Source organism: Emys orbicularis, chromosome 2 (genome assembly GCF_028017835.1).
Source record: "Emys orbicularis isolate rEmyOrb1 chromosome 2, rEmyOrb1.hap1, whole genome shotgun sequence".
Classification (NCBI taxonomy): Eukaryota; Metazoa; Chordata; order Testudines; family Emydidae; genus Emys; species Emys orbicularis.
Genome location: NC_088684.1, coordinates 57,368,617 through 57,512,795, shown reverse-complemented (window position 1 = coordinate 57,512,795; position 144,179 = coordinate 57,368,617). Strand labels below are relative to the sequence as shown.

The window sequence follows — 144,179 nt, the reverse complement described above, 5'->3', positions numbered from 1 at the left end:
TTTGGATGGGGCAAAGTACTTCCTCTCGACGCCCCGTGCGGTCGGCGCAGAGGAGGCTGGCGTCTGCCACACAGTCTTATAGTTCGACTGTACAGTCTTTATTAACGGAAGAGCAATCCTGGAGGGACCCTCCGGGCTGAGAATGTCTACCATGGGGTCCTCCTGCTCGACCGTCTCCTCCGCCTGCAACCCCAAGTTGAGGGCCACCCGGAGGAGCAGGTCCTGGTGTGCCCGGTGGTCAATTGGGGGAGGGCCGGACACTGTTGTGCCCGCCACGGCTTCATCTGGTGAGGAAGAGGAGGTCATGGCCTTTTGAGCGTCCTCATCCTCCTGTAAGTCCTCCTCAGCGGGCTGGCCCTCCGGGGTGCGTCCCCTGCCCTGGGTCACGGACGGTGCCGGGCTCGGTGCCGAGTCCGCCCTCTTGGCCTCAGGTGGTCTGGAGACCGTAGCCTCCGCACGGGAGGTGGGGCGGCACCGTGGGGAGCGGGACCGGTCCCCTGAAGGGCCCGATCTCGAAGTTCTGGATGGCGGGCCTTGCTGATGATAGGCCCACGGGGTCCAGAACGGCCACTGTCCCGGATGGCTCCAGTGCGGTTGCCAAGAGGCCTCGTGCCGTGTAGCGGCATGCCCTCTGCGACCGTATCTCGACAGCCCCGAGCTCTCTTCCGACGCAAGCGACGGTGACCTGGAGGGCCACGGCGGTGCCGTGGAGCGGTGCCGGTCCGGTGTCGGGGAGCGGTGCCGTCGGGACCGGGACCGTGAGTAGCGCCGTACCGATCTGGATCGAGAACGGTACCGTTGACCGCGGGACCGGGAACGGCTGCGGGAGGACGGTCTTGGGGTCCTCACCGTCGAAGCGTCCCGGTGCCTGCTCGGGCCGGGTTGCTGGGACGGTGCCTCGCTCGCGCCGGGGCCCGTCTGCTTGGAGGCCCGTTGCGCGGCGGGAAGCCGGGAGTCCACCGAGGCGGAGCTCGACCGGGACCGGCGCCGGGAGCGGTGCCGAGATGGCGACCGCGATGGGCGCATCATCGCCGGCTTGCCCTTGGAAGGCAGTCTCGGCGGAATGTCTTTGGCGCGGAGTGTGCTGACGGAGGACAATTCAATGAGGTCCTTCGCCGCCTCAAATGTGTCCGGGGTGGAGGGCTGTTCCAACAGTTCCTCCAGCCCCTCCTCCTCACTCGACGCGCTTGTCCCGGGGCTCGACGGGCCTTTCGGCGCCGGAGCCACTGGTACCGGGACCTGTGCCGGGGCCGGCACGGCCTTGGGCGCACTAGCGGTCTTCGTAGGTGCCACCTTCTTGTGCGGGGAGCGACCCCGGGCCTTGGGCTGGCTCTTGGGCTTGGCCGGCGAAGCAGACCGGTGCCGGGCGTGATCTCGCCGAGGCGGCACCGTAGGTTTAGTCTGCACCGCCTGTGTCGGGTCGCAGACCGATGCCGGGGCACTTCGCACCGAAGCCGACGGTGCCGTGGGAGCGGAAGGCTGCAACGCCATCTCCATGAGGAGCTGTTTCAGGCGAAAGTCTCTCTCTTTTTGAGTTCTGGGCTTGAAAGCCTTACAAATTTTACAGCGCTCCTTCTGGTGAGCTTCCCCCAGGCAACGGAGACACGACTCGTGCGGGTTGCTCACTGGCATGGGCCTGCGGCACGCGGCACAAACCTTGAAGCCTTGGGCGTGCGGCATGCCCCGCCGCCCAGGGCCGGTGCCGGGGTTGACCAAACCCCTATCACCAAGAGTTTGGTTGGTCTTTGTAACAACTAAATAACTACTTAACTCTAACACTTACTAAACAATGAACTGATAACTACTGCTAATGACTATGCTAAGGGACACTCTCGAGTGAGAGAAGAGCTGTTCCAACGTCGCCACGGGCGGTAAGAAGGAACTGAGGGAGGGTCGGGCCAGCAGGGGTATATATACGCTGGGGCGGGGCGCCGCTCTGGCGGGAAGGGAGACCCTGCGGGCCCGACGGGAGCCGCTGAGGGAAAAAGTTTCCGACGTTCGTGCACGCGGCGCGCGCACACCTAATGTGGAATGGACGTGAACAAGCACTCGAAGAAGAAGAAGTATTAAAATCTACAAGTGTGGAAAAAAACTGGGGGATCCTAAAAGCACCCCGGGCCAGATCCTCTGCTGGTGTAAATTAGCATATGTCTATTAAAAATCAAAGGCCTGTTTGATTTACACCAGTTGAGGATCCAGCCCATCATAACTAACATACAGCGCAAAAGATACAATGTGTAAGAAACAGCAAATACGAGTTAAGACAGGTTTTTCAATAATTTAATTTTTATTGAACTGGTGCCTTTTATGACTTCATTTCAAATGTAAAATTGAGATCCTTCACCCTAACAAATCCACAATAGCGTCTCTCTTTATTTTTGCTAAATCCACAGTATTCATTGACACTATGTAAAACCATTATGATGAAAATTGTAACTGATCAATTACAATCATATCAGGTCAGAGGAGAAAGAGATTTTTAGTCAGACTGTTTAAAACTCTAATGTTATTCATTTTATGTTAAATTACTTAACTCAAGCTTCTGATAAAAAATTGGGAGAAAAGTTTTATTTGTTAATGAGTCATTCTCCTCTGCCACTTCAGATGGCAGCTAGGAATGCTTCCCTTCCAGTTTTCTAGTTCCCCAAAACAATCACAGGCAGCCCATCTCCACTCTGGGGCACCAGATAGGGGAGGAGTTCCCTCAACACTTGGAGGAAGAGAGAGAGAGAGAGAAAACCAGGCTCTCCTAACAATTCCATGGATCTAGTGGGCCATCCCGCCTCTGGGATAACAGCCTTTTCCTGCTGCTAGATAGTGTAGGTAGTCCTGTAGTTCAAGTGCAGGTACTCAAGTGTTGCATGATGGGAGATCATTCTTACAGCTGTACATAATATTTCCTTTTAAAAACACTTAGGAAATTACATTAAAAAAAACTATAGTACAAGAACATTATTGAAGTTGCAAAGTCAAGCAAGGTTAAGGAAAGCCAGATTTATGATTGCCCATGCAACCTTAATTCTACTCCTTTTTGCATATGCATTATGATATAATCTTTAATTATATGACCACATATTATTGTTTTCCACAGGACCTCTGTCTAATTCAGTGCATAGAATGGACATACAAGTGGAGCAGATTAAGGTTGAATAAGCAACATTAAATCTGGCAATTCCTATCTTTTGAGTGCTTGACTTTTCAACCTAAGTAACTTTTTTTCATCATAGCTTTTAAAAAAAATGTAATTGTTTAGATAACTTTAAAGGTGATTTCTATTTAGAAAATGATTTTTTGTTTACAAGCCATGCTGTGGCCTAAATAAATGCCAAGCCAAGGCCGAGTTGACTGGTAGCCCAGAATGCAGTTGTTACCAAGTTGACAGGGACCACCTCAGATCCTTACAGAGTACTGATAGGTCTAAATATTGTATCTGAGACATAACTAGGTTAAAAAGGGGTTCTTACTGAAAGATAAGCTGAGAAAGTTTGGAACAGTATAAACAATTTGCTGGATGAAATGAGAGGTTGAGGGGAATATGTTTGTTGAATCACTAAGATATTTACCATAGTTTACCATTATAGTAAAGTACCACGTAGTTGTGAGTCACTACTTTATAGACAGGAAGAATCCTCAAGCTATCATATAAATAACTAAAGGGATTCGTTTATATTAACAGCTAGCTCCCTACAAATTTCCATTTAATTCTTTTAACCTAAAACATGGCTAAGAGTGTCTGAATCTTTTCCCCAAACATAACTAATTCTGATCATTGCCAAGACGTCTCCTTCTTCTCCCTGAAAGAAGCTTACATTTAGGCTGACAAAGTGTATGACATATTTAGTACAATTTAAAGATGACTTGCAAAAGCAAATAAAAACTGCTTGTGCCCTTTTTTCTTTTCTTCTTATATATACCAAGGGTCTGAAAAGTGCAGTGTTTGATTTACTATTTTATTTGACTTGCTTTTTGCATTAGAAATACCTGAAGTATCAAAGTCTTGTCGTCTTCCATGTTTTTATAGAGCACTGTTTTGGAGGACTATAGAACTAGAATGGAAGTCTCCTCAGATCTCAGCAGAAGTGGCAAGGGAGAAGGAATGATTAACAAAGAAAAATTTTGTCCCAGGTGTTTGCCAGAAGTTTGAGTTAAATAAAAACAAACAAACAAATTTGAGTTTTTCTCAACTGCAAAGCTGCCAGTCTCTTGTCACTTATGATGCTGTCATCCCTCTATTTCTCCAGTCATCCATAAAATCAGGGTAGATAAGACCTGATATTACTAACATAAAAAAACAACCTAGCAGACACCTTACACACCAGTTTAAACCCAAAACATTCAGGTTTTCTTTATACATCTTGAAGAAGCAAAAGAGGGCACAAACGCAATTTCCTCTCCTTCGTGGGTCACCTTAAGGGTTTTATTGTGGCAATATAGGCAAACGGTGGTGGCAAGAATATGCCATAAATAAAGCAGTATTTGTGCAAAGGTGAGATTTAGTAATACTGACATCTTAGTTGGCCTTATTAAATAGATATGTGTGGGGTGAGGGTATTATACCTGGTCATGGCTGGCTTCAATGGAGCTTCCGATACCATGGAAAGTCATCTGCACAGGAGACAGTGTCAAACAGGTCATACACTCTTTGCCATTTTGTCTATCACTGTAGTGTACCTATAACAGAATAACATAAGTAATCTGCTAAACACCGGATTCCATACGGGAGTCATGCTGAAATAATCTGTCCCTTTCCAACAAGACTGTAAAGGAATTCAAAACATTTACACTGAATCCAGTTTTAATATAAAATAAGGAGTGTGCAAAATATTCTGTGTATCCACATGCTCAACTGGGGACAAATTTCAGTTGTTAATCAGTTTCTCGGTCCCTCTTTAGGCACGATGTGCTGCAGCGCTTTGGAACCTTGAGGCTCAATTAAGGGTGTTGTTACAGACCTATGAAACTAGGTCCAAGTTTCAGTTTTGAACTTGCATGTTATTTTTTAATAACCTTTTATAGATCAGTTAAAAAACTTTAGTGTAAATTACTATGGTCTCCACAGACTTGCACTGACTAGAGCTGGTTGGGAATTTTTCGATGAAACTTTTTTCATCTGAAAATGCCAGTTTATCGGGAAAAATTTTTTTTTGCAACAAAAGGGTCTGTTTCAACAAATTTCTTGACAGAATGTTGAATAAAACCTTTTGAAATTGCTGAAATATTTCATTTTGACATTTTCTAAATGAAAATTCTGGTTTTCCAGTTCAAAAAGACATTTAGTTTAGAAACTTAATCCAGTTATAGTAAAAACATCTTTAAATGGTCAAAAATGTAACATTTCAAAATTATTGAAACAAATTTGACCTGAAGTGCATTTTTCAAAACAATTGACCAGAAGTTAATCTCCCCCTCCCCTTACACACACACATTTTTGATGCACAAACCTTCTGAAGATTTCAACTTCTCATTCCCATTTGGAATGGGAAAATTTGTTTTGCCATCCCAAAAATTTTCACAGGATGGGGAAACCATTTTCCATCCAGCTCTGGCACTGACATTAGTTTTAACTATTCACTGCAATGTGATCCCTATTGAAATGCACTGTTTGGCATTGCAATATGGTTATCATAGATGTGAATTTGATATCAGTTTTTCTTTGTAATCAAATCAAAATGACTCATAACATGGGGAAGGAAGTCACATTATTTTTAGAGCTGTCTAGCTTATCAATCTCTATTGGTATCAAAAAGCACACACTAATCAGATTCTTGAATGGAATATACAGGAAGATACTGGTCCTACTGGATTTTCCCCTTTGCCTTTTGGTCACCTTAAAACAGCTCTTAAACCTTCTACAGAAAGAGAACCATCTTCTATCTTGAGGCAAAATGAAGTCAAGCATCTCCAATGTTTTATTAGTAGGAACTGGGTTTGCCACTCATGCTGAACTGATGAAATATTACAATCTGCTTTGTAGCTCCTGGTTTCTTGACAGGCAGATAAAGCACTTTGTTCTACAAGAGGGGTGGAATTTAGTTTATGGTGGTAATTTACATTGGTTGCCTGACCCCTGTCAGAAATGGAAAGGGAGATTAGCCCTACTGGAGACAGACATTTTAGGCTCGTACCTATTTACAGCTGTACGGCTATTGGGAAAAGGTTATGTGATAAAGCCTCATCTTTAAATTTAGGCTAGAAGTCGGATTATTATTATTTCTGTGGACAACTAGGAGCCTTATTAAATGATCCCAAATGTCTGTGGAATTGATTGAGAGATATATAAATCTGGATTGTGCACTGGGTAACTGTATGCCTTGTGCCTGATTCTTCTCTCTTACTGGATAAACTGGGAGTAGTTGAATTGAGGAGTTACACCAATGCAAAACTGGTTTAAGTGAGAGGATAATCATGCCATCGGCATGTTGCAGAGTTAACCTTATTGATCATGCTGCCTGTTGCATGTGTGTGGCCAAATGGCCTCTGTGAGATCTATAATGTGAATTTTTCCTTGTGCTAGACATAAAAATACTGATTTCACTCAACCTCTTGTTACAGCTTTCTGGATCATCCCTCTTCCCCTCCCCCCCCCCCATCCACCTCCACAACATGTGCCTACTAAATTGCTTATGGCTGTCTGCCAGAAAAGCCATACTACTTACTGAGAAACCACAAGAGGCCCCTTCACATATACAACGGCTCAACTCTGATTGATAGAAAGAGTTATGAAGGTATGAAATTGGGCTTACAAACATTAACTGAAGTTCTCTAAATATCAGGACTACTGTTATTACAAGAATGTATCAGGAACCCATAATCATAGTATCTAGTTGCAAATCCAAATACTGCTGAATATATGGTGTAGGGAGAGTGGGCCAGGGAAGCCTCACAGGATGATTCTGCATCTCCAGCATGCCACAGAGCAGGCATCAGGATTAGGCCCAAAATAAGCCAAAACTGATATTAATCAATAAGTGCTTTTGTAATCACACACACACACACACACACACACACACACAGTGGAGCAGATACATATCGTACAGTGCGCAGGGAGGTCTGAAGCAAGGAACTTTTTTTAATGAGAGTGTATGAACAAATTCATTGATCATAGAAATAACTGCACAAATGTAACTAGCTACTAGAACAAGAAATGTGATAAACTCAGCGTTTTAATTATTTCCCTTTCTGAGCTAAGTACTGCTGAATAAGCTTCGTGATGCACACTGGTCTAGTCCAATGGGTCAGGCCATTATTTAGAAGTTTCTCAGCCACCCGCAGTCTTCAAAACATCTCGCCAACACAAGGCACCCTCAATTTAACCAGATTCAACGTTTTCTTCATCAATCTTCCATTTCCCTGAGCTAGGAACTGATGGGTGCTGGGGAGTCGGAAAGAAACAGAACATAGTTCTTTAGCCAGATTTCTCTGGCCTGTCATACAGTCTGCAAAACACAGTATTTGTCACAGAGATCTATGTGGCAGTTGGAAAACAATTGTATTATTGGCTTTGTTGTTCTCCTGGGCTGAAGTGGCTCGCTTGCATAGCATCTGGGAACACGAGCACTTCATTGACAGAATGCAGATGGAGACATCCAGGATGGAGGAAGGTAGTCGACTACAGGGGTACCAGGGAAGGAAGGACGGAAGAACTGATTGCTTTGTGAGGAGGAGAGTGGCTGCTGACCACCCTGGGCAGCAGACACTGCTCCATCCCCACCCAGGCCCATCTGAGCCAAGAACTGGTATGCAATACTGGCAGCTGGAAGAGAGGACCAGATCCCAATGGCCAATGAGGGGGAACCACCTGTCTCCAAGCCTGGAAAGCTACCACCCCCAAGAGGGAGAGATAAAGGGTGGTGGTGGTCGGGGACTCCTTTCTGAGGGGGGTCGGAGGCATCCCAGGAAGTGTGTTGCCTGCCCAGAGTCCACATGCAAGACATTATGGAAAGGTTGCTGAGGATCATCCATCTGCTAATCCATGTGGACACTAATGATACTGCAAGGTAGGACTCTGGGCAGATCAGCAGTGACTACAAGGCTCTGGGAGCGAGAGTAAAAGAGTTTGGGGCACAGGTGATATTCTTGTCAATCCTGCTGGTTGAGAGTAAGGGCCCAGGCAAGGACACGCATATCCTGGAGAGGAATGCATAGCTGCACAGATGGCACTGGCAAGAAGGCTTGGGCTTCCTTGACCATGGGATGCTGTTCTGGGAAGGAAGACCGCTGGAGTCCACCTGAGCAACACGGAAGAGCATCTTCATGAACCAACTTGCCAACCTAATGACTAGGGCTTTAAACTAGGTTCAAAGGGGACAGGTGACAAAAGCTCACAGGTAAATAAAAAAAAGTGACCTTGACAGAGGGCTGGAAGTTTGAGGGAGTGTGCGGGGGGGAGGGAGGGTGAGAATGGAAAATTACAATAGGTTCATAGGAACAACAAGAGGGAATACAATGGGATACTCTGCTCAACAACTTAGATGCTTATAAACAAATATAAGATATAAACAGGAAAAACTGGATGTCTTAGTATGCAATCTAAATTATGACTTAATTGGCATCACAGACTCTGTGGGATAAATCTCATGACTGGAATATTGGTATAAAGGGGAACAGCTTATTCAGGAAGGATAGGCAGGGGAAAAAGGGAGAAGGTGTTGCATTGTACATCAATGTATATAGTTGTTCTGCAGTCCAGAAGGAAGTGAGAAGCAGAGCAGTTTAAAGTCTGTGGGTGAAGATAAAAGTGGGGGGAAAAGGGGTAATGTTGTGCTTGGGGTCTGCTATCGGCCACCAAATCCGGAGGATGAGGCATTTCTAAAACAAAACAAACAAACAAACAAACAAACAAACAAACAGAAATATCCAAACCACAAGACCTGGTAGTAATGGGGGACACTAGTTGAAGGCTGACCAGGTATTCTTAGCAGCAGCCTCAGAATCGGAGGTTGGGGAGTGGCAGCTGGAGGCTGGCCAAGTGCTCTGAGAGTGTTTACATTGTAATTACTAAGATTAATAACTACAATAATACTTTGCATTTGAAGTTCCTAAGTGCATATAACTCAAGGCCCCCCGAGTGCTTTACTAACGTTCATCTTTACCATACTTGTCAGGCAGGCAAGTACTATTTGTGCAGAGAGGTTAAGTGACTGGCCCATATTCATTCAAGGAGTGAGTGGCAGTGAATGAAATACAAGCAGGTTTCAGTTCCCTTTTCTAATCCACCGACCATGTTCATTCTCCTTATATTTAGGAAGTAAAAATAAAAAGATTATGAACAGCAAATACTGTCAAGATTCACCGCCTCGTTTTAAGCTTTAGTGTTTGAAATAAAGAGAAGCTCATAAATGAGCTCAGGCCACTTTTAGGAGTAAGCAGCTACAAAATTCAATTTAGTAAAATGTGAAGTATTTTGTTTAGATTTTTTGTCTTATAAATAACAGCAGCCTTTGTAAGGAGAAGTATCATGAGTCTGGTAAAGGAGTGTCTGTGATAACATAATGATGCTAATAGCTGTAAGTTTCTGAGCAAAAATTCCAGAATTCTGAGCAGATTTGCGCTAACGTGTGTATGCTTCTCTGCAAGAAACCTGCTACTGAATACACTAGTAAACATCCCAGACACCAGATTCAAATCATGGGCTATATCCTGGCTGCCTCCTTCTCAGAAGCACACATCAGGGTGTAGTCACATATTCATGCTCGTATGCTCTTTGTTGTGACAGTGGCAACTATGCACCACCCTGCACAGATTATTCCAGTGAGGAGCACAAATAATCTATATGGCTTGACTGTGTGTGCTGTGTGCAGGGCCATGCTGGCCAGAATATGGATGCATATTAATATTGCTTTTGTAGCATTTGTGTGTGTTAACGCTGAAGACCGTTAATAACTGGGCCAAAATTTGGCCCTTGTTTTTACTACTCTCTGTTACTAGAAAAGAGTTTAATTGTATATTCTACTTTGATGGGATGTTATGTGTTTCAAAATATTTATGTTTACCAGGTTACAACTGAATGCAAGATGATATAGCCAAATTTTTTCACTTTGCAGACTAGTTTAATAATGGAAAATCCGATTGAGGCTGTATAAAAATACATCAGAATTTATAGAGTCGTTATAGGATTACTACTAACATAGCACTACTGTAAAATTTAGCCTTCTGTTACTTTGTATATTGAGTATAAAAACACACATCCCTTGATTCTTGAATCTAGTTTTACTGCTATGCCATTCACCAGTTACACATACAGTAGCGACAGGAATTGTCAAATAATATTGCAGGATTTACCTCACACCTTTCAACAACTCAGTTTATAACAAAGGGCCAAAATGCCATTACAGAGATATTACACCTAGTAACCATGGCCCTGATTCTGCACAAATGTGTATGTGCTTAACTTCAAGCACATGAGTAAGTCTCATTGCCTTCATTGGACTACTCATGGGCTTAAAGTTAAGTATGTTTGTTTGCAAGAACATGGCCTGTGCTGCTATTAGGTCACAATTATTCAGAGGAAGATACCCCTTATACTAGTTGTCAATGGTTTTGACTAACTATAATGCATTAAACTACTGTTTGAAAATAAGGTAGCTTTATGATAACCAGACACTGAATGGAGCAAAAAAAAAGTAAGCTCCGCAAAGAGATTTTTACACACTACAGCTTAGCTGTTCACAGTTTGAAGCACAAATTCTGTCTGGCCAAACACTTTCTTTCTTGCACATTTATTAGCTTAAAAAATAATGTGAACTACAAAAAAAAAAAAAAAAAAAAAAAAGTCATGTGTGACACTGGAGTTCATGTTTCAAACCAAAAAGAAATACACTGATTCAAAGTATCAGCAGGAGTCTCAGAATGCTAGACAGAAATAAACTGGCTAATAAAATGCCATTATGTTCAGCAATGCACAAATCTTTAGGATTGACACGCCACCAGGGCCATTCTGTTAGAACAAAAGATGGCGTTTCTTTAAAATTTGCCCTTAAATTCAAAGTGCCAAATTCTGCCCTCAACTATTCTAAATTTACATCATTGTAACTCTGATGATTTCAGATGGGTTACTCCAGATTTCTGTTGGCGAACAGAGAGAATGGTAAAGAATTTTGATTCATATGACAGTCTTACAACATATTTTCCTTCCATTTAACTTTTTGTTGAATCGTTTATTTTTGCCACATTTCTCCTTACTATTTTATTTATGTTAACTGTATACTCTTAGTAATTGGATTTGCTATTTTAAGCAGTAAGAGAGAGTTTTTAAAAAAATGGTGCTCATACTTTGGGGTCCACTTCTGTTCCAATGACAAACAGTGTTGGGAAGCTACACAATAATTAATCGAGTTTACATATGTACACTGATGAATTCAAATAATTTGTGACCCAAGCTCAGACTCAGGAGTTTCTACCATGTATTAGTCTAGCAAATAAGGTGTGAATCTTTTAATTCTCCTTAACCCCCCTTCCCCCCGCCCCACACCTTTTGTCCCAATGTTAGAATTAACCACATCTGATAGGGAATGGCATATGAAATATCAAGTTAAAACATTGCTTACTGGTCTTAGTAGCTACCTTACAATTTGACAGAGAGCAGAGTGGAGGGGGCATACAGTGCAAACAAAATAAGGAGAGTAAAAAGACCCAAAACATGAAAAACAATTACAAAATGATGGAGTATAAATGCAAAAAGCAAGACCCAGATGAAAATATTTTTCTCAGTCCCAGATGAAAAAATAAGACATAAAAATAAAAAGAAAAATCATAAAAAAGCATTGAATCAAACTGTTTCCCGCAACGCTGGAGTTCCTTGATGTAGTGGGGTTACTAAATATAGTATTTTACTAATCTCAGCAGGGAGCTGGCTAACTGCATGCCTGTCAGATGTTTCTAATGGTCACCCCCTGTGGAACAAATCTAAGGAGAGCATGAAAAACACCCACATTTAAGAAAGACCCCTTGCTAGATCATTAAGGAAAGATAAAGGCCTGTACATTCATATGTGATATATAACACAATCATTATGTCAAGAAAACATATGTTTGATTAGTATGCCTCAGGTTCATTAATCGCTGTGTCCACTTCACAGCAGTGGGCAAAGTTTCCATTGTAGCTACTGCATGGAAGAGTAAAGATACTCGGTAGCTAAAAGACTGACAGTTCAGCACTAAATCTTGGGATATTCATAACATGCTCCCTGCTTGTAGAGCCAGCATACCAGCTGTATTATAGGCTTAAATCTTTATTAAAACATGCAGTACTAGGTTTCTGACTAAGAAATAAACACATGCTGCACCATAAATAGATAGCTTAACGAACAGGTTAAGGTAGGTAGGGTGACCAGATGTCCTGATTTTATAGGGACAATCCTGATATTCAGGGCTTTTTCTTATATAGGCGCCTATTACCCCCACCCCCGTCCCGATTTTTCAGATATGCTATCTGGTCACCCTCGTCATAGGTTACCAGAACAGGTTTTTATATTGCTGGTTATAGTGGAGTGGACACTTAAGTTGCTGTATATAAAAACTTTTGTACATAGTGAACTGCAGTAGGTAAAGATGGAAAAAACTTATCAGGACATAATTCCCCCAAAGAGGACACATCAGATATTTATTAAACTAATTCTGCACTTGATCTTAGTCAAAAAGGCTTGTGCCTCATTTATTTATATACCCTCCAAACATAAGTCTCTTGTTCTCAGTGATGGCTGTGATTTTAAAAGCTCATGCATACATCCATTGTGCTCAGTCAAGTGAGAAAGGCCTAGCCATTGACCTTTCCTGTCTCGTCATTGTAGTCACTGTGATGCTCAGTTCCATCTGAGAGGAAAGTAGGGCTTCAGCCACTGTAGTTGCATGGATCACAATGCAGCAAGATGTGTACAGTAACTTAATTTATCTTCCCTCTATTACTAGATAATATGTGCTGGGAATTAAGGTGTCAGAATGGCATGCCTAAGTTTCACATGTAAAACAAGCAACAATGTTTTCAGTCGATGCCATTCGTGACTGCAAGGACAACTCTGTGCCTGAACAAGAGAGCCAGCATTCATTTCCTACAAATCTAGTTACGGAGGGATATATTTATCTGTGAAGAAAATACTTTTATTGTACAAAGTTAAATATTTTAAATATATCACCCACAAAACACTACAACCAACCAACCTGAAAAAAACAAACACATGAATTACTCAGACATGAAACATTGTAAAACACTATAAAGCAATGTAAGTCATACCTGACACAGTTCTAATACAAATGTCTTAGCTGCCTCTGATTCACTAACACATAATTATTCAGAAAACAACTAATATATTCTTGGAGAGAAAAGCCAAATTCAATTTATATTTCAAACAGTCAAAGTAAATATGAAAATGTTGCCAAATTTGTATAAAAAAATTCCTGTGATCTTCTGTTTTCTTCATATGTACTGGGGAAAATGAGGGGTTTGTGCCTTGCTAATGAAGTATACAGGGAAAGGGTTTGCTTTAGAAAGTTTGTGGAGGAACAAGTGACTGATGTAACTGTTTCTAATAACTGAGGAATTAAGGCAGGTTTGGAGAAAAACATTCATATTTTAAATAACATTTTGGCTTCAACGGAAATATGTATTCACCTGCTCCTAATTCTCTTCTTGGTTATGAAGACTGTTTAAGTGAAGATGGAAACTTATAAGCTGTCTATGTAGTGCAAGTGGAAGCATATATTGGAGGCTACTATCTTGATGAGCAAGGGGAGTTAATCAGTGTGAAATTGCAAGCAGAAAAACAGCTCCCAGAATTTGCTGAAAATCTGGTGATAAGCTATTGTGACAGGGCAAGGCCAGATGGCTATAGTAAAGTAATGGGAGACAGATATATTAGCCACAGGCTAAACAAATCCCTGTTACCAGGATAAGCAAATGGCAGCTGCTCCAGGTCAATTAAGACACCTGGGGCCAACTAAGATCTTTCCAGAAGGCAGGGAGGACAGCTACGTTGATTGGGACACCTGAAGCCAATCAGGGGCTGGCTGAAACTAGTTAAAAGCCTCCCAGTTAGTCAGGTGGGCGTGTGTGTCAGGAGCTGAAGGAGGAAGCGGTGCTGTTGGAGAGACTGAGCAGTACAAACCATATCAGGCACAAGGAAGGAAGCCCTGAGGTAAGGGTGAAGTGGATCTTGAGGAGGGGGGGGGGCTGCTGTGGGGAAGTGGCCCAGGGAATTGTATGCGTCTTGTTTCTAAAAAATCAGCTACTGAAGCTGATACTATTAGGGTCCCTGGGCTGGAGCCTGGAGTAGAGGGCAGGCCTGGGCTCCCCTCTTTGCCCCCCTGATTAATCACTGAGATTGGGAGACAACAGAGACTGTGCAAGGGAAGGTAGCTGCTCCTCCCCTCCCTTGCTGGCTTATGATGAAAATGGCTCAGTAAGCTGTGACCCTTGCTTCTAGAGAGAGAAAGGCTATGTGGAGTGTCACAGTGAGCCTCTGAGACTAGCGAAATCCACCAGGAAACATGGGACCCACGGAGACAAGGACAGAGCTTTGTCACACTATCCATTCTATTGTGGAGTAATTTAGGTATGCAACATTGTACATACAAAAACCCCACCTCATTATTTTCATTCACAGAAGGCACATACATTTCACTTCTAAAAATAATGCTGTTTCTTTGTGCTCCCAATTTTTAAAATGACCAGACTTCTAATTGTGAGCTAAAATTCACTGTCTGGAAGTCTAGCCTCCTGTCTGCAATGAGGAACGTGGATTTTAATGGCAGGTTTTAGTCTCATTTCTTCCTCCCCTGCATTTCTTGCTACTTTTCTTGTTAAGGGTTTTGGTTTGAGAGTCTAAGTTATGATATTATGGTTAAAACTAAATCCCACCCTACTAAAGGCTCAGCATCACACTTTTTTATATTTCTGCTAGCTGAGACTTCAAGAATTTCAAAGTTTTGGCTTCACTCCAGTGCAAGGTTTGTATCTAACTTACCAAGTCACATTAGGATTTACTCTAAAAGAACTTGGCAGGGAGCAGAGCCTGGCTTGTTTAGTACTGACTACAATATTTGGAGAGATCATGACAGCTTTACAACTTTTTTTCCCCACACAAGTGTGTTGGTTATGAGAATGTAACTTACATTTCTTCATGCACAAAGTTACATGAAGGCATTTGGAGGAGAATTTCAGTTACCCTTTTCAAGATACTAATGAACGCAAAAATATTTTATTCAGTGCACCAGTCCTGAATTAATTTGCACAGTTCCTCTCCACCTGTCCTCCTTCCTCACTGAACTTGAAACAAGAAGACTCCATTGGGCGTTTTCTGAGGACAGAAACACCAAGGCATTAAATGCTTTTAAATACTGGGCTTTCTTCCTTCTGAGGGTGAGAAATAGTGATGGGCAGGGTAGTAGAAAGGTACTGCAGACATTTGGATGCAGGGAACATAAAGACTTTGGCTTGGCACCTAGTGAAACTGCAGAGTTCATATTAGTAAACCTACACATGGTTAGAAATTAAAGATCAGTGACAAACTATCAGGAAGAGATGAAGGCTGATAGGTGCTAGGAAGCTTGGGATAATGAAGACTCTGTCAAGTGATTCTATAGGATTTAAGTTCTCAGTGAAGCGATGGGACTTTTATGAGATAATGGAAGCATGTGGTTAAGACTTTAGAGGTAGTTTTTGGATTAAGGGCTGTTGTTGTTGTGTTAGCCCTGTGGAGCATGGTGTTGTTTAAACATACAGGAAGATGCATCCCCCTGTGCCAAACTGCCAGATTCTAACACCCTTGTTCATGATGAGCAATATCTTACTCATTCTATAAATAGTTCCATTGAAACCAATGGGACTATTAGAGTAATGTGATAGTAAATATCACCGTGGCAAGAGTATCACAAGCTGATCCAAAGAGCTTACAATCTGATACCACAAGGTGGATATTTGTACCTGCCCGCCAACAGCAAGTTCCAGAATCAGGACCAAATTCAAGACAAGATGTATCAAGAAAATGTAGCACAAAGGAGGGAGGCATGGAAGGAGAATATGTGGCGGGGAAACCATAATAAGAATACAAGTCTCTAATGACCTCTTACAAGCCAAAGCTCAGAACCAGTACTCCAGCCTCATCCTCCTTGACATGTCAGCTGCCTTAGTCACAGTCAACCATGCTAGTCTTGAAATCTTGTGCTCTCCTGGTTCTCTTCCTCATTGCTCCTTCAACATTGGAGGAGGATGAGGATCCTCCTCATCCAATTTTCTGTGGGGGTTCCACTACCTCTATCCTTAGTCTATTTCTCCTCTCCTGCTACAACTTATCTCTGAGCAATCTCATCCAAAAACACAAATTCAATTACCCTCTCACAGATTTACCTCTTTACTCCAGTCGTCTCCTTCACGGGGGGAGGGATAGCTCAGTGGTTTGAGCATTGGCCTGCTAAACCCAGGGTTGTGAGTTCAATCCTTGAGGGGGCCACTTAGGGATCTGGGGCAAAATCAGTACTTGGTCCTGCTAGTGAAGGCAGGGGGCTGGACTCTATGACCTTTCAAGGTCCCTTCCAGTTCTAGGAGATGGGATATCTCCATTAATTTATAAATTTTATAATTTCTGTTTGAACTAAAATCTCTGCCTGTCTCCCTCACATATCCTAGTGGATGTCTAGCCATCAGCTCAAGCTTAACAAGCTAAAAGAGAACTCCTAATCTTCCTCCCCAAGCTCTTCCCACTGCTTTAACCATGTCACCCCTCCTCAATCCCTCCCTTTGAGACCACCTTCTCTACTGCATCAAACATAAGCTGCTTCTCTTCACTTTCCAGACCCTTCACAGCCTATCTCCACTCTACCGATCATGTCTCAGTCACTATCAAGACGTTGACTCTCAGCTCTGTCCAGCCCATGCCGCCAGCCTTCATCACCCACTTGTTAAATTTTCTAACAAGCTCCCTCATTAGCCACCTTCTAAACCCTCCTCAAACACTCTTTTGCTGTAATGCCTACAAAACACTTGACAACGACCACGTGTCTGGTGTGCTGAGACCACAGTCTACCATGCTGATCAACACTGTCTTATTGTTTCCTTGTACTCCCCGGTCAGTCTGTCTGCATCCATCTGTTGTCTCTTGTCTTATACTTAGATTGTAAGCTCTTTGTGGTTCCTGATCTTGACTGGAGCTCATAGGCACTATGGTAATAAAAAAATAAAAATCACAACATATGGTTACCAGTGAGGTAAGTCTATGTATCAAATAAGCTTTTTTTATATATTATATATAGGTGTGTGTAAGAAAATAAACATCAGCAACCTCCACTGGCCCTCTGCCACTGTTCATCATTATTATTAATGTCTGAGGAACACTTTTAGTATGAATTTGAATCAGTGGCTCACAGCGTCTCTGATAAAGTGTTGTTCTCAGTTAGGCCCTAATCCCACAACTGATAGCAGTCAGGTGGACTGCTATGTTTGTACAGGTCTCCACCGATTTAAATGGGGCTCCTTGCAGGCACAGCAGTGTACCCACATGATGTAGGATTGGAGCCTTAAATATTTTTTGCCTCTGGTATGGATGAAATAAACTTATCTAGATAGCCTTGAAAAAGTTTTTTTTTTAAATAATTTTATCCTAATTATGGTTTGACCACTCTGGAGGCAAGACCTTTTTCAAAATAGATTCTTGAAAGCTGTTTGTTAACACAGTCTTCCAATGCATTTTACATTAATGCCCCCAGGAAGCCTGGGGTTATAATTTCCACAACTTCCTTTCCTTTATGTATTGTTTATGCTTTTCCACTCAAACTGGCTAAGAGACTTTTGTATTGTTCCAGTACTGGAACATTTGCTCGGGGTCTAGTTTCCAGGCCAACAATAGCTACAAATGTTTCTGCAGTTGAAGGACTGGAGTTGAGAACCGTATCATTTGGTTTTATGTTCTAGATTTGGTCATTTGGTTCCATTCCCCATGATCAGCATCAGCCAGACTTTCCCCAAGAAATAATTCTTTAGGACTTCTCCCCTTTCTATGGAAACTTTGAATATATGTGCTATTATAATAATTAACAACTAAAGCGACAATGAAAGTTACATCCAGATTTCTGTTATAACCTCCTGTTTTCATATTTTCGTAACTTTTCCCAACCATTTTTTTTCCCAGGCTGAAACTTTGCAAGTTTGTCTCAGCTGAAAGGTGCTGCTTTTTTTTTTTTATAAAGGAAACTGAGGAAAATCTACCAACCATTTTTGATCATTCTCTGGGAAGAATGGAATTTTTTTTTCTTCAGTTTACCACCCTCCTCAACCAAATGACCATTGGATCGCAACAATTGAAATTCCTTCAAACTTGGTGTTTGGTTAGACCTCCTTGAAGAAATCTCTCTCACCCATCACTTCATTCTGCTTCTTGAGTGTTTGGACTGGTTGCTGGAGGAAGTGGTAAGCAGCAGTGGAGAAGCATGTTATGGTGGGGTAAGGAGGACAGAAAACAGCTGTGGTAAGTGTCTTCCTCCCTTCCAGCAGGTTGGAGGAAGAATGAGATGTCTCCTCTTACACAGCAGCAAGAAGAAAGGCTTTTTTCCCAACAGATGGGTGCAAGTAAGAAAGAGTAAAGCCTTCCTGCTCCCAGCAGCTAGGAAAAAGGAATGGAAATATAGGCAAGAGAGAGATGAAGCTCCCATGCCCTCTCTTCCAGAAGCTGCAGATGGAAGGGATGGGAACTCTCTATTTGTAAGGCAAGGTGATATGCAGAGGTGCGGCATGCATTCTGTAAGCTACCCGGAACAAACACTGTGACAGGAAATGCCCTATGATCTCCTGCCTGGAAGCCAGGGGGCCTTCTTCTGAATGTGCTGCCCGTGAGCCCTGTCTGATGGGCACCCCATCTTCTACCCCAGTTGACATTACTGCTCTGTCCACTCTTCCTATGCAGCAAGAACATCTGTTCGGAATGAGATTACACATTGAATTTCTTCAGCATGCTACCATACTTCAGTTCAGCAGCATAAGAACCATTCTGTTAATTTTTGCTCTTACAGCTGTTTGAATTTGGGGTAATTGGAAGATACTCAGTAATTTTCTTGGTTGTTTTTATCCCTAATATAACCCAGTACGCAACTGTATGTCTGAAAGCTAACCCAGAGAACTTTGTTCTTCAGTGTTCAAATGTCTGGTAAATATCTCACTGGAGCCTACTTCCTATTTACCACTGCTACATTTTTGTGATATTGTGAGTTTAAGGATAACTTCAAAATGTAGTAGTAGTGGCCAGATCCTTAACTGGTGTAAATTGGTATAACTCCATTGACTTCAACAAAGCTATGATTATTTGCACCAGCTAAAGCTCTGGTCCTAGGTTTTCAGCTAGAAGATGATGTGAATGAGAGGTTGTAGGATACCCTGCTAAGACTGGTGAAGTCTCAAAGAAACAATTGCTCTTGGATGGAGAAGAAAGTTGCACCCTGTTAGTTCATCCCTCCTTAATAATTCATAGTTTACCACTGACTTTAACCTCAGAGGAAAGAATATGTCCCATCTACCAAACAGGGGATAGGTGCAGCTTAGAGCGCTAGTGAGGTAAAAGCAGCACCAGAGTTAAGTTAGGAGGAAGGAAACAGCTAATGCTAAGATTCCCAGGGAGCTCTGCCAAACTAAAAAGGCAAATTACACTGGGTCACGTACATAAGAAATACTGAAAACAATGTTGCACCCATCCAGCTAAGTGCTTTGAAATTTAACAAAGAAAGACATTTCTTGACTCGGAACTGCATTTGGAAAGAATTTTTGAATAAAAATGGATATTTCTGATCCTTCAGCTGGTGATCAGATCTTGCTGAAAATACTGTCACTAGTCAGACAAGCAGTAAGCACACCAAGTGTCAGACACACAAAGAAATCAGTTGATTAGTTTTAACATTCAAGTTCTTTTCTTCGGGCTCAGTGCTGAAGCCTGACTCAGTCTATATGCAATGAGAACTCCGAGTGAAGCCAAATCTTATTGGTATTCAAGTCACTGGAAGATTTGCCTATATAAGAACTTCAGGCTGGAGCCCTTCATTATTAAATAGTATAACAGCAGTAGAACTAGCTACCCATCTCTGACACTATTACTAAGTAGTGAGTTCAATGTTAAACAAACACAATTTTTAAAAGCAACTAAGTGACTTAGAAGCTTAAGTCCCATTTTCAAAAGCGAATAGGACCAGATTTTCAAAGATGTGGCTAGCTATCTAGTGGTAGTTTGAAAAGCACCAAGCAGGCTAGATGTCTAATTCCCAGGGAAATCAATAGGAGTTAGGAACTTAACCTACTTAGGTGCTTTTGAAATCCAACTAGGAGCCTATCTGCATCTTTGGGTGCCTAAATTCCTTTGAAACTCAATGAGTCTTAGGCCTGGTCTACACTGGCGGGCTGGGGGGAGGAATCGATCTAAGTTACCCAACTTCAGCTACGTGAATAACGTAGCTGAAGTCGACGTACTTAGATTGACTTACCATGGTGTCTTCACTGCGGTGAGTCGACTGCTGCCGCTCCTCCGTCGACTCCGCCTGCGCTTCTCACGGCGCTGGAGTACAGGAGTCGATGGGAGAGCGCTCGGGGATAGACGCGATAAATCGACCCCCTGCTGGATCGATTGCTGCCTGCCAATCCGGCGGGTAGTGTAGACATACCCGTAGGCTTCTAAGTGCCCAAGTCACTTTTGAAAGTGGCACTTAGGTGCTTTTGAAGATTTTATCCATGGTCCCCATTCCAAGAATCTTACAATTAGAGACCAATCTGAACTTCTAATCCAAACCATATATTTCAAATCAGATCCAATTCCTAGGTCTAGACAAGACTGGATTGATAGCCATATCCAAATTGCCACAAAGTTTGGACTATTAGGATATACTTTTTGATTTCAGTCAGTTCTGGTTGGGCATCTCTCTGCTTACAACCCAAGGCCATGATCCTTACACTAGTGCTGAATTTTGTGCACCAAGAGTAGTCCTATTGACTTCAGAGAGTCCAATGGGACTTCTTAAGGGAATGAAGTTAGTCATAAGTGTAAGTCTTTGCAGGACTTGCACCTAAATCAGACACAGACAAATACCTGAGAGACACACAATGCTACATTTTAGTGAGGTGAGGATCACTTGAAAAATGCCCAGCAATGCAATTTTTAAGTAAATAGTGTACAAAATGGAATCGTTAATAAACAAACGGAAGTGGGAAAATAGTTATACTGTGAAAGCACTGCAATCAGTGACATAAATTCAAACAGAAGCTCCTATTAGAGAGCCCTGATAGTGAAAAGATGAATGTATCTAAGGCCCTGATCCTGAGATCACTGCATGCAGGTGCACTACTGAAGCCAATGGGGCCCCACACAGTTGCATCATTGTGTCCACACTCAGCGATTGCAGGATGGGGCCAAAAATTATGGTACCTTGAGCCCTACCATCCTTACTTCAGGAAACCTCCCATTAGATTAACTGATGGACTCCAACTAACTCCAATGAGTGTTCTGCCTTAGTAAGAACTACAGGGTTAGACCATTAATGTGTAAACTGTTTCTTTAGAGATTTCAATTTCAACAAACTCTTTGAAATAATTTACTACACTTAAACTGTCAGCAAATATGTTTTAACTTCTCTATTCCAGTTACAAAGCAGTGAATAAAAAGACAGTTATTTTAAAATAACTATTTTAACCAAAGCTTAATTTTCCTTTAAGCAATCTCTCAGCAATCATCTGCAAAATAATTAACTTGTAGATCATTTGCATACATATTTTATAAAATAAGTACTAAGAATGCTTTATTCAGACTTTGTAAAGGCTTATTTGTGAAGTATTTGGCTTCATTAAGAATGGTAATTTGAACTCTGCCATTCTTGGAAAGTATCCATGGACAGCATCTGTATTATGGTGTGAGAGAGCTGCTATCTACCATTTACAAATTTCTTTGGAATAAGAAGTCAAGAAAATTTAATACACTTTTTAAGCGCTTTTCCATATATTGGTCCCGATAGTTTAACTATTAATAGTTTGTAACACAACATGACTGATGTCATATACAATTGGTTCAGAAGAATTTAAATTAAATAACCACATAACAAAAGGTTCCCTCTTCAGCTAAAGAAGTTGAAAGAAATATCATAAAAAATTCAATAAGCAAATATTTGTTTACATTTACAATAATAAAATTTCAGACAAGTATTTATTTAAAAAAATACATTATAACAGAACAAAATGTATATGTTGATCATGAAAGACAAAACTACTGTTATTGTGTGGACCAGAATGCACATAACATGCTAACAGTTCAAAAATCATTTCAGTGCATTCAGGAAACATGAAACAAACTACCTGTTTGTGAATGTACTATTTTTCTACTTGGTAAATATGCCTGAGAAAGTTAACCTGTAAAGAAATAGGCTTTTAAACTCTTAAACACAAAGAGCTTTCTACAGTGAAATGGTGAAGAGACCTGTGATATGCACCTGACAGGCCACTAAGCCATTTCCCACAGAGATTCTGTTCACTGCTCCACCTCAGTTCAGTGATCCAGCAGTGGCACAGAGTTTCACATCAATACCAAATTCATTCAACCAAGACATTAAGAAAGCATGCTGATATGTTGTAAAATCACCAGTTTATATACAGAGGGTATGTGGAAATCAAATAGATTCTCTACCAAAGTTAGTGTATTGTTGTGCAGTATTATGGACAAGAAAAATGTAATGATAAAGCAGGGATTATATGTCTGGCTCAAGTTAAGACCCTTTAAAAACTACAATTTCAACACAATCACCTAGAATCAAAGAATGAAAAATCAGGACAAACACAAATAATCATTTTACAGTAGCCACATACTACAGCTAAGTAGGAATCAATATGTAGCTTGGGAAAATAGTAGCATAAATTGTGCTTTGGGTATATGAAAATAAAATATTACTAGCAGACACAAGCAGTCTGACAAGATGTGAAAGGAAGCAGTGAAAACATCGGGGATTGAATTTCCTTTCATCAAGATTTGTCTGCTCCTACTGTATGCAGATGACAAATGGAACTCAGAGAAATACAAGATATTTAACTCTTATTAGTAATTTAACTCTACTGTAATGGGTTTTAGATTTTTGCCTTTTCTTGTATTAAAAGAAATAAAAACGAATTAATCAAAAGCTATATACTGAGGATTGTTCAGAATCAGAGTGCATGTTTTCTTCATTAAGAACAATGGGCCAGTTCCAGTTGGTGCAAATCGATGTAGCTCTGTTGAAGTCAATGGAGCTATTCCAATTTATGGAACACAGTGTCTGACACTATGCCTCCAATTTTAGCGGTCCTGTTGAAATCATTACAAGCAACTGCATACTTTGTAAATTACATGGGCTTGGAAAAAACCAATCATGGGCATACAAAAATTCTAATAGAAACCTTTAATTTTCATAATTTAGTTAAGCAGATAATACATGATCATACTACATGAGCTAAATCATATGAAACAAAGTTATCAAACAAAACAAATTCATAAATCTGAGAAAAAAACCACGACAGTAAAACGATGGAATTTTAGCAGACAGCCAGTCCTACCCTCCAATGTTGAAACACATTAAAATATACTATTGCACATATGTATGTATTTTTCCGAGTGTGATCAGGAAGCAGCTTCCTTCCCCCTCTTTGTAGCACTGCACAAATGGCTAGGTGCATTACGGAGGCTTTTTACTGGCCTATGAAGTATAAGGTATGGCCCACTGCTGGAGACAGGTTATAAGACTTGATGGACTAGTTAACTGATCCAGTATGGTAAATCCTATGTTATTCTTTCACTAGTACTGGCCATGGCATCAAGAGCACTCTACGCTGCTCTGACACCAGACACGCTGTTAAGTTACACCTTCCAATCAATCAGTCTACTTGTAGCATGTGCAGAGAGGAAAGCAGAACACCAATTATAAGGAGTACCATAAGGGCCCCCGAACCAGCAACGCCTTTAAACCAGTGCTTAACTTTATGTATGTGAGTAGTCTCACTGATATCAATGTCATTATTCACATGCTTAACATTAAGCACAAGCTTAAGTGCTTTGCTGGACCAGGTTCTAAGAGAAGAGCCAGTATCAGAACAGAAGGAGAGCACTGAGAGGAGGAGACGCACAAAGCAGTGCAAGGGAAGTGGAAAGCATCTTTTAAGTTTATAATTGTTTAAGGAGGACAAATGGGGAGAAAGATGGGCTAAGGTTATATCTATACTGCAATCACGGGTTGTGACTGCAACTCAAGCAGACATTCCTTAGCTAGCTAGCTTGGGTCCCGGAAAAGTGAAACCCTGGCAGTGCACACTTCGGTGCAGGCTGTGCAAGCCCACCTGGAACCCTGGGTAATTACTCACACGGCTGGCCTGCACTGAAACACATGCTGCCACAGCTTCACTGCTCCAGTATGTGAGCTAGCTAGATTAAAGCTGGCTTGGGTAGGTCTTCTTGAACTACAATCACAGCTGCAACCCCATACTTGTACTACAGACATACACAGAGGAGGAGAATGTATATTGTGTAAGGGGGAATCTCCTGGATCCAAAAACTTTCTTAGAGCTCCTGCTAATTTTACAAGATAAATGGCATGCGTGGTCATACTCTAGAGGGCAAGAGGGAAATCCTAGATGGCAATGCTATGATTCTGGCTGAAGAGCTTCATTTTCCTCCTCCCATACCTGAAAGCCTTGAATCCTTGCCAAATACTCCAGCTGTTTTGAAGGCTGCACTGCAGAACAGGGGGAAGCAGGAGATATTCCTTTTAGACCTATGGCTTCAGCAGTCGGGGATGTTCCATTCATAAGGAGTTCCCTGGCAATTGTAGCTGTACTATTAGTAGTAGCAGATATGCTGAAGAAAGAGCTAGAAGTCTGGCTCATTTCTTTGGATGACAAATAGCTTCCAGTAGTGCCAGGGGCTGCTTTGTTGCGGCTTGCTTCCATCTCTTGATAAACATCAGGTGAGAGATGGAGAATTCCCTTTGGTGCTGAAAATGAAAGCAAAGACCATTCTCATTACACTTGCAGTGAGTTAAAGATGGACAACTATACGATTGTCAGTTTAGATGCTTCCCACCTGAAAACAAACTGTATACTTATAAGCAATGGGTCTTTTGCAGTAGTAACTGCAAGTCAGAATGCATAATCTACCTGATTATAATCAAAACTGGTTTTAAATGGACATTAAAGGGAAGGATCTTTTTTTTTTTTTTTTTTTTTTTTTTTTTAAAGATCCTAAATGTGGCCTCTAAAACCATGCTTGAGATTTTGCATTAACAGACCATCTGGCATGCACAAATGAGGTACTTAGATGTCAGAACTAACAAGACATAGCCACACCTCAGAAAATGATAACACAATCTTTATTTTGTTGTAATCCTCTTCCTTCCTACATCCCTACATCATCTGTTGTCATCATTTGCTGTGCTAACGGCCTTATTTAGGCCGCAAACCCTTCAGTGAAGGAAACTGTCTTCGTTTTTTAAGCATTATGGACACCTGTGACACAGTATATATTGTAAATAATAAGATCTTCGTGACTTACACTTGAGAAGGTGTATTCTTTGCTCAGTGTGAACGTATATCACCCACTTACACCATAGGAATTATGCTATGTATTAGAGACCCAAAGAATTTATTCACGTGCAATTATGGAAAATCCTTCAATATCTCTAATGACATGTAGTTAAGGATAATTGCTCTTGATAACTACATTTCAGAATTTTAAATAATCTTTTTAGACAATGAAGTCCCAATCCTGCATACACATGTGCACCTGAATAACTTGACACACTTGAGGAAATCAACTGAGATTCTCATGTGTGCAAGACTGTTCAGGATCAGGGCTTAAGTGAGGCAGTCTTACTATACAGTCAAGCTATGTTTTGAAAAATAAATGATATCCATTTTGCAGATAGTTTAAAAGGTAATGATGAACATGAAAATGTTTTATTAAATTACAACAAGCATATTGGAGCCTTCTGTTGGTAGCAATCAGACTGCCTAAAATATGACATTTGTGACACCTGGCAGTAGGGAGTCCATTTTACAATGGTAAACCAGTTCGGCAACTAGTTTAGCAATGAGAAGAAAAATGCTATGGTTCAATGTTTATAGATTATTTTTCATTTGCAATGCATATGAAAGTCATTTTAAGATTGCAGGACAGTCTTAAAGCAGAATTGAAACTGGGTTTCTAGTATCTTATAATGGGTTTCCCTAATCTCAGTGGCACAAATGCTACTTTTAAAATCAGATGTCTGCTCCCTGGAGTAGATTCGGAAATACAAGGTATAATTAAAATCCTTAAATTCAAATACATGGTGAACATGCTTCCTTGTTGAAGTTTCAGACTGCTGTCTGAGCAAACTGGTTATAGGTGTGTCTTGTAATTGCTTTACTCAGTTTGACTTTTAACTCATTATAAGCCTCATATGGTTAGACCACAATCCAATATTGCTGATTAATTCATGAAAAGGTTTCATGAAGTATTTGGTTATATTGTTAAAATGCAAATAATTTAGTGACTGCAGTGATTAATTTCACAACAGGAGATGTAATGTGTGATTCAACTGTCTGACCTTGCAAACCATATTCACACAAGTATACAGACTCACACAAGCCCCACTAACAGAACTACTCGCATGAGTAAAATTAGGACTGGACCCCAAATTCTGGCTCCTCCCCCCAACTGAGCCACTACAAGAGCAAGTACGCTTATTAAATTTGCAGATGATACCAAACTGGGAGGGATTGCAACTGCTTTGGAGGACAGGGTCATAATTCAAAATGATCTGGACAAATTGGAGAAATGGTCTGAAGTAAACAGGATGAAGTTTAATAAAGACAAATGCAAAGTGCTCCACTTAGGAAGGAACAATCAGTTTCACACATACAGAATGGGAAGAGACTGTCTAGGAAGGAGTATGGCAGAAAGGGATCTAGGGGTTACAGTTGACCACAAGCTAAATATGAGTCAACAGTGTGATGCTGTTGCAAAAAAAGCAAACGTGATTCTGGGATGTATTAACAGGTGTGTTGTGAGCAAGACACGAGAAGTCATTCTTCCGCTCTACTCTGTGCTGGTTAGGCCTCAACTGGAGTATTGTGTCCAGTTCTGGGCACCGCATTTCAAGAAAGATGTGGAGAAACTGGAAAGGGTCCAGAGAAGAGCAACAAGAATGATTAAAGGTCTTGAGAACATGACCTATGAAGGAAGGCTGAAAGAATTGGGTTTCTTTAGTTTGGAAAAGAGAAGACTGAGAGGGGACATGATAGCAGTTTTCAGGTATCTAAAAGGGTGTCATAAGGAGGAGGGAGAAAACTTGTTCACCTTAGCCTCTAAGGATAGAACAAGAAGCAATGGGCTTAAACTGCAGCAAGCAGGGCCGGCTCCAGCATTTCTGCCGCCACAAGCAAAAAAAAAAAAAAAAAAAAAAGCCGCGATCGGCGGCGGCAGTTCAGCGGCAGGTCCTTCGCTCCTAGAGGGAGTGAGGGACCTGCCGCCCCCGAATTGCCGCAGGTGCCGCCCCTCTCCCTTGGCCGCCCCAAGCACCTGCTTGGTAAGCTGGTGCCTGGAGCCGGCCCTGGCAGCAAGGGAGGTTTAGGTTGGACATTAGGAAAAAGTTCCTAACTGTCAGGGTGGTTAAACACTGGAATAAACTGCCTAGAGAGGTTGTGGAATTTCCATCTCTGGAGATATTTAAGAGTAGGTTAGATAAATGTCTATCAGGGATGGTCTAGACAGTATTTGGTCCTGCCATGAGGGCAGGGGACTGGACTCGATGAGCTCTCGAGGTCCCTTCCAGTCCTAGAATCTATGAATCTATAAGTGCAGAGCCACTGCAGCCAAGCTTCAATTCCTCAAACCCAACTGCCTGTGCAGGGCAAACACAGACAAGAAAGTTCAAGTGGCCTGCTGACAGGGAACCCTACAGTGCTCCATAAAGTTGCTTCAGATCAGAGCAATTCAGGCTCTAATAGGTGCACGGTGGGAGTGGGTACATGAATGGAAAGAGCAAGACACATTCCTTACCCAGCTGATTACTACATCCTGTCTCCTTGCCTAAAGCTTAGAGAGCCCTATGGCTCCAGTCCTCCAACTGACTTTGCATGGACAGATCACCAGGGAAGTCAGTGGGGCTCTACACAGGCACAAGGGTGTGCACCTGTGTGAACCTTTTGCAGGACCGGAGGCCCAGATCAATATGTTGCATGACTTCTGAATGGCTATACTATGGAAGTGTTGGAGAGGGGCAGGAAGAGGCTCCATGCACCATCTTCCTCCCCGGACAGATCCATGCAGGATAATCTAGAATACAGCCCTGTAAGTATAAAACACCATATGCATCTGTATAAAGCAATGTTATGTACAGTATTTAATAATATACCCTTCATCTGAGACTCCACCACCTTCAGATAAATCTCATCTCACCTCACATTGTTTAAACCCGGTATCCATTTTACAAAGCAATTTAAACAGACATAGCGCATCTCCCAGTTTACTGTCAGGTAAAACTGGGCTACATAAACCAAGAAACAATCATCACAAAATAGAGTGGCAAGTACTCAGCACCTCCTAAATCTGATCCATTGTAAATCCAATTTCACTAAATGCATTTGAGAAATAATGATGATTAATTCAATAATATAAGTGAAAGAACACACTGGTACAGAAATACTATTATGAAAAAGAATCTATTTTGGAAAAAAACAGCACAATGCTAACTTTTTTACAAAATATTTTAAACTAAATCAAGTACTGCAGATGTCTATTCCATTGATGTAATATTATTTAAAACAAACATTTCACATGCTTTCTCAGCCTTTTCAATGTTTTTACATGATCCACCCAAATATCTAACTGCTGTCTGGAACAATAGTTTGGAATTTTTCCAGACTACCAAACTTTCTAAATGTTAAAATAACTAATATATGGCATATGATGAATAAAAAGATATTCAGCATGATATATCAAATGCTCTTATAAACCACCTACATTGTTATAAAGGAGATGGTAAATTAATAACAGTAATAGTACTTTTCACTTATATAACACCTTCCAGCTGAGGATCTCAAAGTGCTTTATAAGTAATTAATTAATTAAGTCATATGAAACACCTAAGAGGTAGATATTCTTGCCATCACTGACTATTTTTAAAAACCAAATGATGTAGTATTTTGGACATTATATTAATACACTTGAAAACTGTTGGGATTTTAACTTTAGAATTTAAGTTTAATGAGACTAATTAAAACTTGCTTTTAAACAGCTGCTGATAAAGCACGGAAAACTTTAAAATCTCTCTTTTGGAACACTTGTGTTAAGAAATATAGTTTCTTAAGTGTTATTGCCTATTTTTAAAATAATACTAAGGATCCTTCTATAAAATTCTTCTGTGCCTGCTGCTTATTCCTAATCTGAATGTATAACCTTCTGTTTGAATATCACAGTTTAGTTGCTGCGGAAATTATATTACAGGATGACGATTATGATATTGAGTGAGGAATGAACTATAGAAGCATCAGAACTCTTCAGAAACAAATACCAGAAACTGCTTTCATACGTATACTTTTGTTAATAAAATTTGGGACACTAGACATACAAACAAATGAGAGATTTATTGACCTCTCTCTAGATAGGAGTTGTCCACACAGCATGAGTGGATCTCTAAGTGAGCAAAGTTCTTATAAGCTTATTATTCCCCTGCAAAATCTAGATATTTATGTGAATATCAAGAAAAAATGATCATATGCTAAATTCAATACAAATCTCATATTACAGAATCATATGCAACTGTAAATCATAAAGGTTATAGCAGGGGTCAGCAACCTTTCACAAGTGGTGTGCCAAGTCTTCATTTATTCACTCTGATTTAAGGTTTCATGTGCCAGTCATACATTGTAACATTTTTAGGTCTCTTTCTATAGGTCTATAACATATAACTAAACTATTTTTGTATGTAAAGTAAATAAGGTTTTTTAAATGTTTAAGAAGCTTCATTTAAAATTAAATTAAAATGCAGAGCCCCCCGGACCGGTGGCCAGGACCCGGGCAATGTGAGTGCCACTGAAAATCAGCTCGCGTGCCGCCTTCGGCACCCGTGCCATAGGTTGCCTACCCCTGGGTTATAGCAAAGATGCAGAGTAATATATGACAATTATTAGGAGTCTCAGGAACTATATTTCACCATATATATCAACAGTGGTGCACCTTCTGCTGCATACAACCTGGAGGTGCATTCATGAAAGACCTATAAATAATTTCCATGCACAAGCATATTATTTACACCCATGGGCAATCATGTAAGGAAAATATGCAGACTAGCTATGCAGTATAATCACTAACACTTGAAAAACAATTCCAATCCATTCTTTAATGGTAATTGTTAGCAGTTGCTTAAAACTGTAATCTCTAAAAAGACTTCTAACCCCACAATCAAATTCAGGTGTGTATGATCTTTTGTCTACATCTGCCAATCAGATACTAGAAAACTGTAAAGTGGTATGGAGGAATACTATATAAATGGCTAGATTAAGGCAATGTAGGGGCCTGGGTAACATCTCTACCTGGGTAGCCCCCATAATCTTACCTCAGTGCTGTGCTCCCATCCCTGCCTGGAGTAGCAGTGGCAGAGCCACCAGTGCAAAAGGCATCTTCGCTGTTACCCACCATTCCTCTTTGGACAGGTTGGGGTCTCCCTCCTTCCTGGCCCATCCCACTTTATCTTCACACTTAGTGGGATTCCCTCCCAGAGGAGAACTCAGCCCTCACCCATCAGAGCAAAGGATTCTGTGTGTGAGGGCCCTTGCCAACCTCACTCCCGCAGAGCCATCGTGACAACAAGCCTCCCACAGACATAGCCTCTGCTGCAGTGGTATTGACAGGGCCCCATGGCAGCCGGTTCCTGAGCTAACAATGCAATAAAATGAATGGGGCACTTAACCGTCTTAAAGCCATCACAGGGCTGTCTGCTGATTCAGGAAAATGTCTCTTCATCAGTTACACTGGCTCATGCTATCAAGCTTTTCTTCACAACCACAAGGTCTAGGAACATATTTTTTAACACGAAACCTGACGTTGTCATGTGACTTCCAGGAGATAGTTCTCTAGACATGGAACTGTGTCTCAATCCAGCTCTGAACATACCAGACCTAATTCTTTCCCTTCTCTTGTTCAGTACTGTCAGAATACTCCTTTTCCCCCACAGTTTTCAGTCTTTTCTTGTTTCAATGACTCAGAGTCATAGCTTTTCCCTGAACAAGGGGCAGAGCACTGTTCTACTGCCCCTGGAGCACACCGGAAAGCAGATTGTGACTCGGAGACTCACAATTTGTCTCCTGGTCTCCCCTCTGTGCTGAGGAGAAAGCTACAATAGTTGGTGTGTTGGGAGGGGTCAAGGCTTCGCCCACTTCCTCCCTCCCCCCCAGAACACTTCAGTGGAACATGCCTTGCTCCCTGCACTGCAATCTGTACAGCCAGTAGAAGTGTGTGCCTTACTCCTGTGGGCTGCCATGCCTACAGGGCCATGATTTAGCCCTACATGCGATCTGCTTATCTTATAAAATAAACTGATCATTTCAACATTTGAAATTAATCTTCTTTCAGCCAAAGATAGGTTATGTGAGGTATGATCAATACTTGGGAACTCAATAAAATCAGCCAGCAATAACCACTAAATAGTTTATTTTTAAGACCAAGATTCTACCACACTTACTATGCTGAGGTATACCTTATTTCTTGATTAGTCCCACTAAAATCAACAGGACTAACTGCAAAGTATGGTATTTTGCAACGTGAGTGAGTGTATCAGAATCTGGCACTAAATTACTTCACCATGAAGCAATTCACAGGAGACCAGATCCTGTAAAGTGTTGAACACTGCAGATTCACAGGGATTTCCACAGGAGCTGCAGCTGCTCAACATCTCTTAGCATCTGGCCCATCATAAATCCAATTTCACCAAAAAGCCTTGGAGAAATTCTAAAAATAAGGGTGGCTATTTTAGTAACAAGAATGAGTAATTTAAGTATTACCATAAAAATAAATGGTAAAAGCCTGACAATTTCTATATTAGAAATAGCTTTTAAGTGTCACTACTTTAGAAAACATTAGTAAAACAACGGAATAGGTAAACACTATGGCCATTATGTACTCAGCAATAGTCTACATTGCATCTTGGACTTCGGAAGCAGAAATACTGGCATAGACACCAGCATTATTTACCTAATGCATCTGTCTGAGGTATTTACAGGCAACCAATCACTAATGTACAGGCACCAAAAATAATACTTTGTACTTACATAGTGCCATCCATTAAAAGATCTTCGTTATGAGAGGTTAAACAAAGTGATGTTATGTAGCACCCCTATTCAAAAAACAGCTTGTTTAACCTCACAACAACCATGTTAAAAGATAAGTATATTATTTGCTTCTTTACGACTGAATAAGAAGACAAGAAAAAAAAATTGTTTTGGTTTGTTGGGTTTTTTTGTTTTGTTTTTTTTACATTATTAACATCAGGTCTGGAGTTCCCTGATTTTGCTGGAAGATTCTCTGCACAACTGGAGAATTACTAGAATTATGACACCACAAGAGACGAGGCTGAAACCTGAGCAGTGGAGAAGGGGATAATTTTTAGTCAGACATTTTAAAATTCTGTTTATGTTGGTTTTGTTTTTATTATTTAACTCAAACTCTTGACGCACACTTGAGAGAAAAGCTCTTTGTGAAAGTTTCAACACCTTCCCTTCTCCATTTGGGGAATGAGAACTCATGAAAAACAAGTCTTGATATTTTTAATATAAAGAGCAATCAGAAAAAAATAAGGGAATTTCTACAGAATATCTGATTAAACACTCTAGTGGACATGGATTCAGGACATATAGCATTTTTTGAGGCAATGACTTGTGCATTTGGGGGTCTGCATAGTAGTTTAGTGTACCAATAGAACTTAAGAATGATCAAGGCTAGCATGTGAGTTTTGAAGGGAGATAACATAAGGCAGAGGACAGGAAAGAGCTGTTATTAACAAAAGTAGATGGGTCAACAAATCAGGGAGTGAGAGCAAATCAGGATAGAGAGCTGACAGTTCAGATGCTTGGAAGAGCAATAAGACAATGATTTTTGAGGGGTGAAGCAATGAGTCAGTGCTTCAGTGTAACCAAAGAGTGACCTGCATAGGCAAAATCATTCATTAACAGAGTAGAAAGAGGAGAGTGGGAGTTGTGATGATGAAATGAAGGGCATGACCTACATGTGCGAGAGAAGAAAGAATGAGTAAGTCTAGCAGATGAGGATGGAGAGATAGTTAGAGTTAAGAAGAAAGCTCAGTGAAGTTATGAGTGAGGATGAAATCAGAGGAGAAATCAGTGGGGGAGAGGAAGTTCTGGGGGGTGAGATGTTTGAAGTAAGGAAAGAGCTTGGAGGAGAGAATGGAGAACTTGAATAAAGCCTTGGTTAGGATAGCAATACTGCCTCAGCAAAAATGATCCAATTTCCCAAGAAGATGATTATCTTGGGCTGATGATGAGATAGCTTCGCCAGATGTGAAGAGGACCAGATCTCAGTCAAGAGATGTTGAGAGCAACACAATTACAAGGTCACTTGTGGCCACTCTTAACCACAAATGCATATAGAGCTCTCTGTTGGAAATGCTTTCTTATATCTGAACTAATCCTTTAGATACACCAATCGTGCGCAAATGTATTTTCCAAGGGTATGAAGTCTAATGACCTTTAACAAACTCCCATTCTGCAACTACTGAGGAAAAAATGATATGGTCCTACTCCCCTGCTTTCTCCATAACTCTCTTGGGTCCCATTTGCTGAATAACGTCAGTTTTTCTTAAATGTTCTTCCATCTCCTGTTTGAAATTGTTAGCACTTACTGTTCAGGCTGAATGATTATTTTACCCAGACTGCTAAATGCAATTAGATCTCTCCAACACCACAAATCTCATAAGTAACTAATAACACCAACCCTGACGCCAGATTCCCAAAATCCAATCCCTGGATGAGACCATATCAGAACAGAATTACATGAATATCTCCTGCTTCCCAATCTGATTTTCCTGGGGACTTCAGTGAGCAAGGGAAGATAGTATCCTAGCTCTCTTCCATAAGCTATCAAGGGAGCCTCTTGTCTCAAAATTAGTGTAACTTCTGTACGCACTGAATTGTCACTTGAGCACTTGATGCAATACCAAACTACTGCAAGAGACTCCAGTTCCTGTCTACAGGCTCAGCTGGTGGGACTGACACCTTGGAGTGTTCAGTAATGTTATAATGCTCATCTGGCACCACCTGTGCTACAAAAGCTGTTGGAGAGTCCTTGTTCTTTGAGCTGTGCCACCCCAAATGCAGTGTTCTGCAGTGTTATCAACCCATCTTATGGTGTCTTTTACTCAGAATGACCATGGAATGGTAGTGTAGAATCTGAGGTAAATGTATAATTAAAAGAGTTATTAAATTATCAATCCACCACCTGGCAGAGCAGATTGATATAAAATCTATACTTTACTTAACCAAAAGTCCAAGAAACAGCAATAATTAATTAATACAAAAATATCACCCAGTGTAAATTATGCACTTGAGGCACACAGAAAACGATACAGAATATTGAAAATAAAAATATAATGCTACCAGATCTGAATTTAACAAATCTGAAATATAAAATAGACACTTTATCCAATAAACTGTGAACAGACTTTGGTTATCATCATCCATGGAAATGTACAGGTGTTAAATTAGCCACAAAAGGGCTCCATTAACATTCCCTGGATGCAAAAGAAACATGGGGAATTTCAAGAAAGACTTAATGAAAATACTGCTATACAGTATATGTGTTTCCACTTAGAGGCCAAGATCTAGAAGCACACAAAATGTCATGAAAATCAGTCTTAATTTATTGTGCTATGCTTTTACAAAAAATGTCAAAATGAAATAAAAGAACAAATACTTTCCTTATAATTTAACTATACATTTTCTATCAATAGGGATTATTTCTATGTGATATTATTGATTACATGTAAGCAAAACCACAAAAGATACTTAATAATGTGAAGGCAATTGCCAAAGTTCCCAATCCTATTCTGTGCAATATAGACAGAAATAGTAATGTTCTTTTTAACCTTGGATTTAAGACACTACCCTGACTCTCTCTCTCGACTTATTTTTTACTCGAAAGAATTGCATTAGATCAAATATCTTTGTTCCTTTGGAGTTCATCTGCTCCTGCTGCTTCTTCACCACCTGAAATCATAATCATCTGTTTGTGACATCACAATTAGTTACTGAGAAGATGATTACTTTGTCACAAACAGATGATTATGATTTCAGGTGGTGAAGAAGCAGCAGGAGCAGATGTACTTCTAAGGAACAAAGATCGTGATTTCATGCAAGAGTCCTTAGTAATAAAAGATTAAGGAAGAAAAACAACAGTAAATATTTTACACATAGGTGGAACTGTTTATAAACATAATGTTTTCCATGAGGTAGCTGTGGTTCTTCAATTTTCATTTGGACAACACCCATAAACTGGAGAAGAGACTTCTGTTTAACCTCTGTGAAAAAGTGGAACACCTTTCCTAGGGAAAAATAGTTTGTACCTTTTTTTGCTTCATGATGTATAAAGAATGCCTGATAGTGCTATCAGTTAGGAGGAAGTAGGTTTGAGAAGTTTGCCACAAAGGTGGTTGTTGGAGTATTTAACAGCTGGGAAGAGGGGAAAGGGTAACTGGTCAGCTTCTGGGTACTAGTCCTGGGGGATGCAGAACGTGCAATAAGTGGGTATGTTATAGGAAATACCCTCTGCTCTATTTTCCAGTGACGACCCACACAAGATATAGTTGGAAAGCAATAGAATCTGTTGCTCTCTTGTAAACAATTTACTTTTTGTCTTTAACAAAACAGATAAATTCTCTTTGCTATCCTAGTTTTAGTCTATCTGGTTTCAGAAGAAAACACTGCACATCGAGCAGACAAAGAAAGAGAAGGAACACTAGCATGCAAAAGGAAGCTAAAACATAATCCACCAAAGACTCTGCATTCTCACCAACTAGGGCCTAAGTTTAGCTGGAAGAGTAGCTGCTCACCTGTTAAGCTGAATGAGGGCAGCAAGGAGGTACACAAAAACACCCCAGGGCCCACTTTAGACTCTTACAGTGCCCAGACAGGTTAGTTTTTAAGGGCCCCACCATATGCTATGTCACACCACAGTGATGTAGAGTTCCATTTTCCTGCAATGTTTTGATGTTGTGTGATGTAACTTCATTACATAAATACAATTGGGGGGGCCACCCTGCCCAATATATTGGTGTTCTCTCTATCCTCACTCTATTAAAATGAGGATTTGGGAATGAGGAAAATGCTCCCCTTGTTCTCTTTAACCCATCCTATATTAAAACTATTATTTTACCACCACCATATATTAAAAAAAAAAAAAAAATGGTGCTGACATTGCAAAAAAGAGATTATGTACTAGTTACTGTTCTTCAAGAATCGCCTCTGTACATTCACACTCGTAGGGAGATGGCATTGAGCTGTGGAACTGTCAATGGCACATGCCATTGCCTTAAAAAGCTGAGTCTGTTGGGGGGGAGTGAACTCGCAGGAGTGACCTCATCACCTACTCTACATAAAGGGAGTACACCTCTCCAACTACCTCAGCTCCTTCTTCCTAACTGCAAAGTCCTGATTTTATACAGAATTCCAAGGTAAAGGGGAAGGTGTGTAATGGGAATAGACAAAGGCCCTCAAAGCTCAAAGAAGACTGTTCTTTAAAATTCGCCTCTGTGCAACACGACAGTGGTTGGTAATGGGTTCTTCCTGACATCTCTCCCCAGATGGTACAAATAACCATCAAAATGGCTTGGCCTTTTCCAGGTAAAAACAGAATTCCTTGCTTCTAGTGTATAGAAATCAGTTTCTATACACTAGAAGCAGTTGGGTAGGAATGGTGCTATAAGGAAGAACATGGGTAGGGAATATATTGAGATAGGTGGAAATCTGAGACCATCTTAGGCATGAAGCCGGGATGGGGCCTCATGGTGACCTATGGCCCTTATGGAATAAGATGGAGTATAGTATAAGATGGAGTGGCCATCAAAGCACTATGCTCATTCACCTTCGTAGCAGATGCAATTGCTCTCAAGAAGGATGTTTTGATTGCTAGATAGTTAAGAGAGGCTTGGGCAAGAAGCTCATAAAGGGGGGCCCATCAGCTTCAGTAGGTCAAGATTGAGGTCCCACAAAGTAGGGAACGTCCTAAGGGGGAAACACATTTACCATGTTCTTAGGGTATGTTTACACTGCAGCTGGGACAAAAACTCTCAGCCAGGCTAGCTTCACTTAAGCTAGTGTGCTAAAAATAGCAGTGTGGATGCTGTGGCTCTAGCCACCCAAGCTCAGACTCAGGGGATTAGGTGGGCTTGAGAGCCAAATTGCTGTCCAAGCCACAACATCCACACCACTTTTTTGACTGTGCTAGCTCAGGTGGAGCTAGTGCGAGATGGTCTACACCAGCTGGGAGGCTCACTCCTAGCTGCAGCATAGACACACCCTTACAGAATCTGGAGACTGTAGTGTTAGAAGATGGGTTTGTCCTTAACATAAATCTGATGAGCAGATACTTCTGCCATATGGATTTTAGAGAGGCTATAGCTAAGCCTTGAAACTTAAAGAAGGTACTCTGACACTGCAGGGCCCCAGCTCAAGATGGGGGGAAATCCTTTACTAGTGAAGTATAGTATACCATATATAGTAAACCATTTCCATGTTGGTTTATAGCATTTCAGGATGGAGTCTTTCCTGGATGGCAAGAAAAAGGCTTGAACCCTCCGAAAGCAGAAACATTAGTCGGCAGGTTATCCTCCATGCTGCAAGGTTGAATGCCCTCTTGGTTGCGATGCAGAATCCTTTCTTGCTGTTGAGATAGGAGGTCTGGAGATAGAGGCAGCATATATAATGGTTTTCTGGCCAGCTGCAGAAGATCTGGATACCAGTGCTTTAATGAGGGGGAGACGCCAAGATGATGACTGCTGGTGGTGAGGATAATGATGAGGACTAACACTTCAGGTTTTTTCACAAGGCGTGGTGTGAGTAATGCAAATATTATGCATTCTGTATTCTCTCCTTTACTGACTGCAATGTGTGCATTGTTTGATTGGTTACAAAAGTAATTATTGTAGAAAGAGCACTATGTAATCCCTGTTGTGCACCATGGGGTCCCCCTTCTATTGTTAAGCTCTCTAATGTAGTCGATCTAGGGGGCTAAACTGTCATAGATTAAAGTAGGTGTAAACCCTCACCTTGGGGTAAGTAATTGTTTCAAAAAACCTAAAACTATAGACCAGGCTAAACATGCACAGCCAAAGTTTTCTTGTCTCCACAGATACAGGCTAGGAATGGATTCCTCCCTGCTTGTTGATATAGTACATGGACATGGTATTGAGTGTAAGCACCTATACTACATGATGCTGCAAGGACAAGCAAAAGGTTTGCGGGCTCGCTGCACTATCTGAGCTCCAGTCCAGCAGCAACACATCAGAAGGAATCCAGACCCCACAAGTGTTCAGAAGGCAAGGCATTTGGAGGTCTTGGAAATGCACACACTAGCCCTGATTGGAGGCAATAGTGGTAATAGTGATTGTAGGGATGGCAGGACAAAAGGGTACCCCAGAGGACATTGTCTCTGTCTCTGTTCTCCTACCAGCAAAGCTGTGGGAGCACTCAAGGAGTCAGTCTCCTTAGAAGGCTGCGTACATTTGGTGTGTGCCTCTCAAATGTTGTGATATAGGTCGATAAGGCCATTAGGCCTAATAGTTTTAGGAAAAATTGTTTGGTCTGTACCAGTATTCCCTGAGAGTTGCCAAGAAGTCTCATATCTTGTAAAATCTCTCCTCTGGGAGAAAGGTTATGTCCTGAGTGGAGTCCAGAACCGCTGTGATGATCCTTTGTGTAGGTTGATGTATGAATTTTTCCCAGTTGATTAAAAATCTCAATAATTGTAAGTGGCTATACATCTATTGGATCACTGAGGACAGAGTCTGCTGACAGTGGTCATTAGGAGCCATTCATCCAAGTGAAAGTGGAGAGAGTGCAGAAAACACAGGCTATGAATGTCGGTCCCTGGTATAATTGCTGGGCAAGAAGCATAACTCTGAATGGAACTCTGGTATTCAATATAGCACCAGTGAGGGACAGAGGCTTTCTGAAACAGGGAAAGGCTATTTTCACTACCTATAATACTATAAATTAACTGTTTACAGCGAACTCTGAAGTAGGATCAAAGGGATGTCTAGTCTGCAGGTCATGAAGGTGAGTTCTGTTCACTGTCTGTGATGGTGGAAGAGGGGTGCTTGGGGTATGTACTCCCTTATATAGATGAGGACAATAATGTCACCCTTGTAGGAGATCTCTCGTGCACCACCCCCAATGAACACTGCTTTTTGAGGTAGTTCCACTGTTCAACGCGAAGGGCACCAGATCCCCACAAGTGGGAATGCAGAGGCTCTTGTAGAACAAATATTAAAACAATTATTCAAGTTCTCCTATGCAGCCAGATTCAAAACATCCCTTTATTTCCCTACATAACTTAAACAAGACTCTGTCTTTCTCTCTGTCTCTATGCACTTCTAGTGTGCTCATCTCTACAGTATCTCAACAGAACGCAAGGCCCCATGGGTCTAGAACCGAGGCCTGTACCACTACCAGGCAACTGACATCTCCAGGCTGCCACCCAGCAGCATCTGTAATCAATTTGTGCTCCAAATCCCATGACCCACTGTGGACACAGACCCTGGGTTTAATTATGCCGGTGGGAAAGCTCTCTCGCGCCAGCATAGAGCAGCAACACAGGAGACCTTACAGCGGCGCATCTGCAGCTGTGCCACTGTAAGGTCTGTAATGTAGACATAGCCTAACATGGGGTAAAATCCTAGTGAAGACAAGGCAGTTTGTAGTTTTCACATGTGCTAACAGGGTGGTCTGCCCCTTTAACAGCCAGGAGGCTGGGGGCAGTCAGCCCTGTTCAATGATCAGACCCAGCTGGGCTGGAAGCAAGTGATTATAAAAGCCAGAAAGTAGCTCAGTTGAGGAGGAGCTGCAGGTGGGAGATGGGCTCCTGTAGTAGGCCCTGAAGCAGTAGTATTGAAGGGAAGGGTGAGTCCTCCATTCAGCACTGAGAGAGACAAGGGGAAAAGCCGCTGGGTGTTGTGGCTGATCGTAGGCAAAGGAAGTGCTTTTTGTTTTGATGTTTTGCCTAAGTTTTATGTTGCACAATAAAACTGTGTCCTGAAAGAGACTTGGGCATGGCAGAGTGTCTTTCCTGGGCTGGGGAAACAGGCCTGCAGGCCAGGGCCGGCTCCAGGCACCAGCCTGGCAAGCAGGTGCTTGGGGCGGCCACTCCGGAGAGGGGCGGCACGTCCAGCTATTCGGCAGCAATTCGGCGGACAGTCCTTCACTCCCGCTCAGAGCGGAGGACCTCCCGCCGAATATCGCGATCGCGGCACTTTTTTTTTTTTTTTGGCTGCTTGGGGTGGCAAAAACCCTGGAGCCGGCCCTGCTGCAGGCTATACAGGTAAACCCTGGAAGCAACCTAGAGTTTACCTCAATCTGCTACTGTGAAAATTACAACTACTATGGCCTTGTCTACACTACAAAGTTTTGTTGCCAAAAACTGCCTTTTGGTGACAAAACAGGAAGAGTGTACACGCTACAATGTGACTTTTGTCGTGAAAAATGCCCAGGCTTGGCGACAAAAACACTTCCACCCCTACAAGAGACTTTTGTCTTTTCCCCTCCCTTTATTGTCGACAAAGAGCCAGTGTAGACACTGCTGGTTGTTTTGTTGACAGAACTGGCTTATGCCAGTATCCCACAATGCCTGCCCTGATTGCTCTGCTCAGTGTTTTGATCTCTGCTGCCCTGCAGCCATGAGCCCCTCCCCTTTCAAAGCTCCGGGAAGTATCTGTGTGCTGCTCCGTTTGGGGAATAAACAAAGAGCAAATCATTGGAATGCTCCTGTTCTGCCCTGCACGAAGAACACAGCAGCAGGCAGACTGCTGCTGCTGGGGGAGGGGGGCAGACTGCTGTGCTGCTTTGCCATTCCTCAGCACGGAGAGCAAACAGAGCTTCTCATGATGCTGCTCTCGGCAGCTGAGGGGGCTGTGGGAGAACTCGCCCAATGATCAGCTCTTTCTTCCCACAACACTGCACTGTGGGATACATACCCACGGTGCATTGCTCATGCTGTCGATAATGGTGTCCCCAATGTGGACGTGATCTGTCGAGAGTGGGAGCAAGTGTAAATACCCTTTGGCGATTTTTGTTTTGTCGACTTTTGGGTGTCGACATAAGTTTTACCAACAAAACCTGGTAGTGTAGACAAGCCCTTTGTCTTCACTAGGGTTCTAGCTCGTATTAATTGCCATGTATGAGCTAAACCTGAGTTCAGAAAAAAACTTTTTCTCTTACGAAGACAATGCCTAACTGGCTCTATAAGTAATGCATTTCAAAATAAGCATGAAAATCCACTCCGTTTTTAAACAAAGAATATGCCATTTTGCTCTTGCTATAGTATAGCACACTACCATGTCTATACTCGTAAGGCAGATACACAACAGAAACCTTTTCAGACAATTTCTGATAAAAAAGACTAACTAAAATGTCCATAATGACTAGAGAGATCATTTTAGTTGTTTCAAATAATCAAATACCTAATGGGAAGGTGCCTAAAAGTTAAATATGAATGAATATAAGAAGTAATACTCACTGTTACTCGTTGGCTCAGGAAACCCGACATTTTGGCCATTCCAGCCTTTGTTTTCCCCTGGCTGGCACAGTTTAAAAAAAGCAAAGAAAGAAAAAGAAATAAGTCCAGCACAAATATATTTTTACAGAAAGTATTGAAGAGTTTTGTGAAGAAACATTTCCATTTTAAAAGAGTAGCTGTTTGAATTGACCAAAGCTAAACAAGCACATGGAGCGGTCCTCTACAAACCTGCCCACACAGCTCTGCTTGAGCACCTTCATTTTCACTTGAAACAGGTTCTTCCAGTACTAAACCTCCCCAAGAATAAACATTAGCAGCTACAGGCCAAAAGATCAACAATAAAGATGTGAGCACCATTTCACCAGGGACTAGGCTCAGATTAGCAAACATGTTTAACTTTTGATTATTCAGTGTTGTTGCAGCGAGGGTCTCAGGATATTAGAGAGAGATAAGGGACCATTCACACTCCTGTAGTCATAGGGGAAAAAAGGAGGGTTAGTGGGTTAGACTGTTCTAATAAGCCATAAATCCAGTGTCTTTATTAAGACCATGATTTTTTGTGTCTAGCCCAGTTATGAATTTAAGCACCCAAACTCCTCTTTTCCAAGTGTTGTGGAGGTTTTCTTTGAGAATGAGGACTCAGCGATCAGATATAGAGTGATTGCTTTGTGAAAAGTGTCCACCCACAGGTGATATGATGTGTTTGTCTTTTATCGTTTTCCTGGGTGAATTCATCTACGAATGTAGTGATTGTCTGGTTTCACCCACATAGTTGTTATTGGGGCATTTAGTGCACTGGATGAGGTACACCACCTGTTGTGATAGGTATGTGTTGTGGTGGGTGTTGATCACTGTAGCAGTGGAGATATGTCTCTAAGTTTTGCATCTGTTATTCTGGTGGGGTCTGGTGCCACTTTGAGTTGGTGTGTCCTGGTCTGCGGGGAGCTTGCTTCTGACGATGAGCTTGGAGAGGTTGGGAGGTTGTCTGAAGGCCAGAAGTGGGGGTGCAGGAAAGGTTTTATTCAGGATGGGGTCATCATCAAGTATGGGTTGTAGTTGTTTGATGATACCCCATATGGTTTCCTTAAAACGTGTGCTAACTACTTATGCTAAACTATTTGATCTTGTATTTAGCTGTGACACTCTTAGTACCTTTCCCAGACCTGAAGGAGAACTCTGCGTAGCTTGAAAACGTGTCTGTCTCACCAACAGAAATTGGTCCAATAAAAGGTATTAACTCACCTACCTTCTCTCTCTAACTTTTGATTAGTCAGATTTAAAACAAAATGCCATGAGACATTCCTTCCACAAGTTCCCCAGGGCCAGTGGAGTGCCTAAATGGCACCATCTAGCCTTCAACTTAAGAACTCACATGCTGAAATAGGCCAATCTAACCCAATATCTGGCCAGCAGTCAAAATCAGATTTTGTGGAGGAAGCTGTAAAATTGTCAAAAGACAACTACTGTAATTTTATAATATTACGCCAGATCGGGATTAATTTACTCCAATTTCCATTATAAGTCGCTAGTGTCAGTAGATAGCTATTTTGAGAAGGCCAGTGGGTCTAACGTTGGGTATCTAACAACTCACTCCTATTTTGAAAATATGAATAAACACATAACTTCAAAGATAAGGCATTCTCACAATTGTAACCTTCCAGATTTCTATGTGAATGTGGAGACACAAGTCCCAGCTTACCAATGGACTGTGTTCCATCTCACAATCAGCTCAAAGACTGATAGTCTGGCTTTCCTCAGTGTGGATCAAATGGACCTCTTAAAATTTCCATATGGCTTTACATGGGCACAGTGGCCCCACAGCAGTGCCGCCTTTGGGCCATGACTAGGTCATGTAGTTTGTCTCTGGGAGGCAGGGATGGCAGTAGACTGAAATGGCCAAAAGGCAGGGTTACACATTTTTCCAAAAGGCGGAGATTTATGACAATGACAGAGTCCTATCCTGAGGATTTTAGCTTATCTGGTTCTCCCTGCCTCCCCTGCAGCATTAGCAGAACCCTCTTTGCCCTACAGTGCTGTCACTGTCTGGCCTCCATCTCCTCCTACCTGCTCTTTCTCTCTCCATGTTCTGTTAGGGCCTTGAAGGGGGAGTTACTGCAGCTTAGGGTAGCTTATAATGCAGACTACATCATAAGTTCTGCTTTCCTGAGAGGGGAACATGCCATGTAGAGCAGCTGTTCTGATTATTCTTCCCCAGTCACACCTCTTCAGCTATGTGGCACCAAGCTCCAGCATAGGGACTATTAATGAAGTCAGGCAGATACACAATGGGAAGGAAGGATGCGAGTGCAGAGCTCTTTTTCCTTCAGACTGGTCATCCCCTTCCACACTTGAACGTCACAGGATTTCTACGGTTTGGGTTCCAATTCACATCATGCTGCAAAGAGTAGCATACACGCATTGAAAAGAAGGCAACAGATAGCTGTTTAAATTAATAGGCCATTTGAAATCTGTAGATAGGTTTGTGTTTAGTATTCTCATAGACTCATAGACTCATAGAATTTAAGGTCAGAAGGGACCAATATGGTCATCTAGTCTGACCTCCCGCATGATGCAGGCCACAAAAGCTGACCCACCCACAACAGAATCCTCCAGCCTGCGACCCCTGCCCTATGCTGCGGAGGATGTGTTACACCAGAATGGGATTGCTATGAATCTGGAGCATAACCACAAAATCTGCCAAGAACCTGGATGGAAACTAGAGATGCTAACATTTCCAACTCTCCTTTCACTCCTCTCTTTACTGTTTATTAACTTCACCATGATAGGGAGTTTAACAAGAATTCCATGCATCAGTAAGTCATCTTCAGTGCAGTTGTCTCACATTAATGCCACCTACGGTGAATGGACCTCTCTTGAAGCAATGAAGTGGCAGAAAGAAAAGCTGGTTAAAATTAAAATATTGCAACTCCCTGATCCCATCCCCAGATTTGGTTTTCTCAGTGTGAGATGGGATTGGGTGAGGTGAAGACAGGTCAGGGAATCTCTTTCTTGTTTTAGCACTCTGCCCAAGGGCCAGCTACACTACAGATCCAGTGCTCTCTTGAGCATCGGGTTGGGAGGGGCCAGCTAACACAACCAGCAGGGCTCCATGGCCTGAAGTTAGCATGGCCAGTGGGCTGGAGATGTGACCAAGACCACATCTCCTCCCTGGCTCCTGCTTGTGTCATCCCTGCCTCCCAGAGACAAACTACATGACCTAGTCATAGCCCAAAGGAGGCATTGCTGTGTGGGCCACTGTGCCCATGTAAAGCTATGTGGAAATTTAAGAGGTTCATTTGATCCACACTGAGGAAAGCCAGACTATCAGTCCTGGAAGCAATATACTGTACCTTTGCAAAGCAGCAGTGATGGCTGCTTCTGATTGTTGTGCTGGAGTGCCCTCCTGAGCCATTCTGCCTGTGTCTACTCTACACAAGCAATCCACTCTGCTTCCCTCCCAAAAGTGCAGATCATGTGCCTCCTCAATAAAAATGCCGCAAGCAACATCTCCTCCCTAGGGCTGAATCTGCACTCGAAAAATTGGGATCCATAATTCCCCAGCAGCATAACCTGACTGGTGTTGGTAGAAGCTGTAGTATAGGCAGAAAGAGCTCAAGCATTTTTACCACCATATTGTCTAACCTACTCTGCGTAAGCTTGGATGACATGGTGGGAAGAAACTCCTGAGTTCTGTTTATATTACATCTTCCACTATTACCCCCACTGGTGAGGTACAATGAAACACTGCCCTAGAGAACAAACATTTTCTCAGGCCCCTTTTTATCATATGTATGGAGATGAAAAATCTTCAGAATGACTCCCTCCCAAGAGTGCCTAAAAAAAATGTTCTAGGGAAACAAACATTTGGTAGTGATACAACTTTACTATGTGTTAGACCTGGGAGCTTGCAATCAGGTCTAAGGGAGTTACAACCACCAGACTAGTCTTCAAGGATAATGAGATAGGGAGTCCTGAAAACTTTTTTTTGTTGTAACATGGGATTATGGTATGGAAAAAGTTGAGAACCAGGGTACTGTATTATAAGAATGACTTGTTGCTGACAGAAAGAACACTGCATCTTCAAGCAGCATGATAAGATTTTTTCCCCCCTAGAGTGCTGGACTTAATTTAGCTCTTAGGGCTTGTCTACACTACCACTTAAGTCGATGTAAGTTACATTGCTCACGGATGTGAAAAAGCCACCTCTTTGAGCGATGTAAGTTACATCGACTTAAAGCGGTGCCTACACTGCACCATGTTGCTGAGGTGGAGTAATTATGCCGACAGGAAGGCATTCTCCTGTCAGCATACTGCATCTTCACCAGATGCGCTACAGCGGCGGAGCTGCATCAGTGCAGTTGCATCAATGTAGCGTGGTAGCGAAGACAAGCCCTTAGTTTCTTTACTACCTCTCCAGAAGAGACCTGACGTGATATACTGCAAACATCTGTCACATTAGTAATAATGTTACTACTAAACTCCTGCCACTGAAGAAAACAAGACTATAAGTTAAGTTATATTATGCAAGCTGGATTCCTTCTTTTTCTGTTTTTTGTTAGCTTCTTCTCAACTGACACAGGTTGGAGCCTAGACAAGCTTTCCAAAACAAATTTATCACACTGCTAACATAGGGCCTGACTGTAACTTATAGGCAGAGTGGGGTGCTGGGGGTAACGTGGAGCTGAACTGCCAATGGGATCACTGGGAGACATTCTCAATGTCATCCAGAGCACCTGTACATGTAGCATGCCTGCTGCTAAACCCCTTTATGTGTAGCTTCCCTACTGCCCTCCATTCCCTTAGCATTGACCTGCTGCTTCCTTTGGGGCACCAGGTGCCCTCAAGAGAGTAGAGAGGGAGCAAACCATGTTCCCCTGAACACAGGGACTGTAAATCTACCACTGAACCTAGATCTGAAGAACACACTACAGTGAGCACACAAGACGAAACAATATAAAGTTACTGTCCATAATTAGGATTTTTATGCACTGTTTAGAATTAGATCTTGGAAGACTGACAATTAAATTGAGAGGGTTTCACAACCATAACATTCTCCTAACTTAACTGTTTTCTATCAGAGCCCAGAGGAACCCCACCCCTGCAACCCATACATATATTTTTACTTTCCTTCCAGCCAAAGAGGAAGTGAGACAGAACAAGAAATGTTGCTCCTTAACTAGCTACAAAGGTGGTTGAGTGGTGGGAGGCAGTTTCACCCTGCCACAGGCTGATCAAACTGCCCCTGTAGCAATAACATACCTGCCTAGGAAAGGAGAGATAAGAACTAGGAAGTGAATCCAGTTCTCCCACATGGCAGTGCAGAGTACTCTCATTAGTTCTCGTAAGCAGATATTTTCTTCTCCCTCTTCCCCCTTACTGTGTGGGGGCATTAGGTAATGTGTTCTATTATATTAAATACTCCCATTTTATAAAATCTGTGATGTAAAAAGAATGTGGTTTACATCTTCAGCTTGTATATGCAGTGTCATATTTCCTCATTATGTCTAGAACAATAGTAGAATATTGTATTTCTTATCTTTTTTTCCTGCTAATCTCAAGACATCTGCCTCTGCAGAGTACACAGTAAACCTGTTTTTCAAACAGAATGTATTAACCTGCAAGCAAAGAGCTAATAATTATAGTATAGCAAAGCAGCAGTGTCCATTCCAAGTTAAGATTGCATAATGGTTTCCATTCTAACCACCTTTTTTCACTTTTGCAAGCCTTCCAAAACTATCATCCTTTGGGCTGAATTCCAGGCCTTGTCTCTGCCTGATGGTGAATTCTTCTGAGAAAATTTGAGCAAAAATAGGCCAGACAATTTACAAGATGATTAATATTATTATATTATATACATAAATATAAATAAATTATACATATATATATACACATACACATATATACATATACATATATACACATATATACATATACATATATACACATATATACATATATATACACATATATACATATATATACACATATATACATATACATATATATACATATACATATATATACACATATATACATATACATATACACACACACACACACACACACACACACACACACTCATTCCCATTATTAAAAACATGCTTGACCTTTTTATTTTATTTTTTTACAGTACTTCAGCCAAAATGGCAGGGAGTTAAACACTGGAATTGGCTGAGAAATACCCTTCATTGTGGAGAAGCTCAAGTGTTCTGGTGAAAACTGGTTTTGATTTGAGTGAGTTATGAGCCTTTAAAAACTGCATGCTGGGCATGCACGGTGAGGATTTTTGCTCAACTCACAGTACTCAGCTAAGGAAGGCAGCACTGCACACGTATGCATGTCTGGTTTAGCTATGTAGTGAAAAGCGTACTAAAGGGGGAGGGGCACTGAGCCTAGGGCACCTCCTGTGCAAGGGAAAGGAGGAAGGGACAACCAGCCACCAGCAGTCTTTATAGCCTTTTTAGGCCAGGCCTGAATTGCTTTGGAAGGAGAAAGAGAAAGGTGAAGAGAAGAAGACTTAAAAAGAGAAAGTGCAAGAAGGTAAGTCCCAGATGGAGGAACAGAGAATACATGGCTGGAAGTAGAAATAAGAGAGGAGGGGAAGTCCAGGAGCCAGTTAAAGAACCAAAAAAGGAACAGAGCCTATAAGGTGAAATATACACTAAACAAAGAGGGGGGATTCATGGGAGAAGACTATGGTAAAAAAATATAACCAAATTCACGAAAGGAAGGAGGAAGAATGGGAGAAAATCCCATTGTCCCATCTTTTCAACTTTGAAATAAAATTACCTTATTGAAAGGGTCCCTTTAAAAAGTGACTTGTCATACTATATATAATTAAAGGAAGAATATTTGCATTTAAATGATTTTACAAGAGTACTTCTTTCCAGATTTTTACTTCTGAATGAAGAATCAATGGACATGACTCCTTAAAGTAGAAAAAAATCTTTATTTGTTGTGGACCTGCACATCTCCAGAGGAGAGTCTATTTATAACCATCAAAACCTCCGAATCCATTCTTTTGAGAATATCAGCTATCTTTTTAAAACGACACTCTTAATATTAAACATATCCCTCTGAATGAAAGTCACACTCCATATAAAAACCTTAAGGATTAAATTCTGAAACACCACCACCTAATTTGCACCTGTGGAAATAGGCAGATGTGTAAACCAGTACCTGAACATGCAATTACCCAATGCATGTGCACAATTACATGTTTGCAGGTACATTTTTTGAAATTATAGTATAAATTATCACATCAGAAAATTTGGTCAGATATGAACAAAAAGCATTTTTTAAAGAAAATTAATGAAATAAATTGTTTAACAGCAGGGAGCTCTGAACTCAGTTTGTAGCAGATAATAATTTAGCCCCAGTAAAACAAATCCTATTCTCCAACTCTTTGTGACAACTAAAATCCTGGTCTGGACAAGTGAAACATAATAACTTATCGTTCACTGGGTAGGCTTTTGAACTGCAATTAAAATATCTAGATGGATTAAATTACTAATATTCATTTTCAGCTTCACGTTATGTGCACCACCAAGTAAATAAATAAATAAATTATTTATTTATAATTTATTTATTTATTTACTTGGTGGTGCACATAACGTGAAGCTGAAAATGAATATTAGTCTCATGCCTCAGTTTACTTACTATAAACACACTGACCAGCAGAAAATATTGATTATTTTTCTGCTCATCCCAAGATTTAGGTAAATTCCTCCTCTAGTTCTGCTCAGGGAGTTGAACACTATATCCTGCACACCAGGAAGAGAGCACAGGTTAATTATGTGTGCACCCAGCTCAAAGTGCTGTATGGGGCACAACAGCTCTTCCCTGGTCTGTACATTGAGAGTTTGCTTACACTGGGGACTTCTGCACCAGCATAGGTACAGTAATGCAAGTCACAATGATGCAAGCCACTTTTACAATGGTATAACAAGCCTACATTGTGGGTTTGTACTGTTGCAGCTACTTCAGAATAAAATACCTCCAATGTAGACAAGCCATGGCAAGAGGCAGAGTTTTAGAAGCTGGTTTGGGTCACACATGCCTCTGTCAATGAGCCCAGGACTAAATGCAGATCAGAAGAGCTAAGTAGCATGTCACTGAGACAGGAACTTACAACATGCATTCAATACAATTTCCTTTTAAGAAATAACCTATAAGAACATAAGAATGCTTTCCACAGCTCACATTAGCTGGGAACGGCGAACCGTGGCTACTGGGAGCTGCGAGCAGCTGTACCTGCGAGCAGCCGTACCTGCGGACGCTCAGGTAAGCAAAGCGTCTTGCAGCCCACCAGGGGCTTACCCTGAACAAGCCGCAAACCAAGTTTGGGAACTCCTGATCTAGCCCAATATCCTGTTTTCTGACAGTGGCCAATGCCAGGTGCCCCAGAGGGAATGAACAGAGGATGTAATCATCCAGTGATCCATCTCGTCACCCATTCCCAGCTCCTGGCAAACAGAGGCTAGGGACACCATCTCTGCCCATCCTGGCTAATAGCCATTGATGGACCTATCCTCCCTGAACTTATCTAGTTCTTTTTTGAACCCTGTTATAGTCTTGGCCTGCACAACATTCTCTGGCAAGGAGTTCCACAGATTGACTATGTTGTGTGAAAAAATACTTCATTTTGTTTGTTTTAAACCTGCTGCCTATTAATTTCATTTGGTGACCCCTAGTTTGTGTGTTATGAGTAAATAACACTTCCTTATTTATTTTCTCCACACAGTCCTGATTTTATAGGTCTCTTATCATATCCCGCCTTAGTCGTTTCTTTTCCAAACTGAAAAGTCCCAGTCTTATTAATTGCTCCTCATATGGCAGCCATTCCATACCCCTAATCATTTTTGTTGCCCTTTTCCAATTCCAATATATCTTTTTTGAGATGGGGCGACCACATCTGCAAGCAGTATTCAAGGTGTGGGCATACCATGGATTTATACAGAGGCAATATGATATTTTCTGTCTTATCATCTATCCCTTTCTTAATGATTCCCAACATTCTGTTTGCTTTTTTGACTGCCGCTGCACATTGAGTGGATGTTTTCAGAGAACTATCCACAATGACTCCAAGATCTCTTTCTTGAGTGGCTCTTTCTGGCTCCAAACAAAATTGGCACAACCATATTTTCTTGTCCAACAACTAGGTTGCCCTTGAGCAAAAAAACCAAACCAAAACAAAAAAAACCTAGCGTGCTTTTAATTCATGTTGAAATGTAAGTTGGCATAAATAGATACTTGCCTTGAATATATGCTGAGGCAACCACAAGAATGTGACACACCATTATAAGTACAGTATTTGATTCAACCTAGCTGCTCACCCTAACTATTAGATGGTTCTGTAATGTATTTTCTGTTTGGAGTAAATGAGCCAAAAAATCAAAACTATTTCATATATGAAAGTTAATAATCTATACAAGACTTGGAACCCCAAAGAGGAAGAAATATCCTAACAGGGACACATAAAGGACGAAAAGGAAAGAGGAGCATTTTGGTAATATGAAATTCATGCACACGTACATATATATTCTGTCCTCAATTATACTTTCAGAGGAAGGGGTTGCAGTTACCATCCAATGAAGTTATGTAGCTGCAGCTAAAGGAAGAATATGACCACTGACCTGCCACACAACTCAACTGGCTTTAATGAGGCTGCACCAGGTCCTGGAAAGTGATGAGTTGCAAGAGCTCAGCATCTTATGGAACTGGATTTTGAGCCACACAATGATCAATTCTCACCTTTTCTGGCTGATCTTGAAGAGGGGTGGAGGCTTTATAACCAAGCTGTAGCAACATCGCTTCTGCTGCATTTCTTTTAGCTATTTTCTTGTTGGGGCCTGTTCCAGTAGTAACTTCACTGCCTATTTTGACCTTTTAAAATTAAACAAAAATATTGATCACAATTACTGATAAATTTGTGGCAGTCTAGCATCACACTGCAACAACCTTGTTGATCTACAGTCAGTTGCATCAGCCCCTTGGACACAGGTGCAACCAAAAAAAAAAAAAAAGTTGAGAGGGGGCTATTGGACTAATTTCTTTACCAAAATCTGAGGGGAGGGGACAAACAACTGGTTCCATAGACGAGCTTGCTTCCATTCCTTCTGAAAGCCTCTCGTCCCAGAAACACCATGCCCATCACTCATACGATAAAAGTGTGAGTGTCTGTACGACTGTGCCTGTGAATGTTATGTGTACTGCACTGTATGCCCCGCCCCCCAGGCTTGTGCCCCTCTGTGTCTTCCCTTGTGCTCTGTGTACCCCGGCCCTATTCTCTGCATCCCTTGATGTCCCCGCTCCCAGCTCTTGCTCTCTCCTGCCTCCCCCCCAGGAGAAGGAAGTGATATAGCTTCTGCGTTTCCTCCTCCTCTGCAGGATGTACTGGCTGCAGCAACCCTCCAGAAGCTAATCAGCATCATTAGGAGCCAGAGCAAAGTGGAAACTATGGGTATCGCATAAGAATGGCCCTACTGTGTCAGACCAATGGCCCATCTAGCCCAGTATCCTGTTGTCCGACAGTGGCCAGTGCCAAGTGCTTCAGAGGGAATGAACAGAACAGGCAATCATAGAGTGATCCATCCCGTTGTCCACTCCCAGCTTCTGGCAGTCAGAGGCTAGGGACACCCAGAGCATGGGGCTGTATCCCTGACCATCTTGGCTCATAGCCATTAATGGACCTATCCTCCATGAACTTATGTGTAGCGCTTCAGTGTAGACACTACTTATGTTGATGGGAGGGTTCTCCTGTCAGCATAGGTAATTCCCCTCCCCCCCCGGGAGGCGGTAGCTAGGTCCACAGAAGAACTCATCTGTTGACCTAGCAATGTCTATATCAGTGGTTGGGTTGGCAGAGCGATGTCTCCCCAGGGTGTGGATTTTTCTCACCCCTGAGACACATCGCTATGCCAGTGTAAGTTCCCAGTGAGAATTAACAGGAAGAGCATTGCATGTTTTGGAGAAAGAGGGAGAACGCTTTTCATCTTTATCCTCCCCAGCTATAGGGCAAACAATATTGGAATGGAAATCATGGGGCGGGGTGGGGGGGGGGAGATTTGGGCAGTGCACGACCCTCTCCTTCCCCTTCAACAGTTAAGCCTGTGCCCTTGGATGATCTTCCATCAACACATTTTCTGAAAAGTTGAGTTCTCATTGGAAGTGTGGTCTGTACAACATAAAGGATTTCCTGCCAACCAAGAAGCCCCACATAGGAAAGGCAGTTAAAATTTCAAAATAAAAATGACATATTATAAACAACAGATGTCCACAAAGAGAACATAACGCTGTAATTTAGTCTTTGGGCTCTGCTGCCATTCATAAACTGTGCAAGCTGCATGCTCTTAGTTTATGACTATTGTCCCTCAAATGTCCTCTATTCACTCTCAGGTCATTCATAGTTCTTCAACACCTATATTTTATTTGGTGCATTCAGTCATTTTATTTGCCAGATCCTGTTTCAAAAATGGTCTATGGTTGCAAAAGTATATACAACGGTTAGGAAGTAATAATCTTTTTCATAAAACAATCCAAACAAAAATTTCACAGGTCAAATGTCTCAAATCTTACTGTTTTTTAAATTCTAAAATATAAGCTTTTGAAAAAGAAATAAAAAATCTTGTTAATTAAAGTCAACATGTTTTCCGTGTACTCGTTTATAAAATAAATCTTTGTTTACGAAAATGTTTAAATTATCCTGTTTTGGTTTTAAATATCTACTGTACATACAGAAACAAGCAAATACTCTAAATATCCTCTGCAAACTAAAGAAGGTATAATTAAGCAAAAAGGTACAAAATTATGAAAAACAGAAATCTGGAGTTTGAAGTAACAGTTAACTTTGCAGTCGTGATTAGAAAATAACCAAATTGCAATGAGCTCGTATGTAATAGAATTGAAGAACCTTAATGAGGCGAGACAAAATGATAATTTATCGCATAGTGCACAATAAATCAATGTGTTGCTATTTCTCAGACCTGTAAAACTGGTTTGACTATTATTATAACCTCCATCAAGGATTAAAGGTCTGACTACAAAGAGCGAGCTTTCCTAAATTAACTTTGGGAACAGAACACCAACTAATGTCATCAGAGGTTTTCTTCTGTTTATGTAACGGTCAGAACAAGTAATTGGATCCATTTCATCACATCTAAACTTGCTCTTTGTGTGACAGATAAAAATGAACATATTATCTCTGGATATTTTACTTCCACATTCAATTAAATCAAATGAAAACATGGTTTAAGTAGTTTATACAAAAGACTTTTTACTTAGATAAGTTTTTTGCATGCACTAATGAATCCACTGGGACGTCTGGTGGGAGAAAAAAAGCAATATCGTCTTAGTGTGAAAGCATTATAAAGCAAGGCCAAAAGTCCCTGTTTAGGCTACACTGTTTATGAACACCCATAAAAAGGCAGCTGGGCTACAGAATTACTTTAACTCCCCCTTTCACAAGAGTCTTCTTAGGCAAAGGAATCACACAGTCTAGTGTAAAGTTTTTTTCCCCTCCAAAGCCAAATATTTCACTATTAAAGTACTGAGGTTGCCTACAAATCAAATCCAAATTCAAGGTGAAATTGTTTTCAAACACTGATCTGTAGTTCACAGCACCTTTTCTGACTGTGCACAGAACCATCTCAGATTGAGAATGGCCAGGGAAAGATGGTGGTTAGATGGTCTGTTATAGGATCTGCTGGCTTCAAATCCTTACACAATGTGAAAAAACATTAGAAACCACAGTTCTAAGGACATAATGGAAATTCTCAAATAAGGAAACTGAAGGGAAAAAGTAACATTTTAGTTTAAAGACAGTTCATTATAGTATTGAACACTTTGCAAATAAAGGCCACTAAATTTTGAGGGCAACTTGACGCATTTTGGGGCAGAAGGAGAAAGTGGGGCAAGATGGGAAAAACATGAAGGTAAGCTTTTAAGTTCAGTGAAAACATAAGTTTAATGGGCTACATCCTAAGTTCCCTCTAAGCTGCAGGGCCGCACAGCAGGCTATCAAGGGTCACGCAGGCGGGAAGAGGTGCCTCTCTCTGGAGCTGCCCCGGTGGGGAGAGGCACTCTCCCCGGCCCTTGACTGCTGTGGATACTTATTTGTATTACAGTCTCTGATCTTTCTAAATTCATCCATCAGTCATCACAAAGCTTTTGTCAGGATAGTGTAGAAAAAGAAAAAACAAAAACAATAAAGTAAATCATGAACAGACAGTAAAAGAAGGAAATAAACAAATAGGTGAAATAAGAACAACACTAAAAAAAAAAGCAAAAACACCAGAGGGAAAATAGCTATCACTTTAGAAAGGGATTATACATCTAATTGGATTTGTTTCATCTACAGAAAGGAAAAGGTCAAATAGCCTTTTTTTAAAAATGGCTAGCAGCAAATTTTGTACTCCTGCTGCTTAACTGTATGATATGTAAAGAGCTAAACAATGTTAGATAGGATCAGCTTTATATTCCACCATTGTTCTTCTTGTGCTTGTTCATAATAGAATAAAGGAATCTTTCCTAATATAACATCCAACAATACCTGCATAACAAACTCTCGGCGACGAGGCATCCCTCTCTCTGAAAGAAGAATATACTCTGGCTCCTTCTCCTTTTTGGCCTGCTGGATTTGAGCCAAGCGGCTAATGGGGTTCATTCCTTGACCATATTCTGGTCCAGTCTAAAATAAGATTTAAAAAACCCAAGTTATTTCAGCACATGCCAGTACGACAATTACATGTTCATGACAATTACATGACAATTGCATGTTTTTAATAAGATTTTTTTCTATGCTGTTCTCTCAGAGTGATATACTAGACAAGAGAGCATGCCCAAATGAACAAACTGCATTGTCACTTGATCATGGGACTAAAGACCCGAATCATTAGGCTGAAACTGTAGCAAGTAGCGTGTGTCTGCTGGCTGTCCACAACTGTAGAAAATGGGTTTGTCTAGGAGCTATAGGCTACCAATCCCCACATCTGCTTTTATAGCTCAGAGGATCTGCAAGATAGACTCACTGACCATGCTCCAGGCCCCTGCTTCCATGTCTTCTCTCCCCTCTCACACAGCATACCACTATGAAGCTTTGCTCATGGTGCACTGGAGGCTGCAGAGTGCCCCTGCACTGCTCATTTGCATTCCTCACTCAGGAACTACAACAGGTTAGCAGCAGTATAAGCCTCCCACATCTCCTAGGATTTCACCCTAACAATATTTTTATTTAGTGATGCTAAAAATGACAAAAGAAAGGAAGCTTTGAAGGTTAAAACAATGCTTTGCTTTTAGAGCAATCAATCTAATGACATTAATCCTCACAAGAGCCTATGTTAAGTGTTATTGTTGGTGTTAATGTACTCTTCATTCAGTGGGGTAAATGACAAGACAGAGAGATGGACTTGTTCAAGGTTGCATAATGAGCTGAGATTGAAACATAAGTAATTACCATTAACAAAAATGCTTATTTAAAGCAGACAGCTATCAAAAACAACTGTGTAACTGTGTGTGTGTGTGTGTGTGTGTGTGTGTGTGTGTGTGTGTGTGTGTGTGTGTGTGTGTGTGTACATGCGCATGAGCACATGCATTGGCATGATGTGCGGGGCAAATATTAAGATACAAAAAAGTTTATCTAATGCCATGTGTAGTTGGTGCATGTGCCAGAATAGAGAAGAAGAATTTATAACTGGATTCATATACACACTATCAGGCTATCATCTGAACTTCTCAAGTAAGAATAAACAAATGGTAAAGCACATAAAACGAGGGCCAGCAACTAGAAAGGAACAGAGAGAGAGCGAGCGTATCAGGAGAGCTGTGCAGTGAATCTTCCATGGTATAGCTAGAGTTGCTTGGGAATCTGTAGGTGGAAAAATTAGGGCAATGTCATGCACAAGGGCAGTTTCCATGACAGCTGTGTGGGCAGTGAGCCAGGCAGAGGCAAAATGGAGAGTGTGTTAAATAAAGCACAAGTGCAATTGTAAAAAATAGATTCCCAATATTGGTGCTAAAATTGGGAATCAGCTTGTCAAATATCAAGAGGGCAAGAATGTGATTTCGATACATTTCTTGCCTACACATATTCAAATAAAAGAAACAGGTAAATTAAATGTAGTCGTTAAGTGTAGGCTGGTACCCCTCGTCACCAGCTGGGGATAGACAGACAGCAACACCCAGATTAGGTTTCTGTTCCTTTCTTCAGGGCTCTGTTTATTGTCTTCCCAAACAAAGCAAGACAAAGACAAAAAAAGGAACACTAACAACAGTCTAGTTAGCGATTTAGACTGGGGGTCTCTGGTATCTACCAGGTAGGGCCCTTTCCAGTGCTGCTGAGGGAGAGTGCTCTGCTTGCCGCCTCCTGCTCTGTTTGTCAGAGAGTATCCTCTCTCCTGCCTTTCCCCCACCCACCTTCATGGCTGAGCTCTCCTTTATATTTCAGCTGACAGTGTGGGCCAATCACAAGATACTGATCAGCTGTGTCAACTGATCCCAGCACCTGTCTGCTGGGCTTCTCTCTGGGGTGGGATCAGCTGCTCCCTGTCCCACCCACCCTCAGGCTATTAAAGAGGCAGATTGCCCTATTACAGTAAGGGTGTACATTCAGGTACTCAAAAATCAGGAAATTCTTAATGTTAAAGTTGGTTTGACCACACTGCAAATCCTGTTAATGTCTGCATCGACACTGCCTAGCATCAGGCTCATAATTTACCAGCAGTTTCATTAATTAGCTCCATCAGGGATAGCAACGGTGGAAGCAAAAGCAAAGAAGAGGCTTATACATTTTTATAATCATGTCCTCTAACCCTATTCAGAGTATAGCTGGGCAGTACCTGTCAAAACGGGAGCGCTAGTGCCAGAGCCACCTTAATTCTTTGAATTTCCTGGCTTTTAGAAGCTTGACCTTGCAGCACTAATGTTGCATAAATGCTAGGTTTTTGCATTTAATATTTTTAGGCAATGATTTTCCAAGGACCCTAAAGGAATTAGGCTCCTAGCTCCCACTGAATTTCAACAGGAATTGGGTGTCTGAGTATGTCTACATTATGGAAACTATGTTGGCATTGCTATGCTGGTCTAACCCTGCAGCGTAAATACAGAAAGAGCTTTTCTGTCAGTGACACCACCGTCCCGAACACCGTTAGCTATGTTGATGAAGCACTCTTCCACTGAGTTAGCTGTTTCTACACTAGGGGTTGTGTCGGCATAACTACAATCGATCAGAGGTGTGTTTTTTTCACACCCCTGACTGACTTAGTTATGTCAGTATAACTTTCTAGTGTAGACCAAGCCTAACTAACTTAGGAATTGTCTACGCTTAAAACACTAGAGCAGCACTGGTGCTGTAGCGCTTCACCGTAGACACTACCTATGCCAACAGGAAGGATTCCTCTCATCAGCATAGGTAATCCACCTCCCTGAGAGGCTACAGCTAGGTTGGTAGAAGAATTCTTCCGTCAACCTAGCGCTGTCTACATGGGGACTTAGGTCAGCCTAACTATACCACCCAGGGATGTAGATTTTTCACACCCCTGACTGATTTGGTTAAACTGACCAAATTTTCTAGTGTAGACTAGGCCTTAGACTCCTTTGAAAATCCCAGCTTTCAATTTTAAGAAAAATGAAAAGAGGAAAAAAATTTAAAAGCAGTTGTAATAAGTGGCTTGCACAGTTCCCAAGTTCAGCTGCTCTCTCTAAAGCTATTTGCTTATTCAGCTTGCATACCTTACAAAGCTCTGGTAAGGTGGCTGTTCCTGTAGTATTAGGCTTGTGGGAATTTTTACTTGTTATGTCCAAACCAGAATTCAAATTTCAGACATTTTTGCTGTAGTGCTATCTAAATCAAACCAAGGAATTATGGACAGAATTCTTTAAAATAGGGAAAGTGCATTTTTTCCACCCTCACTAAACTCAAATATTAGCTGAAGAGATTTTTTTTTTTTTTTAAGTTATCCAGAGGCAAGCATGGATCATTTAATCCCAAAAAACAATATTCTGAAAAGAAATTATTTGTACGTAATAGTTCTCTGAAGACAGCACTTATGATGCTGTATCTCTTCAATCTTCAGGGCTTGTTTCCACATGTAATAGCAGGGAAGTACTCTAGACATAAAGGGTTTGATTCTCCATTGCCCTGCACCCATGGTAGTCATTTTTACAGTACAAAACGGATATGAAAGGCTACAAATCAGAATATCATTTTGCACTCACTTTACATTGGTGTAAATGATTACTCAATGGAGAATCAGGTTTAACTATTTCACCACACAATGGTATCCTAAAAAATAAAATGAATTTAGGCCACTGACAAAGTCTCTTTCTGGACTGAAGTGCTGATAGGCTAAGCTGAGTATTTGTATGCTGCTAAGGCTAATCAGTAATGTTTCATAAATGTATGTAGAGAACATCACGTGACAGCCTTTGTTAGATCAGATGCAAAGCTGGTCACTCTAGCTGGCCCCATGTTCAGAAGGAATTTAGGATGAGTGCACAAAACAGGACCAGTCACTGTGGACTGAAGCTCATGAATCCTAGAAGCAGCAATAAATCTACTGCCACCAGGAATAAACACTCCATTTAGGAAACTTGAGCTCACAAGAATCTAGAGGCTCTAAAAGAAGCTTAATCAGTGTAGTAAGAAGCCTATTAATATCTTATGACACAGGGAAGATTGTAATGGAGGGATAGTTCAAATTCAACAAGCCCTTCGTGGGTTTGACCACTAAAGGTTGAGAAGGAACTGGTCTATCTTTTATGGGATTTTGAGACCTGAAGTGTGTTATCAAATCACTTCTAACCTAGATGTAGACACATGCAGTAAGTAATTAAATTGTTTTTCTCCAGACCGTGTAAAGAGATCCACTTGATGGTGATGTGAACAGAGCTTTGCACTCTTTCCAAGGTGCTATCTTTGATTAACCAATCAAATAGATTGAAGCTGTACCCAGGGAATAGTGACTGAGTCTCCTTCAAGCTGAGAGCATTGACAACAGATTCTATCTTCCAAGGGCACGAAGTAAATATTTGACCTTACAGTAGTTTAAGAGATTTTCAAGATAGCAAGTTAGATGAATGTATAGAATATTCTTAGGCTGCTAAAATCAACTGGAACCAAGCTTCTTAGTCATTGACAAATTGCTGCACTATCTTAGGACCAGTGCTGTGGTCGAAGACTACATGGCTTTCCCTCACACCCAAATGGGGTTACTCATGTTTGTTTGTAAACATTATGAATGCATTAAGAGCTAAGCTTGAAGCAGCTGGACTGCTTTGTCTCAGCACTTCACACCTTAATAAAAAAAATCTTAAAAATAAAACCATATGGGCAAAAATAAGACAAAATAATGACAGAGGACACCTAAGTAGGAACAATAATTGATTAAAAGACTTGCTGAGAGAACTGCTGTCCTATTACAAAAACCATTTGGCTGCATGTGTTCTCTTGGATATTAGTGGTAACTGGGACAGTGGCCTCCAAGGAATCCACACTTTGCTTACTGGAGTTATGGCACTATATTATTTGCTCAGAGAAACCTATATTAATATACCATATGATACAGACAGGAAGACATACCTGTATCAGTGCTAGATAAAATCTATTCCTAACCTGAAACTTGAGTTGAAATGGGTAAGTGATATAGCTAAAATGTGAACGAACGTCTTGCATCTAACTTAAAAAGAGAAAAGCATTCCAAGAGCTGCAACTTGTTCTTTCTGTACACAGGAGACTACAATATTACTATGACAATGTCTGGGTTCCTAGTGCACAATTATTTGGGTACTGCAATATTTTGACAATAAAGATATCAACTGTTAGGGAATAAAGACACTTCACATGTACCGGATCAACAGCTATCACCTTGAATCACGCTGTGCCATCAACCACTGAGCAAATGACCACATGGATTATCTACAAAATACTGTAACACCCTATACTGAATATTTACATAAAGCTTTAAAAATAAACATGAAAAAATAAGAAACATCTTTTTTTTTTATAAAATAAAAATATTTTAAACAGGTGACTAGAAAGGCTACTTTTCTTAATAAGAACCAGTCCTTACAATGCTGTCTTATTATAGAGAACTTTTTACCACCACATGGGGGCTTTACTGTGAGATCTGAGAGTGAAGTAGATAATTGTTTTTCTGTCTATTGTTAGGAGATACTCCTCAATACACAGCAACATGGGTTCTGAGAGAGGGAGATCTATTCTATACAGGAAGTCAGACTAAATGATCACAATGTTCCCTTCTGGCCTTTGAATTTATGAATCTTGCCCCACTGACATCTATGGAAGAACGCCCATTGACTATAGTGGTACATCTTCAGACTGTAAGTGGACAACATCTTTTGGGCAAATACATTTGATACATTTATGGAAAAGCTTTCTTTGTCACAAATGAAATATGACAAATGACAATTAGAGCCATGACTGTTGGGATTTAGAAAATCCCAACATACCCGGGCAATTTAAAATTCAAGTTATACAAATAACTATGTAATGACATGAACAAAGAAGTGGCAGCAGAATGGACTATTTGACCTCATAGGTCTTTTCTATCTTTAATATTAATAAGTCTATGACTCCCTAAGAGATTGCTTGTTGTGACATATACAAACACTTACCTTTAATATTGTTTTTGGGCGTTTTTTAAAGTAAAGTTTTGGCTTTTCAATCACAGGAAGAGGTGGAAGTTTTTTCAGTTCTTGTAAGACAGCCATTGCAGCGCGTTTCTTTGAAAGTTTCTTACTGTTTCCTTCTCCTTCTGCAGAGAACTCTCCTACTGAAACTCGAGTAACAAAGCTCTTCATGTGTGGAGGGCCACTTTCTTTAATCACCTATTGAACAGAAAATTATTTCAAGTCTAATCATTTTACGAGAACACATACCTCATCTTTAACCTTGTAAATGCATCAACACAATGTAAAGACATGACCATGAGGTGCTTATCACAAGTACAGCTTTTTTTTCATGCAAACTGGTTTCATGAAGGTTAGATCTGCATGGGGGATGGGAGTTTTGTGTTTGGGAGGGAGTTCAGTTCTGCTGGTTGTTGGAGGAGGAAGCAGCTACTTAATTTAATTTCATTTTCATAATGTGTATTAGGGACCCAGAGCTTTGAATAGGCACCTTTTTCTATTACTTTCAAAATCAAAATAGATACTTATTATTTCACTAGTATGCAGCATTGCCCAGTAGCATAGAACCATTTGCTGAAGAACAGCAATGCCAGAGTAAAGGGGACTCAGATAAAGATGCTAAGCCAGTCTTAGTTCAAGAACTGTGCTTTTAATAGGTTTAAACCCTCAACCTTAAAAATATTTCAACATGTTCTATTAAACTCTCTCCTCCCCCCCCCCCCCCCCCCAGGTCACGTCCCTTACATTATTTAGTTTTGCCATTACCCTATAATGGGGTCTCCTTAGGCATGTATTTCTTTTTCAAACTCTGTTTTATGGTAATTTCACATGACAATACAACAGTCAATACATACATCAATCAAAAGACACAAAATGAAGGTGAACAGACAACTACGTTCGAATTTTCCCAGAAAAAAGAAGTCTGTGGGTTCTGTTAGTTTTAGCTCAGGACTGCCCTCAATCTTTGTCTTGAGGTAAAAATTTCCTCCCCACCCTAGAGTGCGCTCTTATGGCACTAGTTAGAAGAGGACCTGCATGAAATCCTAGCCCCACTGAAGCCAATGGAAGTTTTACCACTGACTTCAATAAGTCAGAATTTTACCCTTGTGTTTAACACCGTGCAAAGATTGCAACTAGGCCGTAGAGGTTTCTTACATCCTCTCTCACTACTCAGGGGTCGATCAGTCTGGTTGTGAATTTCCAGCATGGTCAGAAGAGGGAGATCTAGCATTTCTATTCCATTCTCCTTCCGAAGTGGCACAGATGGTACGTAGCAGGCCAAAAATTCTGACCCAGAGTTTTTCCTTTTGGAACACCATAAGCCTCCAGCAGAGCAGAGCTTATACCGTGCAAAGCTGGTAACTCTGCAACTGCCCAGCTTGCAAAGTAACAAGAGGTGTATCTAGTTCTTAAAAGATTTTAACATTCTTTTATTTTTAAACTAGGAAAATTAAAATATGAAAGTAAACCTCAAGGCTTTTGTGCAATAATTTTCAACCCTGAAGTCAGGGGAAAAGAGGTCATGTCTTCACAGCAATGGTATCTTCCAGTCTCTTTTAAATTTGTACCTTAGTATATTACTGGATGTTGTTATATGAATAGTATAACATAGACAGATTGTGGAACATGTTTAATTTAAAATTACTACAAGAACTTTAGCGTTTTCATTTCCATCTTCTGAGTGTTTGAAATCATGATCCTGGCAACAGCACAAGGTAGGTGTTTGTATTCATATATAGTATAATGTATTTATAAAACTACTCATACTCAGACAAAAGAAACACACAGAAATATTTATATTGACCAAATGGGAAAGGGCAAAACTACTTGTGGAAGAAATACCACTGTCAAGTATTTTTTTAATGTCAAAAGAATTATTTTGAAAAAAACCTAGTGTCTCTTTAATCCTTTAAACTTCTAAATACACTACACATGGAAAATAATTGCCAGGAAAGACTCTTATTGACGTCAGTGGGCTTTGGATCAGGCCAAATATCAAAGTTAGGTTCTTTTGCAACAACCATCTTAACCTAAAACCTTTTTTGGCTGACCCCAGAAATTCAGACTGTTTTAAAACTTCTTCTACTTAATATGCTTTAAAACATTTGTGCTATAAATTCAAGAATACAGTGGTTTATAACTGAGTTCAATCTTCACTAAACAAAAATACTATCCACTTTAGATACCAGAACACTACAATGCTGCATGAGTTGAGAGATTCATCCTGCAGCTGAGAATTTGAGTAGCAGTGACAGCAATATTTTCCCGTCAGTCCTATTCCACAATGAGAAAATACAATGGGCCAAATTCATGCCTGGTGTAATGCCAAAGGTTAAATTATAACAGGGATGAATTCAGCTCAATTTAATGAATCATGCTGAAAAATGAAAAAGAGAAGTACAATAGCAGTGAAGTAAGAGGGAGTGTAGATGGCTGGGTCATTTGAGATGATGAGATGTGCGATATGTTGGCCAGAGGGTAAAGAGCTAGTAATCATCATGGGACAAGAACTACAGGAAGATCTAGAAAAAGGTGGTTCGAGGCACTGAAGGAGTACATGGAGAAGGCTGATGTCAGCTTGGAAGACACACTTGAGAAGAATGCTTGAAGATGTAGAACATGAGCCCCCAACCCCTGCTCACAGGATAAGGCAAAGGAGAAGCCCACAGGTGGCATTTTGAAAGATGAGATTGAGATTAAATGGAGACATTTTTAAACCCTAACAGAGAAGCAGAAAAAAAAGCTGAGTAAATGAAATAAAGGCTATGTCTACACAGCCCTCAGTTCAGACTACAGGAGTGTACAGTGTGCACCAAAGTGCTGCACTGTTAACTCCCCTGTGTGGATGCAGCATGCACAAACTAAAAGGTTCCTAGTTCATGTTAACGGAATCCTCTTCAAACAGAACTACATTAAAGCGTCCACACAGGATGTTACAGCACAGCACTTTGGTGCACACTGCTATTCACACCCCCACAGTCCACACTGTGGGACAGTGTGGACAAGCCCAAAGTCAATTATAACCATCACCGTTTAAGGTTTTAGAAAATACCAAATAAATCCACAGGCTAATGCGAATGAAAACACAGGCAGAAATGTGGTATTCTGCCAGTATTAAAAAAATCCACATCTTTATTAAATGTATAGAAACTCTAAGGTTAAACCCTTTGAGCAAAAAGTCCCCACAAGAAGTCCCCACAAGTCAGAGTGAGGAAGATTGGTATCCTTCCACCCTAGCTAGAAGGGAACTACCAAACATGGCCTTGGAGACGGGCAGGCCTGAGAATGGATACCAAATCTCATGATGAGAACTTGGTCACAGCATTAGGCAAGCCATTAGATTTCCTAGTGATCAGCTGCCTCTCAATGACAATGGGACAGGAAGACACAACTCTCCTACTTCTCCTCATGCTGTCTTGCAAAATCATCATGAAAATTTGCCACACCAAAATCTTCTCACTCTTGATGTTGATAATGAAAAATTGATGTTATTTTACTTGCCAACTCAAAATAAATAAAGTAATTAAAATAAATTAAAATAAAAACTATCCCCTGGCAAGAGGACAATAGCAATCTTGTACAGTTGTTCTGATGCCTTAAGCAGGCCAAATCAGTTAAACCTCCTAGGACTCCCCATCTCAGCTTAAAAGCTGAAAACAAGACAGGGAAAGAAATTTTCACTGTAACCCCTAGCAAAGGGAAACACGTAACAGACACGAAAACCACCTGTGACGGGGCATGCATACCACGCACTAGGCAGGAAAGGGTTAATCCCACACTATGGGCAGCACAAGTCCCGCCCCTTAGACCAGACTGGGCATGCTCCAAATGCTGCACTAGTATAAAGAAGAGCAGCCCAGCTCATTCTGGGCTGACTGCCGGGGAAGAAGGATGCTCAGTGGAGGCTCCAGCCGAGGAGCCACTTCCTGTAGGAACCAGAGAGCCTGAGGCCCAGACCGGAGACCAGTTGCCCACAGCCAGTCAATAGGAGTCAGAGTCCCAACAAGCTACCTGCGCCAAGGAACTTAGAGACCCCAACAACAAATGGACCCCAGCTTCAGGACTCACGGCAGGAAGTGGCCCGGGGGGTTGGAGAGAGTGGTACCTCGCACCCGAGGAAGGTCAGTGTCTTGCAGTAGGATCCTCACTGACTGGGTGGTGACCACGCTCACTACTGACAAGGCCCTGGGCCGGGACCCAGTGGAGATGGAGGGGCTGGGTCCCCCTACTCCCCCCCCGCCACCATCCACCCCAGGTGGCAGCCCACTTCTCTGACTCTGGCCCCTAGACCACACAGCCCTGACCCCAAAGGCAGCTGTACTGACTCTGGCCACTAGGCCGCATGGCCCTGACCCCGAAGGGCAGCTGAACTGACTCTGACCCCTAGGCCGCACAACCCTGAACTCAAGGGCCACGGTACTGAGGCTGGCCACTAGGCCTCACTGCCTTGAACCCAAAGACCACCCTTTTGAATCTGACCGTTGTGCCTTATCGTGATGAGGCCTGAAACAGTTGGGCAGACTGTTACCGTCAGCACACCCATCATCCACTTCAACAGGAGATGGGACGTGCATACACTGCCACACCCTGACACATGGTATTGTCCACCCAAACAGTGCATGGTTTCCCCCCCCAAAATTTGCCAACTGCAACATTAATTATAGTCCTGTCTTTAAAGAATGGAAAAAAACAGAACACACACACAAGGAACATAAAATGCATAAACCAGTTTATAAACTTCCATGAAACAATGAAGGCAAAAGGCTGAGATTTCTCTTTACTGCCCAGCAGGAAGCAATAGGCAAAACCCTTGATCTGCAGCAGCAGCTCATAGGGCAGGGGTAGTCAATCGGTGGACTGAGGGCCAAATCCAGACTACCAGATGCTTTTAAACGGACCCTGAAATCTTTTTATTTACTTATCATTATTATTTTTTTTATTATTTTCTCTGGAGTCTGGACCTTGACTATACCTTGACCAAGAAATTTGGACCTTGACAAAAAATAATTGACTACCCGTGTCATAGGGTGACTAACGACTGTACTCATCTTTAAAACCTGCTCAGTAACAGACCCACACAAGTCCTAAAATAGCTGCAAGTTGCTGCAGTGGGGGCACGCTATAATCCCTCTGGCCTCTGAACAGCCCTGGAAAGCACATACCAGCTACTGGGCTAGAGTAGAATTCTTCTACTATAGGGTATTGATACTTTAAGGCATTTTTAAAAATCAATTCTTTAATACACAGAAACTACTTTACATGGCTTCTGGAAGTTCTTTGAGAACAAATACTAGCTTTACTTTATCAGGCAGAGTAAGTGGAATTATGTGATTGTGTAATTCCCCATTAGCCAAACTGCTAGGACCAAATTCTGCTCTGTTCCACCCATACAACCACACTGACATCACAGGGCAGAACCTGGCCCCTAAGTTACATTACAAATTCTCCCCATTCTCCAAATATTATGCAATTCTGAAAAACTGTTCACATGAAACATTAAATACCTTTAACCATTTGCTCATCTATGTAACAGAGCACAGCTTTAATATTTACTAAAGCTTTGTCAGATGAAGAAAATGCTGAGCATTCTACAGCCATCATATGATAAAGATAATGAAAGCTTTAATGCATGACTGGAATAATACAAAATATTCTTAAGAACAATCTCATTAGAAACACCAGATCCTGCAGGTTATCACAAATTGGTTAGTCATTTTACTGAAATATAAGACCTCTTTTTAAAACAATATATAGGTTAAGCCTCAATTCTAGCCAAGAATGTCAACAACATTTACATTTAATGACACTAAATAACACACACAGAAAAATTGGTATGTTTTTGAGAGATTAATTCCTGCGATTTTGAAAATATTCCCAATATATATTTTTTTAAATTACATGTTGTTCCTTCTTGGTAGGCGGGCAAGAAACTATCCTTTTATAATTAATGGAAACAACATTAATAGTAATAACATCCTTCAGGATATTCTCGTGCAAATGGCACAGTAGAGTTTCCCTGTATCAGACATTCCCATCTTCATGTCTTCTTATCTGACACCACTTATGGCTGGAACAACCTCCTGATTAACACCTCCAAAGCACCGTCACTCTTCACCTTCAAAAATCTTCCAAACCCCCAACTACTGTGTGACTCATTACCCATCTCCCTATATGTTAGTGTACTGATTTAAATGACTGTGTCACAGGGTAAATGGCCCCTATATTTGAAGTTGGAGCCAGCACCAGTGTGCCACAGCAGGTGCTCCTACTTGGCCAATTAAGAGGGAGGTGCAGCACCTAGGTGCTATAAAGGACCAGGGAGAGACCCAGTGAGGAGGACTCCCAGAGAGTCAGAGCAAACTGGTTCAAGTCAGGAAGGGCAGGTGAGACCAGGGGACTGGAGGAGTCCCAGAAGAAAGCTGAAGGTAGTTTCTGGGACAAGGCAAGAGAACAGCACAAGCAGTTTGCTGGTTGGCATTCCTGAGAGAGGGATGAAGACAGGAGGAGCAGCAGAGGGAGTTGCCTGCTGACCCTAAGCCTGAGAGCTGGAACTGAGGGCCAGAAAGGGCTGAAGGCAGGGGAGTATCAGAGGAGCTTACCCACTGACATCTCCAGGGTCAGAGAGCCAGAACCACAAGAGGGTCAGGAGGAGTGAGGGATGCTCCCAGCACAGAGGCTGTGGGGGCTCCCACTGAGAAGAATGAGACTGCACTCCAGTTGGAAGGGCTGAGGTGGCTGTCCTTGGACAAGAGAGGACTGACAAAGTCTGGGCATGGTTGAATGCACCAGTATGTGGGGCACTGAGGGATGAAATGTCTTGAGTTTTAATGACTGCTTGCATTGGGGTGAGAATTGGACTACATATTTGGGACTCCTCTTGTGGACTATGATGCTGTAATAAACCAGTCCCAAGGAGGGGTAATACTGAGATAAGAAAGCCAGAAGTGATGTTATTAGGCCACCTGAGAGTGAAAACTGAAGCAGGTGTGCCTGTCATGCCATGACCTGCCACAGGAGGGTGCTCCAGGCAGGCTGCCCTATGAAACCCTACATTGTAGTAGCATGTGGCTGTGGAGTATAAACCCTTTAGTGGCAAGGAACCTGTTATTTGTTTGGCACCATTACTGTAGAGCAACTTGTACCCTTATAGGACTAGATAAATAATACAACCATTAACTATATAAGCAATTGTAGTCTAGGCGACTAGTTATGTGAGTGAAGTTATGCATGTGTTTAAGTATTGACAGGATCAGGGCCTAAATAGGGAACATTAAGCGAAAGAGTCTGGCCCGGAGATAAAATGGGATTTGAGGAAGAGAAAGATGTGGAGACTGAAGTAGAGATAGGAAAAAAAGAAGTGATGGCATTACCAATAACTGTGAGAAGAGGACATGTCTTGTGAAGTGTCCTTATGGGAACTTTCATGGTGTCTCAATGTCTTGCAGCATCTCCCAGGATTAGGAGAGAAGATCTAGGTTGCCTCTCTCTCTCTCTCTCTCTCTCTGAGTGTGATTTTTTTTTTCTATGTTGAACGTGGCTATCAATTCCAATTTACACCCCATGATGGCAAAGGATAAACAAATAGTCACTACCATCCATTAAAGACTGAAGGACAATGGACATATCAGTGTCTACATGTTTGGCCCACATTTATTTGACAGAGCAGCCAATTTAATAATATAAAATGACACCTTAGATTCAGATTCATTTTCAATTTCATTTCCTATTTAGAATTTGCATGCATTTATTTGTAAGAGTAGCGAGTTTGTAATGAATGCTCTCACCCAGCCTTTTTACTTTTAGTTGTTGCTTATTAAGTTTTTATAAACACTCAGAAGACAGCAGACAGCTCAATATATAACTGGTCTATTCAGATAAATAACACATACCTCAAAACTGACAGGCATGTTGCGCTTCAAGGCAATTTCAAACACTATGCTGATCTCAGATTTGTTTGCATCTTTTTCTTCTTCCGTTTCCTTTCCTGCCTCTCCATTCTGCATCATATAAAACAAAGCAAGCACATTCAAATGCTTGCTTTCAAGTAGCAGAAATACAATTTCCCCTTTATTCCTCAATGTCTAGAATATATTTCCACCAAAACAATACTGTGTAAACTGCAGTATTTCATAATTTGTTTAACTTTAAAGAGATTTAATATTTATACGTAATTATTTCAAAGTATAAATTACAGACTTATAGTTACTTAGTGGTTTGGTAAAATGTCACATTTATGAAATAACTTAGTCTCTCATACACCTTCCAGAGTGAAACTTCCTTTGATGTTCACCTATTAATTACCGTAACCTGTCTGAAGAGCCATTAAATTTTTTGGTCCCTGCAAGTGTTCCTGACTCCCTATAAGTCACACCATATTATGACCCGAGTAACACATTACCCGCCATCCACTTACCTGTAAAATCGACAAAATGTAGCCATGCTTTATATTAAGGGAACATTTATACATGGTTATAAAGGATTAATTAATAAATAAGCAATTTTTACAGACTTTTAAGCTGATTAGAAACACAGTTTATAACAGTCTATAACACACACTATTCATGTCTATAATAAGACTGTTACAGTTCCAGGGCAAGCTGGGTCTTTGACCTCTCTCTCTTCCTATGGACCTCCGTTCAAAGTACCAGGCCCACATCTGTATTTCTCTCAAGGTGGAATTCTCCTCTCAGTGATCCAGCAAGGGCACCATTCTCAGGCTTCCAGCTTTCCAGCTGTCACCTCTCTTGGAGGTGGAGAGGCACGTCCCTCTTCCTTTTGACCAGTATATTTCCAGGCTACACAGTTCCCTGTCTTCACTGCGTATTTCCCAGCACAGACAGGTTGCCCAAGGTCAACCTGCTTGCTTTCTCTTTAGAGACAGTTGACAGATGTAATTGCTACAGTTATAAGATACCACACATCACTTCCCATGCAAATCTACTTGATTCTTAAGGTAAATATCACTAAGAGCAGAGGTGAAAGTAAGCCAGTACGGTCCAGTACGCCGTGCTGGACCGCACCAGCTTCCGCGGTGGGGATTTAAAGGGCTCTGGGTTCCCCGCCGCGGGGAGCCCAGAGCCCTTTAAATTCCACCTGCAGCTCCGGCAGCTGGGCTTGGGCAGGGATTTAAAAGGCCCGGAGCTCCCGTGGCGGCGGGGAGCCCCGAGCCCTTTAAATCCCCCCCGCAGCTCCGGCAGCCGGGCTGGGGCCGGGATTTAAAGGGCCCGGAGCTCCTGCCACTGCGGGGAGCCCCGAGCCCTTTAAATCCCCCCCCAGCTCCGGCTGCTGGAGCTGCGGTGGGGATTTAAAGGGTCCGGAGCTCCGCGGTGGCCGGAGCCCCAGGCCCTTTAATTTGTACAGATACAGAACAATGTGGACAGCCCAACAGAAGTTTCAGTTAAGAATCTCAGATTTGTACAACCACAGCTTATCCTTTGGAAGCCTGGATATCCTGAGGGACCTGATAAAATGATGCTGTTATATTCTTGTGACTGGGACATACAGTTTAATTTGAGATCCTATTGCTTTTGTTGGGTAAATAAATAACTTTTACAGTTTCACATACACAGACCATGAAGAAATGAGCATCTAAACAGAACTACCCACATAATTTATTTCCCATTACTACTTATTAGTATATATACTTGGATGATAGCAGTTTACTTTGTGGGACATCAGAAACTAAATGATGTTAACAAATATGATCGCTGGCAAGTGAAGAATAAGCAACATTTTCCTGTCCTCATTAATGGACATCTTGAATTCAAGGACTCTTCCTGAAAAAATATAATACTAAAAAACAAAAAAACAGTATGGAACTAAAAAGTATATCTCAATATTCAGACTTCACAGCTTGGGTTTTTTAAGACAGCATCCAGTCCTTCGGAAAACATAAATGAAGAAGAGAAGGAAAAGGAAAGGCCATATTTTCCTACGATCTTTTAAATCATCTTAAATTATCTTTCTTTTTTAAAAACTCCTAACCAATCCTCTTGAACGACTTGAGGTAAATAATATACTCCCTGATCCAGAAAAGGAATGATGGCATAACTAATGAGGGTTAGTAAAATTTTCTCTCACCCACAATGAAGACTATTCAGGTATGGTTTGGGAACAGCAAGAGGAATAAAAGTTGCATAATTGTTCTTTTTGATAAACAGAATTATTTCACACTTAAATGGTAGCTTAAAACAAAAAACTCCAGGTATTTTTAGTTATTTTTTTTAAATTATTGCTCTGCACAGGATCTCTACAGGTACTGTCAAAAAGGGAGCGCACTGAGGGATTTTGTGTCTTCCAAGTATGTGTGTTCTGGTTCAAGTCACTTGGCAATTTTGTTGTTATAAAGCTTTTCATTTGCAAAGTTACCTGTGAGATGGTTCTAATTATTTATTTATTTTGCTTAAATAGTCTTTAAAAATGTGTTGGAATATTTTCATTTCTAAAGCAATGCAAATATTGATCCTTACAAATGCAACACTGAAGAAAGCTAATGAACTACCCAGGGTCTAACAGGCTGAAAACCTAAAACCATCCGACAGCTGTTCGATAGCCTATTTAAAGTGAGTCGGTGATCTCGGTGAGGTTCCTGATGCACAAACATTCACTTCAAAAATACACATCACCATTTGGCAACCTTGCTTTTATTCTGAAAAATATCAGAATATATTAACAAATTCTTGGGACAGGGACCAGTCTTTTTCATAGTCTATAGAACACGTTCATGGCACTATATACATTTATTAATAATAATTCATTCTCAATGAGGCCATGGATTAAATAGGTATTGGATGCACTTTTGGGGATGACCACAAAAGTTTCTATTTGCTTCTTAACAACTCTTAACAATCTTTCCATTTTACCTTAGAAGAATTATGCGTTGTCACAACTTAAGTCTATTCAATAGTTTGTTCCTTACCACTTCCTTCAGCAATAGGCATGTGGAGCTAGATAAACTGACTTTTGACAATAATCACCTGCTTTCTATATTGTTCAGCTGCTACCACATTTACTATGGTTATTAGGAAAAGTAACCAGCTAGTGAATTCAACACTATAAAAATTGAAAACTGAAAAATAAGCTGTGAGAGTTAGCTTAACAGAACCATGATACCAGAGTCCTGTCCATTTCTTAGAAGTTTGTGGATTCTAGGAAACCAAGCCCACCATTGAATCCACCCACTAGCTATCTCTCTCTCCAATCACCAATGATTACACCTATTCCCCTTCTCCTCTCAGCTTCTAGACTTTAAAACTTTATTAGTGTTTCATCAGATGTATAACAAGAACCTTCCTACTCTTATCACTTGCTTTTTAACCTATTTTAAAGCAGTTTTCATTCACAGACTGAAATTACATCCTGTTTCTAATATTTTAAAATAATGTAAAATATGTTCTGTGCATGTAAACACTTCTGAGAGATGGCTGCTTGAGAGAGAATTCTGAAAAAAATCCACTGAGCTGTTTTTTTCTACAACCTTTTAATGACATGAGCATCCAAATGTGGGATTTGAGTACCAAAGTTTGACAATGAGGCTCAGTAAGTTTTTAAATCACAAACCTGAGGTAATTTTTCTGGGATAGGTTCATTTTGGAGAGCTTGCAGGGCCTTCATTGCAGCATTGTGTCTAGCAGCTTGACGAGTCTTTCCTTCACCAAAAAACTCACTGTTGCCAACAGTCAATTGGACATAAAAAATCTTAGGCACTGGGCAGTGATACCTATGAAGTAATAAACAACAAGTTAATTCCTTGTTATGGGTTAAAACACGCAACACAATTTATGAAAATATCATGTGAATTTTATTTAAGGTACAGTAATAACTAAAATAGACAATATGCCTTTTTGGTCACAGTAAAGGATATATGAGCAAAATATATTATGCATTTCTAGGCCAGCCCACGAACAATCCCAGAGGAATGTTGGGAGCGGTAGTTGTTGGGGCTGATGAGAGTTGGAGGCTCCAGTCCAAGGTGTGGTGAGCTACATAAAAGTAGCTCCCTTCCCTCACAAGGGTAAAGAGATATGGAAGAAGCAGGATCATTGGGTCTATCCAATAAGGGCCCTGAAAGGTGCATGGGTAGCTTCAGGTATTAGAGAAGCTATAGAGAGAGCTGGAAGGCTGGAAAAGAAAACTTGGGACGGGAGCATTGATCTACTTATTACGGAGATCACAGAGAAGGTGAAGAAATCTAAGAAGTGAAGGAAGAGGTTGTGGGTAAGGAGGCATGAAGAGGTTGGGATTTGGACAGGGTACTTCTTTTTGGAGCTCAAGATCAGAGCTTCTTGCAGAGGATGGGAAGAAACTCTTCTCATTACCATAGTATCTGAGTGTTTCCCACATACTAAATCTAGAAATAATAAGCACCATCTCTTTCTTCCTTTTCAGCCTGTAGGAGAACTACCTTACTTGGTTCACGGGGTTTGTTTGTGGGTGTATATGGATGTGTTTGAGAAGATACTGCGGGAAAACTAAGATAAATAAATGTGTGTGTGTATTATATATATATATATATATATATATATATATATATATATATATATATATATATATATATATATATATATATATAGTATCCCAACCTTTCCCACTGTTGTACCTTTATTCACAATGACCCCACACTTCTACATTCAGAGCAGAGAAGGAAAGAGATAGTACAGAGATAGGTGCCAATATAAGAACACAGATAGCTAAATGGATAAATAGATCTGTAGGCTCTACAGGAATGAGGCTAGAGCTAGTGAAAAGCTCTGTTGAGTCCCAGTGATTCAGTACATTAGATGAAGATAATTAAACAGCTCTTAGTCATAATCTCTTTAAGGAAAAATGAATTTAAAACTAATTATATGGGTTCTTTTTATACACAATTGTGAATTGCCTCATGCTAGAGACTTGGAGGTCCCTCCTCAGATAATGGATCTTCTTCTAAAACTCTGGACATTCCTTTCACGAAAAAAATTAACATATCAGAATTGATTTATGTGCTGAGTATATGATACCTTTAAATAGTTGACTGAGAAGGTGAAATAGTTTGGCCACAACCCAGGCACATCACAACAAAGCTAATTAATTCAAAATCAGGGTGAACTACTTTCTTTTTTTCCTTCTCTTATTTCTCTTAAATACATAGTAACCTTATATCCATGTGAGAATTATAACCAATCCTTATTAAGATATGTTCTCCCTTTATTTTTATCTTGGTCTATACTGACTTATGAAGATGATGATTCTATCTGTGTCAAGATTTTTGGATTTCTCTATAATAATTAAACAAAAGGTTGGTTGAAGTCTCTCTTTGAGGTAGTGGACTGCAAATACAGATGGGTCTGAATCAACACCCAAATCTCAATTTTCCCGAGCTTTGTGGTTAGTTCTAATATACCTATAATGTGCAGAACCAAAACACTAGATCCAAATATGCCCAATGTTTTACATCTCAGGCCCATCTCCAATTGTAGTTACACTTTGGGGAATGCTAATTTATTTTTATCGTTTTCAAAAGGTGCCTGTTTTCTCTGATGCATGATTTACACTTTCATGTAGTGTTGGGACCTATTAGGGTTTAATACTGCTATTGCTCTACTAATATTTTGTCTTATTTTTCTTCATAGATTGTAACTCCCTCACATACTAGCCCAACTAAACTTTTGGGGGGGGGGGGGGGGAAGGACCAATGAGATCTGTAATCAATTACTATTAAAATGCTCATTCTATATTTTTAAAAAAGAAATGAGACAGGACAAGTAAAAACTTAGACAAAAAAAATACTACAATTGCCTGTTCAATATTACATGAACAATTTTCTATTGTTCAATTTATTTTATTCAGTAGATAATATTGTTTATAGGGAATATTTAAAATAATAATTTGACCTAGCAGAATGTTATGGTGTTAAGAGTTATGAAGTGGCTCTCTGACACAAAACAGTGCATCTTACCTATCCAAAGTGTGCATCTATGAGAATTGCCAATGACCAGTGGAAAAAATAAGGCAATACCCCACAAACCTCCCTCACAGCTGGTATAGTGTTGTCTGCCAGTGGATCTGCCCATGTGATTGCTTTAATGGTGTTTGCATGATGTACAGTTCAACATAAGGCAGGATAAATTCTGCCATTTGCAAAGGGGAACATGCAATTCAGAGCAGTAGTTTCCTGACTCCTCACCCCACTGCTGGGCAATACCCCTTGTCTCCTACACTTCCCTTCAAACAAGGAGTTAGTGTGGCAGGAAAACATACCACACAGCTGCCTTACAGATCATAGTCTCCCATGACCCCTTTTATGCGCAATTAAAATGATTTCACTCTCCTACATGCCACACGACAGTGGGGAGTATATAACCCTTAGTTCACTTTGTAGACTCAGGTCCCACAAAATGCCCTTTTTAAAAAAAAAAAAAGTGTGTGTTTAGGGAGCTATTTATGAGATAATGGAGAAAAGTGATAGTCAGCCGGGGGCTCTAGAGCCTCATGCAGCTCTTTGGCATTGGCAAAGTGATTAACTTTTACATGGTTTTGATTAAGATCCTCTTACTCTGCTTGGTCTCAAGCAGAATGAGCAGAGCACTGATAACATGAACATTGCCAGGAACATGTCAAGCAGCACATGAAGCCCTAAGGAACTGGATTAAAGCTGCCAGGCCTCTGCACAGCCTAGAAAAGGGTGAGTAGAGAGAGAGGAGAAACACTCCAAATTTCCAACAAGCAGGCGAGATGGGGGAAAAGAGAGAACGAGACTAGGGAGGAGGACAAATTGTGTCAGTCACCAAGAGTCTTAAAATAATCATGATACAACAGCCTTAAGGTGCGCTGTGATGTTTACATTGTCTTTAACATGTGATGGTGCTACGTTACAAACAGAATCACAAAGCCAGCGGCAGAAAAGTAACGTTAAAAAGTTGTGCTGAATTATGTTTTGGCTCCCCACTCTGTTCACAAAGAAGTACGGTTCCCTTACACTTCAAGTCTGAATAATCTTGTTACGAAGGACAGAAAAACATCAACTGCCAGTACAATGATTTGGGGTTTTTTGCATCACCACAGAGATAACTAACAGGTGTATATTTTCTGTTCCCAAGCTGTGCTCCATGGAGTACTCCCAGGCACTCCATGGATCTGCTTCTGTCACAGTGGTGAAGTAGTCAGTCTTCAGACAGTAACACTTCCTATTATATTTCAAAAGACAAGGTGGGTGAGGTAATATCTTCTGTTGGCGAGAGAGAGCTCTTCTTCAGGTCTAGGAAATGTACTCAGAGTGTCACAGCTAAATACAAGGTGGAACAGATTGTTTAGCATAAGTAGTTAACACATAGTTTAAGGGACCATTCAAGGTGAAGTGGCCTGTCAACACCTCTCCAGTCACACGAGCGGGGGAGGGTGAAGGAGTCATCACTCTCAAATGAATTCATACAGAAAAACGATAAGAGACAAAAAACCCATATCACCTATGGGTGACCACTTTTCACAATGCAACCGCTCTATACCTGGCCTTTCAGACCTCATCCTCAAAGGAAACCTGCACAACACCCTCAAAAGCTGAGCCTGGGAGCCATGGGCAGCAGGTATCATAGACAGGGGAAGGCTGTGCCTCCCCAAACAGCCTGGTGTGGCTCCGCCCCCAAGTCTCCTCCTGCCTGCTTCCAGTTCCCTTCTTGCTCTTCTGTGGCTGAGAGGCTAGGGGGCAGGCAGGCTGGGGCTGGTGTGCACAAGGCCCGGGGCTGAGACTGCCTCTCCGCCCCTCTGCTGGGACCATGCCACCCGCCCAGCGCGCTGGGGCTGAGGGCGCTCCGCCCACCCGGTGCATTGGGGCTCGGGGTGCACGGGGGGGTCGGCAGCTGCGGGGGAGGAGGGATGTGCTCTGGTCTCAAGCAGGGGAGGAAGGGTGGAAAGGGAGGGGCGGGGCCTCAGCCAGAGGGGGAGGGGCCAGGGGCTAAACTTCCCCCAACAACACGTTCATCCACTGCCCATGCTGGGAGCTTACATTCATAACTTTTCTGGATACTAAAAATCATTGCCTGAATTTGTTCCACTTTGTATTTAGCTGTGACATTCTGTGTATGTCTACTCAACAATTAAACACCTGTGGCTAGGCCATGTCAGCTGACTCAGGCTACAGGTCTCAGGCTGCAGGGCTGTAAGGCTGTGGTGTAGACATTCAGGCTCAGGCTGGAGCCTGAGCTCTGGGACCCCGTGAGGTAGGAGGTTCCCAGGGCTCGGGCTGGAGCCCAAGCCCAACTGTCTACAGCACAATTGTACAGTCCCGTAGCCCGAGCCCCACAAGTCCGGGTCAGCTGATATGAGCCAGCCATGGGCGTTTAATTGCTGTGTAGACATACCCTCTGAGTACATTTCCCAGACCTGAAGAAGAGCTCTGTATAAGCTTGAAAACTTGTCTCTCTCACAAACAGAAGTTGGTCCAGTAAAAGATATTACTTCACCCACCTTGTCTCTCTAAAACCATGAGACCAAAACTACACATCTCTACAGCAACACCTCATATTAGACTTCAAATCCAGATTTTTGTGGTTTCTGGAGGCTTTTTCAACTAGCTAAACTTAAAAGAATAAGCACCTATCTGTAGTCTGCATGGCTGCTTCTTATTTCCCTTCATGAAAATTCAACCCTAATCGGATTTCCAGACAACACAAAGTGTATGAGACAGAACTAAATTACAAAGTGACCTGCAGAGAACATCGGGGGCTTCCGATAATACTGGGAGATTCAGCACTGAAAATAAGTTCTATATGCACTGAGAAGACATAAATACAATAGCAACAGAATGAAAGGACTTCACAAGCAGCCACATACTGAATCAAGTTATTTTCATCTTTGTCTCCTTGATGCTGTCCTAATATTACCTTTATGAATAATTAAGAACCAAAAGGAATGTGCTTATGGTACAAGGAAATGAGAGGTTTGGAATCCATGAGACAATGTCTAGTTTAAGTGGACTGCAACCTAAAAACATTTGACTACTACAGTTCTAATAAATTTGGTAAGTCCTACCAGCCCATCAGGGCAGGAAACTGCAGATAACAATATATTGCAAAGCAGTTTTTCGTTATTTCCTGTAAATTTAATAGAATCAGAAAGGCCCTCCCCAGAAGAGGAGGCTACTTTGTAGCTGACTCCACTGGTATCACCTAAGAATGGACAATCTGAAATTGGAAATTTGCTCCTTAACTGTGACCTTGTATGCCAAGTTTCAGCAATGTACAAATGTTTACAGCTAGTTATAAACCTTGAAAATAGGGGTTCATAACAGAAATGCTGACAGACTCTTAACTAGGTTGGTGTGAGCGGGCGCCACTATAATTAAATAAATCACCAAGGTCTGTTGACAATTACAAAACTCATTTTGGTGTGCCACAGAGACAAACAAAATTTCTGTTCATTATAATTTTACTGGAATATGATGTCATAACATATAAGCATACTGAAACAATCTGGTGCTCTTCTGGCCAAAATATTAATTGCATACTAAAGAGCCCTTGGGGCCTCTTCCTTTTTGGCCATCAAATCCATATACACAAAAACAAATAAAGTATTACTATATGTTGATATTACAGTATAATACATTTTGCATTTCCTGTATTTCTGTGGATTTCCAATGGCATAAATGTTTCGGAAATGGTAAATTTCTTTACATTAGCATTGGAAAAAAAATAAGTGCAATCTGAAGCTCAATGAGATTGGAAAGTCTGCTTAGATTTATTCCCCATTTGACTAAGCAGCGATCCCTGCAATATTTTTTCTTCCAGACACTTTTCCAACTCCTTTTAAAAACTACTTATGCTATGTATTCTTACTGCTTCCCTTAATCATTCATCCTATTGTAACTCTGTGTAAATAACTTCTGCCAACACTCTCCAACTCTGACTTAGGTTCCTTGTTCTTGTATTTCACGTCCTTGTTCTTGCATCTGTCCTCTCTATACCCATCAAAAATATATATGGCTCAATGATGTTCTCTCAGTATTAATGGCTAATATATTCTCCTCCTATGTAAAGAGAAAGAAATAAGCCCTATTACTACTCAGCTCCAGAAGAGCAGAGGTAAGTGGCATACTCTTCCCCATTCCATATGGCTAGATACAGAAACAAAGGATAGTGGCCAGCAGGTAGGGCCACTGAAACATGTGAAGATCCAGAAACCTATAGGAAATCAATTCTGCAGATCTGAGCTGCCCATTGCCAGGGCCTTTCCCTCCAGGCTTCTCTCTAGCCTCTCCTTCCCTGTGTCCACATAGCCAAGCTGGTAGCCATGCTGATATTCGCTGCCCAGCCTACTGTTACATTCTGTAACCCTTACAAATGCGAGAATAGTGCCATAGAGAATTCAGGGGAGTCAGAGCAGCATTAACTGTACAGAATTTTTTCTCCATAACATTTGAAGTTCCTCTGGGGAGCAAGTTGCTTAGTGCAGCTGTTCTGTGGCCATGCCCCATTTTTCTAAGCAACCCATTAGCCACATGGATCTCTTGCAGATGTGAGTGAAGAAGGATAACATCCAGTGTAGCCACATTCCTCTCTTCATAGCCCTCCTTATGGTTATTTCCACAGGTTTACTCCCACACATGGGAGCAAAGGGGCCCTCTTTTCCAAATACAGACCTATTCTGTTTAACGTCATTAGAGAATTAAAATCCACTAACTCTGGCATCCTCTTCTGGATGATCTATTTCTACAATATCATTTTTACAGTAAAGCAAGGAAGACTCTGCACTATATTCCACATATAGCCTTGCTCATCCATTACTGAGTGGAAAGGTAATTCTCTGAAATTCACATTCAATAGTTTTGTTTATACAGCACAGAACTGTTTTCTCTTTTCCTAACGTTGATTTCCCCTACACCACATATACAGAATTACAGAACTATATGAATCATCTCTACTCATCCCAGATTACTCTCACCTTTCAAGGCCAGACTGAAAATTAAAACTTTAAGAATTTATAATCACCAGTGTGTTATCAATTCTGTTTTTTTCCCCTAGTTCTTCTACCATAACCAGCCTGTGAAATCTGTATTTTGATCTGATCCTGGGAAACCCACAAGTAACAGAATACCTATGCCAAAAGTTAAAAACAATAATTGTGATGCTCAAGTATGTGAACATATAGAGATTTAAAGTTACCTTCATTAAGGAAGCTTTCAAAATAGACAGAAAAAACAACATAAGACCCTTCAAATTTTCAGAAGCTTTGAAAAAAGTCACCTGAGTATGCAGAAATTATTAAGGAAACACTAAGTATTTTTTTAATCAAATTCTGCACAGAATATGCATTTTAAAAACTGTCCTCAAATATTTGTTATCCACAGTTTAAGTACCCACTTGACCTGACTCTGTGTCTCAGCTTTTCAAAAACTGGCTTCCGGTTTTCCAGTCACAATTCTGCACTTTCAAAAAATCTGCACCCATATTCCTATGTTCGCAGTGAACTGGAGGTTCAAATATTAGCTTTTAGGCATCTAATTAAATCCATCATTTGCACTCACAAATCTGGGAGACAATTAATAGGGGCAATTCAGGTAATTTGACATCTAACTACCAATACTTGGTGTCTACTTTTAACTGTGTGCACAAAACTGTGGGCAGAGGCCAGAACCTCAGCTGGTGTATACAGGTGTAATTCCACTTACTGCAGTACAGCTAAACTGATTTACAACAGCTGAGGATCTGGCTGATATTTTTGGTGGGCACAATCTGCACTTACTAAAAGAAAAAAGGCTGAAAATCTATGTCCCTTTATGTCCCTTAACTATGAATTGTGTTAAAAGCAAACCAATTTTCTGAAAATTAGATAAGTATTTAATTGCTATATCAGAATGTAATGAATATATAAAAACTAGAGAATTATTATTTAATTTATATCACACTTTTCCAATGAGGAAAAGCTAAGGAATAAACAAATGAGGCATTATTTAGTGGGGAATCATAGAATATCAGGGTTGGAAGGGACCTCAGGTCATCATCTAATCCAACCCCCTGCTCAAAGCAGGGCCAATCCCCAGAACAGATTTTTTCCCCAGATCCCTAAATGGTCCCCTCAGGGATTGAACTCACAACCCTGGGTTTAGCAGGCCAATGCTCAAACCACTGAGCTATTCCTCCCACAATCTTTCAAGTGATGTTGGTAACAAATAGACAACAACATTATCAGGCACATATAACAAATTGTGTGATACAGACAGGGCCGGCTCTGGCTTTTTTGCCGCCCCAGGCAAAAAAGCCTCCGGCCGCCCCCCCCCCCCCCCCCCCCCCCGCGGGGGGGGGCGGAGCCCGGGGCCAGGGTGGCGAGCCCCGGCGGGGGCTCCGCTCTCCCCCCGGCGGCCGGGGGCAGGGCACCGGGGGGAGGGCGGCGAGCTTGGTTGCCTGGTGCCTGGAGCCGGCCCTGGATACAGACATTGGACTGAAATGGAATTTTAATACTGCATATTGCCATTCATCATTTCTCTGGTAGCAAAGATAAAACATTTACATAGGCAATGAGCAAAGGCCAACTGGCTCATCAGAGCTATCACCAGGACCAACAGAAAATCATGGACAGTAAGAGTCGAATACTTTAAAAAACACACATTACGTTAATGGGTAATACAATGTTCATGTTGTGCCAGTTTCCTTGCACTGGCTATTCACTGTTGAAATGCATATTAAGTCCAGAACCCCCGCCCTCCATCTCCCTCCAGAAGCTGATTCAGCACATTGAAACTGAATGCATGCCTAACTCAGAAACTGCACTTTTCAAAGTGGCAGTAATGGCTCCATGCCAGCCTGGATACTATTTAAAAAACACAGAAAAATAGAGCAAGCAGGAGGGGATGGAGGAGATGAAAAAGTAACGAGATGAAGTAAAAAGGAAGAGAACAAGGGAAAACAACAAATTATGAACGAGAGCTTCTGATGCACTGATGAAAGAGTGGCATGTAAGCAGAAAACTTCAAACAAAATATAGGCATTCCCTATTTAAAAGTTACCTATCCTTCCACATTCTCCTTGTCAAACTTGGTTTTATTCTAATAGTTGATTGGGAATCTTCCTGTTTTATGTCCCAACACCTACATGTCACTTCTGAGTTTCCTTCAAACTTGTTAAATATTTTTCTCCTTACTTTCTCTTTTATGCTTGTCTCAGTGCAAGCTTCAGCTGCTTTTTCTGAGAAGGCCCCACCTGCACTAAAATTATAACCGAGGCAGGGGAACACGGACAATAGAATTGTCCCCTCACTCAGTTACAAATAGTTAAAAGTTGTAAGTGTGTCCCCATAACAAGGCTAATACCATGGACATTCCCAGGCAGGAATCCCCACTACCCACATCACAGATACTAAGGATAGCTGCTCTGTCTCTCCTGCCATGTAGAGAAAAGACCCAATAGCTAGGGAAGGAGGCAACACATCCTTACAGTCCCAAAACCCAAAACGATTTAGGAAGGATAGGGAAGGATACTTGTGCTGAGAGAAGGTGTATGTGTCCAGATGTGTTGATGTGTCCAGATGTGAATGGAGGCAAGGGTCCCGGGGGGGGGGGGGGGGCAGTCAGGAAGGAGAAGGGGTTGGATGGGGCGGTGGGAGGCAGTCAGGGGCAGGGGTTCCAGGGGCAGTCAGGGGACAGAGAGAAGGGGTGGTTGGATGGGGCAGGGGCCCCGGGGGGCCATCAGGAATGAGAGGAGGGGTTGGATGGAGCGGCGAGGGGCAGTCAGGGGACAGGGAAGGGGGGTGGATTGGGCAGGAGTCCCGGGGGGTGGGCCATGACCCCCTCATGGGGTGAGGAGGGAACCGGTTGTTAGGAGTTTGGCAGCTCATCACTGCTTATATCCCTTTAGAAAAAAATGGAAAAATCTGAAAAGAGAATCATTTGTCTCATCAAGGCATCCCACTGATTCAGTGGAAGTGATGAAGAGTCCTGTGTACTGAGATATAGAATGTGGATGCAACCAAAAGATGCAGCCATTCTCATTTCTTTCACGACCCCAAACAAGGCATAAAAAACCCCTATAGCTGTCAATAAGTCAAATTCTTTAAAAACAATAAAACTACAAAGCACTATGCCACAAAAAGCAAATAATGCAGTTCATCATCATGCGAAAGACAGAATTCCACAGTTCTTATTAAATCATAATAAGCTACACATTTATATTTTATCATAATGTGTCTGAATTGGCCGGTAGATGGAAGATTGTGTTCCATTTTCACATCTCCTACACAAGCCAGAATGGTTTTTTAAAAGCATACTTTGAAGACTAATTTGCAAACTGTCAAATCTAATCATAGGTCAAAGTCAATTAGCTGCCTGAAATATTTAGTAATAAACAGCAAATGGTTATTTTCTAAACGGATGCCAACATCCTTGAGAAATTCTCCTAGGAGTTCCACAGGTACAAAATTGGCAAACTTCACGCATTAAACTATAGGAAAGTAAATAGAAAGAGTGATCGCTAACATAGTGATTATGACAAAAAGCAAGAAAAGACAGGAAATCAGACACTCTTCATGGAAATAAAATAAAAAAGAAGCAGAAAAGGAGTTTTGCCATTTGCTTCAATGGGACCAGATACAGAAGCCAAAATTAAACATTCAGTTTTTTGTCTTTTTTTTTAAATTTGTATTAATGTCTTGTCACTGGATCTGATCAGCAATTACTTTCTCAGACAAATCTTCCATTGGCTTCAATGGGAACCTTCCCACTGTAAGGGCTTCGGAAATGGTACCATACTGTATTAAAAGCGTTCAGAAACAATGCAAGCAGAGCACTGTAAAGTTCATCTCCACCTCCAGTCCTTACTTAAGTATGGAAAAAAGTTTCCTTCACTTATAAACTGATGTTCTGCAAAAGACTCCCACTATCTGGAATAAAGGGTTGCTCCTCCATGGCTGCTGATTCAGGTTGCTCATCCAATAAGGACCCAGCCTCACTGCAGCAGCACCTGCCTTCCTCCACCAATTACTGTATTTCCATTACATTACAATTTCTGAACTATAATCTGATGTAGCAAAACTATATTACACAGGGGGTCTCTCTAGTTAGGGTAAGCCCTTTGCAGAACATCTTTCTGCCAAGGTTTGCCACACCCACCTGGGGAAGTAGCAGGCTCCTGTTTTCATCAATAACTAAAGAAATCACAGACCCCAAGGGTGCAAGTGAATTAATAAAGCCACGCCTCATGGTTGAAGATCATAGAATCATAGAGTTAGAAGGGACCGCAAGGGTCATCTAGTCTAACCCCCAGCCAAGATGCAGGATTTGTTGTGTCTAAACTGTCCAAGACAGATGACTATCCAGCCTCTTTTTGAAAACCTCCAGTGAAGGAGCTTTCACAACCTCCCTAGGCAGTCTGTTCCATTGTCCTTACAGTTAGGAAGTTTTTCTTGAGATTTAAAGATGACTGAATTCACATTACAGCATCTAAATGAAATATATATATCCACCTGGCGAGGCCTGGTGAATATGAGGATAGTCTGCCACATATCAACCTGCCAAAACTTTCTACATTGGCGGACTCCCTCTCAGCTCAAGAAGTTGCCATACCTTCAAGAGAATAAGCCTTAATTCCCCACAGGACAAGGAAGGCCCTTTGTTTTGTAGGCTTCTCCAGTACAAGAGCAGATAGTGTGACCAGAACAGGATACAGTATCTCAAAAAAGGTATCACAGAAACAGAAAAGTAATGAAAATTATCAGTGCATGGGAAGTCTTCCATATGAAGAGAGGATATTGGACCAGGTTAACTACTGGTCTGATCCAGTATGGCAGTTCCTAACTCAGCATTGCACATAAAATTGAAATATCCAGCCAAGCATCAAGTTTCCTTTTATACTTAGCTGAAAATTGAAATTCAGGAACAATTCTGAATCTTGGTCTATGCAGGGCCGGCTCCAGCTTTTTTGCCGCCCCAAGTGGCGAAGAGGGGAAAAAAAAAAAAAAAAAAGCCGCGATCGGTGGCACTTCGGCGGCTGCTCTACCGCTCCGCTTCATTCTTCGGTGGCAATTCGGCGACCGGTCCTTCCCTCCAAGAGGGACTGAGGACCCACCGCCGAATTGCCACCGAAGACCCGGACATGCCGCCCCCTTCCATGGGCCGCCCCAAGCACCAGCTTGCTGCGCTGGTGCCTGGAGCCAGCCCTAGGTCTATGGGTAGGTCACAGTTACGAGGAAGTGGATCAATGATAATTCATTTCCTCCAAAATCAAACAAACAAAACCAATTATTCAGCATTAAAACACAGAAGAGAATGAGTTGCTTCCTTCTGGGTTTCTTCTCTACTGGTTCGCCAAATTCTCAAAAACAAGATCCCACCCAAGATGAATAAAATCCATTGTGCTCCTTTTTATAATCCAGTATGAAACTGTTTGGCAGAGCTGTCCTCACACAATTTTCTATTATTTTTATTAAGTTGTGAATCAACTGAGGTATTATTTAATTCATAGATGCAGAATTAAAATTTTACGAGGCTACGAGATACAATTTGTTTTCCTTTATTTAGAATGAAGGTAAGTGCATTAAAAAGAAAATCCATTATAGAGTCTTAAACTTCTGCCAAAGAACTTGTGCTTAAAAAGAATCTGCATGTCCATTTCTTACATAGCCAGTTTAACAATGATGGAAGTGAATGCAATTTTGTGAAGTACACCAATAATAAATTAGCATTTATCAGCTTCACTTGAGCATTACATTTACTTCTGAAAAGTGTTCAGTTAGAGTGATGGCTTGCACATTTGCATTAATTCTGCAAATCGCGCTGATTCCAGCTGTTAGATACAATTTAGGTACTGCATCTGCAGCCCTATTTGCTTATAGCCAGTTTTTATTTCTGAATTCATTATTTAATTTGTTTTTAGGGACTGGATGAATTTTGAAAACTGCATGCAGGTATGAAGTAAAAGTACAAAATCGCTCAGCAATCAGCAAGAGGCAAAAATAGGGCAATAAAAAGATATGAAGTGTTATGTTTATCAAAATGCTTCTATGTCTGAATGAGTGAGGTCTGCCATTCCTGGCACATTATTTAGGTACTTTTGGAAGAAAGAAATCTGTTCAGTATGGCTTGAGAGAGAAAAAGTGAAGTGAAAAACAACAGTCAAAATCAAGAAGAGAGTAGGCTACAGAGCAAAATGTTATTAGCCATTGGAGAAGCATTTTTATCCATCAACCAAAGAACTAGGAAACAATGAAAACGGTCCCCAATTGCAACTCATTCTTGAGTACAAAATAGCACAAGCAACATCAACAACATAACAAGAATATTCCCTACAGAAGATGAGGGCATTAGAAAAAGTCAAGTCTACAGTGCTGAAAGGGTAAAGGGGAAGGTAAATATAATGAAAAGAAAATGCTCCCTTCTATGACACAAAAGTGGAATAAAAGGAAAAATGATAATGAAACTGTGATGTACACTGTATATTTAAAAGCTAAAGCAGACATTTAGAACACAAACATCTCAGGCTCTTATCTACTTCAGCTCATACAATTTCCCATGAACTGTATTACTCACTAATCTTTACAAGCATGCAGACTGGGTTACTGAGAATGTCTTCCAAATACTCATTACAGTAAAAGAACATAAACAATGTTGCATATCTCACTGCAGTATCATTTTCTTCCTACATAAGAAATTCACATTGAAAAACCATGGTACTTGCCAACATGGTGACTAAGTAAATTAAAGGATGAAGTGCCTCACTCATTTAATTCCATATGTTTACTCTGTTAATGTTACATGTAGAAATTAGTTCAATCGTATGACTTAACAGAAAATTATTTACATTATAACTGAAGTAGATAAAGTAAAAAGAGGAAAGTTTAAGACAAGTTTTTCCTGCTCATCAGCCCAATGTAAGTTTACATAACTAAAATACACTGGGGTAAATTCTGTTCCCACTTACAGGAATGCAAGCCTACTGATTTCAAGTTGCATTAATGTGAATGAGAGACGAGTTTGGCACATCATCTTCTACTTGGTAGCCTAAGGACTGTAACTTGCACTGCATTGTACCTCCACAACCAATACAACCCAACATCAGTTCTTGCCCTGAATATCTTACTGATTATATCATGAAGAGAGGTTCATAACCCTGAGATACAGCCAGTCCTGTCCATGGGAAGTAGAGAGCATCTCATGCTGTCCAGCATTGTTTCCACCACCATGTTAAAAAGTAGTACTGATGGGCTCCAAAGGAAGACTCCACTCCTACTTAAAAGAAATTAGTTGCCATTGTTGCACACTTGAAAGGGCACAGAGGAAGGAAAGCTGGAAGGATAATAGTAGAGTCCCTCTGTGCTCGGATTCTTTTCTATACAGCAATTTAGAAAAGGTGATAATTCCTATGGCTTTTCATGTACAGTAGATAAAAATAAAATTCTAATTTCTACTTCAATCCTTACAATTTTTGAATTCTAGTAGGCATAGGTCTGGAAGAAAATATGAAATTGTTGCTGATAACATTTGCAGATGACACACACACATTACTGGAGTGGCAAATGATGACAAGAACAGGCCACTTATACAGAGCAATCTGGATCATTTGATAAACCGGGCACAATGCAACAATGTGATTTAGTACAGCCATATGCCAGGTCATATATCTGGGAACAAAGAATGCAGGGCATAATTCTAGGATAATCGGGGACTATATCCTGAAAAGCATGGTGGAGAATAACAACAAAGCTTAACAATAGCTCCCAGTGCCATACTGTGTCTAAAAGGGCTAATATGATCCTTGGTTGAAGAAACAGGGCACTATTGAGTAGGTGTAGAGAGGTATCTTTAATAACATTGCTAATCTTGAATTAGTGCAAGAATTTTTAATGAATCTGTAAACTCCGGGGTTGTAACGTATGACTGGAGAATTGCTAACATAGTTCCTATCTTTAAGAAAGGGGAAAAAAGTGATTCGGGCAACTACAGGCCTGTTAATTTGACACCTGTAGTATGCAAGGTTTTGGAAAAAAATTTGAAGGAGAAAGTAGTTAAGGACATCGAGGTCAATGGTAATTGGGACAAATTACAACATTGTTTTACAAAAGGTAGATCGTGCCAAACCATCCTGATCTCCTTCTTTGAGAAGGTAACATTTTTTAGACAAAGGAAACACAGTGGATCTAATTTACCTCAATTTCAGTAAGGCATTTGATACGGTTCCACATGGGGAATTATTAGCTAAATTGGAAAAGATGGGGATCAACATGAAAATTGAAAGGTGGATAAGGAACTGGTTAAAGGGGAAACAACAACGAGTCGTACTGAAAGGTGAACTGTCAGGCTGGAGAGAGGTTACTAGTGGAGTTCCTCAGGGATCGGTTTTGGGACCAATCTTATTTAATCTTTTTATTACTGACCTTGGCACAAAAAGTGGGAATGTGCTAATAAAGTTTGCGGATGACACAAAGCTGGGAGGTATTGCCAATACAGAGAAGGACCAGGATATCATACAGGAAGATCTGGATGATCTCGTAAACTGGAGTAATAGTAATAGGATGAAATTTAATAGTGAAAAGTGCAAGGCCATGCATTTAGGGATTAATAACAAGAATTATTGTTATAAGCTGGGGACGCATCAGTTGGAAGTAACAGAGGAGGAGAAGGACCTCGGAGTATTGGTTGATCACAGGATGACCATGAGCCGCCAATGTGATATGGCCGTGAAAAAAGCTAATGTGCTCTTGGGATGCATCAGGTGAGGTATTTCCAGTAGAGATAAGGAGGTGTTAGTACTGTTATACAAGGCACTGGTGAGACCTCATCTGGAATACTGTGTGCAGTTCTGGTCTCCCATGTTTAAGAAGGATGAATTCAAACTGGAACAGGTGCAGAGAAGGGCTACTAGGATGATCTGAGGAATGGAAAACCTGTCTTATGAAAGGAGACTCAAAGAGCTTGGCTTGTTTAGCCTAACCAAAAGAAGGCTGAGGGGAGATATGATTGCTCTCTACAAATATATCAGAGGAATAAATACCAGGGAGGGAGAGGAATTATTTAAGCTCAGTACCAATGTGGACACAAGAACAAATGGATATAAACTGGCCATCAGGAAGTTTAGACTTGAAATTAAACGACGGTTTCTAACCATCAGAGTGAAGTTCTGGAACAGCCTTCCAAGGGGAGTAGTGGGAGCAAAAGACGTATCTGGCTTCAAGACTAAGCTTGATAAGCTTATGGAGGGGATGGTATAATGAGATTGGTCTTTGACTATTAGCGGTAAATATGCCCAATGGCTTGTGATGGGATGTTAGACGGGGTGGGATCTGAGTTACTACAGAGAATTCTTTCCTGGGTGTCTGGCTGGTGAGTCTTGCCCACATGCTCAGGGTTTAGCTGACTGCCATATTTGGGGGTCAGGAAAGAATTTTCCTCCAGGGCAGATTGGCAGAGGCCCTGGGGTTTTTTCGCCTTCCTCTGCAGCGTGGGGCATGGGTCACTTGCTGGAAGATTCTCTGCACCTTGAAGTCTTTAAACCATGATTTGAGGACTTCAATGGCTCAGACACAGGTTTGATACAGGAGTGGGTGGGTGAGATTCTTTAGCCTGCGTTGTGCAGGAGGTCAAACTAGATGATCATAATGGTCCCCGATGACCTTTTGGGGTCCCTTCCAGTTCTATGAGATAGGTATATCTCCATATATGATTCTATGATTTAATGTTGCCCTACTGGAATCCACCCCATTCATCAACTCTCTACCTTCTGTTTCACCTATATTGTAGCCAGGCCAGATCCATGCTCTCCGGCATTAGTTTTAAAAAAACAACAACATGGGATTTGTCATAGCAAAGAGACTCAACCAAGATTGAGAGAGGTCACTGTCTAGAGCTTAACCTGCTCTTTGGCCACAAAGGCCTGGAAGTCCACAAGATGAAGGGCTGCAATTGCAGTTTTGTAAGCTCTTTGATCCAAGTGAATCTCAATGCCACAGCTCAGAGCCATGTGCATTCAGCCAGTCTTTGCTCTAGCAATAGCTACCTCAAAATGTCATTTTGGGGGTTGGAAGTGTAGCTGGGAGCATTCTTGGGGAGGAAATACTTTTTCTCAACTGCCTTCAAGAGGGGAGCAGAGGTCTCAGGTATCTTCCCTACCACCTTGAGCAAATCGTCCAAAATAAGGCAGAAGGACACCACACCACAGTCTACTAAATGGGATTTCCTGGCTTGTGTACCTCTCAGTTGAGAGCCTTGAAGATAACTGAACTGGCACTAATTCAAAGTCAGCCACCTTAGCTTGATTCTTAAGAAACTGAGGGAAAATCAAATCCCTGCATATGCAGTTACTCTCCTCTTCAATACAGATATATTTGGCATGATCAGTAGAGTCCTATGGTTCATCTGAGTCCAAGTGGCAGCTTTTCCCTCCCTGATCATGACCCTGCTCTTACATAGGTAACTGATCCTGATGAGTCTACACAGAAGCCTGGATTACTGACAGTGCTTTGAAAGGTGCTGATACTGGCTGCACAGAAACCTTTCGTGCAGGAGGGCTGGGGGCTACCTGAGGCTGTAAAATCTTTCCCTGGGAAACTCTGAAGGGTATTATGGGGGAAGATGTTCAACCCTGGCCCCCTCCTAACGCAGGCCTAATTTACATCCCACCCACTCCCCTGACCTGGATCCTGACTCCACAGAGAGCTCTGTGCAGGATTCTGGGAAGGGGAAGGGACAATGCTGACAAGGCAGTTAACCATACCCCTTCTTCCACACACATTGTCCAACCCCAAGTAACTTGACTTTTAAAAAGTGGCTTATGTGCACAAGCAGTAATTACAATATAGTTGGAGCTAGTAGTGATCTCTATATTTAGGCTGCATAACACCTCCTATTAAAGATCCTTACAACCTTTCTGTTAGAAGCTCTAACACTTCCACTCTTTGCAGCAGACCTTTGAAATTCAGCATAGGCAAAGCCCTGGAGTTAGAGACATGCCTTTTGTTTTCCCATGAAATGCCATTCAGGTTTTTCTGAATTACGAACTGTTAAACACTGCCTTTCTCTTGCTTACATCCCTCTGGAAAATTTTGGCAGCCTGCCGACATAAGAACTCAACTTTAACATTCTCAAGCTGGCCCCATGCAACTACCAGAGCAGCAGCAGCTCTAGCAGCAACAGCACTGCACTGGGAATGCCTGGATACCACCAGAGCAGCTGCAGCAACAAGGGAGATAGCCGGACAAGGTTTCCCTCATAACACCCAACTGGCACAAGGATTCAGTGTCCCATCCCCCCTAACCTGTTTTGGGGGCACCACATGGCACAGGAACCCCCCACTTCCCTGTGTGTAGTGGGGGGGAGAGAGATTGACTACCTTCCAGATATAGTACATGGCACCAGCAGTCCATCCCAATCCCAGGATAGCAGCCTTCTCATGCTGTCAGCTAACATAGACAGTCCTGTAGTAGAAGTCTGTGCTACAGTGCCGAAGGTTCAGGGTTCAAACCCTGATGATGATGCCTGCTGGAGGGGTTGTACATAACAGAATTTGTTTTTTATCCTTTTCCTTAAAAAACTAGGAAATACATACATTAAAAGAACATTATTTAGCTTGCAAATTCAAACACTGGAAAGTCCATGGAACCTTAATTTGGCACATCCATTATAAAACAAATACTTTAGACATTTTTACTCTAAGTGACTTAAGAGCCTAAGTCCCATTGAAGTCACTGAGGGTATGTCTACAGAATTAAAAAAATAACCACTGCAATGAGTGACAGAGCCCAAGTCAACTGAATCAGACTAGTGGGGCTTGCGCTACTGAGCTAAAAATAGTAGTGTAGACATTCCCAAATCAGGCTGGGACCCAGACTCTGAGCCCCTCCCCCTCGCTGAGTTTCAGAGTTCGGGCTCCAGCCCAAGCGGGAAAGTCTATACTGATGTTTTTAGCCCCGTACTGGAAGCCTGAGTCAGTTGGCCCAGGCTCAGACTCACTGCAGTGGAATTTTTTTTTTCTGCTGTGTAGATGTACCCTTAGGCACCCCGGTTGCTAAGTACCTATGTCATTTTTCAAAATAGGACCTACACACTTTTGAAAATTTTATCCAGTCATTAATTACATAATCACATACTACTTTTCCATACAACCACTGCCTCATTCAGCAAACACGGAGGATACACCAGGGGACAGAATCACAGCTGTACAGGCAATCATAACTCTGTCATTTCTTAACTTTCAGGGGCTGGACTTTTCAACTTCAATAATATCCTTTTAACTTTTTAAAATGTAATAATACAAATATACTTAATACTGCATATATTCTTGATGATTGATAGGTTAAATTCACAGTATAGATACTACAGAAAATCCCATTGAAAGATAGCAACAGCACTGATTAATCATAATGATTCCATTCATACTGTATCAGGTCAAGCAATACAGATGCTCACTGACTTATGCAAGGCATTCCAGAATCGTAAGTCGAATTTTGCATAAGTCGGAGACGTATACCCGACAATTATGCAAAAAAAAAAAAAAAAAAAAAAGCTTACATAACTTTTTCCTGTAAGTGCGGGTTTGCGTAAGTCGGGGAGCGTCTGTACACATGAACGCAGCACAGCCTAATACTGTTTTCTGAGCGCTGTGATACTTTGTTATAATGGGATGAGCGGAGTGTAGAAAGACGGCTTTCCAAAAAATTTTGTGGCTTTTGTTGGTTTAAGTCCTTCCACAGCGGGAGCTGGGTTTTCAGACCCTAACTACTTTTCAAAGTATTTTTTTAGGATTTAATAAACTACAGAAATTAACTGTTGCCTGTCAAAAAATTTATTACAGAAGTACATAAAGTACTGCCTTTTTCTGACAGATTTAGGCAAATGTTTTCTACAGCTGCCTGTCCTAATCACCATTGTCTAAAGTGATAGCTACTGGCAATAGCAAAGCTCATCACCTGCAGTCTCCCTTGTCACTGTACTCTACGCACAACAATCTTAAGGCAAACAGATGTTTCTGCCGTTTTAAACCACAGGAAATGGACTGACTTTCTCCCTTTTCCTTTCCTAGAAACAAATACTAGCAAAGAAAAACACTGGCCCAGCTGTACTCAACACTTTCCTTATAACAATGTATCTGTGTGGGAGGCATGTGATGACTGCAAATATGGAAACAAATAGGCCAGGAGAATAAAATGTAGTATGCAGAAGAACAACAAAAAATAATTCACTAAAAATCAGAATGTGAGTGGATTTTATATTAAGTTGTTGCATTATAGGTAGACTAGATTACTCAGGGGAATAGCAATGGAATATACAAAAGCCTTCACTACTAGATCACCGGTAAGAATCCTGTCTTGTTTGGTAATGTCCAAACACCTATGTGAAATGACTCGGGGATTGCAATCCAATTTCAAGTGAACAAATGTCCACATCACCAAAAATCTCCACCACAACTGGCATCAATGTCAGATGTCAGGGATTTGAATGGAGCATAATGACTAGGTTGGAATGGACATGGTGACTAAATTACAGTCTTATTTTTTTAAGGAGGTCTTTCCAGGTCAGGGTTGAGGCACATAAGTGAAAACTCATAGTACTGCTGCCTATGCTGTACTTTTTCTGTGAATAAACAAAAGACTTCAGTTTCCATTGCTGTTAAGCTGGCACCTTCCACAACATCAGATTCACATTAAAGAGGAAAAATGTTATTGAAGTTACTGCATTACAATCTCATTCATTAATAGGGGGGGAAAAAACGTTGAAGAAACCATTACAAGAGAAAACATTGTAGTAAATCCAACTGCTGTATGGGATGATTATGAAATTATACTATAAGTAATAAAAGCTTATACTGTAGCAAAAAAATACTCTTTTGGATGTGCTTTTGCAGTGAAATCCATACACAGCTAACAGATACATTCATACTGCCCTCTCGTGGTCTAAAAGTAATATTTCTAGCTGCATTACTGAATTGTTAATCTGAACCATCTATCTCCTAACTCTCCATGGTTAAGGTCACTATGCCCTCCCTTGACTTTTAGCCCTCTCAAATCCACTTGTCTTCTTGTATAGGATGCAGCCAATACCACTTTGTGGTCTGGCTTGCATTGATACTAGGAGACCAGTTTAATTCTCCTCTCTCCACAGAGTCAAGGGCATCACCTCCACAACACATCCAGTTTCTCTTGGCCCATTCAAAAGGTACATACACCCTGTGGTCATTCTAAATCCTTCCACAGGAAGTATATTGGATCACTGCATCAGCCCAGAGTATGGAATAGCAACTCCATAATTAAAGGTGTATAACCTATTACAATCCAACCCCTAGTAGTTACTCCCACATAGCTTTCTCAGGCCTGGTCTACACTGGGTGGGGGGAATCGATTTAAGTTACGCAACTTCAGCTACATGAATAACATAGCTGAAGTCGACATACTTAGACCTACTCACCGTGGTGTCTTCACTTCGGTGAGTCGACTGCTGACACTCCCCCGTCGACTCCGCCTGTGCCTCTTGCGCCGGTGGAGTACAGGAGTCGACGGGAGAACACTCAGGGGTCGATTTATTGCATCTAGACTAGATGCGATAAATCGACCACCGCTGGATCGATCGCTGCCCGCCGATCCGGCGGGTAGTGTAGACATACCCTTAGTTCCTATTAAAATGTCATTGTCTAAAGGGACCAGTAAGAGGATTAAAGTGTCCAGAAAGCATTTTTCAGCATGTTAATAATAAGTAAACAAAAAGGCCTACATAATTACTCAGTAATATCAATGGCATCTTTATCATTAACTGTTGTCTCTTCCATAGAATTCATGACACTAATAGGGCCAACATGTCACATCAGTGAACATGTATGGTCACAAAAAAATTGCATTTGCTTATACATGTGTATTGTGGGTGAGACTGATCCTTCTGTGCATACAGCCTAAATAACAGGAATTTAGTAGCAGAACTAAGCTAGGGTTAATTAACAGGATGCCCATCCCATGCACTGGCTGTGCAGGACACTCTCCATGACTCTATTCTTGGTGTAGGTTGGAATAGTTACCACTTTCCTCTTGCACTCACACAGGACTGAACTATTTGTACATCCAGTGACCATCACTTCTGTTCCATTCTGCACTGGCCTATTGTCACGGTTGCAGGGCTAGCTGTACCTCTATCCCCTCTATGGCCTCTCTCAGTGCATCTCCTAGGTCTTAGGCCTCATGCCTTTATTTCTCCTGCAGCAGTCTCTCCCACTCTTAGACTGGGTGCTGGCTACAGCACCCATCCATTTTTAATCTGCAGGTTTGACTGTGTTCAAGCACCTGCAGTTCTTCCACTCAGGAGTTTGTGACTGGTGTACATCATAATCAGGCTGCCTTCTTAAAACAAAAGTATTGTTCATTTAGCAGTAGTAACAAAATATTAAAGAAAAAGAATTTTAAAACAAGAAACATATATCCATCTTACCTAAAGCCATACCATACTATGATGTGACTTAAGCAAACCTAGCTTTGTCCAGACATCCCAGGAGAGTGCCCACATCTCAGTCTAATTCCCCAAAACAATTCCTCTCCCTGTCTTGAGAGAAAGTCCCTTATTAATTCTTCCAGAGTTCCTTTGTTTAGTATTCATAGGCTTTTTCCTGTCCCCGTCCAAACCAATTTTGTAGGTTGGCTGGAGAGGAGGCAAAATCATGCAAACAGTCCTGCCATTATCCCTTAACAACTCTTAAGTGTTTGCTGACAGGTGGCTTATCTTGTGCCATTCTTTTCCTTCCTGCCTGTTTTTTCCAGATAGTCTCCTGTGAGTTAAATCAGTATTCTCATGCACAAAACAATGATTAGGACAACATACAGTATTCATGAATTATTAAAGAGCTGCTCCTAATCCATTACTCCTATTCAGGGTTCAATTTGAGTCCCCTTCACGGCATGCAGAAGCCCTCCCCACAGTCACATCAATTCTTCTGAAGGGTTTAAGTGGTACTCATGTAACACTGAAAGCCTGGTGAAGGCCCTCTTAAGTGAGTGGATTTCACCCGGTGTGTGCTAACTGGGTAACTATGTGACACTGCATACTCCTTTGTGGGCTTTTTGTGGATACAATGGGTCTGGGTAGATTTATATAGTTTCCTGAAATGCAACCACATTTGAAAACATGCCTTGTAGCGTTTCATCACTCTATTCTTATGTCCTGATTTTCCTCTACTTACATTTATATAATTTCCACAGAATAAATTAAGCTGATTGAACGTTAAGGTTGCACTGCTAAGCATTCAAAAGTCTGACGATGCCAAAATTAAGTATACATTACGATACAGTCTTTAACTGCAGGATCATGTGAGATACACCCTTTTAATATTTTTTCATTCTTACACTATAAAGTTATAATGCTACAGCAGATTTAATTTATTTTACACAATACAATCTTTTCTAATTAAATCTACTAGCCAGTGGGGGAGGCAGGACTGTGCTTCCACCCTGCCGCTTTGGAGATGGCATTGCAATTGGCATTATCCAGGAGCAGTCCATAAGTTCAAGGAAGCAGGGGAGTGCGGTGATGGTGGAGGGAGAGAGATGGACAAGGAGGAAGGCTTCCAGCACCCTTCCCCATCTACTGTACCTATTGTGACAAAGTTCCTCCTCTATCTTGGTGGGTCCTGCGCTTATTGGCGGATTTTCTTGCCTCAGAGATTCACCATGTGGGTTGGGGAACAACCCAGAGACCTTCCCCTCTGGAAGAACCCACAGTCCAGGTCAATTGGGAGGTTTGGGGGGAACCCAGGCCCGCCCTCTACTCCGGGTTCCAGCCCAGGGCCCTGTGGACTGCAGCTGCCTATAGTGCCTCCTGTAACAGCTGCATGACAGCTACAACTCCCTGGGCTACTTCCCCATGGCCTCCTCCAAACACCTTCCTTATTCTCACCACAGGACCTTCCTCCTGGTGTCTGATAACGCTTGTGCTCCTCAGTCCTCCAGCAGCACACCCTCTCAGCTCCTTGTGCCTCTTGCTCCCAGCTCCTCACACCACAAACTGAAATGAGCTCCTTTTTAAAACCCAGGTGCCCTGATTAGCCTGCCTTAATTGATTCTAGAAGCTTCTTAATTGGCTCCAGGTGTCCTAATTAGCCTGCCTGCCTTAACTGGTTCTAGCAGGTTCCTGATTACTCTAGTGCAGCCCCTGCTCTGGTCACTCAGGGAACAGAAAACTACTCATCCAGTGACCAGTATATTTGCCCTCTACCAGACTCCTGTACCCCACTGGTCTGGGTCTGTCACACTATACAGAGGCAGTAACAATATGCCCCTTAGTCTGTAGTATGTGATATAAATACAGGAGGAAGTAGTCCCAAGGGGAGTGGATGAAAATGCAAAGTGTAGGCAAAGCTGTCATAGGTGCATGTTAAATTAAATTTATCCCATGAATATCACCACCTCATGTGACATACACTCATAAAGCAGTCCCATTCTTCATAACTGAACTAGTGCTGCTTTAATTATTTTCATTTTTATCCTTGTATCCGCTCATTGTTTTGCTTTTTCTTTGTTTCTATACTTCACAAGTGTTTTTAATTTCCAAAGGTTTCTTTTAAGGCTTTCAAGCTCCCTGTATTGTGGTGAGACAGTTTTAAGGAATTTTATGTTATAAGCAAATCATTTAGGGATTCTTCCAAAGGAAGGGGGAGGGAGGGTGTACTCTGTGATCCCTTTGACAAGGGTTTGCAGTATTACAACATCAAAAGCGGGTGTTCAGTTTCCAGTGGCTTTTATTTCTTGACTAAAAGCATGTGGTTTAGGTGCATTTGTAAGATATCACATCTCTTTTGTCATTTTACAGACTCCCTGTCATTGAAAATACTGGAACTCAATTAAACTTCAAGGAGGATTCTTTTCAACTCTAACTGAAGACAACACATTATGATATTAAAAGGTAATCAAACGGAGACATACTCATATAGGTCTGTCCAGCTTCCCCCATAGCTGGAACTCAGTCAGATCTTGTTTTATTTTTCACAGCTTTCATTTGATTGAACAATTGTTTTTGATTTTTTTTTTTTAATTCTGTAAATGAACAGAGTGCTCATGAAAGTGAAGGATTAATAGCACTGGCAGGAGAGAGACATAGCATGACTAGGTATATAGAAGTTTCATCATACAGCTCTGCCAATGTTCCTCAGTCCTGACCTGCTATTCCAGCCCTTGGTCTTTTCTGAACAGTTTGTCAGTTCTGCTGAATTGTAGCAAATAACATGGGGGGGAGAAGTTTGCAATGTTGACAAATGGAACCTAGGATAAGACCTAAATCTTCAAATTCATTCACACTTTTACCCAGGGCCGGCTCTAGGTTTTTTGCCGCACCAAGCAAAGAAAATTTTGGCTGCCCCCTGTCCCAGCCCTGGGCTCCTCGCCGCACCCCCCTGCTGCCCCAGCCCTGGGCTCTCCCCACCCACCCACCCACACCCCCTGCCGCCCCAGCTCTGGGCTCCCTCATTCCCCCCCACCATTGCCCCCCCAAACACATCTCCTGCCGCCCCAGCCCTGGGCTCTCTCCCACCCTCCCCCACCTGCACCCTTCTTCTGCCGCAGCCCTGGGTCACTGGTAACTCGCTCCCACGGCAGGTCATTCAGCATGAATTTTAGATGTGCACAGAACACAGACAGGATTGGTTCCCATATGGTTACAGAACTGCAGTAAAGTGGAACAATTTTCAGCTTGTGTGACTGGAGGATATCTGGATGCATATTATAAGACTGTCCTACATAAATGAGGAAAAGTTGAGGTGCCTTTATTATTCTTTTCTTCCACTCTTTCTTTCTATGGGGAATTTGCCAATACAATATCACTGTCTTCCTTTTAAACAAACTAACAAACAAAAAGGCAATGGCTGTTGAAAATAGCAATTCCAGTCCTAATAACCACTGGGAAGCATTTCTTGCTCAATTTTATCCTACCTTTTCTACAGCAAGTTACAGTGGATCAGTATATTTGATTTGGGAGAAATGAAGTAACAGCTGCCCAAACTGAGCTTGAGCACTCCTGAATTTTGAGGTGTTCAAATCTGGAAGGCAGGTGCTGGGGGGGGGGGGGGGAGCGGGGGGAAGGGGGCTGTGGCTCTGCGGGGGAGCACGGCAGCATATATGCAGCAGTGTGTCTGGCGCTGCGCGGAGCCAGACATGCTGGTCTGAGTGGCACGGTAAGGGGGCTGGGGGGTTGGAGAAGGGGTAGGGGGTTCCGGGGGGGCAATCAAGGGACAGGGAGCAGGGGGGGTTGGATGGGGCGGAGGTTCGGGGGGTAGTCAGGGGCAGGGAGAAGGGGGGGTTAGATGGGTCAGGGGCTTGGGGGGGGGGCGTCAGGGGACAGGCAGCAGTTGGATAGGCATGGGAGTCCCGGGGATTTGTCAGGGGACAGGTAGGGGGTGGGGTCCTAGGGGGGAAGTTGGGGCGGTCTCAGGAGGGGGCAGTTGGGGACAAGGAGAAGGGAGGCTTAGATAGGGGGTGGGGTCCTGGGGGGCAGTTAGGGGCAGGGGTCCCGGGAGGGGGTGATCAGGGGACAGGGTGCAGGGGGAGGTTGGATGGGTTGGGGTTTCTGTGGGGGGCAGTCGGAGGGAGTGGATGGTGGCAGGGTGGGGCTACCCTCCCTCCCCGTGGAGTGTCCTATTTTTTGAATGTTAAAATATGGTATCCCTGCCCTTCCCAGTGCAGCTCTCCATTCATAGCAGGCTGCAGCATGAGGTCTCAGCTACCTCACTCCCTCCCCCTCTTTCCTGTTGGTAGTGGCCAAGGGAATGCTGGGAAATGTAGTTCTTTCCCTGCTCCAGGGCTGGCTCTATAGGCAGGGAGCTAACCAAGGAACTACAGCTCCCAGGGCCCCCTGTTGGTTCTCAGCTCCCATGCTGGATCCCTGCCGCCCCTGCAAATGGGCTGCCCCAAGCATGTGCTTGCTTTGCTGGTGCCTAGAGCCGCCCCTGCTTTTACCTCATGCAGAGCACTCATAAGCACGCTGCACTGAGGTGCTCATAAAAATTCACTCACATATAGCCACATTCTCTTTATACGCATAATTAACATTTCTTGCCAGACATAAAAAGAAGCATGCTAATTTTTTGGCCATGAGCAACCTTTGTCAAGGTAGCTCACAAAACAACAATTGGGCCTTCAAGTCTGCTAGCAATGTGAGTGAAATAGATTAATCTTAATTCTGTTGCCCAAAGAGCATTTTCTTAAATGTAAGCTGAAACTTCATGCTGCAAAATCCCCAAGAACTTTGTGAGAGTTAATTTGTTTGTGAGAAAGAAAATTAATTTGGGGAACAAGCAGCTTATATCTGAAAGCATAAGAGCTAATTTTCCTTCAGTTAAAGTTTGTAAAGCTCTCTGGAATCCATTCAGATAAAAGGAGCTATATAAATGCAAGATTATCATCATTGTTTGTTTTGTATACAACATATATTGCTTCCCCCTTGTTCTGGTGTGTGGGTATTGGGGTTTGTGTGTAGAATCTGCAGCTGACCCACAGCAAATTATTAACCATCTCTCCCCTATGCTGGTGTAGCTACTCTGCCCAGTGAGCAGAGGGAGAGGTGGAGCCAAGGCTCCACTTAATTCCCATCTCTCCCTGCCCATCAGCTCTGGGGAAAAAGTAAGCAACCAAGTAGCCCTAGTTATTCCTACATACCTGGAACATCCAAGGTCCAGGTAGGCTAGGTACGGAGGGGTCTTACACCGTGCAGGCACGCAGTCTTAATCAAGCTAGCCCAAAGAAAACTGTGCTTAAACAGAGGTTTACCCCTTCATAGCCCATCTTTTCCTCTTATGTGTAATAGTCAAATTCTGTGGTCAAATTTCCACTGAAGTCACTAGGAGTTTTGCCTAAATAAGGACTGCAGGATTGTCAGAGGCTGAAGGTTTATTACTGAATCATAGAATCATAGACTTTAAGGTCAGAAGGGACCATTATGATCATCTAGTCTGACCTCCTGCACAATGCAGGCCACAGAATCTCACCCACCCACTCCTGTATCAAACCTGTGTCTGAGCCACTGAAGTTCTCAAACCATGGTTTAAAGACTTCAAGGTGCAGAGAATCTTCCAGCAAGTGACCCGTGCCCCACGCTGCAGAGGAAGGCGAAAAAACCCCAGGGCCTCTGCCAATCTGCCCTGGAGGAAAATTCCTTCCCGACCCCAAATATGGCAATCAGCTAAACCCTGAGCATGTGGGCAAGACTCACCAGCCAGACACCCAGGAAAGAATTCTCTGTAGTTACTCAGATCCCACCCCATCTAACATCCCATCACAAGCCATTGGGCATATTTACCGCTAATAGTCAAAGACCAATTAATTGCCAAAATTAGGCTATCCCATTATAACTATTGATCCCTAGGGGAGCAGCCACACACTTTGCCAGTCAGTCACACACCTCTGTTAGAGAGCAGGACTCCCAAGTTCTAATCCTGGCTCAGGGAGGGTAGCATTGCCCCGTGGTTAGCACAGCAGCAGCCAAGCAGTGTGGCCAAGCCGCTGAGAGCTGCCCCCTGGCTCCAGCTCTGCCAGAAGTGCCGTTGTGCAGCCTCTCGGTGCCTCATCAGTAAGACGGGCTGAGCCGCAACTGCCCTTGCGCAGGGTCTGAGGCCTCGCTCAGCGCAAGTGTCTCATAACAGTCAATTTTACAGAAATAGCATGTCATCACAAATCCAGGGTTATGATTTCACAGCAGGTGCCAAAAGAAGGAACGTGGGGCTCCAAGGGGAGAAGTCCTAAGACAAACAAAATATCTAAATGGCAAAGTCAAATAAAGTTTGTGCAAAGGTGTTTTTCTGAAAGCAAGAAAGTCCCTCTTTGAAATATCATGGGGTCAATCACGGATTTATTTCAAAAATTTGAATTAGGATAAATGCTACCTGAATGAAGTCTGAGACATTTCACTGAGTCTCCTAAATAGAGAAATAAAACTACTTTATGCAACACTTTTTATAAAGTAATAACAGTAAAAATTGTTGTGGGCTGTGCATTCATGAGTGGTCTTCAGTACACTACACCAGAAGAAACTACTTTACAATTCCACATTCTAGATTTATTCCCCTACATTAATGTTTTTTCCTAGTCTAGATAATTTTTTTGTCAGCCAAGTAATTTCTATTGATATTTCTAGTAATTATAGGAGTCCTAAAATACTGAGCAAAACTATTAATAAAAAAGTTAATTTCAGCCAACACAGCCATTTAGTAAAAGCAGGCCATGCTACAATACAGTGTATCCAAGCAGTGATTGAGAGAGTGACAGAGGCAACACACTCAACCAAACAAGTGCTTTGTATCACAGTAGAGAGAATTCCTTTGGACAAGTCGGGAGTTTTAACCAAACCTTCAACCCTTTTTATTCATAAAGAGAGTTGGTATGATTCAATTCTTCTGAGGTAAAGAAAATAAAAGAGGAGCAGGGACTCTTTGCATCTGAGGTCCAGCCCAACCCCAGAAAAAAATCTTTAAGTTTAGCCCAAAGCACTAACTCTTTAAAGGTGACCACATTATATCCAAGCCACATTTAATTCAGGATAAATTAGTATAGTTTGCAACCGTGTTACACCTGTTTTGCAGCAGATCCGAACAAGGACCAGTCATGAAAATACTTAGAAAAGCTATAATACTTCCTAGTAAATGATAAGGCTTTGTCAGACAAGGAACTGTTAGGATGCTCACTTGACAAAGCTGCCACCCGTTTAACTTTTACAAGTCTCTTAAGGGTGGACAGAATAGCTCAAAATGGAAAACTATTATTCTGAAATAATGGCTGCTTAGAGGTCCCTCCTATCATTAGCAGCAATTACTCCATACAAGGGGGGAGTAGGTTGGAGGTTTTTAAAATGTGGAATAATGTTTTTATTAATAAATCAAAAGTTATCAGGTAGCAACATTTGTGAATTAAAGAACTGAATTACTTGTGCCTGAAGAAAGCTGTAAACATCTATTGGAGACGGGAGGACAGCTCCACAGCATGTTAATTTTCCAGATGGAGCCCTCCCAATCTTACCCACCTCCAAGAGAAAAGGGAGTTTGTAGCATTCAGAGCAATCCTGAAACCGCTAAAATATCAGCAATGAAAAGCAACACCTTTATGGAGAGTTAACAATCTGACCAGGGCCGGCTCTAGGCACCAGCAAAACAAGCTGGTGCTTGGGGCGGCACATTTTTAGGGGCGGCATGGCCGGCGCCAGAATGCCGCCCCTAAAAATGTGCCCCGGCCGCCCTAGCTCACCTCCGCTGCCGCTCGCGCGCCGCTACTCGCCCTCCCTCCCAGGCTTGAGAGCCGCGCCGTGGCCACTCGGAGTCTCCCCCTCCCTCCCAGGCTCTCAAACCTGGGAGGGAGGGGGAGATCCTGAGCAGCCGCGGCGCGCGAAACAGCCGTTTCGCACGCCGCTGCTCCCCCTCCCTCCCAGACTTGAGAGCCTGGGAGGGAGGGGGAGAAGCGGCGCCCGCGCCGTGGCCACTCGGAGTCTCCCCCTCCCTCCCAGGCTCTCAAACCTGGGAGGGAGGGGGAGATCCCGAGCGGCCGCGGCGCACAAAACAGTTGTTTCGCGCGCCGCTGCTCCCCCCCCCCTCCCTCCCAGGCTTGAGAGCCTGGGGGGAGGAGGCAGGGCTGGGGATTTGGGGAAGGGGCGGAGTTGAGGCGGGGCCGGGAGTGGGGGTAATTAAAAAAAGGGGGGGGGCGCGGCCAAAATTGTTTTTGCTTTGGGCAGCAAAAATCCTAGAGCCGGCCCTGAATCTGACTCATGTCTCTCTTGTACAGACTGAGTTCTAGTTCCAATCTACATTTAATAATAATCAAAACAAATTTTACACATCTTCATCCCTAGGCACTCTGATATCCTTAAGCATTTGTCATTTTAAACATGTATTGCTCACCAATTTATGAGTGTTTCTAAGCTGCACTGCACAATGACTCCTTGGTAAGAATTTTTATTTTATTTTACATTGCAGTCGTCTATAAAGTTTAAAGAAACTTAGCATTTGTTTAAGCAATGGAGAAGGAATAGCAAATAACAGAAAACATACAAACCTCTGATTGTACATGCCCCGGAAGTTGTAATTTGCTCTATAGTTTGGGATTGGCTTTGGATCTAGTGGCCTGTAGATGGCAGGCTCTCCCCTTTTCATAGCCAGACCATTCAGTTCCACTGTTGGAGTTATACTGCCTGTAAAAAATAAGACTACATGTAAGACTCTTCAACAGTAAAGCATGTTAAAACCATACATACAGTGTTTGGGGGCGAAGGGAGAGGAGGAGGGGGGGAAGAAAGGCTGTAAAACAGATGTTGATTTTCCTACTAAACTAAAAAAGCAGTGACTAAAAAGTTGCATCAAATTCCAGTATAAAATGGGGGTACAGATCCAATTTTAATCACTTAATGTCAACAAGCACTTAAATTGACATCTTCATGTATTCTCTTGGAATTTGGGCAGACAACTCTGCCCAAACGAGATTACTGTGATCAGATTGGTTAGTCAGCTTTGAACAATCTCAAGAATGCCTTTAAAATACTATGAATCTTTTTGAAATTAGTACCGGTAAAAGAATCACGTCTCTTTCCACTGGATCATTTAAATAAAATTATGAAAACCAAAAATCTCTTATACAAAAAGTTTACAGCTATTGAAACAAGATAGCAGTAGCATAGATTACTGTAGTCATTTAATAACAATTTGATAGAAGTCAGAACTAAATGATTTAGTTTCAAGAGATGAGAGGTTAAACCTATGACTAAAATTAAAATTAAAAACGTAAATTTTAATAACTTATGAACTGGAGACTAAATTCATTAAAATTTAGTGCTACTACAGCCATCTCCTGGCCAAAGAGTGCAAAATAGTAAACAAACAACTACCTTTGTGTGTGTAATTATTTATTCTCCAAAATTTCAAATGAGGCTGCAATAATCATAAAATGCCTTATTTAAAAAGCAAAACCATTAGAAGAGTCAAATCATTTAATATAACTGCCTTGTTATTTACTTCAGGGGAAATCTAACTGGCAAATTATAAACCAAAGTGTGTCCCACTTCTACTGCGAGAAGAAAAATCCAAACTGAGTTTAAATAGGTGTAATTCCATTATCTAAAATTATAATCAATGTGTGCACTAATCCAGCCCAGAAGAACAATAATTATTATAATAATAAACCTGTTATTCAGGTTTATGTGCCAATGCTGCAGGTTTTATGCAGTACTCAGGCTAAACTACCATTAACCACAATTTTGAGTTTTTCCTCAAATGAAGGACTACAAGGACTGCAGAACTGGACTTCACGGGACTATGAATTCAGCTAAACAATAAAAATACAGGTAGTCACTAGATCAGAAGATACCTGTGCTTTGAAAGAAAAGGTCTTAAAGAAAGATGACAGCGTCATATGAATGCCTGTATATTCAATCGATTTTTCAGCTTTAAGGGAAATTCTTCTTACAGGCAGTCCTCGGACTTATGACACTATTGGTTCCTGAAAATTGTGTCGTAAGTCAAAATGTCGTAACTCAGAACCGCAATCCGGTCCACTGAGGACCAAGCGTCAAAGTTGAAACCAACTGTTGTAAGTCGAATCAGGGTATCAATTCAGAAACGTCGTAAATGCCGTTTGTCGTAAGTCGAATGTCGTGAAGTCGAGGACTCCCTGCATTATTTTTTCTGTTATATACTTTTCAATTAAAAATATAAAAAGAGGGCTAGTCCAAAACTCCTATCACCTGTATAACATGCTGCCACTCCAAGAGACAAATCCAAGGCCCTTCTTCCTCAGGGTCCTGCACCTGCTTCCACTGTACTAAACAGAAGAAGTCCCATTGACTTCAGCAGAAACAGGATCAAGCCCCAAGCCAGCAGGGTCTGGAAGAATTATAGGAGTAATATGCTCAGCCCTAAGGGAGTGGAAGATGGGAAAGAAAACCCTACATCGTTCACAAACAATCCCTTCAAGACAAGGCTCAGGCCACTATTGATGGGATCTGGAGAAAGGTTTGTCCAGCCCTCCTCAGTCAGACAGACCCTTAGTGCAAAGTGAATCCTTCTGAAAGTGGTTGAGAGAAAGTAATGAGGAAAAATTGTAAAACAAATAAAGGGATCTTTTTACATTTCATTAATTACTATTTTATCAAACAAGAATAAGTCATTGAGATGTGACTGAGATTCATAAGCACTGAGCAATGCATTTTCTGTCTCTGTATTTTATTTTCTCATGTACATCAGAATATGTTGCATGCAGTGTGCAACATGCAAGTAACATCTCCATATGAAGGTCACATGACTCCACAAATGTCGTTCTGATTAACTGAATAATAAAGTATGCAGAACTGGCTGGAAGAAATAATTTAGGTTGCTACAAAGGAAAATCTATTAGGCAGGGAATTATGTACTGAAGTTTTTGTGCCAAATTCTGCCCTGATTTCTACTTTCACCTTCAGTGGCACTGAATATGAAGTAAGTCAGGTAGAATTTGGCCCTTTCCCTGAAAAGCCAGTTTGCCAGCTTCAATATTCTTACTAATGTAAAAATGGTCAGTTCAATCTTGTTACTTTTGTGCTTGGTTACTGTTGACCACATAAACTGGCTTGTACCTTTACCTTCAGAGGTGAGTCTTGCAGAAGTAAATGTATTCACGTGCAGTTCAACAGCTTCTGCTACAGCAGATAAAAAGAATTACCATGCATACTCACTGTAAGATTCTTAATTATATATTACCTTATCTTCCAGCTCTATTTATGCCTACTTTAAAACACTCTATAAACCGCTATAAAGCATCTAAACCTGCTGTTCCATGACAAACAAGAAGATTCATTATTTGGAGGGAAACGAATAGGCAACATACCTGGGTTATTATTAATGTTATTTTTGGGTGGTCTGGGAGTTGGTTTGGGAAGGTTCGTTTTGTTCAAAGCTTTGCTAGCAGCAGCATGTTGAGCCTTTTTAATACTGCTCCCTTCCGCTTCCCATGTCTGCTCTCCAAGATTCAGCTGCACTGTGAACATCTTCAAAAATATAAAGAACAGGTAAATAATGGCAAAACTGTCACCAAGGTGAGTTAGAACAATATATGTGAAACACTACCCAGATGGAGAGGAACTGCGTTCCTTTATTTGTTGTGATACTTTGGGCCAAATTCTGTTCTCAGATGTATGTATAGGGTTCCCATTGAAGTCACTAGGCAACATTTGGTCTTTAAATGTAAAAATAAATGACACAGAATCACACCAGCAATCACAAAAAGTAACTAAATATCAGCCTGATATTCTTGGAGGGATATACAAATTAAATTTAAGAGCCTGATTCTTTCAGTCTTGCATCTGTCTGGTTACTTACACGAGTGAGAAGTGGGTATAAAAGGTTACCAAATGAAAATAGTATCATTTTATACCCATTTTGTATGGGTGTAAATGACTATAAAGCTTCAAGAGAGTAGAGAATCAGGCCTGAAGATTTTTACCCAATGAGAGTCATACAATATTTTTTCTAACCCAATTTTTCTTCAAAAAAATAAAGCACAGACACACAAAGCAAAAGCCCCGGCAACCAAGGGATCTGTTCAACAGTATAAAGTATAAAAAAAATTGTGTCATCCTAAATTAATTTTGTTTCTTTAACGTGAGCTCTATAATGCAGATTAGGAACTGAAAAAACTCAGATTTAACAAAGTTGGCTATTGACTCAACTCTAAAAACTTAAAAATCAATAGCAAAGAACAATCTCAAGCAAACAATTCATCACAGAGTAATAACCAAGCATTATAAAGTGTGAAAAAGAAATTCTAAAATGTATTTAAAATATTAGGAAGTATCTCTATCATAAGCATATAATAATTGTGCCATTTACATTTATGCAGTTTAAATTGAAAATGCAGCTCTCTTGTAACACTCCACAAGGGAGGCTAGAAAAACAAATGAATTAATTTTCTTTCAAATATCAAAGTATTTGAAAAAGTATTAATCCAGATTCTAATCTCACATGCACATGGTACATTACAGCTTGCTTTGACAAACATACTGCTATACGTTTTGGAGATCCACAGAAATATATACACGAGACTAAAAGGTGAAATTAAATCTTTTATTTAGTTGTTCTGTCCTTCTGGGTATTTTTTTTTTTTAAAGTGAATTAAATGTGCTAGATCAGGAGCCACAAATTTAGAGCTGGGTGCAACAAGGTGGGCTCAAAATGCGCATGCACATGCCATACCCACAAAATATTTGCATATGAACATGCAAACTGGGTAACTGTCTGCTTAAAAACTAGTTCTATATTGCACATGCCTGTACAAATGCATACTGAATTTGTGAATACATCTCTTTCTCTTAAGCTCAGCTTTGAAAATTTGGCCATGTATGTCCCTGAGAATTTTAGCCCAGGTACCAGTATTACAGTTCACATCACTAATTAACACCTCATTTATCTCAGGGTATGTCTATACTACCTGCCGGATCGGCGGGCAGTGATCAATCCAGCAGGGGTTGATTTATTGCGTCTAGTCTAGACGTGATAAATTGACCCCCAAGCGCTCTCCTGTCGACTCCTGTACTCCACCGACGCGAGAGGCACAGGCGGAGTCGATGGGGGAGTGTCAGCAGTCGACTCACCGCAGTTAAGACACCGCGGTGAGTAGATCTAAGTACGTCCACTTCAGCTATGTTGTTTACGTAGCTGAAGTTGCGTAACTTAGATCAATTTCCCCCCCACCCCCTTCCACCCCCCAGTGTAGACCAGGCCTCAGTTATACTCACAACTGCTTGGGAAAAAAAGGAAAAACATCCTTCATTAACTTGAATTCTGTCAAATACAGATAATATCAGAGTACTAACCTAGGCATGAAACCTTGATATATTTATTTTAAGAGAATAGCTATTCAATCAATGAACAAATTGTTTACATAAATTATTGCCAATAGAACTGAAATCTTATTTCTGGATCGAGAGTTAAAATATTTGTATTATACAAGAATGTATCAATATAATGTTTCTGTGGAAGAAGCAGATTCTCACATTTCTATGAAAATATGAATGATAAAGGTCTTCTATCTAATCTATATATCCATCTCATCTCTCTCTCCCTAGCACAGAGTGTTAAGATACAAGAATTCAAGATAATAAATACTAAATAAATAAATAATGATAATAATAATGGTATGCTCAGTTGATTTCCATAGCTAGAGAACGGACTTTCTCACTCAGTATGTTTTAGCCTATCTGATAGAAGTCTCCTGCAAAGAACGAGAAAGAGGTGGAAATTTAATTAAAGAGATCAAATTGGCCAAAAACATTTAAAAAAAGGTTCAAATTATCAATTAAAGGCTTGGAGACTGGAGGTCCCAGAAGCCCAAGGCTTTGCTATGGTTTGATATGCATTATGGATAATTTTCTGAAGATGTTTTTATTCCTTATATCTAACTTAATTACATTATGGCAAAACCTAGAAATGCAACACGTGTCATGATTTGTCCCCTTTCGCTCCACTTCTCTTTCCTCTGTATGAAGAGCTTTTTCTTCTCCTTCCTGATCCTGCAACATGCTGAGTCTCTCAATTCCCTCCCATTCCTTTGCACTCCTGTCTAATCTGTTTTGCCTTTTTTTTTTTTTAAATTAGTTTATCTCCTAAAACTCACTGACACAGAAGCACAGAACTGGTGGCCAATTTGACAACCCATCTGAGAACAATACTCTCCAAAAACACAGTTTGGGCTCATGCAGGGTCTCTGCCTTGCCTATGCTCAAAAATGTTTGTATAGAGGGCACAGTTTCCACTCACACACTGATCAGACCCTCTGGAAGGGCAACCTCTAGCAATTGTAACTTACTGCAGGTGAGTTCCTCCTTTCTGTGGAGCACCATTGTTATTTGCCTCTTTACATTTGATCACAACTGTTAACACTTACTTGCCAGAAAAAGAAAACCAGAAAAGGAAAACAAAGAAAAGAGTTTACTGGGACCGATGTCTGTCATACAGACTGCCTGCATTACAGTAGATGTCTCTGAAATTTATGAAAACCACTAGAGAAGGGAGCAAAATATATGCAACAGGAAAGTAGCCCTTGACACACTGTGTCCAGGAAGTCGCATGGGAGAGAGCAGCAGCAGTTCATGCCTTTAGGGTGTAAGTTTTTTCGGACAGAGACTTTGCTTTGTTTAGCATATTTTACCTGTTGTAGAGCACCATGTTCAGTAATAGAAATAAACACACAACAGCTACTATAACGATATCATAATAACTTCTATGTAAATGTTTTCTGTGGGCCAAAGCATTGCAACTATGTCTGATCTTATTAACGTCACCCTTGTTCTTCCTCACACTCATCCCTTCTTTATTTGTTACTTGTTGGGTCATTTCTAAATTAGACTGTAAGCTTTTCTGGGCAGGGACCTAGTCTTTTTATAACCATACGTCCTGTAAAGCACCTGGCACCCTTTCGGGGACTGTAAACATAATTAATAATTATAACAAAATATACATGCAACAGTGAACAGAGCTAAGCATCAAGAAAAAGTTGTATACTTGCCTATTTGCTCAGATGAGCTTCTAAAACTCAGTTTCCTAGATCTATATAGGAAGCATCCAACAATTTTAAGACATTAGCCTCTAAGGGCCCAAATTAGGAAACCCCACAAAAGCACTGCTGACGAAAGTCAGAAATCTAATAGAGGCCCCAAGGTATTTCATTAGCAGTAATTTTCACACAGATGATAAAACGTACATATCTGCATTAAAACCAAAGTGGACTATTCTGCATCCTGCTGTGTTTCCAACATGCAGAAGTGAGATTATAAATCTAAAGTAACACAAATCCCTTGATTATTGATGAATGTTCAGGGAAGATACAGGCAAAATGAACCTTCCTGTACGCACCTAACATTTCATAGATATACCTATCTCATAGAACTGGAAGGGACCCTGAAAGGTCATCAAGTCCAGTCCCCTACATACACTAGCAGGACCAATTTTTTTTGCCCCAGAGATCCCTAAATGGCCCCCTCAAGGATTGAACTCACAACCCTGGGTTTAGCAGGCCAATGCTCAAACCACTGAGCTATCCCTCCCTCTATGGCATAGTTGTTGAACAATGGTAACATAACTAAACAGGAGAACCAGCAATGGAAGGGTTAATGAAAGAATCATTACATGTAACCTGAGAAAAATAGAGCCAAAAAGCCCAATCCTGCAAGGTCCTGGGTGCCTTAGTAAGCATGGAATACTTTCATCTCCCACTGATTTTGATAGACACTGTTGCCATGAACCTTGTGCTGTCATTTATACCAGTGCAAAGTGGGTGCAAAACACTGCCAAACCAGAATGGTAGTGTTTTACAACCACTTTGCACTGGTTACAATGCAAGGTGCAGCATCAGGAGGGCACATACAGAACTTCTCAGGAGAGGCTAAGCAACTTGCAGAAGGCTGGATGTTATTAACAAGAACTTTGCTCAGCTGCTCTGCTCTGAAGATGCAGAAGGTTCTCGAATATAAAATCTCATTTTTGCTCTCTCAAGCTGAAGTTTTTAGTCATCTTTTTTGTGAGTCTGCCCTAAAGAGGGAAGAAATTTGAGAACTCTTTCATGTAAATATGATCCTTTAGGTCCACTGCCATCTGAAACCACCCTGACATGTTCTCACAGATCACAGTTGACTATCAAAACAGGATGTGAGACTAGACAAGGACGCTAAGTACTTTAACACCACTGTGAGCCTTAAAGACCCATTGTCACTGTGGGCTACACAGGGTTTAAAGGAAAATACTGTGATACTTTGTGCTTTAAAACACAGATATAATCAGAAGATTTGCTATCCATATAACCAACTTTATGTAGACTAAATAAAACTGATTAACACAAAACAAAATGGGAAAAGACTAGCCCAGCAGTCTGTTAGCAGTGGGTCTGCACTGCCATGAAAGGGATCCATGTGCAATTCTCAGAAGCAGACTGCTAGGGTCCTGGAGGGGAAGGAGTGCTTTGTGCAGCTCAGCAGCGAACCCGGCAATGAATGATAAAGAAAGGGTGTTGATGGACTCTGAAGAGACCTTTAAGAGAAAAAGATGAAGGCCAAGAAGTATGATCTCAAGGGTCAGAGGATAAGTAAGGCAGAAGGCGATGATGAAAAGATCCTCAGGGCTCCAAGAGCGACACAGAAGAACTTCCTAAAAAGCATAACAAAAACAAAGCAAAACAAAACCCCAACACTATAAACTTGATTGTGTTTGACAAGTTATCTGTTCATAACTTAAGGTATGCCTCATAACCTGGAACTGTAACCTTACCTTGGCATGAGCAGGCCCTCTTTCATTCAGAAGCTTATACAGGGGTTGAACTCTATTGAAACGGGCTAACTCATTTACCAGACACATTGGAGTTTTCTCTTTGGGGTTTGCCATGTTATCTTGGAGAGGAGCTGTAAATAAAGAGTCTGTAAAGTTTTTGTGGAGAAATGTACTCTTCACAACTTCGCAAAACTTTACAAAAGAAGTGGTATGTTTAAAAAAGAAAAATACTCTGGCTAAAAAAACCTCATAATACGCTAAAAATATGAGATTGTGTTAATGCCAACAAAACTGCACTTTGATAATACAATGTTTAAATACCATTTACACATTTATAATTTGAGAACATGTCTTTTATTGTGACCATTTCAATTACTTGCAATACAAAAAATCTTTCTAATAAGGAAGACAGTGTAGATGGATGTTTATATATTTTAACTTGTATGTTATACCATGTCCCTGAAAATTCCATTCTGCTCTGTATTCATTATTGGAGTTAGTTGTTCTTTCAGTGTAATTTCTAAACACTAACATAGAAGACAAAGAACTGATGAACACCTGTGGTCCCACGCTTGTTTCCCCTCATTCTTCCCAACATTCTTTCAGACCTCTCCGCTACTACTAGTGTCCTTGTGGGTATCTCCCCAACTTCGTTCCTTCAACAATGTTGCGGATTCTGTTGTTTTCCTAAACCCAGATTGTTTATGTACTATATGTTTCTTTAATGTCTTTATCCTCCTGCTATTTCTTTCTTTCATCTTTGTATCTATCCCCAACACAAACCTGCCCTTCTGACTTACTTTGGGGTAACACTTTACTGTATTTTATACCCAATTGAGAACAAGAACTATAGCAGTTATTAGGCTATAAAGGAAATGCCATTTTCTGCCAAATAGACTGAAGACATTTTGTTCTAGGGAAGGAAAATGCACTTAGATAACTTCCTGCTGTACTAAAACTTCATTATAAAAGATTCACGTAGGATGTGGCAGAATAGTTTATTTTTTTCTGGGCTTCCATATCTCTAAACAATGCTCTATCATAAATCAGAATTCAACTAAAGAAACTAAATTCTGTAAACAGCATTAGAAACCAAAACATTTTTCTACAGAGTTTTGTTTCTTTAGTTTTATTTTCTTTAGGACCTCATCCATTTATATTAAAAACTCATCAAGTGGATTCCCTTGCAAAATAAAAAGAAGTATTCTAAGCAAAACATCTCCTTACCTGGTAAGTTGCTAGAAGGTGCAGAATCCACAAGACCAGCTGTTGGACTGTTACAGCTGGCAACTGATTCTGAAATGGATCCATTCATTGAGGCCTGCAGACCCAATGAACTTGCATTTGTTACTGATGGGGGTAGCACCGGAGGGGGAAGGGTAGGTCCAGAGAGGTTTGCTGCGGTCTGCATTTTAACTTGTGCCATTGTCTATCACTGCAATAAACAAAGATTTATAAGCAGAGTGCCTTCAGATTTTTGAAAGCCAAAATGGAAGTATTGATATCAATACAACTTTACATTACTTTCATGCAAGGCTTTTTGCAAACATTAATGAATGAAGCCTCACCACACCCCTGTGAAGAAGGGAAGAATTACTATCCCCGTTTTACAGATAAGGAAACTGGGGCACAGAGAGGCTAAGTGACTTACACAAAGCCATATAGCAAGACTATCCCAGAGCCAAGAATACAATCCAAGTTTCCTGGGAGACACAGGGGGCAACGAGTGGGGAGAGGGAACAGAACAGACAGATAGCTGGATGGGATGGAATCTCTTCACTTCCCCATCCCCTCTGCTGGGATGGAGAATGGCAGAGCTCATCAGTGGCAGTGGGAGAGGGGGGGAAGTTCCACATTACAACCCCCACCATGGTATAGCGAGCAGCTAAGCTGAGAAGTGGGATGAGGGAGATGTCTCTACTCTCCAGGCAGGGAGCACTCCCATGCACATCCACACAAGTTGCAGGGAGAAAATCCTAGTGCCTGTTCTGTGTTGTTATCATTCCTATGCACACTTTACTGCTTCTATGACCAGCTAAGTTCCCTTTAAACTGCACGGCCACATGGCAGCCTATTAAGCACCGCACAGGCGCTCAGGGCTGCGGTGGGAAGAGATGCCTCACCCCCGGCCACAGACCTGCCGTGGCCGGGGTAGAGGCACCCCAACCCCAACCCATTCCGGCGCTGCTGCGGCTGGGCGAGAGGCACCCCTCTTCCGGCCCCAACCCAACCCTGGACCTCCCGCGGCCGGGGGAGAGGGGCCTATCCCGCGGCCCGGGGAGAGGGGCCTATCCCGCGGCCCGGGGAGAGGGGCCTATCCCGCGGCCCGGGGAGAGGGGCCTATCCCGCGGCCCGGGGAGAGGGGCCTATCCCGCGGCCCGGGGAGAGGGGCCTATCCCGCGGCCCGGGGAGAGGGGCCTATCCCGCGGCCCCACCCCTGGAGCTGTTGCGGCTGGGAGAGGTGTGTCCGTCCCCCGTCCCCCCCCAGCCCAGTTGCTGCTGCGGGGAGAGAGAGCTGGTGGCAGTCCTCTCTCCCCACTGTAGCCCCAGGGCAGCCTGCACCCCCAAATCTCTCATCCCCATCCAGAGTCCTCACCCCCCGCATCCCAACCCTCTGCCCCAGCCCTGAGCCCCTCATCCTCAGCCCCACCCCAGAGCCCACACCCCCATCCAGAGTCCTCACCCCCCACACCCGAACCCTCTGCCCCAGCCCTGAACCCCCTCCCAGACTCCGAACCCTTCGGCCCACCCTCGCCACACATCACCTCCATATTGGTGCACATAACAAAATTCATACCGCACATGCATGGGAAAAATTAGAGGGAACACTGGTGACCACATAAACATTGGCAGGAGAAAGAATAACTTCAAAATGTTTGGAAAGCTGCAGTAGAAGATGAACTTCCCAATACAGAGATTTTTAGAAATTCACCAATTAAAATAATTCAAGTTAACAGTATCTCTTTAGGTTCCAAGCATTAACAGATTATTAAAGATAACCGTGAAGAAAGGAAAGTCTGAAACAATTGCTCTGAAAGAGGTGTGCACTGACTCCTTCTCAGTGAAGACAAATGAACTCTGAAGCCTAGTGATGACAATTTAAATAAAGCCATCCAGCACTATAGATTCATTTATTCCAAGGCCAGAAGGGACCACAGTAATCATCTTGCCTAACCTCCTGTATGACACAGGCCATAAAACTTCCCCAAAATAATTCCTACAGCATATCTTTTAGAAAAACATCCAATCTTGATTTTTAAATTGTCAGTAATGGAGAATCCACTGTAATCCTTGGTAAAATATTCCAATGATTAATTATTCTCACTTTTAAACATTTATACCTTATTTCCTGTCTGAATGTAGCTAACTTCAACATCCAGCCATTGGATTATGTTATACCTATCTCTGCTAGACTGAAGAGTCCATTATTAAATATTTGTTCCCCAGATAGGTACTTACAGATTGTAAACAAGTCACCCCTTAACCTTCTCTTTGTTAAGATATATTGAGTTCCTTGAATCTATCACTATAAAGCATGTTTTCTAATCCTTTGATCATTCTTGTGGCTCTTCTCTGAACCCTCACCAATTTATCAACATCCTTCTTGAATTGTGGACACCAGAATTGGACACAGTATTACAGCAGCAGTCAAACCAGTGCCAAATACAGAGGTAAAATAACCAGTCTACTCCTACTCCAGATTCCCCGTTTATGCACCCAACGATTGCATTCGCTCTTTTGGCCACAACATCACACTGGGAGCTCACATTCAGTTACCACACACCTCAAATCTTTTCCAGAGGCACTACTTCCCGGGATAGAGTCACCCATTCTGTAAGTATAGCCAACATTCTTTGTTTCCTGATATATACATTTATGTTTAGTCATAGTAAAACATATATGGTTTGCTTGTGCCCAGCTTAACAAGTAATCTGGTGGTTTGTCCTCTTTATTATTTACCATTCCCTCAATTTTTGTGCAAACTTTATCAACGATTTTATGTTTTGTTCCAGGTCATTAATAGAAATATTAAATATTGTAGAGCTAAGAACCAATCCCTTCAGGACCCCACTAGAAACATGCCATTCAATGATAAATCCCTGTTTACAATTAAACTTTGAAACCTATCAATTAGCCAGCTTCTAATCCATGTAGTGTGTGCCATGTTATTTTTTATGTTTTTCTTGTTTTTTTAATCAAAATGTCATGCAGTAATGTCAAATGCCTTATCAGAAGTCTAAGTAAATTACATCAATACTATTACCTTTATCACCAAACTTGTAATCTTATAAAAAAAGGATATGAAGTTAGTTTGACAGTATCTATTTTCCATAAATCCATGTTGACTGGTATCAATTACATTATGCTCTTTTAATTCTTTATTAATCAAGTCCCATATCTGCTGCTCCATTATCTTGCCTGGGACTGATGTCAGATTGATAGACCTATAAATTACCCAGGTCATCTCGGTTACCCATTTTAAAGATTGGCACAACATTATTCTTTCTTTCAGTCTTCTGGAACTTCCCCAGTATTCCAAGCCATTGAAAATCAACATTAATAGTCCAGTAAGCTCCTCAGCCAACTATTTTAAAACTCTGGCATGCAAGATATCTGGACCTGCTGATCTTAGAATGTCTATCTTTAATAAATGTTGTGAGTTATTAAAGTTAGCTAGTTAAACATCCTCCTGAGATACTAGTGGAATGAAATAATTTTATCGTATGCTATGACATCATGATCTGTTTTCTTCCCAAATACTGAACAGAAATATTTATTGAAAACTTCTGTCTTTTCTGCATTATTATTGCTAATTCTACCATTTCCATCTAGTGATGGACCGATATCATCGCTAGGATTCTTTTGTTCCTAATATACTTTAAAACTTCTTTTTGTTGTCCTTAACTCTACTGGTCATAGATTTCAATTTGTGCCCTTTGGCTTCCCTTATCAATTTTCTACAATTCCTAGCTTCTGATTTATATTCATTGCTATCAACTTTCCCTTTCTTCCATTTGTTTATTTACACACACACACTTTTTTTTATAGCCGCCTTCACTTGCTCTCTAAACCTGGAACTGTTTTTTTAACCAATACAGCCTTCTTCCTCAGTTGTAAGATTGTGGCTTTTGGTGCATCTAATAGTGTTCTTAAACAATTCCCAATTATCATTAACCCTTTTCTCATTAAATTCTTCCCCCAGCTGATTTGGCTCATAATTGCTTTCAGCTTTGTGAAAGTGGCCCTTTTAAAGCACCAAGTACATCTATCACTGGTCTGGACTTTATTCTGTTTGCACATTGTAAATGTGATCAAGTCATTATCACTTGTACCTAAGTTACCATGAATTTTTAGTTCTCTGATCAGTTCTTTTTCTCTCAAGATGAGGTCTAATATAGAATTCCCCTGTGGGGGATGCAACACTTTTTTAATTAGGTAATTGTCATCTATAATATTTAAAATGTCCAAGGATGTTTAAGTACTAGCAGCATGAGACCTCCAGCATATGACAGCCGAATTGAAGTCCCCCATGATCACACAGCTTTCATTCCTACACAAGCAGCCGCTCATCCTGTTCTCTGGTGTGATTTAGTGGTCTTAACATAAAACAGAAAATGGGCTATTAATTGGTGTATCTGTCAAGACAAATAAGTCTTGCAGTGCTGGTCCCCCTTTAATCAGAGGTCTGTGAGGTGGATGGGTGGTTTGAATCCTTCCTGTAGTTGGGGCAGTGACAGGGGAGCCCAGGCCTGCCGATTCCACTGGGCTCTAACCTAGGGCCCTAGGAGGATCAACAGTGTCTGGCTCCCGAAAGTGCCCTCCGAGTTATCCTCCTTGGGGCACCTCCTCCTGTTCTCTCTCTCTCCCAGCTTCCAGTCCAAGATAAGGTGAAACGAAAAAGAAAAAAAAGGCAACCAACCAAACTGTCAGCTCCAACCAGGCTCAGCATATAGTCTTATTCCCTCAGGGAGGCTTCTCCAGCACCCTTGTCAGGACCCTTCAGGGTAGATCTGTCCTCCTCTCCCACACCTTCCTCTTTCTGAGCTGGGTTGCTCCCTTTTCAACCCCTTCTCCAGTTAGGTCAGTGGTTCTCAACGTATTTACCATTGTGGGCCATATTCGCAGCTCTCTCTGTGTTATGTGGGACACATCTACACAATTTTAGTATATGTGCTGCCGAATGGCCCTGAGGATGTCACAGGGGCTGCAGCTGTGTGCTGATTGGGCCGCAAGTGGAACATGGGTTGAGAACCACTGAGTTAGAGCGTGCTCTGCAACCTGAAAGGATGGCACTACTGGGCCCAGTACTGTCCCTTAAACCCTTCCAGCCTAGTGTGGGGTTCGTATACCCCATCACAACATGGAATAACTTGCAGGATTAGAGCCTTACATCGTAAGATTTTGGCATTGGTCTTTCTATATATTTGTGCAGTGCCCAGTACAAGGGAGCCCTGATCTCATTGGAGACTCTGTGTGCTATCTCAATACAAATAAATAAATAATAAAAGGTGGCAAATAAAATTAGGCCTAGCAAGTGTTTCACTTTAATTGACTAACATTTCTGAAGCATGAGGAAAAAATATCCCTACATATTTTCATTTGGCAAATATTTTAATTTGGACAACCATTAGACTACTAAAATACATGTTAACATGGCACTAACTGATACCATGGAAAAACTGACAATGTGAACCAATGTTCAAATTAAAGGAGGTTGGAAAGATTTCTCTACTGAAATGCACAATTTGCATAGTGCTAAACCAATCCTGCCATACATGACTTTTTAGCTCTAGCTCAAAAGAGGTAACTTCTGAAGAGGAAATGTTTTGCCTTGGGAATGGCACCAGATACCATTGTGGCAGAAAATTTTCACAAGGGATATCAGAATGGAAGGACTGAAATTCAATTCAAATTCTGTTTAGTGCCGCATTATACCACCAGATCTACACCACAGAGATCAAAACTAAAGGTTATTTTTACTTTTAGGGGTTAAACAGCAGCACCTACACTTAACAGAGAGTCCATTTATATACTCTAGTCTTCCAAAATAGCAAATACACTTTGTTCCCACCCAAAGCAGAATGGGTGTGTGTACGGTAGCTAGCCAGAACACCAAATCATACTGTACCTTCCAAAAAAGTAGATCAGAAGGGAAAATTTTAAGGATAGTATTGTTCACAGGGAAACTAATTTCTTCTCTTCAGAATACTCCTTTGTGTGGTCAGTTGGCTGGCTACACATGGGTTTTTTATGTAAGCTTTTTCATTTCAATTAAGAAATTCAACAGCAAAATAATAATTTGCATTTACATAGCAACTTTCATCCAAATAATTCAAATATCTTTTCAAACATTAATTGAATCAGCCTCACAACTAAAATAGTATTTTACTCATTTTACAGATAGTAAGTTAAAGCACAGAGAGGTTAAGTGATTTAAAGGCTAAAAAACAAGTGAAAGGCAGAGGCAGGACTAGAATTCATCAATTCTAACTCCTAGGCCCTCCTCTGCCCATTAGATCACAATGCCTCTCTAGCACCCAAGAATGCTAAGTGCATTTGAGATACTACCTGAAGTCTGCTGGATCCTTAAAGTAATTAACAGACCACAATGCTAGATTAATATATTAATATCTGTCACCAATGTCCTTCTGTAATTACACCTCTACCCTGATATAACACGACCCAATATAACACGAATTCGGATATAATACGGTAAAGCAGCAGCTCCGGGGGAGCGGGGCTGCGCACTCTGGTGGATCAAAGCAAGTTCAATATAACGCAGTTTCACCTATAACGCGGTAAGATTTTTTGGCTCCCGAGGACAGCGTTATATTGAAGTAGAGGTGTATGTTCCTTTTATATAATGAACCTAGCCAATTTTTCTCACAATGGCAGCCTGAAATTTCAAAAGAAAATCAAATGTCTATGTAGAGAAAAATAGAGACAGAGGAGGTGATTAATTATTGCATAAACATAAAAAATCCAGACTTTCAAGATGAGCAAAATGGGGAGAGGAGGGTTTGTTTATTTGTTTGACTTGATTCACAACATTATGTGAGAGATAAACTACTTCTATTCTATTGTATTTGCTAACAACTGAGATAATTTTCTAGTATTTTGTAGCATGTAGCATAAATGTCAGCATAGAGGCAGATATTTGACATACAAGCATTTTGGTTCTGGTAGGACACTTAGGCGGCTGTGACACACTACAGGTAACTTATACGGAGAATATGCGTGTCAGGCCTCTTACATGCATGATATATGCCATTCCAGAGTTGTAAACGCTGCATAATTTTGATATGCTGGAATGTATATCAGCTGATATACCTTGGTTAAAGCGGATAGGCAGCTAGCCACCCTTCATTCACCTGAATGGAAGAAGTAATTAAGATCCTTTATGGAGTAAGACAGCAGGAGACAATGGAAGCCACCACCCAAGGCAGTAGGCCACATGCAAGGTTGATCAGCAACTAAGCCATGTATGCAGAAGGATTTCCCTGGAGACTGACTGAAATGTTGGGGCATTGACTGGCTATAGCTGTGTGTGGGAGGCAGAAAGGCAGGCAGACAATAAGAAAAAGCCAACAGAAAGGGTGAGCAATCATCCTGAGTATGGCTCTGAGAGGGAGCAGAGAGAGGGCTCTTTGGGAGACTAGACTGGCTGCAAAGGCAGGTTTGGAAACGGCAAGCCAGGAAACTGCCAACTGTTATTTGTTCCTACTGTGTTCAGGGAAACAGAACTTTATGTACATTCTTTGTAAATAAATATGATTGCAACAAATACCTAACTCATATAATCAATTTCCCCCCTAGTGAAAGCAACCCAAATATTGGCTAACCACTCGGGCCAAAGGGACAACAATACTAGATATTTCACAGAATTATATCTCTGCTTAATTTTCATTGTACCTTTAAATGCATGCTGCCAGCTCATTCTAGCAGTAAATTACCAAAGGAAAGTAGGGGCCCAGTCCTCCAGATACTAAGTGCCCTCAGCTCCCCTTGGCCTTGCACAAGGCACTCAGCAACTCACAGAACAAGGTCCTACGGACCTGGACGCTCAAAAGAGAGGGATGTAAGCTAGCTAACTAAGAAAAAATGTGACCCGAACCAGATGACATTGCTATCCTATGGGGCCCTTTCCAACTCATTTTATTCCAGCATGTGACAGCGCTCATAGCAAATATAACACAACAAGCTTTCCTCCAGTTAATAGTAGGGCTTAAAAAATCCAATCACCTACCCACAGTAGCCTGTGGGAAACTCATTTTTTCAACCTGTGAACAGGCAGCACCAGTCCTCCTTTGCCGCTCATAGCTTTTGCAAGTAGCTGCACCACGAAATTAACAAGACTAGTAAGTTTCACGACTACCATACAGAACTACACAGCAGTGAAACTGTCACAAATGATGACAGGTTTCAGAATGGTAACCGTGTTAGTCTGTATCAGCAAAAAGAATGAGGAGTACTTGTGGCACCTTATAGATGTCACTTCACCGTGTAGCACCCTGGTAGAAACCCTTCCAGTCTGCCTTTTTCCAGCATGTAGGAATAGCAGCAGTGGTGAGCTGGAGCTGGTTCACGCGAGCAAGCCGGTTTAGAACCGGTTGTTAAAGGGGTGGGCAAACTCCGGCCCGCAAGACCGTCCTGTCCGGCCCGCCTGAGCTCCCGGCTGGGGAGGCTCCCCCAGCCTCTCCCCCGCCTCCCCTCCTCTCGTAGAGCCTCAGCGTGCCGCGCCACCGGCGCCAGCACTCCGGACCGCTCCTGGGCAGCTCTGCAGCTCCTGCCGCTTTGAGCGGCATGGTAAGGGGGTGGGGCTGTGAGCTCCAGCGGCCGCGCGGCATCCATACACGCTGCCCTGAGCAGCATAGTAAGGGGGCTGGGCCGAGACTGGGAGGAGGGGTTGGATATGGGGCAGGGAGCGGTTGGAGGGGGCGGAGGTTCTAGGGGGGTGGTCAGGGGATGGGGAACGGGGGAGTTGGGTAGGTGTGGGAGTTCCGGGGATCTGTCAGGGTGGTGGTGGATGGGGTCGGGGCAGTCAGGGGACAGGGAGCGGGGTGAGTTGGGTAGGGGGGTGGGATCTTGGGGGGCAGTTAGGGTGGGGGGGTCTCAGGCTTGTACTCACCGGGCAGCGCTTAATAACGGTTCCCTACCGGGTCTTCGGCGGCACTTCGGTGGCGGGTCCTTCACTCGCTTCGGGTCTTCGGCGGCACTGAAGGACCCGCCGCCGAAGTCCCGGTAGGGAACCAGTTATTAAGATTTTGGCAGCTCATCACTGGATAGCAGAGTAACTATGCTTCTCAGTAGTGCCTTGGCCCTGGACTCATCAATGGCATCCCTGCCCTCCTTTTCATACCTGTCTCTAGCTAGTAAGTTTAGTCCCTCATCAGGTGAGAGTCTGGTAAATTTATTCAAACTGTGATTCTACCCAGCACTAAGATTTTTCTCCCGTGTTAAAATATGACAGAGAAAATATGTTAAAAGGTTATGGGAATATGGCAATACTGGGACTGCTAAATAAGAGGATATTGTTCTAGATGGCCCCTATTGAACCAAAGGAAAACATGCAACACATCACAGTTGGGTACACTGTAATGTTGGGCTGCAGAATTCAGTATTTGGAAGCATTCTACTTACATGATTAATACACTAACAGATCCCTAAGTTACTCTTGGAGTAAAGTATGCACCAGCCATGCCTGCTTTTTACAGCCATGCACAGCTGGCACACACTTTTCTGTTTTCATTATGTTCTGATCCTAATATTACACGGCCATAAGTAGCTTTCTCGTATTGGTCCATAGTTGTGACAAGTGAAATTATTTTTTCTAAATACTGTCCAGGATGATGCCTGGTAAGACCATTTTTCAGATTCTCCATTGAAGCTTTGATCTTTTAGTATAAACATAAGTGTACTTCAGATAAGACTGTTCCCAGGTAAGAACACAGTCAACTTTAAGGAAAACATTTAGTAGGAAACCTATCTGTTCTCAGAACTGAACAAAGTACCTTGAACTATTAGCAAAAGTCCTAGGTCTAATTTATACTTAAAAGTCTTTCCACTATAACTATTTCAGTTATGGGTGTGATTTTACCAACAGAGTTATACTGGTAAAAGCCCTAGTGCGCATGCAGTTATACATATGTAACATTTAGATGAAAAAAACTAGAAATATACATGTTAATTTTGTAACACATTAAATTGATTAAAAGCTGGCTAATTAATAGATCTCAAAATCTAATTGTAAATGGGGAAACATTGGCTCTTGGCCGACACTATTTAACATTTTTTATTAATAACCTGGAAGAAAAAATAAAGTTTTTAATCAGTGATAAAGTTTGAGTAGGAGTAGAGAAGCTATTTTACTTGTGTATTTGGCACTGGTTCGACTGCTGCTGGAATACTGTATTAGGTTTTGGTATCCACAGTTCAAGAAGGATGTTGAAAAACTGGAGAGGGTTCAGAGAAAAACCACAAGAATAATTATAGGATTAGAAAATCTGCCGTATAATGATAGACTACAAGAGCTCAATCTATGTAATTTAACAAAGAGAAAAAGTAAAGGGATGACTTGAGTGCAGTCTATAAGTATTTACATGGGGAACAAATACGTAATAATGGGCTCAATATAGCAGAGAAATGTATAACGATACAATGGCTGGAAGTTGAATGTTAGCTAAATTCAGATTGGAAATAAGGTTTAAATTTTTAATAGTGAGAGTATAATTAATCGTTGGAACGTAAAGATTCTGATGGATTCTCCATCACTGACAATTTTTAAATCAAGACTGGATGTTTTTCCAAAAGATAAAGCTCCAGGAATTATTTTTTGGGAAGTTTTCTGGCCTGTTTTATACAGGAGGTCAGACTAGATCGGGGTCCCCAACGCAGTGCCCGTGGGGCGCCATGGTGTCTAAGTGCGCCTGTGTACTGGCCGGCGGACGAGCATCCGCCAAAATGCCACCGACAAGCAGCGTCATCCAGAGGCATCGCCACCGAAATGCCGCCGATTTTTGGCGCTATTTCGGCGGCGACGCCTCTGGATGACGCTGCTTGTCGGCGGCATTTCAGTGGCGACGCCTATTGACGTTGCCGCTTGTCAGTGGCATTTCGGCAGATGCTCGTCCGCCGCCATGGTCCTCCGTGGTTCATCGTCTGGCGCCCGCCAGACGAAAAAGGTTGGGGACCACTGGACTAGATGATCACAATGATCCCTTCTGTCCTTGGAATCTACGGTATAAACGTGACATATTGGTATAGCCAGAGTGGCATAAAGCACCTGTATACCAATATAATTCCATCTACACTAGGGGGATATACTGCTTTAACTATAACGGTATAGTTAGGGGTACAGCGTTCTAGTGTAGGCAAGCCCAAAATATGCGACCAGCTGCCCAATCTGATCAATGCCCAAACGATTCTGGAATTCTAATTTGCAAAACCCTCAACCGCTTGATTTGTGAACATAATACAGTTTAAAAAAAAAAAAAAAACCACTCCAAGAGGCATGGTTAGGTAGTCTGAACACGGGACTGGGAATCAGTAACTCCAGTGTTCTGATTTTAGAGCTAATATCTCATTCTCTGATTTTAAGCTAGTCAGTAAATCCCTTTGCCTCAGTTTCTCCATCTATAAAAGGAAGGCAATTTGAACCTCCCTCATAGAAGGATTGTGAGTAATAACGTTTATAAAGTGCTTTGAAGATAAAAAGTTCAAAGAACTGTTATTGGCCAAGCAAAGGGAGGCCTAATACTCAACTCTATGGCATTTCTCATTTTGTCTGTTATTGATATGAAACTGATTAAACAATGAAGATAAGAAGAGCAGCAGATTAGATGATTTAACAATAAAATATAGGCTTAGTGGCACTATCCTGTAAAGTTGCTACAGGTTATGAGACAATGTTCCCGTCCTTCTGACTACCACCTCAGCTTACATAAGCAACAAAGTATGCGACCCTTCAGTCATATACAACTGCTGGAAAACATTTGGTCTACAACTCATAAAACCTGCTTCAAAATTACATTAGATATTTTAGAAAGATAAAGTTTTTGGCAGAAAAGCATCAAAGGATTGTAAGTGTACACTTTTATTTAACAAAATAGAGTAGATTTCTTCTTTTCAAAGATAAATTTATAGCCATAGTTCAGGCAGGTCAACACAAACTATCTAGAGGGAATGTGACAGGTGCTGCATTTCCTAGTGGTTGGAAAAGCAACTTTAGAAGCCAAAGATCTGGCTCCGCCACTGATTCATGGTGTAACCTTGGGAAGTTCACTTACTATTCCACTTTATAAATAAAGACATAGTACCTGATTCATGTCTCTCATTTATATCAGTATAAATCAGGAGTAAGTCCACTGAAGTCAACAGAGGCACATTTATAAAACTAGGAAGATAGGAAAATCAAACCTATGGTCTCTGCCCCCAAGAACAGTCTAAGTGAGCTATGCCATTGATTTAGTATGTTAGCTTGGGGCACGTCACTTAACTTTTCTGTGTTTCAGTTTTCTCAAGTGTAAAACTGAGTTAACAATTCATCTTTGTAAACCACTTTCAGATTTCAGGATGAAAGGTTACTCAAGTACATGCTACTATTATTATTATTATTATTATTCAAAAAACTGTTGGGAGACTGAGTTACTCAGATTGGTACAGAGATATATAAAGCCTTTCAAAGATTTATAGTCTGAATCTAGCACAAATTGTTTATCACCACTGGCTGTATAACGGCTTATGTTAAATGAAGTGGTGGCGTCAATCCAGTATCTAGTGGCCAATATCCACATCACCGTTGGACATCTCCACAGAGAACCCTGAATGAGCATGAGAACCGAGGTCCACTGTAGTGGGGCCCTTCAAAGCATTCATCAACTGGTTAAGATTCATCAACTGGGCAGCACTGGAAATCTAGCACTGCTGCCAGCTTTCCTTAAGTAAAGCACATCTGGCACCTTTCGTAAGCACTACAGTCACACAAAAACCTGATCAGCAAAAAAAGGCTTTGTCTACACTAAGAAAACTTTTACTGGTATATTAATGCAGTTATACAGAAGCAAACCCCTTAATGCACTGCACCAGCACAGAGCAGAGTTTACCTTGCTGCAGCTTAATCTGGTAACACACCAGAGATACATCAGCATAAATCCACTTCGCATCAGTTTACTCATGAAGTATGTACTCACTTATGTACTCATGTAGTTATACCTGTCAAAATTTCCTTCATGGAAGCAGAGCCTTGCGAGGGTATGGTGATTCCTGTACATTCACCACTGACAGTTCTGTACAGCATAGAGGCCTGCATTTCTAACCCTAATAACTGCAAAGCAAACCCTCCAAATGTGACCCAAAGAAACAGAGTTTGCTGTGAGGATGAGTGTCACTGACTTCCACATGTACCTCCATTTTCAGGCTAGCTGCACTGCAGGGAAATTCACCCTCAGAGGACAACAGGCAGTGTCTTCATGAGTGGGTCTTCATAGAAGCCCTACCAGCAGAGGGTGCCTGGGAAAAAGCACCCTCTGCTGTGATGTTCTAGACCAGGGGTGGGCAAACTTTTTTTTCCTAAGGGCCACATCTGGGTATGGAAATTGTATGGCGGACCATGAATGCTCATGAAATTGGGGGTAGGGGTGTGGGAGGGGGTGAGGGCTCCGGCTGGGGGCGTGTGCTCTGGGGTGGGGCCAGAAATGAGGAGTTCAGGGTGCAAGAAGGGGCTCCAGGCTGGGGCAGGGGTTTTGGGTTGCGGGGGGTAAGGGCTCCAGCCGGGCTGTGGGGTGGGGCCAGGGATGAGGGGTTTGGGATGCAGGAGGGTGCTCCAGGATGGGACCGAGGGGTTCAGAGGGCGGGAGGGGGATCAGGGCTAGGGCTGGGGCAGGGGGTGAGGGCTCCAGCTGGGGGTGCGGGCTCTGGTGTGGGTCCGTGGATGAGAGGTTTGGGGGTACAGGAGGGGGCTCCAAGCTGGGATCAAGGGGTTCGGAGGGTGGAAGGGGGATCAGGGCTAGGGCTGGGGCAGGGGGTTCTGGGGTTGCAGGCTCCGGGCGGCACATATCTCCCGGAAGCAGCGGCATGTCCCCCCCTCTGGCTCCTACGCGGAGGCACGGCCAGGGGGCTCTGTGTGCTGCCCTGTCCACAGGCGCTGCCCCTGCAGCTCCCATTAGCCGGGAACCGCAGCCAATGGGAGCTGCAGGGGCGGGGCTTGGGGCAGGGGCAGCATGCAAAGCCCCTGGCTGCCCTTTTGCATAGGAGCTATAGTGGGGACATGCTGGCTGCTTCCCAGGAGCTGCACAGAGCCACAGCACGTGCAGAGCAGGGCAAGCCCCCAACCCTGTCCCCGGCTGGAGTGGGGCAAACTTCCGACCCCGCTCCCCAGCGAGAGCTCGAGGGCCGGATTAAAAGGTCTGATGGGCCGGATGTGGCCCGTGGCCCATAGTTTGCCCACCCCTGTTCTAAACACATCTCCTCCCAAGCTGGTGATGGCAAATTTCCCATCTAGGGTGACCATATTTCCCAAAGGGAGAACAGGACACCAAGTGAGGCTAGCCCAAGCCCCCCTGTCCCGCCAGCGTGGGGCTGGCCCAAGCCGCTCGCACAAACTCTGCTCCCCAGCGGGGCAGGTATCGCTGCTCACCAGAGCCCTGCCTGCTGCCCGCATGAGGCTGAGGCTGGGGCTGGTGTAGCTGCTCACCCAAGCCCCACCTTCCCCCTGTGTGAGGCTGGGGCTGGTGCCGCTGCTCACTCAAGCCCTGCCTGCCCCCCAGCCCGAGGGGCTGGCACCCCCGCTTGCCCCTCTCCCATTCCTCCACACCAAGCTTTTTTGACAAAAGGAGGCATTTGATCAGTTGGCAAGAGCTAACAGGAAAAATGCCCACTTTTGAAAAAAAAAAAGTCAGGATGGCCAGGACAGGGCTTAAAAAAGGGACTGTCCCAGCCAAAACAGGACATATGGTCTGCACCATACCAGCCCAGGACCCCAACAAAGCAGGTTTGTGAGGGCTTTTCACTGCTGTCATCAAAGCCTGGATTACATTGACAGAAGTCTGAGTACCTTGGGGCTGAATATAGCCCAACAGCACTTTAAAAAAAAAAAAAAAAAAAAAAGCTGTGAATTCCCCTCCTGACCTCTGGTAGTACTGGCTCCTAACCTAACTATGCAACACAAATGTCAGTGTTAACTATTTCACTGTGAATCACTTTATAGGAGGAAAAACACCTATCTATTCTGAGAGCATAAGAAAGTTTAGGCTTGTTAGGAAAGTTTAGGATTTTAGGTGAAGTCAGAGTACAGCACAGCTTTACTTTTAATCTATTGCGCAACCAATACAGCATACAAATAATATATTGTAAGGCTGTTTTTATCGTTCTAAAGCACTAGTTTAATATGGTATTTTAAAATCTGTCTCGAACCTTGGAAAACAGATTAGCTAATGGTCTTTTATAAGTAAGTAATTTGAATCATGCCACAGTGAAATGTGGCAGTGATAGAGCTGAAAAGGCCACACTGGAAAAAAAAGGCGTGCTTTGGCCATAGAAAACTACTTCACAGATTTAATACAGGCCTGATGCAATATGCAGCCAACCCGCAATTCGAGAGGTACTTCCACAGTAAATAATCAGTCTCCTATCTTATCCCCCCACCAGCTGCAATAGCTGAGCTGTTATTCCGCGCAGAGCAACTATAATCCGAGGCATTTCACGTGAGAGCGGACTGAGCCGGGAGGCCGGCTGGGAAAGGAGCTGCATCAACCGGTGCATCTGCCGGGGGCGGGGAGGCTGCAGCATCGCCCGCCTCGAGAGGCGCCGGGAGCCCTACGGGCAGAGGCGAGACATGTGTGGGGCGCGATCCCCTGAGCCGCCCGCCCCAGAGCCGGGCTCAGCGCTGGGGGGCCCATGAACGCCCTGTGCCCCACGGGAGGGAAGCAGCGTTTACCTGGGAGGGGGGGAGAAAACAGCTCCTGCCCTGCCCGGATCAGCGCCTCCCCTCCTCCCCCAGCAGCGCAGTGGGGCCGGGGCCGCGGTGTGACCCGGGGCGGGGCCGGCAAAGCCGCCTGCTCCCCAGTCCCCCAGTCCGGGGCAACCGCCGCCGCGAGAGCGAGGTCCCTGGCCTCACGGCTGCGGAGCCCCCTCGGCACAGGTGGCCACTACCCCGCCTCTTGCCGGGCGGGGGGGGCCCGGCCGCCCCCCGCGGGCCCGGTTACCTGGTTCCCGGGGACACTTTGGAGACGCTTCCAACATCGGCAAACACTAAAGAGAACTGACCCCGCCGCGGCCGCCGGCCCCAACCACTCCGCCCCCCCGCGCCCGCCGCCAGCCCCGCCGCCTGCCTCCGCGCCCGCCGCCAGGCCCCCCGCCCGCGGCCCGCCTCCCCAAGGCCGCTGCCGCTCTCTCGCGGCCCCCGGACCCCGGCGGGGAGGCCCCCAGCGCAGCGCCCGGCCCGCCGCTCCCCCCCGCTGCCGCAGCGCGAATGGCCCCGTCCGCATCCCTTCCCCTGCGCCGCGCCGGCCTGGCGGGCCGCAGCCAGCGACCCCTAGTGTCAGCTCCGGGCAGCGCAGGGACCGCAGCAGCCGGGGCCCCGCTCGCTACAGCCGCCGGAGACGCCGTTCCCGGGTCACCCCGGGGCAGGGGCCGGGGCCAGCCGGTCGGAGAGCGCCGCGGCGGCCCTGTGCCCTGCTCGTGCCCAGCGCAGAGCCGCTGGGCAGGGCACGACTCACGGCCCCCGTGTTGGGCCAGCGCGGCTCCCTGGCTGTGGGGCAGGCGCAGGGGGCGCTGTGCCCGGGCCTTAGGGCTCACACCGCCACCATTTCGCCACGCGTGGCATTTAAAGCAGGGTTCCCAATCGAGTTAGGTCCTGGGCTACGTCTGCCTCTCCCCACCTTATGCTAAGCAAGGGGGCCCTGGTTCCTAGGGGCAGGAACAGCCGCATGGGCCTGTCTGCACTAGAAAAAAAGTGGTGTAAGTAATTCAAGAAAACACCTGGGACTAGATTCTGGCGGCATTCAGTGCTTTCCTGCCTGCAAAACATTATTACCCCCTTGCTAAGTTACTAAGGAGGTGCCACTGCTGTTTGTTTTTCATAACAACGTTTGAAGAAATTTTGATGAGCAATAAGTGTTTGAAAATTTCACAATATGGGACTTTCTACAAAACATGTAAACAGGGTGAGGTGCTGGCACCTGAGTCACTGGGCTATCACAGACTGACTAGCCTGCATAAGGAGTTACACAGTGAAATAACCCCAGGTACATTTATTTCAATTACCAGACCTTGATTTTTCACATCCCCTCTACAGTGAAGACTGGCTTCCTGTGAAATTCGACTTAGAGTCAGAGTGGAGGGCCAGAGGTGCCACCAGATCACCTAGTGTGGTCTGTTGATAATTTATACGGAACTTGTCAGAAAAGAAAGCTGAAAGGTGAATGTTTATAATTAACAGTTTTAAATTACACCTCTACCTCAATATAACACTGTCCTTGGGAGCCAAAAAATCTTACCATGTTATAGGTGAAACTACGTTATATCGAACTTGCTTTGATCCACCTGAGTGCGCAGCCCCGTCCCCCCGGAGCACTGCTTTACCGCATTATATCCGAATTTGTGTTATATCAGGTCACATTATATTGGGGTAGAGGTGTATTTAACCAATATACTGTTAACACTCAACACAGCTACCAAATTGTGTCATATTTTAATTTTCCACTGTTTAGAAGAATAAACTCTCTCTCTCTCTCTCTCTCTATATCACCCCCCTTGTCTCCTGACAAATTGGACTTTAAAAATGCAAATGTTGATAGAAAATCAAGTTGCCATTCCTAAGCTAATTTTCTATTTCTGGTTTTTAAAAGAGTGTCCTGCTTTTTTGGATTTTGCCTGTAATTCTTCCTACTTTTTCAGAGACAAAGTGGATGAGGTAGTATCTTTTATGGGACCAAGGTCTGTTAGTGAAAGAGAGAAGCTTTTGAGCCCTACCGAGCTCAGCATCAGGCTACAACTACACTGCATCCCCTTCTTTCAGGGAACATAACATGATATAGCCCGAGGAAACATGTTTTAAAGATTGGAAAAAGTGAGTAAACTGTACTGAAAGAAAAAAAAAATGGTGGGTTTTTTAAATATACTTTGTAGGTCTCATAGGTGATGTACTTCAATCTGTCTCAGCATTTAAGGCGCTCAACTTTGAAGAAATATTGTTGCCTGTAATCTAAGCACTATAGGACAGCCTTTCTCCTTCTCTCCCTCCCCCAAACCAATTATCAGAATGAATTATCAGAACATTGGAGGAAAAATATATATAAAATATCTTTAAGTGCCAACAGTGTATTCAGCACTTTTCCAGACAGTCTCTTCATTGAGGAGCTTAATATCTAAGACAGACCAGATAAATTAACTTAAAATATACAGTGAACCTCTAAATAAATCAAAGTCAAAATCAAATAATATCTAAAGGACAATAGTATATTTTCTTGTCTTGACAATGGACTTGGCCTGGAGGTGTGTTGTTAGCTAATACATTTCTAGTAGTATTATTCTGTGTCCTAAAAATGAGAACTCCTTATAATATACTTGTATGACATATGTTATAAGCCTTACACACAGCATCCCACCAAAGTATTTGTCTCAAGATCCATGTTCTTTTGTTTTCTTTTATGTTCTTCTTAAATATTTTTATAACAAGTTTGCCAAGAAGCACTGTAAGAGCTGTTTGATAGACATAGGGAAAGTAGCAGATGAAGAAGTGATTTATAATGTCTAAGAACTCATTAACAATCTTTCCCCCCTCATTTTACATATCCTTTTTTGTTTAAAATCCAGTCTGCACTACACACTCTACTATGTAAGAGTTCAATATAGTTGAACCTATTAATAGGTCTCTAGTTATAGCAGCATCCCATCTTTCAGTCTAGTTGGGGGCCCTACGTGTTTTAACCATGGTGCCAAGCTGTATTTAAGGCATTAGCACAATTTATAGACACTTCAAACATGGTTATGCTCCTGCCTGTGCTGCAAGATGGGACTTTTGCTGTAATTATGGGAGGAGTTAACACTAGTAACTGGATGCCCCACACATGTATCTTTGTAATGTAGACAGAATCCAAATTACCTTAGATAAGTGAAATTTAAAAAAAACTATTTACTTTTCACTATTTGTAATGTTAGCTTACCTTAAACATAACACAATTTCTAGTCAATTTTCCTTTTTTGGTTTTTGAGCACTAGCACACAGCTGCTATGTTTAGAATCAACAGTTCTGGGGACTATTTAAACACTTTCCAATTATATTTTTAAAAGTTCATAAAAACATTTATGCTTGTTATGTTTTGTAAATTCCTTTTTCAAACATCCTAAATGTTGGGCCCAAACTTTCTCCCTTTTATATTTTTCTGATGTTAGCATACCTTTTTAGAATGTTTGAAACAAAATACAGTACAAGAACTTTCCATTCACTGCATTCTGCAAAGACAGACTCTGAAAAAGAAACTCTTGACCCAGGTGATTGTCAGCTTGTGAAATCTCTGTTCTGTACCGAATTGGGAAATAGTTTTGGCTAGGCTATGTCTAATACAATACTTTACTTAAAGTCCCCCAACTATTGCCACTACACAACGGTATGATGAAAGAGCTAACAGATACTGCAAGTGTTGTGGTGGTCTTTTTTTTTTTTTTTTTTTAATGTAAACTAAGTCTTCATTTAGAAAGTTTTAATAGGTTTACAATCTTGGCCATATAAATATCAGAGACAATACAATAATCAATACACTAATCATTAGAGAAACAAACAGCGATACAATCATTGGATCTTTCTACTTAACAGGGTGTTACCATGTTACAGAATGAGCATCTTTATAGTACCCATGACATGTTGTTTCTAGTGATTTTATTAAATTGAGTGAATTCTCTGATTACACTGCTCTATAGCCAAAATGCTTCTGAAATAAATGTAGTCGAACTTTACTAATTCTGGGTCACTGAGAACGAAAATGATGCTTAAAATTGTTGATTGGCTCTAGTTTTCAAGATATGCTATTGGGTCAGTATATACGACCCTTGACTTGGGAATGGCGGAGGATAAGTGAGTTATAAAGGGAAGGGATCTCAATTTAAACCAGAAATGACTAAAATACATCTTTGACTGGATCTACGAATAAATCTATGACTGGGTTTGGACAGTACTTGCTTTTTAGGCAAAACAATGAATGGTGCAATCTGAAGCTGGTATTGCGTCATACATGATATGAATTGCATCATGTTATTCCTAGAAGTCATGGATGATGCAATCATAACGAAGCTTACATCACTCTGCTGAACAAATTGCCCTATATCAGCTCTAGAAATCATACAGTGTCGTGCTCTCTTATTTGTCAGTGTTTGATTTTGCAAAGGGACACATTTCTGTTTAGCCAAAGTGAGCAGAGATGCCTCGTACTTGTGTGAACAGTGCAGATAACTTTTGCTATGTTTGTGGTGAAGTGACTTTTGCATCACAAAAGCGCAGTATAACCACTAAGGCTTTCTTAACCAATCACCTTTCTTTTGGCTGCAAAATTGGAGATCAGGACAAGAGGTCGGCCCCACACATATGCTGCAACACTTGTGCAACAAATCTTCACCAGTGGTTGAACAGGAAAAGGAAATCTATGCCTTTTGCAATGCCAATGATTTGGAGAGAGCCAACAGATCATACCAGCAAATGTTACTTCTGCATGGTGCCTCCAGTTGGGAAAGGTATGTTAAAGAAGAAAAAGTGGACTGTGCATTATCCAAACATTCCATCAGCTATACGCCCAGTACCCCACGGAGAAGGACTGCCGGTTCCTGCTGCACCAGAATCATTCTCACTTGAGTCAGACGAGGAAGAGGAAGAGGATGAAACTTCTGGTCCTGAACCATCAATGTCACAGGACCCACATTTTCTCCCATCCTCCTCATCTGAATCACACCTCATAACACAAGGTGAACTGAATGACCTTGTCAGGGATTTGGAACTACCCAAGAGTAAGGCAGAGCTGTTGGGCTCCAGACTACAGCAGTGGAATCTCCTGGCAGGTGATGTTAGGGTTTCCATGTTCCGTGACCGTCAAAAGGATCTTGTCCCATTCTTCTTCATGGAAGGTGATCTTGTAGCCTGCAACAACATTGATGGTGTGATGGCAGCCCTCAACATCGTTCACGATCCAGATGAGTGGAGACTGTTCATTGATTCATCGAAGACGAGTCTTAAAGCTGTTTTACTGCATAATGGCAATGTTTTGCCATCAATTCCACTTGGTCATGCAGTCCATATGAAGGAAACCTAGGACAACATGAAACAACTTTGGAGGTGCATAAACTATGACCAACATCAGTGGCAGCTTTGTGGCGATTTGAAGGTTGTTGCTCTCTTGCTTGGTCTGCAGACTGGATACACAAAGTACTGCTGTTTTCTCTGCGAATGGGATAGTCGTGCAAGAGATTCCCACTACATCAAGAAAGATTGGCCACTCTGATAGTCATTGGAGCCTGGGAGGAAAAGTGTTCAGCATCCACCAATTGTTGAATCAAGGAAGATTTTGTTACCACCCTTACACATCAAGCTGGGTCTGATGAAGAACTTTGTCAAAGCCATTGACAAAACACAAGCAGCTTTCAAGTACCTCCGTGGAAAATTTCCAAGGTTAAGTGAAGCTAAGATAAAGGAAGGTGTCTTTGTTGGTCCTCAGATTCGTGAACTTCTTCGAGATGATGCATTTGACCATGCACTGCGTGGCAAGGAAAAGACGGCATGGAAAGCCTTCCAGTTAGTGGCAATAAATTTTCTCGGAAACAACAAGGCAGACAACTACAGGTTGTTGGTGGAAAACCTCCTCAAGGCATACAAAAGCATTGGTTGCAACATGTCACTAAAGATACCATTTTTGCACTCTCATCTAGATTTTTTTCCACCGAACTGCGGAGCAGTGAGCGATGAGCACGGCGAGCGATTTCACCAGGACATTGCAACAATGGAGAAACGCTATCAGGGCAAATGGAGCCCATCAATGCTTGCAGACTATTGCTGGACAGTGACAAGAGATGCTCCATTTAATGAATACAAGAGACAAGCCAAGAAGCGCCGAGTAGACATTGAATAGGACTAAACTATGTACATAATAGTTTTTTGCCTTTTGTTTCATAATCAATTTTATTTATATAACCCTTTTGCTGATTTTTAAAGTGTTACATAAACAGGACAGATGAAATATTATCATGTAAAGCAACCATAAACACATGAAAAGACCTAGGTTTACAATTTATGATTAAAACTCTACTATCTATACAATATACATAGACATAAAATGTAAAAACTTAAATATCTTAGAAACAGTAGCCAATCAGTTGTTTTAATTGTCATATTTGAATTCAGCACATCAAAATACATAATAAATAGCACATTTTATCTCTGAAGCAGACGACTTCTCAAAAATTGTAGACCAGTGTTACACATACTTAACAAACCAGGCGTGTCTATCAAATGTTAATATTCAAAAAATTGGATAGGTTTGCTTGGTTGTGGTGGGTTGTTGTTGGTTTTTTTTTGGGGGGGGGGGAAGGTTTATAGATGAATGTACTTTGAGTACCATTGAATAAATGGTAACCAAATATCTAAGTATCTGTTTGTCCTCTTTTTTGCTGGGTATGTAACAGGTGTGTTAGTTTCCCATAACAACCACCTCCATATTTTTTTCAGCTATTCCTCTACATTGGACTATTTTGTCCTTTTCCAATAGGAGGCTATCACTAGCCTACCTGTCAGTGTTTTAATCACTCTATTCACTAGACCAGTTCTCAGCAAGGTTAGATGACACTGGGTAAAAACACCAGCCACAGCACAGGGGGTTGGACTTGGTGACTTCTTGAGGTCCCTTCCAGACCTACATTTCTATTACTCAGAAGCCAGATTACACTGGTGCTCCCACTGTGTAGCTGCACAGGCAATATCCACAGTGGGGAATTTCAAGGGTTAAAAAAAAACAAAAAAAAACAAAAAAAAAAACACCCCACCCTAGGGCTGTCAAGCAATTACAAAAATTAATTGCGATTAATCGCACTGTTAAATAACAATAGAATACCATTTATTTTAAATATTTTTGGATGTTTACTACATTTTCAAATATATTAATTTCAATTACAACAATACAAAGTGTACAGTGCTCTTTATATTTATTTTTATTACAAATATTTGCACTGTAAAAAACAAAAAATTGTATTTTTCAATTCACCTCATACAAGTACTGTAGTGCAATCTCTATCATAAAAGTTGAACTTACAAATGTAGAATTATGTAAAAACAAAACTGCATTCAAAAATAAAACAATGTAAAACTTTAGAGCCTACAAGTCCATTCAGTCCTACTTCTTGGTCAGCCAATCTCTCAGACAAACAAGGTTGGTTACAATTTGCAGGAGATAATGCTGCCTGCTTCTTGTTTACAATGTCACTTGAAAGTGAGAATAGGCGTTCACATGGCACTGTTGTAGCTGGCATTGCAAGATATTTACGTGCCAGATGCGCTAAAGATTCATATGTCCCTTCATGCTTCAACCACCATTCCAGAGGAGATGCTTCCATGCTGATGATGGGTTCTGCTTGATAACGATCCAAAGCAGTGCAGACTGACACATGTTCATTTTCATCATCTGAGTCAGATGCCACCAGCAGAAGGTTGATTTTCTTTTTTGGTGGTTTCGGTTGTGTAGTTTCCGCATCAGTGTGTTGCTCTTTTAAGACTTTTAAAAGCATGCTCCACACTTCTAATCCCTCTCAGATTTTGGACGGCACTTCAGAGTCTTAAATCTTGGGTTGAGTGCTGTAGCTATTTTTAGAAATTTCATATCGGTACCTTCTTTGCATTTTGTCAAATCTGCTGTGAAAGTGTTCTTAAAACGAACATGTGCTAGGTCATCATCCAAGACTGCTATAACATGAAATATATGTAGAATGCGGGTAAAACAGAACAGGAGACACACAGTTCTCTTCCCCCCCCCGCCCAAGGAGTACAGTCACAAATTTAATTGACGCATTCTTTTTTTAATGAGCATCATCAGCATGGAAGCATGTCCTCCGGAATGGTGGCCGAAGCTTGAAGGGGCATACGAATGTTTAGCATATCTGGCATGTAAATACCTTGCAACGCCGGCTACAAAAGTGCCATGCAAACGCCTGTTCTCACTTTCAGGTGACATTGTAAATAAGAAGCAGGCAGCAGTATCTCCAGTTAATGTAAACAAACTTGTTTGTCTTAGCAATTGTCTGAACAAGAAATAGGACTGAGTGGACTTGTAGGCACTAAAGTTTTACAGTGTTTTGTTTTTGAGTGCAGTTATGTAACCAAAAAAAATCTGCATTTGTAAGTTCAACTTTCATGATAAAGAGATTGCACTACAGTACTTGTATGAGGTGAATTGAAAAATACTTTCTTTTGTTTATCATTTTTACAGTGCATATATGTAATCAAAAATAATAATATAAAGTGAGCACTGTGCACTTTGTATTCTATGTTGTAATTGAAATCAACATTGAAAATGTAGAGAAACATCTAAAATATTTAAAAAATTTCAATTGGTATTCTATTGTTATAAGTGCGATTAATTGTGATTAAATTTTTTTGAGTTAATTGCGTGAGTTAACTGCGATTAATTGACAGCCCTAAAAAAACCCCAAACTGTTGTTTACACAACCAAACTATATATCTTGTTTGCACTTTTCAGATTCTTGCACATGTCATCTATGAAGGGCAATGGTAAAAGGAAAAAAGAAACCTGATCAGCAAGAGAACCACATATATGTGATTTGGCATGGCCTAGAATCTGTTTTTGGTTGCTTAACATGACTACTCAGCTCCTAAGAAACATGAAGTCTTCACTTTTTAGAACTGGGTGACTTCAAATCTCAGTCTTCTACTGGAAAGAAAAATTGCAATGGAGAAAGTAAATCACTGCGGGAACTGAGTGGTCGGAACTGGGAAATGATTAGATGGGGATGCCATTAGGCCATGTCTGGACTGGCTGGGAGAAACCTGTTAGCTCATTTTTACCAGAAAATCCCAAATCAAATTTAAAGCACAGGAGGGCCAACAGGTTTTCCTTGGGCAGAGTAGACAGGGCTGAGAGACCCAAGGCAAATTGCTGGAGAAAGATCCAAGGTTGTAATAACCTTGCTCTTGATGAGGAGTATAACTAAGGAGAAATTAAATGAGGGTGAACAATTCCTGGGCAACTTTTGTAGTGAGAGACAAGATATAGATATAGATATATAGATATAGATATATATATATATATATAGAGAGAGAGAGAGATCACTGATCACTTTGAATTAAAGAATTAACTTTTTTATATCATGTAATAGAACAAGTCATTTCACTTGTTCATTGTGATAAATAGCATTAAATTTTGCAAAATCCCAAAATGTTTTAACCATTAGTCCAGACTTGCAAATACCTGTTCTCCCATTTGTAATAACTTCTGAGAGATAATTAAAGAATCAATGATATTTTACTTATCGATGATCATGACAAAGCATGGATAGTAGACTGTGTGCCTGAGCCAGTACATTTTCGTGACAGCTTTGCAAAGCGCCAGTAGCCCAACTGCTTGGCATTTAAAAAAATAAAAAATAAAAAACTTTGAAAAATGTCTAACTTCATATACAATCACTTGCTACTTAATCATTTTTGAATTTTTTAGCTGAATACATCCATTCTTTGAATTAAAACACAAGATGTAGAGGGCTGTGGTTTAAATGCAATTTAAATACTATTTACCTGAGACCAGAATGAGTCCACAGACTCCACAATTCTTTGAGAACAGGTTGGTTGGAAATAGATATTTTACAACTCCATGAGAATTTTTAAAATCATCCCTTGAAAACAAGTAGTAGATTGCTATAACTGCCAACAGCAGGAAAGTACAAAATGCCATCTCTATCAGGCTTTCCAAGTACTGATGACATAACTGCATACCATTTTGATAGTATCTGAGGGAGGACGCTATCAAAAGTTTCCTAGGTGTTCTGTATATTACAGGGAATAATTTAACACCCACTACACAACTCTACATAATAGAATCTTATGCAGGCATCTTAGTAAGAAGAAAGTTTTGTTCATATTGACAGAACACCAAGATGATTTTTATAAGTGGTTTAAATACACTTTGGGAACATGGCATTTAATACAATTGCATGGTTACGTACCCACTAACCCTTAAATCTTGGTGAGATGTCAGCTTACACTCCTTATCTCCACCCCTTCACACTTGTCACTCTCCCTCCATAGCTTAGTTTGTTCGAAAAAATTGTTCACAAAAGTACATAATACAATTTTCAATGTATTTTTCTGCTATCACTTGAAATTAGCATGTTTGATTATGCAAATACTCATTTTTATAAGCCTATTACAAAGTATTCATATATTATAAATAGGGTTCATTCAGTTGCTGAATCATCACCCTTTTATTAATACTGTTAGAGGATTTATAGTTAATCCAATATTGTAGAAACATGTGCTACCCATTTCCTGAATTATAATAATGTCAGATTACAAGGAAATAACATTCTACAACATCCTATAATATAGGATGACAAAGTTCCAGTGTCACTAAGATTGTCATTCTGTGTGAACTTTAATATTTTTATACATTTTTGTATTTAATAGTACTGTTTTAATAGTACAGTTTTTATAAATATTTGCACATCTTTAAGATTGGTAAAATGTAAAACAAAAAATGTGCTCTTGTACCGATTACAAACTTACCTCCAGTAACCAAAAGACAATTTCCATGTGATAGTTTGCTATATAGAGTTATATTTTAATAGTCTGAACTTTTCTTTATTAAATATTAAGGAAACCTAGAGTTTGTGTATATAGCACACCAGTGACATGATGAGCTTCATCATGGCTGACTAAAGAAAATGTTAAGAACAGGTGCTTTATTAATTTTAAATACCATTGTCACACTGTCTGGAGTGGTTCATGACTGAGTGCCCACCCCATGGCAGACTGGCAAAAACAGGGCCGATACCACAAACTGGTAATGTGTTCTATAATTGGATTTTACCAAGCCACTAACAAATGTGAACTCCTGGATCACTGTAACAATTTTACAATGGAGTCACAGACAGTCCCCTTAGATTCTCCAGTCTACTTTGCCAGACAAAATGGACTTAGTGATTGTGATAAATGAAAGGGGGGGGAGAGGAGCTCCCTTTTATGAACACCCAGCCAGCCAGTTAGCTATAAAGTCCCTCTTAGTGGCTGCTTGCTTTACTTGTAAAGGGTTAAAGAGTCCCCGGGTAAAGAAAAGGGAGTGGGCACCTGACCAAAAGAGCCAATGGGAAGGCTAGAACTTTTTAAAAGGAGAGAAAAGCTTTCCCTTTTTCTCTCTGGGTTGCAGGGACAGAGCAGCAATGCTGTAAGCAGCTTTAAGCCAGGTATGATCATAAATCATCAGATCATACCTAGACCTTATCTGAAACTCCAAATCTGTAAGTAGATCAGAATGTTTAGCTAGATGCGATCAGATTTATCTGCACTCAGAGTGACAGAGTGGGGATTCAGCCTTGACATGGTGGCAGAGCAGTGGGATAGTTTTGAACCAGAAGCACAGACCTCAGGATTTTAAAAGGACACATTTTTCCTTTTGGCTGCTTGAAAGCCAAGGAGTTTTTTTTCCCCCTCTTTCTTTTCTTTGCTGCCTGAGGGGGAACAGGCCCGCAAAGGGATTGGCCTGCAAAGCCAGGGAATCCAACAAGCCATTTATTTGTTTTTTCTTTTCTATATTCATGACAACGAAATAGTTAGGCTAGAGTAGGGCAGACCTGTGCATGAGGTTGAGGTCAGGCCTGAAACCTTAGAAAAACCAGTCTTCCCAAAGTGGCACGCCACAGAGAAGGCAGACCCAGATCAAGCCCAGACATCCAGCTCCATGACGGAAATGAAGGGAGGGGATGGGGGAATGGGGACTTCCCAGGATTACAGTTTTTCTCTGACCTTGGCTTGGTAAACGCTGCCACCACCCAAATGCAAAAACCCCCTTTGAACCCAGGAAGGAGCACTTGGAATTCCTCCCTGTGGGGTACCCTCAAGCCCTTTCACCCCCCTCTCCGGGGAAGAGCTGAGAAAGAAAAAGGAAATTAGCTGTGCTACCAGCTAATCAAACAACATATGCACAAACCTCTTAGGACACCAAAAATCCAATCCTGTTCTTAAAAAAAGTAAATTTTATTAAAAACAAAAAGGAAGAAAATATATCTGGAACTTAGGCTTTTGCTACATTTTAAAAGAGCAATTCCAAAAATTAAGCACCCAAAATAGCTTTCTTGGCGGTTCAGCTTAAAGGTTACAAGCAAACAAAAGCATCTGCGGTTAGCACAGAGGAGATCCACAAGCCTTTAAAAATAAACAGAAATAAATCTGATCGCATCTAGCTAAACATTCTGATCTACTTACAGATTTGGAGTTTCAGTTAAGGAGTTCTAGGTATGATCTGATGATTTATGATCATACCTGGCTTAAAGCTGCTTACAGCATTGCTGCTCTGTCCCTGCAGCCCAGAGAGACAAGGGAGAGACAAAGGGAAAGCTTTTTCCCCCATTTAAAAAAGTTCTAGCCTTCCCATTGGCTCTTTTGGTCAGGTGCCCACTCCCTTTTCTTTACCTGGGGACTTTTTAACTCTTTACAGGGAAAGCAAGCAGCCACCAAGAGGGACTTTATAGCTAACTGTCTGGCTGGGTGACCATAAAAGGGAGCTCTCCCCCCCCTTCATTTATCACACGCCCCCCAAATCACAGACGGTGCTGGCCAGCCTTTTGAGCTCTACTCTCAGGCTTGGCAGAAATAAACATCAATGAATGTTAGTGTTGGTTGATTTGACATGATAAAACTTACAGTACCTTTCCATTCCCATTAATCAAATTTTAAAACAGTCACAAGATTTTAAAAGCTCCATGGAGTGTCCATACATAAACATATATTGGTCTAATGAGTGAGTCTAGAAAAAAAAAACCTGTACCTGGATATCACTGATAACAGAAGCAGGAGATTGAGGCAACTGCTTATTTTCAACAGCAATAAAGCTGGAGACTGCTTTTAATCAGTTTAGTGATCATGTGTTTTTCTTGGCCATACATTTAAAAAGATGTACATTAATAAAAATCAAAAAGTTAAGAAATTACAAATGTTGATATTAAAATTAAAACAAAGTTGAATCTAGCTGAGCCTGTTCATAATACACCAATGGAAAATGTATACTTAGTGTTAACATACATCATTATTGCTTATATTTCATAAACAGTTCAGAGAGACAATACTCTGAAACCTGTAAATCTACTAACATTGGAAGGACAAGTTATTTAAATAAAAAAGCAGTGGTCTCTACAACAAACAATTAAAGGTGGAGAAGGAAAGCCAGGTGTTTGGAATCAAGCCTAATTAAAAACTGCAATTATTAAAATAAATCTAAATCATCTCATGAATCTGCTATTTCTTTCAGAGTTATGGGCGCTGCACAGTGATAACTATGAAAGATAAAGTGTGAGTGGAAAAGTAGATTTTTGATTATGGGATGTTTTATACAGTTAACTAAAATATTACTGCGAACAGGATTCAGGATGAGAGATACTTTGACATACTATACATACCATAAGCTGCATAGTTTACAAGTAAATACATGATTTCTAATGCAAGATCTCGTCCAGTTAATTGAGAGAATTTGTTTCTTATATTCCCGTGAAAGAGTTGTGAACTGTAAACTTAAAAAATTCTCAACATTGAATTATTTTGCATGATTCACAACTAAAATAATGTAGGCTACCTAACCCAGATAAGTCACACAGTGTTTTCAGGAACCAATGCAGGGAAATAAACCAGAGTTTATACTAGTGACTGTATGTTCAGCTCTTCCTGGTTCTTCCCTAACCTACATTGAATGGAGAAACTGTTATTATGGATCTCATATCTTAAAAAATATGCAAATTCCTACTAGGTCTCAATCGCCTAAGAACATTCAATTTGTACATTTTTAAAAAAGATCATGAGTTACAGAACTATTTAATCTAACCAAGATGAGCTAATTTTATAGTCACAGGCTTTTATCTACGCTCCTTGTTCTTCAGCGTATCAAACTTGAGTGGCCTGATGGCTCAAATTCAACACGTTTCTTCTGCAGGGTCAAACATTCCACTGTAATCATTTTCTCTTATCACCCATCTACTGAAGTGGTAGAAAACAGTATTTACAAGTGCTGCAATGAAAACATGATGGCCCTGTTTACACATAAAAGGTGTACCAGTTCAATTATACCTAGTGTAGTTCAACTGTACAATCCGCAGTTATGCTGGCACAAAAATGCTTGTAGTGGTATAACTTACTCCCATATAGGTAGGGGAGTAAACTTTGCCAGTATTAGGACATTTATCTCAGCATAACTGCAACTACAGTAAGGGTTGTACCAGTATAACTACCTTTTTATTAAAAAAAAAAAAAAAAAATCACACCCCTGCCAGTTTTATGGGTACAACTAGTATGTGTAGGGCAGGCATAAGTCTCCCACAATTAATTTGTTTTAGGCTGTAACAACTTGACTGGTTTCATCTTAACTATTTGTTATCAT

The 144,179-nt window shown here is 41.7% G+C and overlaps 1 protein-coding gene across 1 annotated transcript; it reads right to left on the bottom strand.

Annotated features, from left to right (window-relative positions):
• Window positions 1-23,387: 23,387 nt before the first annotated feature.
• STAU2 (staufen double-stranded RNA binding protein 2) lies at window positions 23,388-129,823 on the bottom strand. The gene is made up of 13 exons (XM_065400130.1): window positions 129,762-129,823; window positions 113,788-113,995; window positions 112,561-112,691; window positions 107,132-107,291; window positions 106,881-106,943; window positions 104,333-104,468; window positions 72,947-73,106; window positions 69,277-69,384; window positions 61,373-61,585; window positions 55,293-55,430; window positions 51,497-51,628; window positions 41,744-41,804; window positions 23,388-24,959 (listed from the first exon to the last, which is right to left on the bottom strand). Exons 2-13 carry the CDS (start codon window positions 113,984-113,986, stop codon window positions 24,610-24,612), a joined length of 1,851 nt encoding a protein of 616 aa, XP_065256202.1. The 5' UTR covers window positions 113,987-113,995; window positions 129,762-129,823; the 3' UTR covers window positions 23,388-24,609.
• Between the last annotated feature and the right edge of the window lie 14,356 nt (window positions 129,824-144,179).

What these genes read in the sequence shown, in the direction of transcription:
- STAU2 (XM_065400130.1), bottom strand. Translation starts at nt 113,986, where the DNA reads ATGGCACAAGTTAAAATGCAGACCGCAGCAAACCTCTCTGGACCTACC. An exon ending in ACCTTCTAGCAACTTACCAG is followed by an intron (nt 112,692 to 113,787) that starts GTAAGGAGATGT and finishes CTTTATTTACAG; the next exon opens with CTCCTCTCCAAGATAACATG. An exon ending in ACATGCCTGTCAGTTTTGAG is followed by an intron (nt 61,586 to 69,276) that starts GTATGTGTTATT and finishes TCTGTTCAATAG; the next exon opens with GTGATTAAAGAAAGTGGCCC.